Here is a 143,139-nt window from a genome sequence, read left to right on the forward strand (position 1 = left end):
TTGTTAGCCTCTCCAGCCATCTGATTAGAAGGTGACATTCAATGAAATTAAAGGCAGCAATTTATTTAGAGCCAAGCAATTAATAAGCGGGAGATGGTAATGTTTTATGCAGCTTATAATGCAGACAACCTGTGGAGTTCACTTCCACGAAGGGGCCATTGAAGCAAACGCAGTGTGTAGGTGGGAAGGAAGGGATGGCTGATTTAATGCCCACTAGCAGGCTACGCAAGCTGAAGTGACAAACATAATCAAATCTCATGCTTCAGGGCATAAATTGAAGGGGTTGAGTAGTGGAAGCACTTACGTATATAAAAGGTCTGATCCTGAGAGGTGCTGATTACCTGCAATTCTTACTACGTTCAGCCAGTGAAAGGACACTCAGGAGTAGCTTGACTTCTCCGCTGGCTGAGTCTGTACTTGCTAATTTTCCGTATTAATAATCCCTGTAATATTTTAGCCTGCTGGCACAAACATTCATTTTGCTACAGTAACATCTATTTCCTTTCACACAAGAGTCAAACATTAAAGTTGCTTCTAAAGTAAGATTTTATGGGGATAATTTGTGGTGGTGCTGGCAGAGAATTTGTCTCTTAAAATATGCTATAATTCTTTATCTACTGAAGGTACTTGCATAGCCTTATTACGAGAATACATGAGCGCTTCATAACCCTTAGTGGGTTTATCTTCCCAGTTTTCTTCCTGAGCAGGGGAACTGGTACTAACCCCACTCTACAGGTGGGGAGCTGCTCCAGGAGGCAGGCTGTGGGATTCCATTAATCTTTTGGGGTATTTAAGATGGACCCAGCTGCCCACCTTGTGAGCTTGTGGCTCCCTGGGCATGTGATGCATGGCACTAGGCGTGACATTTACCTTCTGCACCAAGAAGCACCTGATTGCAGCCCCCAGCCCTCATCGTTGAAAGAACAGAGGAAAAGAGGTCAGGCAGGTTGAATCCAGCTTTCAGTGACCTGCCCATGACAAACAAAGGAAATCTTTGCTTTCATCTGGAATCCAGCTAAAGGGGAAATTCAGCATCTTTTTCTCTGTAATTTGAGAACTAGGCAGGCTAATACCTCCTAGGAATGGCTTAGCTAGAGCTGAGCTTCCTTGGGTATAAGGCAGTCTTCTTAAAGTCTCTTCCCATCCTGCCTGCGGTGGTCACCTCAAAGAAAATTACATTCTTTATCCTAATAAATTTCTGTACCTAAGCACCAAATACCTAATCCCAGAATGCATTTCTATCGGGAACTGCCATGTGGGTCCTCAGCCATTCAAAGTCTGTAGATCTGCAGTGCTAGGGCAAGAGTAGCTGGGAAGTCATCATGAAATTAATAACAGTTTAAATGAGCAAACTCACTTTTTTTTTCATGTTCTGTAGTCAGGTCCTGCTGCTGCCTACCCCTCCCATAATCCCTATCTCTAGCTTTCCCTCCCTGGCCATAAATTTGCTGCCTTTTGCACTAGACAAATCTGATATGCTGTGCTAAATATTTTAAATGTGGCAAATGATCCTTCATCACAGAGTGGCATGATTGCATTACAATATATTAGAACAACCTGACTTTGCCAGAGGGTGTTTGTTGGCACTGTGCCGAGTGAAGGAGGCAGCCCAAGTTTGTGAAGTAACTATCAAGTCATTTATCAACATTCAGTCCTAAAACACATGGGGTTACACCAGCTCGAGCAGCCTTGGAGATGTAAATCTGGAGGCTGAGCCAAAAACCGCAAATACAGACAGACCTTTGAAGGACCTTCTCGAAATCTAGAGCCCTATCAAAATGTCAAGCTGAGCTCCCGTGACAGATTCAACACATGCTTTTGGCATTTATTCTGTTGCATTTTGTCTCCCCTTTTAGGTTCAGATAAAATATGTGCTGCTTTTCAGTCTCTCGGCCAACATGTGGAAAGGGCTGGCTTGATCTCACACTACTGTAGCATAATGGAACCTCTCTGATGAACCAGATGGAATCGCAGAAAGCCAACATGTGGCATCTAGAGCTTGTTTTCGTTCATAATATCCTCATAGGATGGAGGCAACTCAGTTCCCCCAAGGCTGAACCGTGGGACAGAGGAAGAGGACATCTCCACAGTCATGGAGGGGCTCGGAGATCCAGAGAATGGGCACTGAGGCACTTCACTTGCTGGAAAAAAGCAAAGCCATAACCGTTCAGTAGACAGACATGAAAAGTGAGCGTGGGGATGAGAGGGGTGAGCCTGGGAGGAGCTGTCAAACCACTCAGAAACAAGAAAGGCATGGATGTAATTTTTGAAGTATGGCATCACAAAGCATATCACCACAAACTCCAGATACAAGAAGTGAGAACAGAGGAATTTGGGTGGGTTTAGGGTGGGCCCTTCCTGTGGAGACATTGTTCATGACATCCAGAAAGCAGGCAATACCTCCTTTGGGAAGGGCTTACTCTAATTACTGAATTAGCTTTATTCTTCTTGGAGGGACTGCTGTCTAACCCAGTCTGCTGATGCTGCTGGGAATACTCCAGGTCAGTGCTTGGTGCTACCCATAGTCATTATAGCCCAGTCCTCAAAAGCCTGCGTGCTTCTGGTGAATGCTGAGGGTGGCTACCGTGATGAACAGCACCCACCAAGACAACTTTTTGACAGACCCCAGGGTGCATCAGCCAGTTGAGCTGCCTGCTGGCGTGGCTCAGGTAGACTGGTATGGTCTTGCCTAAGTAAGAAGTTCAGGTCATGTGTTAGAAAGGGCTGCCTGTCCCCAGGCAGTGCCCGTGGCTGAGTATGCTGGGTAGCTGAGTGCCCTGGCACCAAGGAGAAGGTCCCACACGTCTCCAGTATTAGCATGGCCAAGCCCCGACTAGGCACCTTTGGGACACATGGACCCAGGGAGAGCACTGAGTCCAGCTGAAGGCACAGCTGGGGAAAGTTGTGGCTTAAGGCCTTCAGTCCACGGTCCAAATATCCACCCAAGATGCCGAAGCTGGGCACCCCGCTGTTCACCAGAAACACAGCATCTGGCTTCAGCCCAGCTCCTGCTTAAGCCTGGCTGCCTCTTACTGGGCTATGGATGGGCCATGGGGAAGCCCGCCAGGGCCAGTGGGACCTTGCAGCAGGTAGGGAGAAGACTAACCGCAAAATGCATCCGAGCTGCTGAGTGCAAAGACAGCCAGGGTGCGTTGGCGGGGGAGGCAGCTCCGCCGTTTCAGCCAGCACTGCAGACAGCAGCAGATCCCACAGGACAGGAGCAAGGCCAGGAAAAACAACATCAGGAACCTGAGGCAGAGGCAGCAGGGGAGGAACAGTACCATCACCATCTGCAAGCAGCACTGACAGATGGCTCCATGTCTTCAAATTAACATATTCATTAACATCTTTTGCAAATAGCCGTTAAATGTTGCAGTTTCCCCATCAGTGTAGTTTCCCCATCCAGACCACTGGATATGACCAAAGTCCCCAGAAACCAATGTCTCAGTGCTGAGTGCTCAGCGCCAAGTGCTGGCTAGAAATTCAAACATTTCTCCCTGAAATCATTCATCAGTTTTGCCCTGCTCAGTTAGCAGTGTACAGTGAGGAGGATATGGATAAATGATTCCCATTAGTCAGTAAAGACAGAACACAGGGACAGCCCAGGAGCAATGCTTTCTAGCTATCAGTCTCTCTTAATGCCTTTCTCTCTATATATCCATCAAAGAATATTATTTGGCAGTTTTTCCTTCTAAAACAGATCTGTAACTTACCACACATACCAGCTGGTAAAGTTTTCATTGCTCTGCCTGACGCACCTAACAAGGGAAAAACAAAAGAAACTTTCAGTCCAGCAAAAGGGGACCGTACCAGCTCCAGCGCACATCAACCAACATGACAAAAAGTGTCATCAGTAAGTAGAGGATTAAGAAGTCTTCCTCCATCAAGTGAACCCTACTAAAATTTTCTCTATGTAGATAGGAGCAGATGCAGATTATGTACAAAGCAGTGTGCAACTGGTTTGCCTTTGAACACTAGCACCCGTCACCAGCGTTTTTGCTGAAAACCCAAAGGGTTGCCAGCATCCCTTTCCTCTTGTGGAATTAAAACTAGACCGCCCTTTCCTGGAAGCCCTCATTCCTCTGCCATGTCAGTGTGCTGGGCAGGAGCACTGCATCCCCGAAAGAGCCCGGGGTGGGAGCAGCCGCGGGTGAGAAAACAGAGCCACACTCACCTCTCGCCAAGCTCACAGTCCAACTCAGAGTCTGCTAACTGAAAACACACATGTAAATCAGAGAGGGCAGATATGTGTTGTTTTTTATAATTTACCAGTGTAAGTACTGATCTTAGAGTGGGAAGTCAGAGAGGAAGGGTCATACAGGTGCTGGTTCCTGCAGGGGTCAAAGCCGGACCTCTCCCTAGAGACAGCCGGGCTGAGCACTCGCCTCTGCACACCTCTGGTCTGAGCTAGCCCGTATTGAAACCAGTGGATAACCCTGCAGAGAGCTCAATAAATTCAATAGTTTGTAAATGAAAGCTAGACCAATGGGAAAGCATTTATTTGGGTGTGAAAGAGGGAAGGATGAGTGCAGGGAGACACAAGCAGGTGTCAGAGACCTGTTTACAGAACTCAGAAATGCCTGCTGAAAATGTCCCGTGACCAAGTGCTTGGTTTGTAGCTCATTTTCCAGTAGCTAATTGTAAATGTAGCTGTAAATTTGATCTGTTTTGACCAGATATGTGCTCTACCCAGCATTTTCCTTTTTTTTTCGGACCGTGGTGATGCATCATTCTCAGAGTCAGGTTTCAGGTATTGCAAATATGTGAACCTGAAACTTGTTTTTCAGGTATATTTTCTACTCTCTGCACAAGCAAGTTTACTTTTGCAAGCCTTGTTGATTTTAGCCTCAGTTTCATATTATCTGAACAAAAAGTAACTGGAGTGGTTCATCAGTACGATAGAATCAAATTCAATACAATTTTTGGCTGACATGCATTAGGTGTGTTATAACACTTGCTCAAATTTGCTACAAAAAATCTTCGGGTCAGATATAGAATTGCAATAACACTGGGAAGCAGAATGAGCAACATGGAAGAATTTAGATCTATTTCTTGAAGAAAACAATTAGAATGTAATTTGTAAATCGTTACTTTGGATTTCTTTATGTATATATCCAAACCATGTAGAGATTTCTAACTTTCTTTGAGTCAAACTGGAAAGCTGTGGTCTGTATTAGAAAAGGTTATAAAATATGTATAATTGAGAGATCTTATATTACATCTCTAATTGACAGGACTTCTTTGTAGGGATTTTGTTGTGCAAATCTTGTGTCACTAAACAGCAAGAAATCACCCCACAAATTTCTATAATGTGTTTGATCCTGTGCACACACTGCCTTTCAGCCCCTAGTTCCACCAGAGGTCTTTAGGTATAATAAGTCTTTAATATAAAACATTATCTATGAAATTTCATGAGTGTTTGAAACCGAAATGAGGAATAGAGAAAAAGACAGAAGCTTCAACTCTTCCAGACATGTCCTTTTAAAACTGAGCTAATTTGCCATGTCACACATGCACCCTGGTGCAGAATATTTTAGTTTTGGTTTTGTACTTCAAGTGATTATTAGAATAACAGGTCAAAACCAGAGAGCCAATTGCTGTAATTAAGTGTGGCCTGAGTATTCTTCATGGCTGAATTGCAACCTCTGGACTCTCTTTTGTCATCCTTCAAACTACCTCGGCACAGCTACCTTAGTGTAGTTGAACTGCAGCAAAGTGCATCTACTCTGAGGCAGTAATCTATCAATGCAGCCAAACATCCACCTGTGCCACTGAAGACCCATGCTTTTCCATTTCAATAACCATAGCCAGAATAAAGGATTAAGGTAGTCATGTTTTCTCTGCATTAATTGGAATTGTTGTGAATATTAAATCCTCCCCAAATTCATCAGGTCCTCAAAAAATTCCTCCCCCCAAAAAATAAAAAGGGCTGATGACTAAATTCTATAAAAGTTGAAATTTTCCCCCACAAAATCCCTAAAATCAGCCTGGTCCCAGTGAATGGTTTTGTTACCTGGAAGAAGGTTAAACACAAAACTCCAGTTCCTGTGATCCATGAAGTGAAACACAAAACTCCAGGTCTCTGCATCACTAGCAGGAGAAATGTGGGAAGAGCTTTGTTTTCAGCTGTGTTCTACCCTCTGTAATTTGGAGCTTTTAAAAGTTTTCTGCACATTGTGCCTTCAGCCAGAGAACCTGTTACCCAATGGCTTCCTGGGCTTTAGAAATTACCGCTAGCCAGGGAACAAATTTGGGTTTGCATGGACACACTCAAAGAGCTGCTAGAAGTTAAAGGAACACTAGTTTAAGGTCAGCACCTTGCAGTTGTTTCGGTATTTTCATAGCAGTTCACAAATTCCTGTTGCTGAACCTTAGTTCCATATTAACTGGTGGCTGTATTTAACAGGACCTGCTACAAATAAAGAATCACTGGAGACCGTATGGTGACCCCATGCTTTCATTACATGTGGCCTTCAGCTGCAATTCTGGCATTACAGAAAAAGCAGTGCTACCTCCAACCATCTCCTACGCACTGTGGCTACCACCTCAAACATGTGCACCAAGGATGAAGTAAACCCTTCCCACCCTGGGACAACCACCACCAGAACCTCTACTGCTGTTATGCAGCTTCCAGGGGTTGGTTTGCTAGGAAAATGCACCCAAAAAACCACACAGCCCGTGATTCTCATAAGGGATACAAAATTTCACTGCACAGTATAAGGACCAATTTGGTCCTAATGGATACAGCCGATGGTGTAGTTAAACAGGGGTGGACAATGGCTTGCGCCGTAGCTCTGATCACTGCAGAAGGGACGATCCTGGTTTGTTCAGCAGTCAGTAATAGATTGTCACTGAAGTTTACAGCCCGTGGCTGAAACACACCATTAACTACGGTTCTTCCAGATTTAACAAAAAAGGTGTTGCTGTGAATATGTTTAGCCATCACTCCAGAAGTTAAGCATTATGTTGTGATGCCATTACTTTTGTAATGATTGACAAAGCTAAGCTGCTCTTGAGATATACCTCTGTGGCTTTGCTTCAACTAAAAGGTCAAGAAGTCTAACCAACTCTGATACTCAACCCAGGTTTGTTATTTATTGTTAAAGTTTTGCATAAACCCAGCCCAAACCCTGGTGTTCTTAAATGTTTACTTTCAGCTCACTCCTAATTAAAGGCAAGCCTCTGCAACAACGCCCTCTGAGAAAGCATCTCTCATCATGTTGCTGAATGAATGTGCTATACAATATAAATGCCCTGAACATGTTGGTGTCCTGGTTCAGACCAGTCCTTTTCAACTTTGTTCAACAGTAAACTGCCAAACCATTTTCTTAGCTGTTTTACTAAAAGAAAAAGCTCCTGCAGTATAAAAATGTGCACAGCCTTGCTGGGAACCTTGCAACTCTTACAATTTCAGGCTTCAAAGACATCATCCGTCAGTGAACTAATTTCAGATTTCTTCCTCTCACAATTACTTCCCTCTTGCCAGCACCCAGGGTACTTCCAATTTAGAGCTACTGAATGGATCATCCCCAGTATTTTGCAGGGCAGGTACGAAAATGAGCTCCTGGTACTGAAAAATAATGCACAGAGTCTGGTCTGAGTCTATTTCTAGAAGAAAAAAAGGAAGAACTGAATCCTGCCACTGCTCAGCTTCCTGGCCTAAAGGCAAACTTTAAAGTATTTTCTTCTGGTTCGTCCCATGCAGAGGTTTCAAGTGGTGGTGGCAATCTGTGGACCCTGTCTCTATATTCTCAGTAATGACGTTGGGAGGAGAAAGAGTTGGCTAAGAGGGGGTCCACAAACAGCCCCTTCTTTTGCTTGACAGGTGATCCCAATACTGAAAAGAGCTGCTACTTCAGCAGGAAAACTCTCTCTGCCTGTGATCTGTTCAGCAGCTTGAATACATGAATATCACAAAGAGCCCCAGCACTTGCTTTAAGCCAGCTGGGATCTGACACAAAAAGCCCAGAGGAGCTCTGCACTGAAACCCACGGTGGGCTGCAACCCCTCCTGCCCACTCCCTGCCTACTGTGACATTGCTGCCTTCGGGGTTTTGCAGTACCGAGAGACTTGTGTGCGAGGGTTATCTCCAATCTGAGGGATTTTTCTAGGTTTTTTTGTCATTCTCCCCAGGAGGAGGTATATATACACACACATATGTTTATAGATACATGAAAGGTAAACCCTGCTCCCCTCTCCTTGTCCACTTACTGATGAAAAGTTTGGTATCTCTTTCCTCCTCAGTCAATTATATCCACCTCATCAGTGGACTTGGGAGGCTTCTTTCTGATACATGTTAACTCATAGCCATTAGATTAAAAATCTGTTTTTTCCTCATCACCTAATGTCGTTGCTAGGTGACAAATGCATCACCCAGGCAGCAACAGGGACTACTGCAATACACAGCAATTTATGATTGTCCATTATCTCTTTGCTTAAAGTGTCTGGTCCTTTCAACAAGAAGATGTGCAGTTCTAGGATCATCCAGAGGGTGACTTTCAGAGTTGCCACAGAATCCACCTCCACTGGGGACTGGCTCTTGCTGGGCTTCATAAGAGGGGATGCAAGACAGGGAGAAAGGAGGAATCTGGGAAAAGCTGATTTAACTTGTCAGGTCTGACCTGGCTGAGTTTGGATTAGGGGTTTGAATTTCAGGAACTGAGTTCATTCCTGTATGTATGCACACTAGAAGAGGCGGCCTTTGCTTGCTTGAGTGTAATACAACATTTTTCAGTCATGCTTTTGGTTTGAGCCAAAGTTTCAGGGAACACTTTGGGGACCTCTGGATTCTGGTGAGAGTGGGATGGAATTTACTGACAAACAGGAGCCCACACAGAGCCCCTGGCAGCTCATAAGCACAGCTAGCAGTTTAAACCTTTTTAAAGCTCTTCCTTAGCTGCCTTCAGAGCATTTGGTGGCTGCTGAGGATGACTTTTGGGAAAGAAATCACCTTGCTAAACTCTGATCAGCCTCCTGGTACAGTCCAGAATGGAACCATGACAGACTACTAGAAAGAAAGCAAGAAATGAGAGTGGCAGGAAGGAGGTGGGACAGACAGAGGGAAGGACAGAGGACACATAGAGAACACGGAGATGTGCAGTTGAAGGGAGATGAAGAAATGCAGAACAGCCTTGCTTTCTACATTAAGGTCGACTGACAAAAGTTAATTAAGCATGTGTTGGCTTTTTCATGTTGCAGTGTTTTCACATCACCACTGCAATCAATTTTTCCTCCAGCCCAAATCCGCTGGGAGCTCTCCCCTCCCTACTCAATTTCACCACTGTGGCTGGCTCAGTCTTTGCTTTTTGCAGCTGCATCCTCAGTGTCTGGCTGCGATCATCCCTCCTGGCCTGGGAAGACTCTGGGCAGGTAAATTCAGTTTAGCCCAAGACAAGAGCAGATTGCCTTTCTGTAGGAGGAGAACTAAAGCAGCTTCGGTCTTGTCCTCATGCAATGAAAGCTGCAAGGAATTGCTTACTCCCTACAAACACACTGAGATGAATAAATCCAGTGCCAGGGAGAGCTATATTTAAGCTAAAGGCCAGTGCTGGCACAGGAACAAATGGGAGCAAACTGGCCATGAATATATTGAGGCTGGAATACAAAGAAGGTTCACCCCATCCAGGGCAGTGAGGTTGTGCAGCAGCTTGTCCATGGGAGGAGTGTGGGCACAAATCCAAACAGCTCCTGAGATGGAAGTCATCGAGCACCCACAGGGGATGCAACCACTTCACCAGGACTTGCTGACGCAGGGATTCCCTTCCCGCCCCATGGAACCCACTCTAGTTGGTCCTTAGACCCTCAAACCCACCTGCATGCACAGGATTTAAACAAGACAGCCCCGGGCTTGTGTGAGCAAGGAAGGATGAACTCTTTAAGACAAGCCTTGGTAGAGCTGGCACAGCCTGTTGTCTTTCAAAAGGATTATAACTAGTTGCTGCTCACTGATGAATACAGCCCTTTGTGAGACTGTGCAAGGGATGTGGTGCACAGGGGAAAGGAAAGACTCCAGGCACTGATTTAAATGAGTGCAAACAAGGATGACATTGTTCTGCTGCATCCTCCCCGGGAGCAAGGCTTTGCAGGTCACCCTCAGATCTGAGGCAACTGCAGCTACCTCCACTGTTTTGGACGATCCAGAGGGGCCTTGTATTTGTCTTGGCGTATCAGCAGGGAAAATCCAGCAGAGAATGGGGCCAGTGAAGCCTTTTGCCTGGCAGAAGGCTAAAGGAAATGGAATCTCCTTTTAGGTTAGTTATTAGTAAAAGGGATTTCTCCTATATGTGCATGCATATCCCAGACTCAGAACTACAGAGAAAATTCTCTTCAATACATAGGTGGTAATGGAGTCCTCAAATCCTTAAATCACACATTCATGGGAAGACAAAACTTTAAAACTATCCAAAGTATAAAGTCCACTGGACTGTTGTGGGAAGTTGCTGTGAATTGTTCAAATACTCCTGTTTCAACCCCAAAATGAACACCTGAAATAGTGTCCTGGTTTCAGCTGGGGTAGAGTTAAATTTCTTCATAGTAGCTAGGATGGGGCTGTGTTTTGGATTTTTGCTGGGAACAGCGGTGATAATGGGGAGATGTTTTAGTTGTTGCTAAGTAGCGCTTACACTGGTCAGTGACTTTTTCAGCTCCCCGTGCTCTGCCGGGTGCACAAGAAGCTGGGAGGGGGTACAGCAGGACAGCTGACCCCAACTGGCCAAAGGGATATTCCATACCATATGATGTCATGCTCAGCATATAGAGCTGGGGGAAGAAGAAGGAAGGGGGGACGTTTGGAGTGATGGCGTTTGTCTTCCCAAGTAACCGTTACGTGTGATGGAGCCCTGCTCTCCTGGGGATGGCTGAGCACCTGCCTGCCCATGGGAAGGAGTGAATGAATTCCTTGTTTTGCTTTGCTTACATGCGCTGCTTTTGCTTCACCTATTAAACTGTCTTTATCCCAAACCATGAGTTGCCTCACTTTTACTCTTCCAGTTCTCTCCCCTGTCCCACCAGGGGCGAGTGAGTGAGCGGCTGCATGGTGCTTGGCTGCTGACTGGGGCTAAACCACAACAAATAGATACTGCAACAACTAAAATATTGTGCATACATGTAAGGATTTAGGCAGGAGCTTTCTTGCTCTGGAATTCACAGGGGGAAGCAACTTTGAGAAGTGCACCTTTCCAGCAAGCACCCTGTGTGTGCCTACAACTCTGGAAATAACTCTGCTTTCACCATTAAAAGCAGAAAACAGTGTGCAGTGTTTTATGGAGAGCTATGTATGGTGGGAAGCTGAAAGAATTTAGAAAAGTGGTTTGTTCCCTCCCCCACCCCCCAAGTTGAGTTTTGTTTTAAAAACTTGATTTGGATCCTTAAAAAAAAAATATGCCAAAATAACAGGATTTAGGCTAAGCCTAGCAGTTATTTGGTTTTACAGGAGAATTCAGAGCTCAGAATTACATTTTAAGATCTACTGCACCTGATGAATAAATGGTAGTTTGGCTTATCTTATTTCTGGCTTGGACATTAGGCCTTGAGATAATTCCCAGCTCTGTCACTGGCTTCCCACATAGCCACGAACTTCTGTATTACAGCCCACCTGGAAAAAGGGTGTAAGAGACCTTTCATCTCACAAGCTCTCCAGATAGGTACTGTACCTCCCACAGAGCATCTCAGAAATCAGTTCAAAGGGCTGGATAACCCTTAAGACTTGAGGAACAGAAAAGCAGATTTAAGGATAAAGCTGATAAAATTAAAAGCAGCTTGAATAAAGAGAAAGAGGAAGTATACCAGAAATACAGTCAGAGTAATCACCACCAGAAATTTTCCCCTCTGGTTTTTTTTTAATGTGAAATTGAAGCTGATTACAGCTACTTGAATCCTGAAGCCTGCTGCTGTTTCTTTGTGCTCAAACAGGTCCTCTTACTTTTAGTCAGTTAAAATTGTATTTGTATTTTAATCATTAAAAATTATATTTGGGGTTTAATTCTTTTTCTTAATTTCTCTTTTTTTTTTGTTACTTTGTTGCCAGGAGCTAAGAAATTACAGTTAAAAAAATTAAATGCCTTTTGTATTTTAATCCCTGTAATTTACTTAACTGCTGGATGTAAAAAGACAAAAGGAGAATAAATTGCTTGAAAGGAGATAGAGGCTTCATTTTCCCCTGCCTTTGAGCTACTGATATCACATTGGACACCACATGGGAGCTTTTGGCTGAGAAATTAGCATGAGAATATCTGGCACATCCTGAAGCACATTTTCAAGTCAATTTTCCAGGCAGAACCACTTAGCAATGAACGCTGAAATATATCATGTTGCTAGTCATTATCAGCTGGCACATGTGCTACTTAACCAAGAAACCCCTCAGTCCAGAGTCACATGGGCACAGGGACACATACATGTCTCTCAGTGCCTCCTGCAACACACAGACCCAAGGCAGCAAAAGCTCAATATGCTGTCCCCTTAAGTGAAGGCACCTACTAACATTTCAGCCTAAGACTTCCCCAGATTTTCCAAATACCTGGTGACTGTTGCCACAGATGATCACTTATAGCCTTACATTGCATCCTGAATTCTTGCCAGTTGCTCTTTATGGGCTTTTTTTTTTTTGAACTGTTGGAGGTCTCAGGTGCAGCCTATCCCCTGCCAAGCACCCCCAGCCCACCTGGGCTCCAGGCAGGGAAGAGTAGTGCTCTCAGACCCTCCTTTCTTGCAGGCAGAGTCAGCTCAGGACATGCTGCAGCCAAACACCTGCACACCTAGAATTAGGGAGGACTCACATCAGTATTTATGGATTCAAGCAACACAGCATCAGCAGGCTTTCCTCTTGTCACAGGTAAAAATTCAAATGTTCTACCTAGGAACATGGTGAGTCAATGCTTGGGGTGAGATGCTGGGTGCTCACCTGCCTTGTTCTCCCCAAGCATGCTGCAGCAGCATAGGGGGGATCAGGGTAGGGATAGGACAGTGAGGCTCCTCTGGGATTGATCGCTCCACATCAGCCTCCAGGGCTCCATAGCACAGCCAGGCTGTCCTCTGGCCACCCAGCTCAGCTTACCTCCTCTCCAGGCTGGTGTCAGGATGATAAACACTGCCTGGAAGAAAGATGGAAAGCTTGCATCTTCCTCCCTGCTCTGCAGGAGTTTGCTGCGTGTATAAACAGAGAGAGAGACAGGGAATTCTTCCAGGGCAAATAAAACAACAGAAGAGACATGCTTAGCACAGCCCTTTCTCCGCCTCACCTTTCAAATCCCCCATCAGCTTTACTGTTTCACTTGATGTCCCAATTTTATATCTTCCTCTAGTAATATGGCTGAAGAACACACTCCTGTTTTTAAATTCAACACATTCAAACAGCAAGGCTCTGCACGCTTCTTTCATTTATTCTGTCCCTTAAAATTCACCCTTTGATTCCCCCACTGACTCCTGCTTCTCCTCCCTCAATTTCCCTCTGGCCAAGCAGCATCATCCTAGCAATATAAATCTTCTCAAGTTCATCTCCCTTCTCTAGAGATCTAGCTTAAACTCACCAGAAAGCCTTAGCTTACCCTGAAGCAGGTTTTTATAAACCCCCATATCCCACAGGCCTGTGCAGCTCTGGAAGGAAAAGGTACAAAAATGCAGAGCTGCCCTTAGAACAGGTGAGGGTGGTTGTGTAGGGTCTATTCAATAGGGTGGGAGAATGATTGCTTCTGCCTTTTTCTCTGATGAAAATGTCTCTCTTCTAGAGCAAAAAAACTTCAACTGGCTGCTTTTGTAAACACCTTCCTTGTATTTGCAGGTTTGGGGTTTTTTTGTGCTGTAATAGCACCTAGGTATGCAGGGTGATAGGGGCTGTATAAATGAGTCTGGATGTCAGAGAAGTTATATTCTTCTCACTTCCACCTGGACAGCAATCAGCATTAGATATGGATCTATTTTTCAGACCTCCCCATTCTCACAGGTATTACTCTTGTACCACTTCTCCCTGAGTCTCTCTGGTGTGCTGTAGATGTTGATTAGTCCCAATCCTGTGAAGCAAGAAGAAAATACTTAGCTTAAATTGCCTCTTAGGATGCTTGGGCACAGTGTTTGAGTGACAGAACAGAGACTTTCAGGGACTCAGTGGCAGTGCTGGGGCTGGAACCCAGGAGTGCTGAGGTTCAGCTGTGTTGTGTTAAGTGTCATAGCCTGCACACCAAAAAGGTATGGTATGCCTTTTAGGCAGAGCAACACCAGTATGAGCACTGAAAATTACAGCTCAGACACTCACCTCATCTCCTGTGCACAGACCTCATCTTCCTTGAGGTTCCCATCCATGCTCTTATGCTCTTCTTATTCTTGCAAGCTCTGATGTCACGGACAGAAAGAATGGGCCTAATCCTGCAAGCCGTAGAGTTCCCACTGCCTGCAGGCAGGGCTGATGGTGCTGGGTCATCATTGGGGTGAAACCTGGGCAGTTGGTTTCTGCCAGGGAGGATGTTGCACCAGGGACCCAACACTGCACTGGCTATAGCCAGTGTGAGCAGAGTGAGCCCTGAATGGAGCACAACCATCTGTGAATTTACTATTCCTTCTTAAATGCTAATTAGTTATTTACATAAAACTTTGGAACATTTTAATTAGTTGTGTTAATTTAGAATTCACAGAAAGAGAGCTATAAAAGTCTATTATATGGGATGCTTATTCAAATGAAGCTTGAAACAGCACATGGTGATGTACTCACAAATCTCCTGCCAACACAGCGAGAAAAAAGAGAGGTGGCCAGGCTTTGAGTGAGGCAATGGGGAGACTGGCATTTCTGCTGCACTGGGTAAAGCTGAGAAGCTGGCCCTGGTTAGGGAGATGGTCCTTTCCTGCTTGAGGTCTTAGCTTGACAGCCTGAGACTCATATTGTCCCAAAGTCATTGTATTTGATGTGTCTTCCTCCTCAGGGGACCATTAACACTTCTCTCATTTCTACTAGTCAGCTGTTTTTCCTAAACTTGTGGGAAGTCACTATTATGTTTTAATTGTTCTGAGATTATTCAAATCAGACTAAAAATGGTTAGCAGTTTGTGAAGCCACAGGAATGAAATGGATGGACATCAGTCCATCAGTCAAATGATCATGCTGTCCTGTTTCTTTAGGAGATTAGGTGATGCAAACAAAGGCAGCTCCAGTACAGGGTTGCCAGGTGGGTTACAAGCCTCCCTTGGACTGTTTCACAAGTCTTTGCCATTCAGCTCAAGCCGTGGGACAGGCACCACAAGGCAGCAAACCCTCCTGCTCTGTGCAGGCTGTGACAGCACGCCCAGCCATTGTTCCTCTGCTATCCCACCTGCAGTTACTGCCTGCACTGGCAATAAAGGCAAAGTGTGCTGGTCCTGCCTCAGCTGGACCTTTATTCTCAAGGTAGGTGAAAGACTTTCATCAAGTTCTTTCTTTCCTTGGCACTAAATTCAGTTAAAGCAAAGCCGCCTGTATGTGGCTACACTGATAACTCTGTAAATCCATCTGTCTCAAGTTCTTACAGAATCTAAATTACACCATCACCGTTAATCCCAAAATAGAGAAATGCCCAAGTGGCTATATAAAATAAGAGACACTTGCCCTAAGATTTCATCTGGCAGGGAAAATTGTTTTCTATATAAAATACAGCAAGCGTTACCTCTTGAGGTTAAAGACTTGATTCAATAAATCTAGAATTACCCCAAGTATACTTTTACTTGGAAACTGTCTTCCTTGAAAGAGGCTAAGTTCCAGCATCACACCCAGTTGTGATAGAGCTGTTGTCTGCCTGAAGAGCTTGAGGACAGCATGGAGTGACGGAAAGGCAATGCCACATCCAAAATATTACAAACAGAATTAATGGGTGGGAAAATTAAAAGTGAAAGGGAGCCACAAACTCCTCTCTGCTCCATGAAAAAACACCTGTTCTCTTGGGGCTCACAAGAAGTCTATGAATATTTTATGTCATTTTCTAAAAATCAACAGAACAGTAGGAACATTGCATTTAAAAAAGATCCATTCCACTAAAATCAATGGGTCACCTGGGCTTCCTGTACTTCTTTGATGACCCATAGTCTGGCATTTTGCAGGCTGTTGGGAAATAATGCTAGAAAGACTGTGTTTTCAAACCAGAAAGAAGGTTTTGGCTGTATAGACTCCATGGGCATCTATTACTCTCCACAGATACTGGAAAACGTAAGGCATTGTTCATGGCAGGGAAAGATCACACAGGACTGTCACGAGAGGCAAGAGGTGACTATCAGCAGCAAATGACCTGTTTATTAGTCTGTGGGTTACACTTGCAGAATAAGAAGCAGGGATAAGTCCTGCTATAAAACCTGTTAAGAAGGGGAGTGGAGAACATGTTGTAAAGTTCAGCTCTATGTTGTCTGGGAAAGCAGGTGGACCGCTTAACCTAATGATGGACTAGTTCACCTGGAGATGGAATAACTAACACAGAGGTGGCTGCTTCCATCTCTAATGTCTTTGGCTTCAGGGGAAAGGATTGGGGCATAATGTAATGCTCAAGATTATGCAATCCCATGGGAGTAGATAAGTTGATTGGATGGAGGCCGGCCTGGGACTGTTGTTTCAGTCTTTATCAAAGATTAAGAACCTGAAGATACTTTGAGAATCACTGCCACCGTCAAGGCAAATTGGAAATACTCTCTGGGAAAGAATTTGCTTAATAGCAACAACAGAGGAAATGAAGTTAGAAGGCACTGGCAGCCAACTGGCAGGTAGCTCATGGTGTCAAATCCTTTAATCCAACCTTTTAAAGTCCATCAAATATTTCACAGCCAGTGTATAAATGCCCCATGAAATACAAGGCTGCTGGAAATTATTGAGGACAAGAGCCACGTACAATTCAGATAGAAATTGGACATCACCATGATATAGGAGAATTTGCAGAACAATGAAGTATTTTTTGGAAAGCCTTTCTGTTTTGATGCATAAACTAGATTCACACTAATAGAGGTACAGAAGAAACATAACTTATAATTACTCTGTTACTTTCCCCTGACCATTGTGATACTGAGGACATGAGAACTATGCTCAGCAGAGCAATCCCTATTTCCAGTTTTGGGCTCTTGCTGTTTATTCAGCGCTTGCCCATTGACCCATCTTCCTGTCACAAACTGATGAAGTGCATATCAGAAGGACTGCCTGCAACATAAAGCAATCAGTGAAAAGGAAAAGGGAACTGAAGGGTATAAAACAAGTAGGTAATTATAAGCGACTTCACTGTGAAGGAGCTGGAAGTCATGGCAGGGCAGAGGCACATGCCAGGATAGTCCAGAGGAAAGCCATGGAAATGGGTGGGGAGCTCAGCCCAGAAGAAGCACCTGAAGTCTTGCGTTGGCCTGAGCATTGATCCCCTTCTCCAGGTATATAAAGGCAGGCTCCCAGGGTGGGCTCAGAAAGGTAGGCACAGCATCACCTCACTGTGCACACAAGGTCCACCCCAAACCTCATTCCTACCATCCCGACCGCTCACTGATCTGTCTCAGCATTGCCCTACGTGAAAACCTCTGGAGGACTAGCTCGTAGGAGGCAGGGACACGCCACCTGGCCCCTGTGACTGGAGCAAGCAGGCTCTCACCAAAAATAAATAGGCTTAGTCTTAGTGTCTTCCACATGCTGGATTCAAACCGTGGTTTTAATTAAACTGAGGAGGAATGATAATATGGGATTTGGGATGTGGAGGCTGTGGTTTTGTTTTGTTTATAAGTGCAGTATCTCGCGAATAAAGAGAAGTAGAACAGTGTGGCAGAAAACGGTGCTGGAGAGTGTTGGTCCATAGCATCAGGGCTGAGGGGCATTAGGAGACGATGTCCCAGTGCCCAACGGTTGGCCAGTGCCTTGAGTGACAGCCTTGCCATCTCCCAGGCTGGCCAGGTCTCCCAGGGCTGCAGCCAGGGTGAGAAGAGGAGCTTTAACAAAGGGGTAGATCTCTCCTAGCCAGCTGGGATGAGTGAGTAGATCTAACTTTACACTTCATCAGAAAACAGTTTCGCAAAGCTTGTGTACTCAGGTGATGAATGATTGCACTTGGCAGATACGAAATGCACATCACATCCCATAAATCTTTCCTAAAAGGGCATCACAAATTAATCTCTCTGCTGGAGTTCTTCATTTTTTTAGATCATCATTTATCAATTTAATTTAACATTACTTCAGTTGCTAAGGAGCCATGACTGGAACCCTATTTCAAACAGGTTTGAACACTAATGCCTGGTCATCTAATTGGAAAATATTAAAAAAATCAAGCTGAAGTCTATCCTCTCCAGCCACATGGCACAGAGATACATGGTTCCCTATTATATATAATAACACTGTTTATTAGTTAAGACTTGTAATTGTTGGAGAGAATAGCAAAATCACAGAAGGTTCAATAAAAGTGACTCACAAATTAATCTCATTACGCTTGAAATTGAACTGCTTTCCATGCTCCTGGCAGAGATACCTCAAGGATACCGAAATTGCCTGTGCTTCTGTATTGCATTTCATATCATGATCCTTCTGCTTTACACAGTAATGCAGTAAGTCTCCATCAGGCCAGTGACAGGAAAGGGGATGTTTACTTAGTGATGTATGAAATGATGAATAAAACTTCAGGAAAACTTTCGGGGAGAGGGCAGTGAGGGGAGAGCATCATTGGGTCATTATTGGGTCACCATGGATTCCAGAAATCCATCTTTCAAATAAGGAGCATCAAATGGGGGAAAAAAAGATGGGTTCAATGCTGGTTCAAATTTCTGCACATCCGAAAATGTATCTTCATCTCAATTAAATCTTGACCTATTTTTAATCAAAAGAGCCCTCTGTGTCTTGCTACCTCAGAAGACTGGCATTGCTAGCAGGATGCTGAAATCTCAGGTCCCAGCTCACCAGGGAGTGACGGAGGCTTTCCTCGGGGCAGCACAGTGCCGGTGCAGCGTGCAGGCAGGCCTGCCTCCGGGGGGCCATGGACTGCATCCCGCGTATGTCCAAATGCCTCTCCTCATTGCCATCACTGCAGGGGAGGGCTAGAGCAGACACAAGGAGTGAAACAAATTATCCGGTGTCTTACAGCAGGTCTCAGATGTACCAGCAACTGGAACCACGAGAATGAATCAGGCCCTCCAGCTCCCAGCTCAAGCACAGCAGAGGCTGGGGCATTGCACTGAAGCCCACCGTGGGGTCACAAAAAGGGACCTGAGCTGTCACTGAAAGAAACAAGATGGAAAGACAGGCCAGTAATTTTTCTAGATGAGTATTTTCAAAGGAAAAGATAGAGCGATGTTTTGAATAAGCTCCTGTGGCATAAATAATAAATAAGCAATATAGTATCCATATACAGACATACACACATGCAAACATGCATTATGAAGAGCTGCTTCTTTACTCATTAATTCCCTTGGGAGTAAGAAAATCACAGCTGAAAACATTCATTTATATGCAGAGATAGTCAGAATTTTCTGGTTTTTATGAAGACAATACTTTGGCAAAAAAAAAAAAATTAATGTGGGCCATACTCAATAATTTTGTCTAAAAAAATAATGAAAGAGATATTTTCAAAAAGTAAGGAAAGAAAAATGCTGATTGATTGTTATATTTGTAATTTCATAAGTTTTAATTTTACAACATTATTCTTAAGACCTGACCAATTCAACCCTTGCCTAAAGCTTCTAAAAAATCGTGTATTGCACTGGGAGTGGTTCAGCACGAAACAGAGATGGGGGGTGCTCACCCAATTTGATTTCAAGTGGTCTTATAGCAATGCTTCCACTTTTCTGATTAATCTTTAAAGCCAATAAATTCCCAGTTGTCCCAGGCATACTCATGTGTCTGCCAACCGGGCAGGCAGGCCATGAGCCAGCACCTCTGCTTGCTCCTGCCAGTCCCTGCTCTCACTGCTGGCAGCGGTGGACACAGGCCGTCCCACTTCTGCCCCAGCACTTCCACATGTGGGTTGCATCTTCAAACCACAAGGCATGAATCCTTGAGCAATAATATTTGACTTGATATTGCATAATCTGCTGAGCATATAAAAATAGGGAAGACCAGAATAATATCTACTAGCAGAATGAGTTTGTTTAAAAAAAAAAATTATAAAGAAATATTATAAAGAAATTATAAAGAAAAATTAAATGTTTTCCCTGGGTCTGGGAGGACAAGATGCTCCCTAACACTTGAAGTGACTTTCAGTCAATACTTCCTGTAGTTTTCCTGGCCTTTTGCAGCATCCTCCTGACTTTATTTCTGATCTTAAACACTGAAGATTTAATCAATCATTGCTCCCCCTGCTCTTGGAATCAAAGCAGTTCAAAGCACTCATATTTGCTGAATGTCATGGTGATGAAGTAGCTGTGCTTGTATCCTTAATCCACTGCTTATTACAAGACAACATAAGATAGAGCTGCCTTTGCCTGATAGCACTTTACCAAGTAAAGCCCCGGACACTGTACCAAACACAGTGATGGGAAGAAGAAAGGACAGACCTTCCATATTTCTCTAGGCTAATCTTAAAGGTTAATGGAAAGAGGAAAACAGATGTGTTGTGAGTTTTTTCTTTGCATATTAAACCTTCTTTCTTGTGTTGAATGCAAGTCTATGTGTCCCTTATTTGCTACAGAAACTATCAGTAGTTGATTTTTCCATAGTACCACCAAATGTTATGTACTTCACGCCTGGAGAGTTGTTTTGGGAAGAGATGACAGATGCTACCAGTAATAAGACAAGCAGATGCCCTTTGGATATATAACTGAAATGCAGAGGACTCACTTAGCTACTTCCAGAAGTACAAGCACACCTGGCTACAGCAGGAGAGGGAAATGGAAAGGTGCTCCCTGGGGACCTGCAACAGCTCCTTTCCTCCGCAGGCAGGCACATGAGGAGTCCTGTGGGACTCACCAGCTCTGCTACACTGGGGACACATACTGCTGCTTTAGGCAAGTCTCTAGCAACCCACTTTGCTTGGGTTTTCATGACCTAGAACAAGCCCCAGCGAGGACTCAGGCAATGGTTGTTTCAGAGATCCTGTTCTGCAGAGCCGCAAAATTTCACAATGCCAAACATTCCCTTGTTAGGGATCATCGGGAGTTAAACTAATGATAATATCTGTCATAAATACTTTCAGGAATGACAAAACTTCACCCTGCATTGCAGTTGTTTTTTGGCTGTGCCTCACTGTTTGTAAATACATGCTGAATATTTTGAACAAGTAATTCTTGAACTCTTCCCTTCAGGATACTCTGTAGCGACAAGTTGTGCTTCCCATTGAAAGGAACTGATTCTTCATTCAACAAATAAAATGTTTGCCAAAATAGCATATTAAGAAACCAGAATGGCAGATTAAGAAACCAAACTCCCTGCCGCTCTACCAGCAGGCAGGACCTGGCTTTACTGCCCTGCAGAAGGGACCATGCTGCTGCTCAGCCACCAGTGCATCATGCAGAGGTTACCTCGCTATATGTAAAAAAGCACTGAAGCTTGCCCTTAGTTTGTAGGATAGTATTTAAGGTTAAACTCATGTTTAAACAACAAGCAATTTTTTTTCTTTTAATTAAGATATATACAGGTTCCCATCTGTAGACTAAGTGATGAAGTCCTAATGAGCAGAGAGCCTTGTTATGATCATTCTGTAATTGAAATAATGGTGTGCCTCAGAATAAAACTATTATGTTGCCAGATAATGGGCTAATGAGCTCCAAAGAAGGACTAACAAAGGTCTGTAAGAGACTCTTGCGGTTCTTATGAGGACATGCCTACGTGCAATCACCTCTATGTAGTATTCAAACATGTATAATGTGATATATAGCATGACATGTCCAAAGATGTGTATCAAGGTGTTGGTAATGGCTGAAGTTCAAGGGCATGCCTGAAAGCAATAGAATTATTAATGCAAGGTAGAGGAAAATAAGCTAGAGAAGTCTGCATGAAGTGATGTAGGAGACAGATTAAAAGTATAAAAAGGGAAGTCAGTGGGAGTCAACACAAGGAAAACAATCAACATCTACCACAATGTTTGTCCCATCAGCTGAAACCAGCTCCCTCCATACTGATTGATGAAATATACTTGAATCCGATATTTTTTCTTGCCTAAATGACCAGCTCTAATCATCAGCTCCACACACTGCCACTTTCTTCATCGTTCAGCTGGACAGGAGAAAACAGATAATTACAGAATGTTTGTTTAGTGATTGTCTGGTTCTATTTTGGAATTTGCTTCTAGTGCTAACGAATGCTACTCCATTATGTCATTTATCATGTGAACAGTCAGGTTGAAGAACATTTTAAATCAAGAACTATTTTGGTTTGCATGAGAAATAACCCCACAGAACAACTGACAGCATGTGTGAGCAGAAAAATCCATGCCTGAAATGATAGGTTAGGTGATTTCACCGGATAAAAACCTTAAGGAAATCTCTTTTCACCAGCCAAGCAGAGCATTCATGGGGAAACGAAAATTTGCAGCCCCATATTTATCCTCACGAGGATGTCCAGACTGCAAGTTATTTAACTGGCTTGGCAGGAGACATTTATTTTCTGTTAATTTTTCTATCACCTATTGCAAGGGAGAACTTTTATTTAGATCTTTAGATCTTGAACATGCTAAAAATTATACCCTAAACCTCACTTAAGTACAGATGACATAGGTTATAATCATATCTCAGGTGTGGCAAGAGGAGGAAAGTGGAGCTAAGGGGAGGCACCAGCCAGGCATTATGCAGAGATACATCTGGAAAGCAATGGGAAGTCACAGCTCTTGTCCAAACAGCTCCCTCCACATAAACCCATGTTTGCATCAGAAATACTGAATTCCCCATGTTATACTGCAGCACCAGGTACACAACTTTTTCCTGACTTAATATGACCCAACACAATGCACTTCGCCATTGGGGTGGGATCTCACGTGTATGGCCAGGCATCATTCTTGGTGAACCCAGACATAGGGATTTGGGCTCGGCCGAGAGAAAGGCGGCTGGGAGCACACGACCATGTGAGAACAAACTGGAAATTTCCTCTAAGGGTATTTTCAACCTCAAAATAATTTGCTAACTGATTGCACAACTGTGGGTTGAGAAACCTGTCTGAAGTGACTGGTCAAAGCAAAAATAACCATTTAATAGGGTGCCCTCCCAGTACTAGTGGAAGAGAAGTTGTTTGACAATACTTTGGGTAATATCTTGAAGGCTGTAAGTTACTAATAATAGCAGCGCCTTTTTCCAGAAATATGAAAGTAATAAAAATTATGGTTTAGAGGACCAAAACTATTTATAAACTAAAGAAGAATTCAGTGAAGAGTTTTGACTAAAAAAGAGTAGAGGGGAGAATTTTAATGTGCTTGAAATAGAAGTCAAATTTTAAAGAAAAAATGCAAATTTAAAGCATTTTAAATAGTTTAAAAAAAGTTGAGTGGCTCAAACATGAAAGGACACCTTTTGTTTCAGATCAGATGAAGATTTTATGTTTACCAGGTTGAGCAACCTTGCTTTGAAACATTCTGTAACCTCAGCCTCCTGAGGATGGGCAGAGGACTTCAGTTCATCCCGGACCCTTCATCCATGCACTACACAGACAAATAATAATACAGAGAAATTTAACTGAAAAAATAATAAAAGTTTCCAGGAGCATTGACTTCCATCATAGGGTTTATTGTTCATTTCCTTTTGGCCAATTACTCTCTTCAGAAGTTTCTCTGGCATGTTATGAAGATTAAGTGTTAAACCTGGGAGGTCATTTAACTCGCAGCCTGTCGAGCTCATCTTTACATCGCTGGTTAACGACTTGTGAACTTCATTGTCAGATGCTGCTTTGCGACTTTGCATCTCCCAGTCGATGGCTCTCTGCCATGAGCCGAGCAACTGCTGGGGTTTGAGGGTGCCTCTCGCCCTTGTGAAATTCAAGTTCACTCTTTTTCTGCTCCCCTCGCTTTCTCCCTGCAAATTTATGACTTGCTAACAAATGCGTTGCTCTTGATTTCCTCCTCTTCAGTGATCTTTAAGATCTCCCATTTCATAAGGAAGAGGCAGGTGGGTGATCTGCTTCCAAAAAAAAAAAGTTTCCATAAGTGTGTCTTGTGTCTTAAGGCTGCCTATAAATCTACCCAATTTCTGTTGACTTAATTCAGTCTTTTTTTGTCAAATTATGTAGCAGTAATTAACTGCCCTAACCAAAGCATTTTCCTCGAGGTGCCCACATTCCTGTCAGAGCCGTAGGTTGTTGTACCCACACACGCAGGCAGCATTCTTTCATCATTCTTCATACAAATTGAATACTTCCTCTGCTGATATTTACAGCTGTTCTCTGAATACCATCTGCAATTAATTAAAAATTCCTGTGGCTCACCCATTCCTTCAGAAACCTTTGTCCACGCTTGTTATGCCCTAGGAGGGAAGTAACATTTATTGCACCTTTGCAAATTTTGGCTCAATCCTTCTTCCTGCTACAGAAAAGAAAATAATCTTAAGGACTTCTGGTTTTCCCTTCAAGTTAGATGTGGAAACCCAGGACTAGAAGTTACCAGGAACATCCCTGAGTCCTGCCCTCTGCTTTCACAGAGCTCATGATGACATTTATAATCATACTGATTTCCATTTAAAAACAGATCGATCTGTTAGACTATTTTCCCTTCCTGCATCTGCCAGGAGGCTGCTTCAGAAACTTTCCACCCTAGTGCTTCAGGAGGTAATGATAAAGGGGTGGGGTGGGCCTTTAGCAGAAGCCACCCACGTCCAAGCAGCACCGTTGCTGTGACACAGTGCCAGCAAGACTAGCATGTCCCCCTGCTCCTGCCACTGGAGCTGGTTCACTGCAGCTGCACGGGGCTGCATTGCGCTGATCTGGCACCCGGGAGATCAATAGCAGTTGGTGTGGGAGGAATTACAGCACGTTCCTAGTAATTGTGCAAATGCAAATTTATTACACCAAAGTCTTGTCTAATGTAAATCCAGTGAGGTCAATGGAGTTGGAGAAAAACTGGTGATTCTGCTTCATCTGTTATGCTCATTTTTATAATGATGGATAGCAGCTACTAAGAGAAAGGAACTTTCAAATGCCTGGAAATACACTAACCTAGGAAATGAGCTGCAAGGATGCCAGGAATCACTCTTTGTACACATGGGTATTCTGTTTAACCACAGCGATCAACATTGCCAAGAACCTCCACCAGCATGAACTGCTAGAGCTCCGTCAGCGCAGTGCTGATTAACAGGAGCAGAGGGTCCTGCCCTTTGGTTAAAACCCACCAGCGTGGTACGGAGGAATTCCCGATTTTGGCAAGTAACAGCATCTCCCTACATCAAGGCCTTGCTAATCTGCAGCTGCCCTCTCCAGGGACTGTGTAAGGTTTTCTGCAGTTTCTGGAGTTTTCTCCTAAAATCTTCTGTTGCTTGTGTAACCTTTCAAAGAGTTACACAAAAGGATTGTTTTCCTTAAGAAATCCTTAACTTATGCACAGATAAACGGAGAGTCTAAAGGTTAATGTTGCTTCATCACTGCTGAAGTGAAATCAAAGATTTAAAAGGCCATTCTGCAGAATGATCTTGCATTTTTAGGAGAAATAGTAAACTGTTATTGATTATAATAATAAGCTTTTGGATTGTGGTAATGGAATTTTTTTTCATTCACCAGACCTGGTGTTCTCTTTTTTCCAGAACCATTGCAGATCATCATGGGACAGATATTCAGAAAAGCTGGGTTTTGTTCAGCAAAAAAGGCTATTGAAAAAACTATTAAGTGTCAAAACATCTGTATAAACTTATGTCAAGACAGGAAGAGATTTTACAGTTAGGTAGGGTAAAAACAGGACATATTAAGGCTTTTCCTACTTTCTTAAGATCTTTTAATTGGCTCCATTTACCCAGGAAAGACAGCATGTTACTTTGGTGCCTTTTCCCTTTTGCAATGGTGTCAGCAAACCATCAACCAGATAAGCAAGGTGTCTGAAAACAACTTCAGAGACCACTCTGTGTAGAAATCCCCAGCCGTAGGGAATTGCCTAGACGACCAAGGCAGATTTATTAATCCACTGACAGTCTGCTGCTTCTTGCTGGCATCAGTGAGCAAGCGAGGTAAGCTGCAGCTAATTAGTGCCCAAGGTAGATGCTTTCTTCAAAGACTGAAGCAGATGCTGGTCTTGCCCAACTGAAATGCCAACCCCGATTGAGTGTCCCTGCAAAGTCCACAGTCAGGCAATTTATACAAATTCGGTATGTTTGAATGTGTTGTGCAGAAGGGTGTTCAGGCATCTTAAACACAAACTGTGTCCAACTGTGTACTTGTGGGTCAGATACCTGCCTGCCTTTGGCAGGATAAGATATTCCTCTCCATTGTTGATTTGAAATAGTTTTAGCCTCTATGAAACACAGACTCATAAAACTGGAAAATACCTCTGGCCTTAGGCTGTATCAAAACATTTGTGACAGAGATTTGAATGGACTTAGGTGCAAGTCATGTAAGGTCAAGTTGCCATTTGCGAACCATTTGCATTAGCAGCCCTACCACCATGGTAACACAGAGGAAGAGACACTAACGATATTTAGCACATGAACATGGACATCAGCTATTTGCTACATCCTCAGGAATAAACATAGATGAACTCATAACGAAGCTGTGCTTCCAATCCCTCCTCGCTGTGCAGGGTTTTTATAGAGGTTCACACAACATGCCTCACTGCGGAGTGAGGTGATTTGAGATCTAGTTTGGACATAGTCAATATGGCGAAGAATACATGTTCTGCGTTAGTCAAGCTCACCTGGCAGAGATACAGTTGCAACTCCTCTTGCAGTTTGGTGAAGGAGCAGTGCATACCTGTCTGAAAGCCTGCACAGCCGAGCACAGGCTCCTCTCTGGAAAATGGTCTCAGCAGAAAATATTCAGCCCTTACGCCCACGTGTGGGTAACCTCAGCTTCCTTGACAGAAGCAGATGGGAGGTCCATGTGCTCTATGTTAGAAATGTGTGTCATTCTCCAGTTTCTTCTATGTCCTGTATCTTAGGTTATCAGGCGTGTTCTTCTCAAAGCCAGTTAAAACGTAGGTGTAAAACACAGAAGGCACATTCATTTATAACTACACAGACTATAATTATATGTAGTCTAGGCCTTGTTTCCTGAACTAGGAAGGAAGAAAAATGGGTTAGGTGGGTGTGAGTAAAGTAACAAGCGGGAACATGTCTTTTAGAAGTTATGAAACTACCTTGATATCCCGGTATCAGAAATGCTGGCTAAGAACAAACAAACCTGAAAACTGCGTGCAGGCTGAGAGTTGGGACAAATATAAGAGAATTGGGAACTGACAAGAGAATAGTAGCAAGTTTCTGATTCAGCCTGGGAACTTACCATTGCAAGCAAAAATGGAGGAGAAATATGACGTCACCACTACAGCTTAGTTGCAGAAAGATAAATGCAATCTTGGGATTACCAGGTGAGATATTTCAGTGAGAAATGGGGACTTTAATATCCTTGTATGAAGCATCAGTGAGACCTTCTCCCATTTAATACTATAACTACTTTCGGTCATCCATATGCACTTTAAGATTAATTGAAACCAGAGCAGATGGAGGGAAGAGGTCTGAGGTGAGCTGAGAGTCATTTAGGAAAGAAGATTGACAAGCCAGTTCTGTGTAGCTCAGCGGGGAGAGGAGGCAAGAACCATCTCCATAAAAACACCTGAGTAAGGAGCAGTGAGCAAAACAACTACTGAAATGAGAGCTGATGTTGGTGCCAGAACATGTGGGAATAAACTGGTGATGGAAATGACACAAAGGTTCCTGAGCATCAGGGACACAGACAGCCTAAAAGAATCTCCCAGAAGGAGTAACAGGCAGAAAACACAAACCTGATTTAAGCTGAAGCATGGTCCTTTCATGCAAAGGACCATAAACAACACTGTGCCTGACATGGCAGAGAACTGAGCTGTATGACCCAGGCTCCTCCCGTGCTCCTAGCTCTAAACTGACTAACGGGAATAGAATAGCAGCAGACCGAGGCCTTTGGACACTTGTTACTGGAGTTCTGTGGAATATTTTCACAGCAGCTGCAATGCCAGCAGCTCCAGTGTCCTGGCTAAACACCAACACATTCCTCTGCTATTTAAGTCCCCGCCGTGGTTTCACTTAATAATGCAACTCTTTGCTTCCTGCCCCAAAACTGTGGCACAATGCTGCTTTTTTTGTGCTTTAAAAAAATGTTTTCTATTTACTGAATTGCTCTTCAAACTATAGTATAATTCACTCTAGGGTGTAACTGTGTTGCATTTTAACCTGCACAGAAATAGCATGAGCAAGAGTGGAGAAAGGATGGGAGAAAAAATAGCAATACAAAAATAATCCTTATGACAGCACTGAGGCCAAGTGTGCAATATTACCCTTATTTTACAGTAGGAATTGCTGATTCTTTTAATCTATAAGCAAAAAGGGTCTGAAACCTTTCCCATTAAAGCACAATAAGTAGGTGTGGTTTGGGGCTTCACCATCAGCTGTAGCCTTAAAACAATCTCTGGAAACTTGGTCTTGAACTTCAATTCATGAGCCCTGCAATGAAGTCTAAAGTTGAATTCTGGCTTTCTGTCAAAATCAGAGAAAATTAATGACATTGGCCTTAAGACCCTAATTTGTACTGGTGGAGGCAGGCTAGGATTTTGGAACGGTATGAATTTCCCAGGGTGCATGTGTCGATAACAGTTAACTTGCATTACTGGTATTGCAACAGTGCCTGGATCCTCCCAAACAAGAATAATGACATGCCCCATCCCAGATCTGTATCTATGGATGGCAGATACTATGTAGAACAAGGTATCGTTATTATTTAATTCTTGTAACAATCACCAGAGCAGCTGAGCTACTCCCACAGCTGCATTAAATATCACGACTAAAATATGCAATCCTTTCGTTATTTCATCTTCTGTGAGAAAAGTGGACTGTCGTGTTTCAACAGAAGATTTTAGGCACATATTTCTCTGTAAGTACATTGCAAAATACAGCTCACCAAGTATCCCTTGCTATTCCAGTTTTGCCTCTATTCAGTAATGCAGCTGAGAGTACAGATGCCTAAAGTAGCTCCAGACAAGATGCCTTGGCTCCTGGAGCTGCACATGTGGGATGGAGCAAAACACAGACTAATCTGCCTTAAGAGTGGGGTAAATTAATCTGCACGGAGCTCTGCCTTAACAAGTTACCTGCAATACTTGGATAGATTTGGGTTAGAGATGGCTTGAGTGGAGCTGACCCTAAGCACAAGCCAAGTGGGCAGGTTTTCAAGGCCATTCACAACCAGGATGAGAAAGCTCCTGAGATAAAAAACTTTCTGCCTAATTTTGCTGTGCCAGAACCCTAGGAAGGACTGGGGAGAGTGGTGCAGAAGGAAGAGCTACTCCTGCCAGACAACAGCACTAGCCTCCCCTTGCAGCTCTTTCACACCCTGCGGCACAGCCAGGCCACAGCTGCTCTTCCTTGGGATGGGGTGAACTTCAGGTGTGCCCACCTTGATGAGCTGGGTGGGCTGATGAGGGCAAGGGCCTCCTTTCCCAGCAGCAGTGTGTGTGCAATGGTACCTCACACAGCCTTGTGAAGAAGATGGGGAGATACGTTCTAGTGGTAGATGTGAGAGGTTGTGACAGGTGCAACTGGCCAGGCCGTGCTCTCCAGGACAGGTTTGTTGCAGAGGAGCTTCACAGGGTGGAGTGAAGTTTGGTCTCTAGATATCCTGGAGCCACCTCCTGGGGTTAATGACTGAAATCTTGAACTCAGTCCAACATGGGTGCAGCATTGTAGTAAATAGTGCTAAGAAGTGCTGCAGCACTTTGAACTGATAGGAGTTTTCTTGGTAGTAAAGGCTTTGTGTCCAGACATATCACTTTGCTGTCTGGCTGCCAGCAGGTGACAAAAGCCAGGTCAGTTGCTGCCAGGATAGAAGAGCCTCCTGGCCAGCCTGAGAGGAGACGGAGCTTTCCTCCCTGCCTGGGGCAAGTGCACTCCTGCACTATGGGCTGCACTGATTATCACCGACCACATTCTCCAGGAGAAGGTGCCAGCCCAAATTTTTGCAGATCCTTCTTCCACTCCTCAGACTCACTATTATTTCCCTTGGAGTCCATTTCAGGTGCCCACTCCTCATCTGTTAACAAGTTCAGTCTTATCTGGGCTGCATCTGTGACAGCGACATGGCAGAAGGTGTTGCTGATGCAGGTGTGCCAGGCAGCTCCCATAGATGTCAAAAGGGGCAGCAGGAAGGGCCAGCTGTTGGCAGAGCAGTGCCCCCAGCATATCTGGGCACATCCCACGACAGCAGATACGTGTTTTTTTACCACGTTGCATTGAGCAGGTGCCACCTCTCTGGGGTGAGGTGCCATCGCAGAGCCCAGGGTGCCACGGCTCTCACCAACGCGCCCTTCCCTCCCAGCACGCAGGGGAGGAGGGGAAACTGCCTTCCCGAGTACAAGCGACCCGCAGGGAGCGGAGGGGGCTGCAGCAGCACTGGGGCTGCGCACGCCGGCCCGCTTTACCTAAACAGGCAGCGGGCTGGCTCCGAATGTCCCAGATGTCCCTCGGCCGCCCGGGGGACCGGGCGCTGACTTGAGGCAGCTGCCAGCCTGCCTGTCCCCCCCCGCAGCCGCTTCGAGCCGGCAGGACAGCTCAGGCCAGGAGAGGGAGCCGTGGCCCGCGCCGGCCGCGTAACCCGCCTCCTCCCAGCAGGATCCCGCAAACTGCGAGAGGGACATCGCGGCAGCCTTCCGCCTCCCCGGCCCGCCGCCCCCGGCCGCTGCCCGTTGGTGGGGTGACACCCCCCCGCCCCGCGCGGGGCTCGGGGCCGCGCCGCAGCCGGGGGAGCCCCCACGGCACGGCCGGCGGGCGGGGACGGGGGAACCCCGCCCTGCGCCCGTAGGGAGCGCGGCCGGCGAGGAAAGGGGCGGCCGGTGAGCGCGGGGCGGGGCGGACCGGGGAAGAGGAGGAGGAGGAGGAGGAAGAGGAGAGAGTGGCGCGCGGGACGCGGCCGCGCGGGGCCCTCCGCGTTCTCAGGTGAGCCGCTGTGCGTGGGGGTGGGAGGGGTACACGCGTGTTTCTGTAGGCGCAGGCGGCGGGAGGGAGGTGCGGCCCCGTGGCGCGCCGAGGCGGGTGCGGGGAGGGGGGGTCCTGCCCCTCCTGCCCCGCCCCGCCCCGCCCCGGCCGTGAACTTCCCCGCACTCAGAGGGAAAGTTTCTGACGGAGGAGGCGGTTTCCAGCCCCGGCGGTGCGCGGGGAGGCGGGGGCGCGCAGCCGGCAGCAGCCCCCGCTCGTCGGCCGGTGGGGGAAAAAAAAGGAAAGAAAGCAGAAGGGACGCTCGGGGGAGCCCGGGCAGCCTTGGCGGTGCCGCGGCGGCAGCGCGGGGCGTCCCCGGACGGAGCCGCCTCCGCACGGTGAGAGCGGAGCAGCGCGGCCGCGTCCCGCCGCGCCGGGCCGGGGGTGGCGGGGGAGGCGGGCGGGCGCTGCGGCGCCGGTGCTGCCCCGAGCCGGGGGACCCCGCCGCCCTGCCTTGGTAAAGGAGGCAGCGGGCGTGCAGGCAAGTCTGAGCCGAGCTGCAGGACCGTGGATACGTGTCTCCGCCGCTTCTGCGGGCGGGCTGGCCGTGCCGCCGGTACCCGAAATGCGGAGCGGTTTGCTTAAATTCCCTCCTTTGGGCCAGGGAAATTTGGGCATTCCTCGCTAGAGCGCTACATGCACTGACGAATGCAACTTCGGGTTTCATCTGCATTGTAAATGCACGAGCCTCTGATACCTGTTCTCTTCTGCTGTCAAGCAGATCTTTGAAATGGAAGGGAGGAGAGGAAGGGGTCAGACTTAAGCTGCAGCGGAAAAATAAAGTGGAAGAGGCACATCCAAGAAAACAGCCTGAAGGTGATTAGATGCTGTCAGTAAGATGCCTTTTGCTGTGTCTTTGTTGGGGACAGCAGCCCCTTTACGGGAAGCATTTTGAGGGGTGTCCCTGGATGGAAACTGGGTGGCGGGAATGCTTGTCTGAAAAGGAAGCAGGAGGGAAAAGAGACCGTCAGGGCTCCAGTGCTTCAGGTGGCCCTTTTCTGTGCCAGTGTCGCTTCCCTTTGTTACCGTGGCAGTGCTTGTTCCTCAGCCTGGGACAGTTTCTTAGAGTGTCTCTGTACGGTGCTTGGCATAATGGGATCCTGATCTCGGGGCCTGAGGAAGTAAACTGGATTATAAATACATTCTCGTATGCATGCTCTTTCCATCCTAGCCTCTGCTTTGTGAATATAATGTGCTGGTTATAATGCTTGGATAAAATTATGTTTTCTTTTACAGATCTTCTTTTCTTATAAAATGGATGGCTTTTGTTCCATGTGTTTAGTTTTCTTATCCTAGGAAAGGCTTTTTATTTCTGGATTTGGGAGATTGCAGCAAGCTTCTTATCTGTGTGTTTTTTCGTTTGTGTGTGTTTTGGTTTTTTTTTTTAGAAATACTGCTACATGATTAAAAAGTACTATTTTTCTGACACTCAATTTTTAACTGAGGCTCCTCTTGGATAAGCAGAACTGTCACTGAACTTACACTTCCATACACAGAAGGATCGTGGGGTATTATTTATTAACCGTGCTGTGGAGAGTCCATACTTCATAACTTAGAGGGCCATTTATAACAGGTTGCTTTTGGCAGGTCCGGAAGATTTACTTGCTGTCTTGTGTCCCTTGCAGGAAAAGCCTATCCTGTTTGTATGGAGAGCATTGCTCCAGCCTGAGGGCTCAGTGCTGGGAAGGGTCTTACTTTCTGCTCCCGTTGCCTGCCTGGCTGTCATGAGCAGGAAGGGACAAGGGGAGAGGATTAAGCTGTTGAAGTAGGTGTGGAGTTGTTCCTGTCACTGGAAACACCTTCTCCGTTGGAGCGGTTAAGGATGCAGAATAACATGGGATGTGTAGAGTAAGGCTGTGAGGACTTGTGGTGGAAGCGTGCAGGGCACTGAAATGATCAGGAAACAGTAAGCTGGGAAGGTGGGAGATGCTGCATGGAGGTGAAGCAGAGAGCCATGGGGTGAGAGATTAAGTTGCTAACACAGTGCCTTTGTGCAAGGCAGAGGGCACGTCTAACACACATGCAGCCCTGTGACCTTCTTTCCACGTCTCTGGATGTAGCTTCAGTTCAAAGTGTCTGTGTGTTACATAGGAAGAGCTGTGCTTGCTCAAGTCTGCCCATGGCCAGTCCCTCCACAGTCTGTGAAGGAAAGCTTGTGTCTGAATATGCCAGGGCTCTGTCCTTCCAGACCTCTGGGGCTCTGCGCAGGTATCTGGCATCTGAGCATTAGCTAGTGCGCAGCGAGGATGAGTACTGTGCCGGTCTGGGCTTGAGCAGGCTCGTATCCTGGGTTAGGAAGCACTACCCCAAGTGCCTCACAGGAATGCTCAGGTAAGAGAGACTTCAGGGGGTTGGGAGAGCGGTGTGGTGGGAGGTTGGATGATGCCTGGACTCGTGGAGGGATGGGGAATGCCTCCTTGCAGGCCCTGGTGCTGTAATTTTATGCTCTGAAATGTGCATATAGGAAGGAAGAGGCAGAGAGAGCTTGTCCCAGCTTTATTTCTTCAATACCTTATCTAACTTGTTCCTGGCAATAACCCTTCATACGCTTAGATGTGGCACTTAGTGACATGGTTTAGTGGTGGACTTGGCAGTGTTAGGTTTACAGTTCGACTTGATGATCTCGGTGGTCTTTTCCAACCTAAATGATTCTATGATTCTGTGCCAGATGCCAGCATCAGGGAAGAAGCATTTCACTCTTTCAGAGTAAGAGGCCAGAACATGTTCTTTTATTCCTTCTTCTCACTTATATTTGGATTTTGATGTTGGTTATTTTGGCAGGCACATGATTTGTATTCCTTTCCCTGTCTGTCCTGGGCCCCCCACTGTTGTCAAATGTCCTTCCATTTCAGCAAAATTCTGACTTGCAAAAGCTCACCACAAAGATAACCCTTGCAGCTGCTGGTGTGGGAGAGAAGGTGTCCCAGCTTGGCTCTCAGAGCACGGGTTGCACTAGCAAGGTGGACAGTTAGGAAGGTTATAACCAGCATGAGAATGCGTTCACATATCTGAGCATCCATGCAGTCCGATCTTTCTTTTCATCATACAGCAATGGGGAATGCTTTGGGAATAAAAATAGATATATGGAAAAGCCTATATAAGCTGAAATCTGTGAATAGCGCCGCGTTGTCTGTGAACTGAAACACTTTCTGCAGTGGAGTTGACAGTTCAGATGTTGCTTGCTCTCCTCCTTCTTCTCCTGCCTTTCTCTTGACACAGCTCATGGATTTCACTGTCCCCAAGAGCTGTCTCCTCTGTGCTGCCAGGCTGATGCAGCCCGGCCGGTGGCATCTGTGTACCCAGTGGGTGAGAGCTGGTGCTCCTCGGCTGCGTGAGGTGGGCCAGATGCAGAGCAGAAGGAAGGCGAAGCTGGCTGTCATGTTTGCCACGCTTGAGCTGACCCCCTCTCTCGTGCCAGCTCTGCAGCCGGGGTGTAGCTCGGGGGTCTATGTGCAGGTAGGTTTCTTTTGAAACCTCCACGGTTTGTAATCACTTTGTTCTGCTCTGCCAGCAAAATGTATGGCTGAGACTTGGTCACTGCTAAACTGGAACAAAACAGCTTCTTCTTTTGGGAGGTATTTTAGGATTTCCCCCTCCCCCATCCAATGTTTTCACAAAGCAGAAGGCTAATCTCACATTTCTCAGCCAATTTTGTTATGTGTAGGGCTCAGCAGCTCGCTTCCTACCTTCAACCTCAGAGGTCCCAATGAGACACATACACAGATCATATTCATAAATTCAGAGGCTTATTTGACAGGAAAATAAAATATAAGAACATGAACGTACAAGCATACATATTTTGTTATAAGGTTCCTTAAAAATAGTTGCTAGTAAAACAGGGTTTCTACTACAAGTGAAGAATCGATCTTTAGTCAGTCCTTTTTTAATTTAGCAACTCTGTTTCATTAAATGGCGGCTATATCCCCATTTATTCCTCTAACAAAGGTTTCCCCCAAGTCTGGATGATTATCCAGTTACAGTTTTAAGAAAATTACAGCAAGGATGACTAGCTAAAGATAGAAGTCTCTGAGAACGTTAGGGAAAGAGAAGGAAAGAGTGTGAGAGAGCGAGAGCTTCACTTTCTCGTATGAGTAAAATGAGGATAATTATACTGGTCCCTAAGTTTTGCAGCGAGTGGCGTGTCAAGGGGCCTGGTGTTGGGTTTGGACCTTCCCTCTTTCCTTTCATTTCCCTCTTTTGTTACGTGCTGACTCCATATTTTAATGAAAAAGTTACATTGATTCTTATGGAGTCTTTTTAGATTTACGTATGTTAACAAAAAGGGACCGTTACCTTAAAAGCTCTGTTTGGGGCAGAGAATAACAGATTGCCCTGAATCCTGGGCTGAATCAGGGGAGCAAGTGGTAGGTGGCTTCTTCTCCTGGGAACACCAGGGAGGTGCCATGGAGCCGTTACCTTGGCAATCTCACCCAGCGCAAGGTCATCAAGAGCCGTGGGTCGGCGGGTTGTGTGGGCATAAGCTGGGAGCTCTGTGCTACAGCCTGGAAGTACCGCAGTAAAAGGCTGGTCATTAGCTTGGCATGAAGCTCCTTGGACAGTTTTGTTGTGCAACTGAAAGGCAACGATACAACATGACTCACGCTTGCACAAACACTTTAGAAGCTTCTTCAGCTTTACTAAGCTGAGGTGATATTAGAAGGGTTCTTTAAAAAAGAAAAGCTAAGTTTTAATATCTCTCTATGTACTTAACTAGAAAAGCTGCTGTGTGGGTCTGTTTGGGTTTTTTAAATTTTTTTTTTTGGGGGGTGGGGGGGTTTTGTTGGGTTGTTCCCTTCTGGTTTTGCTTAATCCCTTGCATGACTGAAATAAAAGTGTAATGGAATATCTTGACTCTTTTAGGCCTGATCCTGTCCACTCATACGGATGTGATATTTTCAGATGTTCAGAGGATGATTCTTATATATTTGATAAACTTGTGTGTAAAAGCTTGCAAAATTGTGACCTAAATGTTTATCCTTGGTGCTGATGGATGCTGTGGAGCTGTTTAACTATATGTTTGTAACAATTATGCTGGTTGGTGAAAAAGACATGTTTTCTTTTCAGAGGGAATTTTTGCCTCTCTTTTTTTTTTTGCCTCTTTCTGCCGGTGACTTGTGGTTATAGTTGCCTTTCTTTATCATTTTACCTTTTGTCCTAGATGTTAAAAAAAAGAGCTAATTACAGTTAATCTCAGTGCAAGAGAATGAAATTTTTAGAGTGAAAAGTAATTCCCATCTGTTAGATTTTTCACTAGCGTTTTGGGGTTTGCCTTCTACTCGGAAGGAAGCCAAAACTTATCTTGCTCAATTTAAGTTTTCCTTGCAATATTTAAATGGAATATTTAATCATTTGAAAAACAAACAGAAATGGCATTATTTTTTCAGTTTATGTTTGGCCATGTTCTTAATGTTCTGGTTGCTAAAACCTGAACAGCTCTGTCGTATTCCTACTGAAATGAGTTGAAATCCCACTACCAAATTCTATAGGAACAGGTTTAAGACCTTATTCTGGAAAAGCATCTATTTTTTGTAGTAGTATGTCATTTCTGTGTTTTCTGCCTGCTGGGGCTCCCTGTGCCCAGCCAACCATCCCCAAAATGACTTGTTCCAATGGAACTGCTGCTTAAGTAGTTACTATTTAAGACAGGCTTAAGAACCCAAGTTTTCCATGGTGGGTATGTGGTATGTTTAGCCCCATCAGCTCCAGTGGCTGCTGAGCTCAGGGAATTAATCTATACTTTGCACTCATATGTTATCTTTCATCTCAGCATCTCTAAGCACTTTAGAGACATTAAGATTCTCAGCTGTGGTGCAAGATGGGGAGAGGCTGTTATAAAAGTAGCTAGAGAAACAGAGGCACAGATTTCAGAAGCCTCTATTAATGCGCTCAGTTCAGGGGACAGCCATTTGTAAGCTCTCTAATGCCTGATTATCAGGGAGGCACTACAATTTTTCATGCACTACAATTGGTGATTGATGCCTCTGTAGGTTTCATGTAGATTAACCAGAAACTCATATTGCTACCGTAAACTAGTAGACTGTTTTAAAATCTTCAACCGTAGAGACTTACAGGAGCATAGTAAATGGCAGTGGCAGGAGCCCTGATTTCTAGTTATTTTTTTCTGAGGTTAGCCCTATTGCAAAAAGCAAATCTCACAAGGAACCAAAAGTAAAACAGCCTCACCTCCATCCCACCATAGTAACATCTGGGGCCCCACCTACATAAACTTGTCATCATTCTGTTGATTCAAAGCTCAGGGGTCTGTAGGAAGTACTTATTCTGACAGTAAGAGCCTTACAAATTCACTCCAATACAAATAATTGGATTTGTTCTGTTGAGATATAGCAGCCTTTCCCCTCTTCCTTCAAGCACAGATGCCTCCCAGCCCTTGTTTATAAGGAGGGATACAGATAATGGGAGGAGGATGTATGTTGTTATGGCCAGCATGATAATGCTGGCAAGCTGTGAAGGTCTAGTAGGGCACCCAGCCTCTTTGAACCAGTACAAATGTGCTGTTGGATCCCAAAATGTGTTGCTCTAGCAAACTGTGCTGGTTGCAGTTGAGCTGGACAGGGCTGATGTGTTGGGCTGACTGAAGGATGTGGCAAAACTCAGACTCTGCTGGGGTAACATTCCCATGGTCTGGGTTGTCTTTCCCCTTCCTGCTGTAAAAATTGCTTCAGCTTCAGTGCATTTACCTTTCTTCACTTTCCTTGTTCTCTCTCATGCTGCTGTGTGGACTTCAGGGAGATGCTGTTTAATTGTGGTTCCTTGGGAGGTTGCGCATACACAGCCACTCCTGGCCCCAAGGCCATGGAGAGGTGGGAATACTTTTCTCCAGGCTTATTGTGCCCTCCTCTTCTCCCTTTGCACAGGGGAGCTGCATCTTGGCATTTCAGCCCTGCGGAATAGCCCTGGGTTGTGGCTACCCAGGAAGGCAGTGTTTTCTAAGTGGTTTTTTTTTTTTCCCTTGTCTGTCAGGTGTAATGACTCTGTAGTTGTTGACAAGAAGTGTCAAAGAGCAAGAGGGAAACCAAACCTAATTTTCCAAAGACACTCTGTGATTTCTTCCTCTCAGTGCAAAGGGGTGAGCCAGCCCAGGGCTAGTGTCAGTGCAGATTTGAGAATATGAAGGTGTTTGATTCCTGGCATTGGAAGTGCTCGGCAGTGAAAATTTTTGGAGACTTCTCAGATTTTTGGCCCTTTGCAGCAGGGTTTTAACACATAGCGGTATTTCCTCCTGTCGCTGCTCCTTGTAGCCTTTGGAAATGTCAGCAGTGCATATGTTGCCTTTTGTTTGTCGTTCAGTTGAAGAAATGAATTCATTGCCCTCATGAGATCAATCATATTCTCCCCAAATAATTAATATTGATGACAATCATGGCATACTGCTGCCTGCAGCTCCCTCGTAGCTTTCCCACTGTGTAGGTGCTGTGGGTCACAGAGCAGACCTCCTTGCAGGAGGCTCCTGGACTTGAAAATTCAGGGTGCCTTTGTTTGAAGGTTGAATTTAGAGCTGCACTGATGGGGTCAGTGCAGGCAGAGCCCAAACAAGTTCCTTGTGGTGGCGTAACCTAATATTTGCAGAAGGAAATGTTAAAGACATGGGGAGGAAATGGGATACACTTGGCATGGGAAGGATTGTCTCATTCTGTTTCTGTTTTCCTTTGTTTCTCTCTGTACCCAGATTTTTCTAGTCCCCTTTGCAGAATGCAACTGTACTGTGCTGACCAGTTAGGGGCAGGTATGCAGAAGAAAGTTGCTCTGATAGTCACCAGGAGGACCAAGTGGGTGGGCTGGGAGCATGGAGGTCTGTGAGAGGTCTGGAAGGACCTCTGAAGAACTGCTTGTAAGTGGGGTGTTGTCCTAGGAGAGGCGGATAGCTCCTGGGCTTTCAGAGCCTTTGCTGTTCTTTTTTCTATTGCTTTAAATTTTGCTGTGGCTTAATGTGTAAAGCATACTTACAGAGCAGCCTGTCTGAGCTGGGGGAGAGGGAATGAAGCATCTTCATGTCTTATTCTTGTTTGCTTTTTCTTGTAAGGCTAAATGTGATTAAATTTAACATGATTGATGTAAGTGCCAGGTGTGGAAACACTGTGTGGCCTGAACTTGAAAAAGAAGAACTCAGCTGACTTGCTTTTACCCTTGAATATGTTGCTCATCCCAGGATTCCTGGAGTCACTTGAGGAAATCCTTCTCTTAAGCTGCAGGGAGAGTTGGAGATCAAGTCTTCACCACTGGCAGCAGCATGGGTAAACCTGTAATGGTGCAGGCAATGTTGCAGTCTGCCTGGGGATTTTGTGGCAATGGCACAGTAAAAGAGATCCTTGGAAAGGGGAGTGAAACACAGTGATGTGCACTAGAATATGGTGGTGCTTGAAGGCTTTTTGCTTGCTGTGTCTCCCTCTGGGGGAACAAGAAAGGGAAGATGCTGGCTGAATATAGAGCAGCCATCCTGGGAATCCAGTCTGCCAGCACTGAGGGCTATAAGGGGAGGAGATGAAGTGAGAGAGCAGGTATGTAGCTGGCAGCAAGGGCTTGAACTTCAGGAAATAAACTCTCGGAGCATTTTTTGAGTCTGAGAGCCCATTGCAGCAGTGTTCAGCAGAGCTGGGTGCAGCCCCTGTTGTGATGGTGGGGATGTGCAGTGGGGCTGCAGAGTGCTTGCTGTGCCAGGCTGGGCTTGCAAGGAGACTCCTCTCCTGAGAAAGCTGCTCTGGGATTCAGGAGTCCCAGGCTGGCCCTGCAAAAGGCAGTAAGCCCAGCTGATAAACCTGCTTGTGCCTGCATTGTATTCTCTGGATTTAGAGACTTAGGCGGAGCTAGCGTGGGGTTGCTGCTGTGCAATCTGTTGTATAATGTAGATGTGCTGTTATGTCCACGGGGACAGTGGAGTACCCTATTAGGGAGGGCAGTGGAGTTGCTTACATCTAAAAGCCATTAAAAAGGTCAGGAGGCAGAATGTATAAATTAAATGCTTGTTCTCAGATGTCTCCAGGTGCTCCATGAGAGCTAGTCAGGGCTCTTTCAGTGAGGAGGAATCTCACTCTGGGTTCCTTAAGCCTCCTCAGGTCTTTGAGCCATGTTGGTTACAGATTGGTTTTTTTTTCTGTGCAAAGATTAGTTTGTCAGTTAATTTTCTGGTAGCACAATACATGGGTATTTCTCAGAGCTGTCCTTTCAGTATAACATTACCATCCAAAATAGAAGCATTGTGCCTGGCTTCATGGAAGGTCTCAGCTCTCTTTGAAGCTCTGTTGGAAGCTTTTCATTCCCTGGCAATTCAGACTTAAAAAATAGACTATCTTGGCTGGATACTTTTTGCTTGAGCACAGAAGTGCTCTTGTAGATTGGTGTTTGAACTGCTTGGTGTCCAGCATGTATCCATTCGTAATCCATGCTGTTTGATTTCATAGCTGAGGCTCAACCTGCCCCTCTTCAGCCCACTCCACAGCTCTCTTGGTGATAGTCCCAGCTGTTTATTTGTCTTGTCCAGGTGTGCATATATTTCAGAGAGGTGACAGATTATTGAGCTAGTTTATTTTAAATGTATGAAATGCAGTGTGCTCTGCCTGCTAAACAGCTGCCAGAGTATAATCAGCGGCACCCTGGGCTCCAGCAGAGCTGTGTGCAAGATCTGTAGCATTTCTGCTTTGCCAAGCCCTGAGAGGACCCCAGGAGAAGGAGGGGACACTGACTCTCTTCAGATATATTTTCAAGCCCCCCCCTTCTCTCCACATGTCTAGGTTGCACTTTTTTCCTTTTATCATGTGTGTGAAAATAGCTTCTTCCTCTGAATTCTGATTGCTAGTGTTAAATCTGTTGAGCCAAAAGGACACCAGGAGATGGTATCTAAATGACAATAACAGATCACAGATTCCCTGGCTGGCAGTTGCCTCCATGTCCCAAACATTGGCACTGGCAGAGGCAAATCTTGTACTACCAAGGTAGCTCCCAGAAATTACTCACTGTGAACAAACATCTCCCTGCTTTTCCCTTAGCCTCTGAGCTTGAGGTGGGGCTGCTGCCTACTCTGCCTGTGGGAGCTCTTGGTGCTCGTTGAAGGTCAGCCTTGCTCCTGCAGTTTGCACTGCTGTATCAAAGGAGAAACAGCTTGGGACCACCTCCTGGAGTGATGCCTGGAGTGACACACTGCTGGGTTTGTTCATTCTTGTGTTGAAGATTTAGTAAGAAGTAATTAGTAAAAAGCCAGCAGACTGCAGCCTTTGGCCTGGATGTGCAGTGCAGGGGGCCAGGGAGAGGCAGCGGTGGGTGATGGGCAGCGGAGCCACCTTGGATGCCTGGTGTCACGTCCTTAGCTAGCAAAGAGCTGGCTGAGCCACTGACTGAGAATATTGTTTCCAGATTTTCTTGTGTTGTGTTGGTGTGGGGTTTTTTTTGTGGTTTTGTTTCTTTGTTTTTTCTTTTTTTATCTTCTGGGTGCTTGGTAGACCTGGGTGTAAAGCTGTGTGTGAGCACTGTAGCTCACCAGTAGTTCCAGGTCCTGCATGACAGTGGCCAGCTCTGGCCAAGGAAGACAGAGATGATTTGTGCTGGTGACGGGGGAGACCTCTCACCAGGGCAGCTTTCCATCTGACTCCCACTAGTTTAATTTTTTTTTAACTTTGCAAAAGCAAGTGTTTAATATTTGCTGTGGTTCTAGCTAAGTTTCAGTCTGCTCAAATCTAAATGTTTCCTTTGGTTTTAATGATATATATTGCTTTTATAATAGAAATATCCCAGAACAAAATCTTTTCAGCCTGCTCTGTCAGGCATGTGGTAGCCTGGTGAATGCAGCTACCCTAGGAAAAGGGAGACTTTAGCATCGATCTCGCAGGTCCCTGCCTTGGATATGTCATCATTAGATGCGCTGATTGGGTCACACTTACGGCTCCTGCAGTATCCCTGATTGTGGGCCAGGCTTCAGCCCTTGCTGATTCCTGCTGAAATGTGCCTGGCTGTTAGGGAGCTGCTGCCAAGACAAATTGGGCTCCCTGCCCTTAGGAGACTTGTGAATATTTTTCTGAGGATAGCGTTGGGGGCTTTTGTTGGTCAGTGTGCCTGCATTTGAAGTGATGAGTGTGGTGTAGTGTGCAGGAGAGCAGGGAAAGTGTACTGCTGCTGGTTTCCTTCCCTTTCTGTTCCTGGAAGCTGTCTGGGAAAGAAAATTTTAATGAACATGCTAATTCCTCCTGGGGAGAGAAGGCTGGACTTCTGAAACCCATTGCCTGCATCCTACCCCATCTCCAGAGCTCTCAGTATAACGTCATGTTGCGCAGGAGTGGTTCTGCTTTGGGCAGGAGCAGGAGTGGAAATGCTGATGCCATAGCAAAGGGCAGTGCTGTGCAGTCCCCAAATGGCCTCCGGAGGAGAGGCAGGGTCAGAGAGATGCTGCGCAAATCCTGGCTAAGTGGCACCAAGATGGTTTATGCTACAGTAATTTCCCCCTTTGTCTGACTTACTCCTGCACATACTGAAAAGCAAAAGCGTTTCCTGGAGGGCTGAAAGGCCTTTTCCCGCTTTCCATTAGTGTTTTTGCTATTACTTTTCTGCAGCTGCTTTTGCAGGCTGCCCTTTGTCTGTCTTTTAGGTTCTTTGAATTTACTTGGACTGTACATCTATTTTCCCATAAGAAAACCCAGCAAACTCATCGAGCAGCCTTCTCCAATGCTGCTGTGTGATGTTGCAGGGTCCCAGGGCTTGTGGGCATGCAGTGACATGGGAGCTGAGGAGCTGTGCCCCTCTCCTGGGCACCAGCCTCACTCTGCAGCCCATCAGCCTTCATCCCCAAGTCCATGTGGTACAGAAACAAAGAACTTCCTAAGCTAGCCTACCCTGGGTTTTGCTAGGCTTCCTGTGTCTGCATCCCTTTACCTGGGGCCAGTCCTGTACTGTCAAATGCTTGTGACGCTGAGGGGCTTGGGATAGAATTACAGAAAGAAAATAATATGTAAAACTGGCTCTGGCCAGTGTTATTTTTTCTCCTCTTTCTGAAACTGCTTTATTTTAAATGCCCTTTCAGCCAGAGCACTTAGTCGTGAGGTTTTGAAGGGTGCTTTTGTTCTGTGTGCCATAGCGTGATGTCTCAGTGAAAAGCAAAAAACCTGTCAGCTTTCCCTAGGTGCCTGTGGTTAGGAGGGACAAAGGCGTTTTCTTGGAGAATGCAGCATTGTTCTGTAGAATTGGTACAGTGCCTTTGAAAATAGGTGTGCAGTAGTTACTGTGAGCGCAGCTCTCTCCGTTAATTCTTTGACATCTGTCTTGGGTTTTATTATTGTTTGGAAAGTGCGTAGGCTTTGTGGGGTCCATGCTGCTAAAGGCAGGAGCGAATGATTCCTTGCCTAGGGCTGTTTGGGAAGGGTGTTTTATTAAATAGTGTTTTATATGAAAACATTAATGTTTTTCTGACATAAAGGCCACTCTTGCCAGTATCAAATGCAAACCCAAACGTTGCCACCACCTCTGCTTTTAAGAACAGGAGACTTTTCCTTGACTGTGTTCGCCCCCATCCCGCTTTTCTTTGCTCCCCAGTAGACAGAAGGTGAAAGTTTTGAAGAAGAAAATGCTCAGGAACAAAAAGGAAACAATTTCTGATTTGAAACAAAAGGAACATTTCAAGTAAGTTTCTTAAAGAATTCTAGCAACAGCACAGCAGTGATGGATTGTTTTCCCCAACTGGTCCATGAATTATTATTATTATTAAAATGTTAATTTATGGAGACATTAAGAACACCTCAGAGTATATTGGTCTCGTGAGGAGTTCCTAGAGGGCTGAGAATATATCAGAGCTCTCCAGCCTTCTTCTGGCTGCTCTGATTGCCTGCTTTCTAGCTGTGGCGTGAATTCTGAGCTGGTATGCTTTTCTGCTCACTGATTTTATTCCTGGCTCCTTTTAGTGTTTGCTTTTCATTTTATTTGCTTGTGTACTAGAGGTGATGTCTGTGACCTTTTTGGGTGGATGCAGTTGGGCGAACCCCTCTGCTGCAGCTTGGGGTTTGTAGTCTTTGACCTCTGTCTCCTTCGGTTGCAGCCAGAGATGGTGGTGTTTCATTGCAGCGATGCCAAATTGTGCAAGAAGTCAGACACCACTGGAATTGCATCATATAGAGGCAAAATGGCAACATGGTTTCTGATGTCACGAAACAAAGAAGCAGGTTGCTGGAAAAGTTTGAGAAAACTGTTCTGTTCCTGGCAAGACCAGGGTGGGTTGTGGTCCTGTGGTGTCATGTTCTTAGGGCATTGCAAAACCCACCCTCTCTCTCCGTGACTGAATGAGTGCAATGCTCTTTTCCTGGAGTCACTGGCAGAATCATGCTATCCTCCCCAAAATGGGGGGAGTTGATGACATTGTGTGACCGTAGGACTGTTGTGGGAAGACCTTTCTCTTTGGGGCATATCACAGATTTCAGGCCATTTAAAGGAAAGCATCACAGTGCGAGCAGCACTAGTACATAAGAATTGGTCCTTGTGCCGTGTTAGTAGTAAAACCATTAGATCCTGTGGCATTAATTGGATTTTTTGGGAATAATGATATGCTGCACGAACGGAGCTGGACTGCAGAAACCATCCTGCCCTACAGCCCCCTCCTCTTTCATTGAGTGTGCAAGCGTTCCATTTTTTTTAACAAAGGGGAAGAATCCTCTTCCTTCATCTTGGCTGGCAAATGCTGGTGTGGTCAGGGCATCCAGGAAGTTGTGATGACTCCCTTCGACCAGCCCTTGACTCTGTGTGTGTGCCTTCCACAGCCTTTTGTACTTTGTACAGTGTGAGAGCAGACAGGGCAGTGGTCAGCTGAGTCCCATTCCTGTAATGGAGAAACTGCTGTAATCTGACAGGCTCTGTGTCCGTCTGTCTCCACTGATAAGATCTCTGGAGAGCCTGGAATGAACCAGAAGGAAGTCATGCTGTGCAGGGCTTCTTGGTCTACCCAGCAACAAAATCAGAATTTTCCTACTACCAGGCAGAGCATGGAAATTTTAGATACCTTGCTTGTGGGAACACAAACCTGGTGGCTCTTTGAGACAGTTGGAAGGACCATGTTCCTATGAGCATAGATATGGGATGTTAATATTAGCTCGCTGCAGAGTTCATGTGTCACTGAGTGAAGCGTAGTAGTTTATTTTGGCCTCAGGCCACGGAAATGTCCTTGCTCTAAATGAGAGAAACTCATCCAAAGTCAGTAGCTGTCCCTGCTTGCTTCAGGGCTGAATTCAGTCCGAGTTGTGCAAAATTCAGGAGAGAATCACTGAAAAATAAGGATGAGTTAGGACATGCTGTGCGTTTATCTAATGACAAATGGAGAGGGAACCATGAGGGCTATTTATTATGGAAATGATCCCCCGACTGTTTACACTCCTTCTCTTCCAGCATCTGAATTCTCAGAAGTTCCTAAATTCCCACCAAAAGTGCAGAATGTTGGTTCTGTCTGATCTGCTGGAATACAGATGTTTTATCTTTTTTCAGCATTTTCAGAGGGTAGGAGTACTTAATTTGTTTCCTCTCTATGGAGTCATCCATATGTCCAAGTGACATTGGGAGCTGGTTGTAGATGGCAATAAAGAAGGGGTTGATTAGCAACTGGCATTTCAGTTTGAAAGAAGGAGGTAGGAGTCAACCAGCCCTTTCAGCTGGACCCCAGGGAAAAAACTTGCCTTCTTCCAGGCTTCTTGCCCATTTCTGAAGGCCTTATGGCTTTTGAGGCAGTCTGCAGCCCTTTGCATGGACCGTGTTGGGAAAAGCAGGCTTGCTCCGGGTTTCCTTGGTCTCTTAGAGAAGAGTCCAGCAGAGGGAAAGCATTGTACAAAGGTTTTTCAGATACCAGCATTGAAAAGGAAGGATTCAGTATCTGCTGCTAGATTTTGAAGTCATACAGTTCATGCATCCTGTTCTTGATAGTCTCTGCAATCTGTGCAATCTTTGGTGCTCTCTGTCTATGCTTGAGGCCCTTCTGCATAATGCATATATTATAGACAGGTTTGAGGGACATGTTTAAGCAAGCTCTGTGGCTTCTCTCCCCACCCTTTTAGCATACTGTGATGGAGCAGATTTCCCTGTCATCTCATGAATGCGCTCCTGACAGTGTAGCCATGCTCATTACTGCGTCTGCCCGGTGGAACTGAGATGCCTTGATGAAGTTCAGCCAATTGAAGGCAATTGTATGAGGTTTAACAAGGCTCAGTGCCAGGTCCTGCACTTGGGTCACAACAACCCCAGGCAACACTACAGGCTTGGGGAAGAGTGGCTGGAGAGCTGCCTGGAGGAAAAGGACCTGGGGGGTGCTGGTTGACAGCCGGCTGAACGTGAGCCAGCAGTGTGCCCAGGTGGGCAAGGAGGCCAATGGCGTCCTGGCTTGTATCACGAATAGTGTGGCCAGCAGGAGCAGGGCAGTGATGGTGCCCCTGTGCTTGGCACTGGTGAGGCCACACCTCAAATATTGTGTTCAGTTTTGTGCCCCTCAATACAAGAGGACATTGAGATGCTGGAGTGTGTCCAGAGAAGGGCACCGAAGCTGGTGAAGGGTCTAGAGCAAAAGTCTTACGAGGCACAGCTGAGGGAGCTGGGGTGGCTCAGTCTGGAGAAGAGGAGGCTGAGGGGAGACCTTATTCCTCTCTACAACTGCCTGAAAGGAGGTTGTAGTGAGGTGGGTCTTGGTCTCTTAGGTCACTAGTGATAGAACAAGAGGAAACAGCTTCAAGCTGCATCAGGGGAGGTTTATACTGGATATAAGGAAAAAATTATTTGCTGAAAGAGTGGTCAGGTGTTGGAACAGGCTGCTCAGAGAGGTGGCAGAGTCACTATCCCTGGAGGTATTTAAACGAAGGGTAGATGTGGTGCTTGAGGATATGGTTTAGGAGGCATGGTGGTGTTGGGTTGACGGTTGGACTTGATGATCCTAGAGGTCTTTTCCAACCTTAATGATTCTATGAAAGAGTTGGTGAAGCATTGTCCTGCCTTGACCTGCCTGCAGGAACAGGGTGAAGCAGTCACAACTCTGGCAGCCAACCTCTTTGCAGGCCACCAGTAGAGCTTGCAAATTCAGCCTGCACCAGCATGGTTGTCATGCTGAATTGTCAGATGTGTGTTCAGTGCAGATGTTCTTCAGCCACTGCTCGCCATTGCAAGTGTTTTCTGTGCTTGTTCTTAGAAACAAGTGTGTGCACTGGCAGAACGAGGTCTCGGGAAAGGACCTTAGTGTTTTGGGAGTCAAAGCTTGGGATTACTAGCCTGCAACCATCTACCTTACTCCTTGTGATCATGGGCATAGACTATTCCAGTGACTTAAGTCAATGAGCTCCGGTATCCTTTTCTGAGCCATCACTTCCTGGGCTTGGAGAGCTCATGCAGCTGGCTGCAGGCAGGACAGCACTGCCATACAGATGCTTTTCTTAGGGAATCTTAATGAAATAATAATAAGAAAAGAACATGCCAGAATTAAAGGATAATTGGGTAGGCAGAGGAATAAACAGAAACTCAGAATTAAAAAATTGTTTGCAGTGATGAAATATTGGGGTTTTTTAACCAGAAGTTGTGTGTGCTTTGTCTCAGCAGGATGAAGATGGTTGGTGCCCTGCTGGTTACGTTCTGGCTGTGCATGGTCACCCTCGGCAGCAGCTCGGGTAAGAACATGGCATGTGGTGGGTCTGCCCACATATCATGGGAAGAGCTGATCTTAGGCCAGAGAAACAAAACTGGCAGCAGGGATTTTTAAGCATTTACAGTAGTCCTGGATGAAATGGTCGTGTGTGAAATACTTCAGCAAAATGCATGAACACAATGTTAGTTCTGTGTGGATATTGTATAATGCTTCCGTAGAGGGGCTATGAGCATGGTGTAAACAGGTGCATTAGCAAATAACAATAAACACCACCTTGACCTAAAAGTGCTTTGCGAAATCAAGCTGCCCAGTTGATCAGTAATGTTATTCCCCTAATGCAAGGGGTGAAACCAGGACTTGGCACGTGGCGCTGACTTGTCACTGAGTTGCAGGCAGGACCTGGGCTTGAACCTGAACTCTGCTATTGCTGGTTGGATCCGGAGGGCGTTGAGATTCCGGCTCTCAGATTCTGACTCGTGCCTCAGCAAAGCAAGAGGAGGGGTGAACCTCTTGAGTAAGAGGAGCTCTCATACCCATCTCACTGAGTCACTTTCCTGACAGGAAATTTGTTGTCATGCTCGCAGCTCCTTTGGCACACATTCAGCTCAGCTCTTGTGAAGAGGCAGATTGTGTGCGTCTCTGCTCCGGACTTCCTATTTGGGGGTGGAAGGAGACAGCATGATTTGCAGGAGGCGAGTGGAAAGGGGGAGGGATGAAAGAACAGACACTGGCTTTATAGGGGAAAAAAGCTCAGAATAAGGGCTATGCGGGGGATTGAGCAAGTCCCCCTGTGAGCTCTTGCCCCTCTGTAGTGCTGGTAAACAAGCGGATATAATACCCTGAGCAGATGAACAGGTCGTGTATCGTTGTCTCTTTGACCATGCTGAATTATTGGGGCCAGATTCACAACACACACCTCAGCAAGGTTCATCTTGGTGTAGGGCTCATAGCAGAGGCTGAAGGCTGAGAGGCTTTTCCCCTTTGGTTGCCCGAGCGCTGCAGGCATTCACAGGAGGGTGTAGTCTTCAGTAGGGGATGTCCCATCCTGGCTAGCAGGGACCCAGCGAAAGCGGTGAGCAATGGGGAAAATAACAAAGGAGAAAAAATATATGGACCAGGACTCCTTCACTAAGCCCTAGTTATAGTTAGTAGGAGTGCCTGGGGAAGGAGGGACCCAGCGGCACGGATCGCCGCTGCTCGCTGGGAAAATCCCTGCTTTGTGTGTGCTTCTGGACGTGCTGTTCTGCTCTCCACCAACGCAATATCCTCCTCCTGAGGCAGCGTTACAACAGCCCGTGTGCAGTCATCTCGGGTTTTTTTTCAGAAATGGGAGGTAGGTACAGTTGAATTGGGATTGCCCAGGAAATGTTAGAGCAACTCTAAAAGCTGAGACTGTCAGCTGGGAGCTGTGAAATGAGCACCCTGGCATTTGGGTCACACAGCCTCGTGTCAATTGATCTGGCAGAACTCTGCATGCATTTTTGTGAGGTTTTTGGTGCTTTTGCAATATTCTTCCTGGGGGACAGGTTTTCTCTACAGGATGGTTGGAGCCCTTGTAGAGCGCTGCAAGAACATAAGTGTCCAAGGGTGGTGATGCATGGGACACGTGATCAGTTAAAATACATTTCTTTTGCAAATCCACTGTAGTGTAAGTGTTTAACTTTCTGCAGGTCTGTTGGTGACAGACCCACTCTTCAGTTCAGAGCTCCCTTTTTGTTCCATGGACATCCTAAACAGCTTTGGGCTGTCAAAATGTCTTTTGTTATTCATGACGGGCTGTTCGTACTTGGATGGAGAGGCAGCCGTCTGTGCAACCCTCTGTTACACTGTGGGGTTTCCTGGGACTGGCACCAAAAGGGGATTGGAGCTCATTTCACCCTTGCAAAATTGAAAACACAGACTAGCGTGGGAGACCGGACATGCTCTGATAATGTTACAGCATTTGGGCTTGGTTTTGATTCTCGGAGCGGGGAGCGTAGGTGAGGGGAGTAGAGCAGGGGTTATCTGGAATGAATGCAGAAGGGCTGTGCACAGTCTGCAGCTGCAGCAGTGATCTCCTAACACCAAGCAAGGGCACGGAGATGAGTAGCTCTCATTGGGGAACCTAGCTCCTGGGATATTTAAGGTGTATAAGTTGGTAGGGATTTGTTATTTCTGTTGCATCTTTTTCTGTGGGCATGTGTGCTGTATTGTCAGGACCAGTCTCTCTCCAGCTCAGGCTGGCTGGGGTCTGGGGAAGGCTGGAGGCAGGGGCAGGAATTCTGTCATGGTTTGCTGCCACTTCTTCTGCCTGCCTCTGTGGCCCTTCCCAGGGAAGCAGCATGGTCAGCGGCACTGACCAGACTGCCCCAAGCCAGGGGTACCGGCTCTGCTGAGTCCTGAGCTCTCTGAGCTTACAGAGGGGGTGAAGAGCAAACATTTACTAAATTTCAGCTATAAAACACCAGCACTACTCCAGCTATAATATAGATGACCTTTCAATCTAGTTCAGCCAGGATGGCTGACAGTTGCCCTGGCAGTGTGTCAGAAAGCTTCTGTGCTGTACTTCACCCTGCTCTTACTGGGGAGAAAAATCTGCAAACTTTTTATTTTTCCTCCAAGAATTTTGCCAACAGCACTATGGCTCTAAACATCCATTCTTTGGGCTCTGCTGTTTCTGCAGCACGTGGAGGCTGGTGCTGAAACGAAATCATTTGCTGAAAGGAAGCAGCAAGCTGTAAGAGGAAAGAAATGTGATCTGAGTAGTGTACAGTCTCAGAATTGGAGTCTGAGACTGAATTTGTGCTGAGTCTGCTACTCACTCGTGCCGTATGCGTGGGCAAATCTCTTCTGGTCTCGATACTATACATGATCTGCAGTTCCTGGGTTCGAATTCCTTACTTGTGACCTTTGGGGGACACTGTTTGCAATGGTGCTTGAGGACCTCTGCTTTCCTTGCCTCAGCTAAGCCATCTTTAAGATGGAAAAAAGGCTTCGATCTCTGCACTTGTGTTGTAGGATGTTTAATGAACCCAGATGTTCTAATACCCAGAGAAGGGTAGTAAAACCTGGTGAACCTAATTTTGGTCCTACAATGACTTCTTTGGCACTACTGAAGTCATATAAATATATACTGGCTTAAAAGAGATGAAAAACCAGTCAGACAACAAACATAACAGCCATATGAATATGGAATAATGTTATCTTCTGATTTCCAAACAAAGCTGGCCTACGTTAGATACCAACTTATTTAGAAGATGTAACTGTAGTTGTGCTCCTTGTTCCATTCTTCTCCCTCTGCTAACCAGGCTGCTCTCTCATTCTCCAAGAGCTCCCAGCTTTTGCAGGGCAAGGGTTGGGGAGAGCGTCACAGTTAGAGTTGTCTTGGGGAATTAGAAAAGCAGAAGACTATCGCTGCTAGGAGAGGAAAAGCAGCCTCAAGCTAATTACGTAAAAGACCCACCTAGTGTGAACAGGTGACTGCTGTGCATAGTCCTTTGGTGGGAAGAAGCATCGTGTTTGCATAGGAAACTACTCTGACAGCTCCCACAGGGGCTATCAGATGGGCTGTGTGGTAGGATAAGCCCAGGACTGGGGCCAGAGGGAGTGACACCCCAGGAGATGGAACACTGCCCGGAGTGACACCCCAGCATGGCAGGCAGTAGCTGTAAGGCAGCCAGGAGACTCTGTCCTGGGAGTTTAATTTCAGGCTCTGCTGTTATTGCCTGGGTTCTGAGCATGTCACTTACACTCCCCTGTACCAGAGGCTCTCAGGCACTGGTTTTGTCCCCTCTGAAGCTGGGTTCAAAGTGACAGGCATCGCCAGTGCTTCTGGATTCAGGTGGTAGCTGGAGCAGCAAAAGTCTGACCGCAGCAAGTCAGAAACCAAGGTCTGGCTCTGGAGGTCAGAGCTGCTGCCTGCACCATCTCTCCTGAGTGCTGATCTGTGCTGCGTGTCTCACACTTAGCAGAGAGGCCAGGGGAAATCTGCAGATTAATAAATTACTGTCTGTAAAACACTTTGAAGATGGAAAGCCCTGCGAAACTACTCAGGATTATTACTATATAGCTCTTCTTCTACTGATGGGGTTCCAGTGGCCTTATTTTCCTTATGATTTGTGACAGCCCCAGAAGCTGAGAAGCTTATTTTAGTGTGTAAAGTCAAAAGAAAAATAGATTAAACTGTATTATTGTTTTCTAAAGAGACTAAATCCCTCCCCCATCATCTTCTCCTGGGATTTCCTGACTTCCTCCTACTCTTCCAATCTCAGCTTCTTGCTGTCCTAATTTAGGACACGATTTTATAACTATCCATACCCATCTGTGAGTTACTGTGGTTGTAGAAGTTTATGGAGCTTGGGGGCATGAAGTTATTCAACACCGAGGGTGTTGAAAGGTACATAGACCTGAAGTGGATGGAGATAAAACCTGCAGAGCAGAGCTGGTCTGGGTGCAGATGTGTAACCACAGCCACCAGCCTCCCTCCGCACCAGCCAGAGTCGTGCCCGCGGAGGAGATAAGACCTTGCTTCTGCTTCTTGTCAGCTGAGGAAATACGTTGTGAGGGGTGAGGTTTGTGCAGGCGTCAACAGGACGCGACCCGTCTGCACAGAAGTGCAGAAACGTATGGAAGAAAGCAGCCTGTTTTGGGTGTATTGCTGATGAGATATTGGACGGTTGCTTTTGCGACTGTGTATATCAAATAGGGCATCAGGGGACATCGGGGACCTCTTTCCTGTTCTCTTATCCATCATGCCCCCGGTTGCAGCTGCGTGGTTGTGCGCTCAGTATCATACATTTTATTGCACACAAATGACTTCTGCCGGGCTCGTAGACCCTTACGGTGCATTTTACTGCCTGCTGCATTTTTTTCAGTTCCTGTCCTCATCCCAGAGCAACTGCTGCAGCACTGGGTTTCTTTTTTTTTTTTTTTTTAATGCAGGCATTCCTGTGGATGTTTGTGGTGGGCAGTCCAGAACTGTTGACTGGATTTTAAAACAGGCAACAGAGACCCAGGCTAAGTGCAATAACTAGGCTGCATGGGTTTAACTAAGCAAGCCTGTGGCAGAGCCAGGAGTTGAGCCTGGACCTTGGCAAGTCCCAGTCTGGTGTCCTATGCACACAGAGAGCCCCTGCCAGCTTAAGCACAGCTCTATGGTAGTGCTAATCCGGTAAACCTCCTTTTCATGCTGCCTCTCCTACAGATGATTTTGCAGCAGGCCGTTCTGTTTCCTCTCTCTCTTTCTCCTCCTCCCATGCTGCTCTGCTTTACTTCATGCATGAATTTCCTCAATGAAGTGGGATGGAAAGTAGCTATTTGCTTCTTTTCTCATTCAGGCTTTGAAGCAGTTCATACCCCTACCTTTATCATTTTGATCTCAGTTTAAAAAAAAAGCCTCCAGCAAAACATGTCAAGCTTGGTAGAGAAAAATGAGTACTTTTTCTTTTTAGGCCCAGTTACTGGAGGTAACCAAAATACTCAGTGCCACATACAGTAAACACAGCCTTACACACATGGAGAGGGAAGGTATGGAGCTCACTGTGGAGTTCTAGAAGAGACAAAAGACCCTACCCCTCCCCATGTTACCTACGGAAACTTGGAGTCAGGAGCTATGCAGTGAGGTTAAGACAGGCCCTTTTTGGTGTATTTCCACTGGAAGTCAGATTATAAATTCTTGCAGAGTTTGTGCAGCTTCCAGGCTGAGCCTACAAGGCAGTGTTTGAGGTACAACCAGTTTTTAGGCATTCTCTGACCACTGTTTCTGCTGTGGAGATAGTGGGAGCAAATGGTGAGAGCTAGCTGATCTTGGCTAGGGCTAGCCCAAGTTCTCTGTCATTCCCACCGATTTCAGTGTGTCTGGGTCTGTGACTCTTCTCCAAGTTCAGGGAAGATGGTCTCATTTGCTTTGTTCAATGCTACCCTCCCTCCGCTATGGTGTACAGTCTGGTGGGATGCGTTTCCCATGCGGTCTGTTGCCCTGACGCGCTGCCTTATTGCTCAGCTGCTGAGCAAAACACAGGGGCGGGAGCATGCTGCTGTGGGGTGGTCTTGTGCAGGATGCACATGTGAAAGGAAAACCACAGACGCAGTGGAAGAGTGGGTGCTCCTGGTATTGGCGTAAATGGAAAGCGCACCCACGTGTGGCTGCTGGCCACAGCTGGTACCTTCTGTGTTCACAGTGCTACTCTTCTGTTCAGCCCAACTTCCTCTGCTTCCTTCTCACTGAACACTGTGAGCTTGAAAAAAGGGGGGGGGGGGGGAGTTTTTTTTAAGGTACTAATGATTAAATCTCCCATAATCACTTTGTGTGACCAGCTTTTTCTACCTTATTGATGCTGATTCTTGCATCAAGCTAACCGCTGGCCTGGCTGTGCTCCCTGGGTGAAGGCTGACTCATATCAGCTTTGCTTTAAGATAATGCAGCAGGGGTGGCCGAAGAAAGTAGGAGGCTGTTGAGAGAGTGCACCCCCATCTGATGCTAATGTTCAAATGGTGTAGGGAAGAGGGGTCTGCAGTGTCATTCAGCTGGCAGCATTGATGGCTTCACGTCGTGCTGCCACTGCATGGTCCCAGTCTGTGTGCAAGGTGGGCCTCTCCCAAAATTAGAGGTAAGAAGGGCACATCAATTTGGTGAATGGCAGTGTAATTTGTGCTGGCATGATAGATGGCCTCTCACAAGAACGGCTTTTTATTATTTCTTCACAGAAATATTAACTAGGGGAAGCCTTTGTAGCCCCAGGGGAGGACCAGGGCGGGAAGGGGTGGAGGTGGTGTGCAGCTGGTAGAGTTTTGGTGGTTGAGGTTGAGGTACTCAAAATGACTGCATAGAAATACTAAACTGTGGAGAAAATGGGATGGCATTTCTTGATGTGGCCTTACTCTGGTTTTCTTTTTTGATCCGCGGGTTAAGCAGTTTATCTCTTCTTGAAAAATCCAAATAATTGTACCAATTTCACCTGTGTTTTGACTGTGTGGGTGCTTATAATGGGTGCTGCAGATGGATTTCAGGTGTGTGCCTTCAGAGCTCTGTTCCCGAGGGGGTAAATCAGTGCAGTAAGTGAAAGGTTGGGCAAGGTTTCCAGAAATGTCTGTTTTCACCTTTATGCAGCTGAGCAACATAATTATTTTTTTCTCCTCTCCTTTAATTTTCTGCTTTTCATCTGGAGAAGCCACTTTCTTCAGTTTTGTTTGGCTTCTGAGAAAGAGTCTGTTTTGGGATACCTGCTGTTTAAGGGCATGGCAGCACCAGATTCAGAAATGGGACAGATTTGACTATTTCTATAACAGAAGAGGTTTCCGTCCCGTGTTATCAGTAGCAGATAGCCCTATGAACACAGATTGCAACGTAACAGTCCAAGCAAGGAAGATACTCGAAGTTAACTTTACCAGTTCACCTAGATCCCAATGTGCATCAGGGAGGGGCAGTAGTGCAGCAGCCTGCTCTTATCTTTTTCTCAAGACACATGAAATCAAGATGGGCATCTTTGCAGACAGAAAGGCCAGGGTACTTTCTCTTCCAATATTGGAGGTGGGTGTTTCCTTCTAGCATGCAGCCTCCCTCCAGTTTATATAATCCTCATTCCTTTTCCCAAGCAGGGCTGTGGAAACAAGACTGTCTCTTGACTTTCTTCCCGCATTGTCTGTCACAGGTAGGTATTACGGGTCACAGACTGCCCTGCTGTGTGATTACAGAGCACCCAGCAGTAAGAGGGGTCAGTTGAGGCATCTGCGATACACCTCATCAGTAATGAGAAAAAGATGGCTTCTTTCAAAAGTGTTTTGCAGAGGCATTTCTAGGAAGATGCATTTGTGGGATGGTGAATTTTTAGAGAATTTTATTGTATCCCTCAGTTATGTGTGTAGTGCTCCATTTGCTGCAGCATGGAAGGGACCAAGCAGCTGCATATACCTCTCCCATCTCTTCACTGGTTTCTATCTGTTAGTGAACCTCTGAAGTCAGAGCATGAATACTGATCCTACTCAATTTAATCAGGAGCTGCTCTTAACTCCAATGGCTGTTTTGTGCGGGAGACGTTTCAAGAGAGAAGAAACTCTCTTCCCCGGCTTAGTGAAAAGAAGTGTGAGTTGCTGCAAATGGGCACAGCACCATAGAAGTCAGTGCTGTTTCTCACATTTAGAACTGGGTCCTTGGATCTTCTTTCTGCAATGTCCTCCCAAATATTGTTACTGGAGTCAGGATATATCAGACTCTGTGTGTGTCTGTATGTATATATTTTTTAGTGGGAGCTGCTTTAGGCCAGTGAGGTTCAGTGTGAGGTCATGCCATTTTTTTCAGGCTATCTCTGGTTTAGACTGACATCCAAGTAGCTGCATGCTGATATGAGCAGCAAATAGGCTCTGAATATCCAATAAAGGTTAAAATAGTGGAAGGGGCACACAGGGAGCTGTTGGATGCAAATAAAATTATACTGCTAATAATGCGAGTATCCCCTTTGCTTTACATGTGTGTGGGGTGTGCAGCCGTCTGTCTGGGCTTGACTCATCTCCTGGGATCTGCTCAAAAGTGCTACCACAGCAAAGGATATTGTTGGCACAGGGAGAAGAGCCACATCGTAGCTGAGGAGGAAGAGGCTCACAAAGGTGTGTGAGGGCTGCCCTACGGTGCTCTTGCATGCTGTGTCAGGCAGAGCCCAGCTATCTTGGGCATAAAACACCCCAAAAGATAGAAATAGCAATACTACTGTCAACATGGCGTGGGGAGAAGGGAAGTCATGCGAAGTGCAACAACTTCTGTACGCAGCGTTTTATGTGTGAAGGAGGCCTTGCTTCAGCCTGTGGTGTTTCTGCCATCTCTGTTGTGAGCAATGGGTCGTGGCTTTGCCCCCTGAGCCCTCAGAGCTGTGCTGGGCTGGCTTTGCCCTGGCAGCCAGGAGGAGGCCTTGCCAGCAGGGCGGCAAGCACAGCTGGTGATCACAAGCCGCACAGCTGCTTGTGCAGTCTGTGGTGTAGCTGCTCATTACCAGCATGGTTGTATGCTGTGTTGGGGTGCATCTCTGAGCACGTAGCACCCCAAGGCAGGATGCGCGTGGGGAGCCTTAGGACTAGCTGTTCAGTGTGACACTGTTCCTGAAGCCAGGCAGGTTAGACAGCTCTGAGACAAAATCTCCAGGTACAGCTCTTATAGTAAAGAACAATAACATTTTCCTCTTCCCCAGCCAAGAAGACAAGGCCCATACATTACTTTTGAGTAGTCTAGGAAGAAAAAACAATAAAATAGTTGTATTTATTTTCAATAATTCATTCAGGTAGAACGGGTAAGTAGTTTTACAGTGCTGATTTATGAGCTGTTGCAGAATGTAGGAGCTGTTCATGGTTGCAAATTTCATTGATCTTTACTCCAAGAATTTCAGTACTGTAATGTTTTACATAGTTCTCTTCCTCTCTAGTCCTTCCATTTGAAGCAATAAGGACAATTTGCCTTTATGCAGCCCAAGAGGAGACAGTGAAGTCAGGTGCTGGGAAGAGGACCTGGGTGTCCTGATTTACAGACCCAGGTCTGCTCCTTTAAGAGGGAAAGCCTTTCTTTATAAAAACAAATGCCACCCATCCATGAATAGTAATTAGTGCTTTATCATGCAATTAGTGGGCAGTCTTTGGCATAGGCTCATTTGTCTCATTCTAAGGAAACTTCACCATGCCTAATCCAGTAGCTTGATCTCACCAGCATAAAGCAGCGTACTGGTTCCAGTTGGCCTTGACCATGGTGGTGACTGGTGACTATGTGCCTTCCCATGGTATAAGGCTTCCAAAAGTGGTTTGGTCTTTCAAAATGAGCCTTGGCGCTGGATGTGGTAGAAGCCATACTGGATGATGCTGTGCAGTTTTGAAAGAAATATCTATATATTCCTTAGATGACAAGCAATAGCACTCCAGCCATTTGGGTTTGGAGTTCCTACTAGCAAATACTTGTACTCTGGGTAACTTCACTGCCTCTTCCTAGTCCAATTCACTCTCTTCCTCCAGAAGTAGCACTCTGTCATACGGGTGTTTGGCATACCACAGGAGGAGGAGTGTAGTTTGCGTTTACATTTATGTGTAAAACCCGCCAGAAAACATTTCTATTCTTACTGGCCCAGATCCCTCCTCACTGTGACTAACCATTGCTGAGCCACAGGAGTTAGCATTGCTGCCTTTAAGTGCTATGGGCCTGTCTTAAAGGTTTATCTCTTTGCTTTTCTTAATTAAGTATGAATTTGGGGCCAAGCTACATCCCACTGTCTATTTAAAGAAGATAAAATGCTAAAAATTCTGCTTTGGGCCTGTGAGGTCAGTTCAGAAGAACTGGGCTCAAAGAGCATATTGTATTCTGTTTTTCCTCTTGGTCCCAGTTCTTCTAATATCAGCAAACCGGAGAGGCTTTGCAGTGTCATCTCTGGTGTGCCTGTGATATGCTAAGACACCGCTCCTGAGGACCACTGCAGGCAGCGCACCTCTCTCCTGTTTGACTCACTTTGGGCTCTCAGATGTCAGGCCACCCTAGCTAATTCCCCCCAGCAGCTACAAGAGATGTGCTGGGAAGCACGCCTTGCCACGCTCTGCTTTGTCAGCGTGGGGAGACAGGAGGTGCAGTGACAGGAGCTTGTCTGTGTGCCTCAGCTGGTGCTGGCAGTGCAGGTTGCTCTCAGGTTTGCTGACACCCTGGTACTGTGCTTTGCTTGCACTGAGTCCCTTTGTGACTGGGCATCCTGATGGGTAGGAGGAATGGAGTGGAAAGGAGCACTTGGAAGAGAAATGGTTTTTGATTGTGCTGTTTGTCCTGAAACTACTCATTAATGACAAGAATAAATTAAAAAAAAAACACCACCACCGCACTGCAGAGCTTTTTCTTATGCTGACCAGTTTCTATGTCAGCCTGTGTCTGCTGTAAGCCGCACTGAGCCTGTTGAACTGTGCTTGGGGACTGCGCCTGGGAGTCCCTAAGGGAACCTGCTGCCACCTCCTCAATACTGTCTCTCCTGCCCCTCAGCCTCCCTTCACAAACTTTACTATAAACAGTTGCTACATGTCACTTATTAGTGCCTGTATGCTCTGTCTTACCATAGTGTGCACAGTTGACACATGAATCTGTCACAGGAAAGACAGCCCTCACTCCCAGAACCCACAGTCCATCTTCTTCTGGCAGGGGCAATGGTCCATAGCTCTAAGGGAGGGTTGATGTTTGCATTGTTATTTTTTTTTTCCCCTCTTATTTCAACACCTTCATTTCCCTCTTCCCTGTCACTGTGCAAGGATGCACACACACCTCTAGCATTGTTTTAATCCAATCCAGATTTTATCTTCCCACACAATATTTTAGGGTTGAATTTTTTTGGATCTCCATAGGAAGCCTGCTGTTATGCAGGAATACCCTGTCCTATCCTATTGTCCTGATAGGGGATAAATAGCTTGGAAGAAATGTAGGAGGTGTTCAAATGAAAGTAGAAGTTTGCAGGTTCTCTACAAATGAACACAGTATTCTTGCTCTGCTTTATAAAAGCCCAGCTTGCTTCCACTGAAAACACTAAGTTTTTGCCTGTGATTTTAATGTGGACAGGACCAAGGGCTGTGGGGAACATGGGCAGAACTTTTTTTCTCCTGTACACTTGCAAGCTAAGGTACCTTGTTCTTCCTGGCTGCAGAACGCTGTGATGACTGGGGTGTGGACACCATGAAGCAGATCCAGATTTATGAGGGGGAACCTGCCAAGATCAAATGCCCACTTTTTGAGACCTTCTTGAAGTACAACTACAGCACAGCCCATTCTGCTGGCTTAACCCTGATCTGGTACAGGATTGGGCAAGACCGGGATCTGGAGGAGCCCATTAATTTTCGTCTCCCAGACAATCACATCAGTAAGGAGAAAGACACCCTTTGGTTCTGGCCTGCTTTTCAAAATGACACTGGGAATTATACATGCATGCTCAGGTACGTTGTGCAGTGCAGCTTTAGTACGTCTTCAGAGTAATCGAAGGACTTTCATGGAAGCAGAAAAATTATGTTGTTAACACCAGATCTTTCTGTAGGAAGAAGGCCATTTACATAAGCATTAATGGGAGAAGAATGTTACAATTATAAGACCGCTCAGTGCTGAGCCAATTTATATCATAATAATGCTTGGAGCCTTGCAAACATTAATAAGCATGCTTCTCCTTGCTAGCTGCAAGTGTCCATGAAAATATTATTGCTGAGCCCGTGGCAAAATCCACAGGCAGTCATCATTAAGAAGTGATCTGTATGTCTAGGGTAAAAATAGCTTCAGATGCAGGGGTAATGTTTTGACTGCATGCTAATTTGGCAAAGATTCATGAAAATCAGACTTCTAGGAAATTAAAAGTGTGTCTAAGTGTGGTACAAAAGGAACATAGCATCTGCTATGCACTGAGCATGAGAGCTCTTTTTGATCATCTTCACGTTGTCTCTTGTTCATTATGTCTTTGACCCTATTATCTGCTTTACCAGCAGGAGACTAGATGTTGCCTGATAGTCATCTTTATAGGCTTTTCTGAGCTAGTGTGGCCATCTCTGATGGTGTTTTCTTTCCCATTTACAAATGAGTCAGCTAAGGCTGTGTATACCTCATCAGTACTATGGTGCTTGTTATTGCATATGTGATTTTTATTTTGTTCCACTGCTATAGGAGTAAACAAGTTTCAACTAATCAGCCCTATCCTCCTCTGTCCTTAGAAATACAACCTACTGCAGCAAAGTTGCCTTTCCCTTGGAGGTTCTTCCGAAAGATGAACACTCTTGTGTGAGCCATTCAATAAAACCCACTGAGGAGATGTTCTACTTGGAGCACACCAATGAGAAGATCATATGTCCAGATATTGATGGGTTTTACCCTGCTAGCGTAACACCAACTGTCAAGTGGTACTTGGTAAGAAGGGCTTATATGGGCAGTGGGGGAATGCAGTGTTGTATCTGAAACAGCAATGGTTGGCATGAGAATCATAGAGCTATGTTTCAGAGCATCCCCAGTGATGAAGCTGTTAATGAAGCTTTACTAATTTTAAAAGCTTTGTTTCCATTGATGTCAAGGGTAAAACTGCTCTTGGAAGGGAACTGAGAGCTAACACTGAGACTTCTTGACCAGCGTGCACAAGTGGATAATATTCTAGTAGGGGTTTAGGAACCTTAGTTCAGCTGCAGGCAGTATACCTCACCTGCTGTGTGAGCCAGTCACTATCCCTGTAAAGGAAACTGTGATTCATATTCCCTCTTCTGAAAAACAAAATCGAAAAACAAAACCAAAACCAAAGCAAACCCAAAAGCCCCCCCCCCAAACCAAGCAAACAAACAAAACCCACTACCACCCCCCAAAACAAAAACAAAACCCCCAAAAAACGAACACAAAACCACCCACCTGCTAATGAAAAGAACACCCTTTCCAATATCCTTTGAGGTCAGGAAATGAAGTTGTACATCAGGACTCTGCAAGGACTGTGGGTGCCCTGTTTGACACAATTCGGCAAATCATTTTGGTGGATGGATGGAACCATTCCTACCCCACCCTCCTTACTGCTCTGATAATTAGGCTGTCTCTAGCTGTCCTCAGGCTCTTGCCTACAGGATTACTAATTTTGACCTCAATGTTTTTCTCTAGGTGTGGATGGCTTTAGTCAAGAGAGAATAAGAATTCTCAGGGGATGTGCAGCCAGAGGGTTATGAGACTGAATTCTCGAACTGCTTATAAAGTGCTTTTGGATTTCTAGATAGAAGCTTCTGTACGAGTGAATTTAATAATAAAGAAAGTTGGCAACAAATATATCTAATGATTTAAAAAAAAAAAAAGCCACCCCAAAAGAAAAGTCCCAACTCTAAAACCCTTCAGGAAAAACTTACTTTTGTATCCAAGAGAAGAAGTTTCACTCCAGTAGTTGAAATGGTTTACTTGTACTATTCATTGAAATTCACATCTCAACAATCAATTAGCAGGATGAAACAAAAAGCCCCATGGAAATAATTTTTCAGGCAGCAAGTCATCCCATGCCTAATAAAAATCATTAAGACAGGGGTCATATACCTTTTTAAACTGCCCCATTAGGATGTATCTGATTTGGAAATGTACCATTCAGAAATAATCTCTTAGAAAATGTGCACATCTTTGTCATAAAACCCAATCAAGATGTCATCTGCATAACCCCTTCCTGAAAAGGTATCTCTAGCTTGGTACTTGGCAGAGGTTTCCTGCCTTGCCTGACAGAAGAAGAAGAGTTATTATGGTTTCTGTACTACAGATTCTCATTTGCCCGTTGCCAATTCTGGGGCCTCATCCTCAGCTGAAGTCAGTCAGGGTAGCTTGATTAGTCTCGAAAGAGTTAGACACGCTGACATCAACAGGGGACATGTCCTTTAGTTTTAGCATCCATTTGTGAATACATCAGCATTTTATTCCTGCCTCTTTACTTTCACTCTTCACACTGCTGAGGTGCTCACCTTGATTGCAAATGTACTTCTGGATCAGAGATCTCTCTTTTATAAAATTGTCTGTGTTTAAGGTGGGATAAAACTGTTAGGGTCATCTGCTTCATCACTTCATTTTCAAGGTGAATGTACCAGTTTGTATTCCAACATGCTCGAAGTTCATGGTATTTAGGTCCGACCTACATCACAATTCCAAGTATCATATTCATAGTTTAAATCCAGAACTTTGTAGTAGCATTTAAACCAATATCTTACTTTTGAATCCCAAAACTCAAATGTTTTTTCTACCCAACTCCAGAACTGCAAGTTGGTGAATGGCTTTTATGAGCGATACCCCCAAGGGCCCAAGCTTGTCATCGGCTTTGTCCGCAGTGTATATAAAGGGAATTACACTTGTATTGTGACATTCAAGGACCATGGAAGAACCTATAATCTCACCAGAACCATAATGATGAAGGTGGTGGGTAAGAATTACTTTAAAATATATAAAATGCAGGTGGATAACTTCCGAAGTGGTGAAAACAGCTGGAAGGGTCTGTCATAGGACCATCTGTGGTTGTGCTCAATCTGCATTGCCCAGGTGACATGGTATATTTTTGCTTGCTGCGGTCAGCCTCCTGTGACTGCTCAGGATGTGTTGCACTGGAGGTCCTACCTGTCACCGTGTCAAATGCCCCAAACAACACAGGGGGTGACCAGGCTTAGGCTGGTGAGGTACAGCCCATGAGATGGCCAGGGGTACCCTCTGCTGGCATGTGAATGCATAACCCTGGCACTCCTCATTTTTTGCCTCCAGTGCACTTTACTCCTCATTATTTGTGGGGTTGTCCCACTATAGTCAACGTGCCTCAGCCTTCTTGCAATCTCAAAGCCTTGTATGCTGAGGTTGAGACTATTAATCAGCCAGGCAGGGCTCCAGTTACACAGCAGAGTGCTGGTAACAGCGACAGGTCCATCCCAGGCAAAAGGGCTCAGCCTACCTGCCAGGGAGTTGTAGACAGAGCTTAAAAACCTATTGAATGGTAGAGCACATGCTGAGTCCCATGGCAACTGCTGCTTTAAGAGCTGAATTAAATACTTGTGACAGAAAACATGTTTGTGTTTTGTTTTTTAGAAGCAGCCATAAAAAGAAACTGGTGCAGGTTGTGCCTTGTGGGAGATGAGGGGTATGGAGCTCTTCTGATGTGAGAGGCCCAAAAACTTGTATCTAGACTTACTTTGGAGGAGCCTCAAAGTCTGGGTGTGGTCCTGAGTTGGGGGACTAGGATTAGATTTCTCTTTGCATGGAACTCTGCAGCAGGATTGTATCACAAATTAGATCAGGGCATGCGCAGTGGGGTGTGAAGGCATCATGAGCGAAGCTGCAAGGACCCTAGGTTCTCATGAAGTCTGGGTCCCCGTGGCGGGGCTGTCTGTTCTCTCCCACAGGATCTCCAAACAAGGCCTTGCCACCACAATTCACCTCTCCAAATGAGAAAGTTGTCTACGAACTGGAAGCAGGTAAATTGCAATGCTTGCTGCCTGCTGTCACCACCCTGGCGGCCTGCCTCTGGGTTGGGGAGACCCACCCAGGCACAGAAGCTCTTCTCTTCCACTGCATGCCCAGAGCTTTACCTCGGAGAGCGCGTGGCTTGCGACAAGTTGCCTGCCAGAAAGCGTGGGCTGCCAGTTCTTAATGCCAGTATAGGGGAGCAAAGCTTTGCAAGTTTTTGCAAGCACAAATAAAGACAGATATTAAGACATGGAGATGCAGGACTGCAGCTGCAGAAGCAGACGGAACAGGGACCCTCAGCTGCCTAGAGAAATTCCTGTAGGACCTTGTCTCAGCCCTGTCCCTGGCTGTGGTTTGCTCCAACCCTCCCTCATTCAGCCCCTCAGTGGCTTCAGCCTTCTGACTACTTTTTGCTCATCTCCTCTTCCTTTCTGGCTGACTATTTCCTAATTAATGACAGCTGTCCTTTTGCTGGCCTCACAGCATTGTGTAACGGGGTACCATACCCCTTCCCCCACCCCATCTGTTTAGACTGATAGCTCTTTGGAGCGATTCCCTATATTGAGTGGCTCATGTCCCATTACATTGCTGTAATAAATGTGATGCCAATGATGATGATTAGCAGCAGAGTCTTCACTTTAAAGCACAGCTTTTTTTTTGCTCAGAAGGTCAGACTTCTTCCATTGTCACTCTGTAAGATAAAATCACTTATGGGCTGATCGCAAAGATATTCACGCTTCCAAGCCTGATCTTGAGAGTAAGTTAAATGCCTGAGCAAGTGTTCCCACACCAAAATGCTTTTGCAGAGTTGGATCCCTTGCTTTATGGCATCTGTCCCCTGTGCGGTGGGGATGATTAACACTGCCCAACTTTCCAAGGAAGTGGTTGGCATGGAGCATCTCCCTTTGGGTGGGTCACTTGGTGCAGTCAAGGAATTTTTAAAACCTTTGAAAAGACAGGATAGTTTTTCCTGTTTATTTTTCTGCCACAAATCAACATGCCTGGGATGTTAAACTGTTATCACGTGTGTGAAGGTGGATGCTGGCCTCACTCCATCCTGAAGGGAGGCAGAGCTCAGGCTGGTAGGATCACTAGAAAGCACAAAAGTCAGGGTGATGCTGTTCCTGCTTTGCAATACCTCACTGTGGTCCTTCCTTCCCAGGAGATGATCTTGTTCTGCCCTGTGAGGTTTTCTTCACCTTCCTGAAGGGCTCCCGGACTGAGGTGTGGTGGACCATAGATGGGAAAAACACAGATGATATTGTGGACCCCAAGATAAAAGTCACACAAAGGTAACATAGTAATGTGAACCTTCATTTGTATCTAACCGTCTCTTGGGCCCTGCAGAGGGGTGTGGGTGCAGGCATGCAACAGTCCCATTTTCCTTGCCAAGGGAGTGTGGAGCCCCCCACTTCCCTGTTAATCAGAAACCCCTGTGTCTGCACCTTGCTGCGATGAGCACCAGGAGCTCCAGGGAGGAGGCCTCCACACCTGGACAGTGTCCCATCTTACAGAAGGATTTTTGACGGAGCTTTGTTTACAAGTTCACGTCATCCCTTGTTCAGGTCCTGCTAGTGGTGCCAACAGCTGGTGCTGTTGTGGGAATTCTAAAACAGGGGCAGACAATTTTATTTAGAGGAATGTTTCCAAATAACAGAAATGATAAAAATATTTCAAAAACAGAGGCTGAAAACAAAAATGTAGCATTATACATAGTATCAATTAGGAGGGATGGAGATTCAGTTACATGAAGAACCTAAATGAGGTTGAGAGTCCCATTTGCTAGGTGCTGAATTACATGTGGAAGGCAGTCGCAGCCCCAGTCAATTTGCAAACCTACACAGAAAAAGGAAAGGCGAAAGGAAGTACTGTTATCCGTATTTTGCAGATGATAAGTCACACAAATAGAGACAAAGTGACTCATCCAGGATTGCACAGGGAATGTGACGTGGGCTCTGAATCCTGAGTTTATGAGATCTTGTTGCTTTGTAGGCAAGAACTTCCTTTATCTCTAAAATGCAATGTGACACAGCTGCAATGAGAAAATTATGAGTGGCAAAAAAATATTAAGGAAAATCAGAGAAAGGAACAGCTGCAGATGCATTAAAATCTGAAATGTGTATCAATTTATAAATATCAGTTTAGGTGTTTTGGTTTCTTATAAAGAGAGTCGGGTTATATCAGGGAAAGGAGTATTTGTCACTAAGAACTTGCTGCAGTTTCACCTACGTAATGTTCTAGTTTTTCTCTTACAGTGAAATTACTAGAGATTTTGAAGACAAAACTGTCATAAGGACTCTAACAGTTGCAAAAGCCACAACAGAGGACTTGAAACGGAATTATACTTGCTATGCCAGAAATGCCAAAGGCGAGGACCATAGCCAGGCCGTAGTGCGCATGAAAGGTAAAATACTTGCAGAGCATGGGTGTGAAATGAGGCATGCTCAGAGAGGGCTGTTGGTCCTGCCTCGAGCCTTGCCCTCAAAACAGTAGGGGAACAAATAATTCCATCAGGCCTTTTTCTGCAACGCATGCCATTCTGTATGCACTGCTGTATTATTGCTGTCATACTGCACTGCTGCTTGGATTCAGGGAGCAGAAGACATGTCACACATACCCTACCATGGCCAAGTGCCTGGGGAGAGAGAGGGGTGGATAGACCTGTTGTTCTCATGCAATCCATGCACCACAAATGAAGCAGACCTCAGGGGACAGGCTGCTTGAAATGATTTCAGGTTACTTGATTGCATGAGGGTTTTGCATGACACAACAGCTACCAGTTGGCATCCTCCAGAAGGCAGGCTGCACTCCTTGACATTGCTCAGGGAATGAGACAGCCTAACCACAGTGCTCTGTGGTTTTACTCCTTGCTGTGATGATGCTCCAGTCTAGATACAGACATCTTAGCGTGGATGGTATGGACTGATCCAGCTCTGTCCAGTGTAGGTTTTTTTCCTACATTTTTCTTTCATCAAAGATTTTGTTCCTGCTTCCCAGACCCACCTCTCAGTAATGAGAACAGAGCCTTCACTCTAGGTATGTGAGGTTTCCTGATTAAGGTGGATATTTCCACCTCCTTACCAACCTCATCTAGAGCTTCAATACCTGCTTGCTGTAAGTCAGACCACCCCCCTCCCTTAAGGGATGCTGCCCTGCCTTGTGCAGCTCATGCCAGGCACCTTCTTCCCCCCACTCTGCCCCATTAGCATGGAAAGGCTCACAGAGGTCTTTACTGGAAGAGCTCTTTCTCTTCCTTGTTGGTACTTGTCCTCCTTCCTTTTTAATCCTATGCGTTTGGACAAACCTTTTCTGGGTTATTAGGGGCGAACAATAGACCAAACACACAACTGAGGCTGAAACCATCTGCCAGTGTGTTCATCCTACTTACGCAATTCTTCTGGGTTGATAATGGTTGCACATGTAGCAGAAGCAAATCTAAAATCTTCAGATTCTTTCTCTATACAGCAGCACCCAAATGCTGTTTTCTATGGACTGATCTGTACTAGCCTCTCTCTTCTTCCCCTGTCTGCTCCTGGGCAGTTGAGTGGGTTTGCTCTGAGCATACCTGGTTACTTACCACCCCTCACTTCTGCTCTGTTCCATAGCAAAATCCAAGAACCATCCCTGACCACTGCTGGCAGATCAACCTTTAGCAAAGCTCACTGCAGACCATCCCACTTCACATAGGAATATCAACCATGCCAGAACCTAACCTCTGAGCACTTATGTTCCAGTTTTTAACCCAATTCCCTGAGTTTTCAGCAAGTAGCTATATATGTTGGTGCCAACTCTTTCATTACATTAGGTTATGTATGTTTCCTGCTTTTTCTGGATGATTTCCCTCTCCTTCTCATGTACTTACTGCTGCTCATCACCTAATGGAAGCTGTTAAATTCCTTCCATTTTCTTTTTTGTAATTCAGTTTCTAGTAAGACTTATTAAATCTTGGAATTTGGTGTTGTTTCCACTTACTGCTGTTTTTTAATTGTGTAGTTTGCTAGTGTGCTTGTCAGCTGCCATCTGAATCGCCACAAAAATGGAGTTGCCCAGGGATACAGTTAGAAGAGTTATTTTCTGTCCTTAATACAAAGGAGCAGCAGTGGTGTGACAGACACTGTGCGATTTGGAGGGGGGGCTCTAATGTTCTGGCTTGATGTCCACAGGTTGTACTATTTGCTTGCAAGCATTTCAGCTTTTCTGTAATGAACTCTGATTCTTCTTTCCTGGTAGAAAACAATCAGGCCATGGCTAGTTATATCCTTGCTGTCAGTCTGGGACAAGCCACAAGAACTGTGTATATTTGATGGGGAGGGAAAATGGTGGCCATTGCCTTTATTTTGCTGCAGGTGAGCTTTAACTAGCTCTCCTAGAAGTAAATGCCGTCGTGTTGCCCCAAGAGTTTACATATGCTGCTAAGAAAGTCACATTCACGAGCTGGATTTGGACTGTGCAGGTGGTTTCCATCAACAGGTTATTCTATCATCTGGCTGCTCCCAGGGTCTTGTTCAGAGATGAAGTCCAGCCTGTACTTTGACTTGCTTTGCCAACCCAACCAGACCTAGTAACCCAGAATGGGGACTCTAGGGTAGCCAGCCAGCATGTGTCCTGCCAGAAAAGTCTTGGCTTGGCCACCTTCCTCTGAAGGGCCAGCTTGGCTCTTGGCTGTTCCTCTGGTGTTTGGCTGCATGTGACACAAGCTTGTGCCTGCTTAGCTGAAGGCCCAACCTGTTTGTAAACCAGACCCCCTCTTTCTTTTTGAACCCAGTTGTAGCACCGAAGTACACTGTGGAGCTGGCCTGTGGACTCGGGGCAACCATCCTTCTCGTTGTGGTGCTGATAGTCATTTATCACGTTTATTGGCTTGAAATGGTCCTCTTCTATCGAGCTCATTTTGGAACAGATGAAACCATTCTAGGTAAGGAGTTAAAGGGCTTATATTTATTTTATCCTGCTACAGGTCAGACCATTTAGGGATAGGAATTTTCATCTAAGCTATTTTAAACCCCTTCCATTTTTATACCTGCATTCAGTGTTGTGTGGGTCATTTTAGAGCAAGAGAAGTCACGCTTAGGGGAAAGAAGAGAGCAATCCTCTGTATTCTCTGCAGAGGTGAAGCATGGACATCTCAGGCTCCCTGGGGGACTACCCTGCTGATGGCTAGCTGTTTCATCTGATCTAGATGGTCAGGATAAGTCACCAAGTTTCAGTAAGTCCCTGTTTTTTCTGGTGACTATGTAAGGATTCGTGAATCCAGGATGATTTGCTTTAAAATGTGGGAAGGCATCCAAAAGGATGGATCTGGAAATCACCCTTCTGTCCTCTGCTCTTCCACGGCTTCCCTGTGCTAGCAGGAGTTCATCTCTTGGGACTCTGAGCTGAGATTCCTTCCTCTGTAGAATGTGGAGGGTGCTCAAGCCCTTGCAGCTTGTGCTGTGAACCTGCCAACGGGGTGCGGCAGCTCTAAGAGGGTGTAGGCAGGGTGCAAGCCTGTCTGGTGGGACTGCTTGTGTGGATAGACAGCAATGAGAGGAAGTGATGTCAGAGGTGACAAAAGGACCCTGCACAGAACGGGTTGGTCACCTTGCTGCAGTCTTGTGCCTTCAGCAACCCAGCAGTGTCTGTGTACCTGCAGATTCAGGCTTGGTAGTCAAAGAGGCGGTGCTGCTGTCTTGTAACTAGGGAAATTAACGTGTTTTAACCTGCGATGCCTGGGCTCAAAGCAAGCCTTCATACCTGCTTTTCCTGCAAAGTAAGTCAAGGCTCAGCATGTGCAGTATCACAAGTGTCTCTTCTGCCGTTTGTGTTTCTCTGCGCTCTCAATGCTCAGATGGGAAGGAATACGATGTGTACGTGTCCTACGCACGCAATGCAGAGGAGGAAGAATTTGTGCTGCTGACGCTGCGAGGAGTTTTGGAGAACGAGTTTGGGTACAAGCTGTGTATCTTTGACAGAGACAGCCTCCCTGGGGGAAGTGAGTATTTCACAGGGGGCTGTGCTCCATGCACATCCTCTTTTTATTATTCTTTGAGGTACTGATAATTGATAGGAAATGGCCTGTCCAGATTAACTTTATCCTTTTGGGTTTTTCCCCATCTCTGTTAACAAACTCTTGTTGGTATCTTCTAATGTTTTTGCTTCACATGACAATGTTGCAGATGCTCCAGGCCACCAAAAAGGCTGCGGTGGGCAAGTAGTGGTTGTTGGTCTTTTCAGTTGCTCTCCCCAGGAGTGATGTGCAGGAGTGATTGATCTATCAACATGAAGGAACTGGACCGCTGACCTTCATGCAAACCCTCTGAGCTGCCTTAAAAAAGGGGATAAAGTCAAGGCTAGAAAAAAAAGTCAGGGGGAGTGTAATTCTGGACCAGACTGGTAGCTCACAGAGGGTAACAGTGAGTGCCTCTAAAAGCCAGAATTGTCTGCTTCAGGGAGGTGCAGAGACCACCGTGCCAACATCAGTGAGAAGATAACATGGCCTCCCAGAAGGCGTCCCACTCACCCTCATTAATTAGAGAGTCTGTGTCTAACATGGCATAGAATTAAGTTGCTGTGATTAAGAGTACTTTGTTGCAGGTAGTGAGACTCATCTCTTCACTAAGATGTAGATTTTTTTTCACTGTTGCAAGCTAAATCATACAAGGTTCTGGACACAGTGTCTGCTGGAGGGATGCAGGGATCACCAAGAATGGAAGTTTGTGAAACTGTCCAGATATGCATACAGTCACACAGGTGCCACAGCAAAGGCATAAATCTAGCCAACACTCTGTTTGCAGTGTCCTGGAGGCTCAGTTTTCTGTATGATCCCTAATGCCAACTAAAAGCTGAAAGCCTGAACTTTTGCCAGTGCAGACTGCCCCACTTTGAATTCATGTGCTTTGGGTCACTGTTGAAAGAACAGAACCTGTGCTGCTAAAGTCTGTTGGGGTTCCTTTTGGTTAGGACAGGAGGAACTGCTGGAGTCCCAGCCCAGCTGTGTGACAGAGGGAGCAGAATCAGACTGGGATCTTTTATCTTTATCTCCTACATCACTTCCAGGACACAGCACCTCTACGTTTGAAAGCAAATAAATACATGTGCCTCAGGGGATAGTGAGACAGCTGCAACCCTGATGTTGTTCCTTCTAGAGAGAGCCTGGATGACATAGCAGGGCACCCTCCAGGCTCTATTTGCTTGATGCCAGTGCCAAGCATCAGAGCAGGTGTGCTCTGAGCTGTTCTCACTAGTTGTTCCTCAAGACATACATCACCCTCCCATTCCCTCTGCTACTTCTTGACATCCTTCCCCTGTCCCTTTGGAGGGTCTCATTTTTCTCCCAGCACAGCTGTCCTGTGCTCCTGGCCCTTCACTCTTATGCCTGGAGCACTCCCATCCCTGCTTACTGTGGCAGTCACTGCCAGCCTCAATCCAGCGCCAGCCCTGTGGAGCATCACTGGGGTGGCTCATCATTGCACTGCCATTTGCAACACTGCTGGGACTTTCCCGTTGCTTCTTAGCTGGAATTTGACTAACCTGCTTGCAGAAGCATGGCGGTCCAGGAAATAGCTTCTGGCAGCTGGTGTCATGCTTCCAGAGTATGCATCTGTGTCACAGGTAGAGAGTTACGTTGTCCTTGATGAAGAAACAGTCGAAGATGGATTATCCTGCAAGTTTGCTGACAGGAACTAATCAAATGTGCTTGACAAATAAATGAAGGTGCCTGTCAGTGTTATTTTATTCTCCATTGTATTTTATGACCAGTCAAGAGCACTCCCTTGTCAATGAAGTGTGGGAGATCCTGCAGCAGAGAGTGCAAGCACCAGGATTCACACTTACAAGGAATTTTCACATTAATTACAGAAATGTGCCTAAGGACAGTCTACCTGCAGATGTTAGAAAATCAAAGAGGATCCACAGTTACCATGACATGCCTCCAGCTTGAAGGTTGTCACTTTTGGGACACTTCATTAAAAGTCCTCAGAGCAGTTTCCTTGTCACTTCTAGAAACACTCAAATCTGCTTTCATTGATGACAACAACAGGAACAGCTGGATGAGTAACAGGAATTAGGATGGGAGTATTTCCAAGGCAAATTAATCCATGAGGACACTCAGGGAGGGTGTAGATACTTATTGTGTGTGTTTGGTGTGGGGAAACAGAGGCAAGAGGAGTGAAGGGATTACCCAGCATCATTCTGGCCATCTGCCAGAGGAGGATGTACGTGTAGGCATTTGGGCTTCCCAATGCCTTTTCAGGCTGAGTCTTTTTCTTGAGGTCATGTGTTGTCCAGCTGGCAATTTTTCTGCTTTGCTCCAGAGAGCCTCTTTTTCCACTCTCACTAGAAGGAAGCTAAATCTGAGCCTACAAAAGCAGCCCTCTTGGCCACATGGCACCCTCATAACATAAGGTGGTGTCACTACCATGTAGGACAGTGCCTTTTAGATGTAGCTACCTCAGGCATCTCTGTTTAGCATAGGGAGGAGGAAACACATCTGTAGGCAGCCTGGGCCTGGGAATAGAAGATGGTGCCATAAGGGGCAGTGGGTACCAGCTGTGGTGTAGGAGGCCCTACCTGGAATCACTTGTAGGGTTGGGAAGCACCAGTATAGTCTCTGGAGAGGGCCTCCAAGGGATTTTGTCTCCTTCAGGAGACACCTGGTGTTACACTAGCAGCTCAGCAGCATGTTCTCAGCCATCACTAACCACCTCAATGTTTCTTTCTCCCAGTTGTCACAGACGAAACCCTGAGCTTCATCCAGAAAAGCCGACGTCTGCTTGTTGTCCTGAGCCCTAACTACGTCTTGCAGGGGACACAGGCCCTGCTGGAGCTCAAGGCTGGTCTAGAGCATATGGCCTCCAAGGGTAACATCAAAGTCATTCTAGTGCAGTACAAAGCCATCAAGAAGAGCAAAGTGAAGGAGCTGAAGCAGGCCAAGGCGGCCTTGACTGTCATTAAATGGAAAGGCGAGAAATCCAAGTTCCCAAAGGGCAGGTTCTGGAAGCAGCTGCAGGTGGAAATGCCAGTGAAAAAAATTAGCAGGAGCTTGAGCCTCGATGGGCTCATACGTATCCCTGAGAAATGTTTAACACCATCATCAGAAAACAACAAAACAAACCCCCAAAATCCACAAGTTAGGCCAGGGGATGGGAAGGAACTCAAGGTTCTTGCCATGAAGGACTGTGTCCCAAACATTTCAGAGGATAGTCATGCCTCCCTGCAGCTTTTCTACTGCCCTGGCAGTAGAGAGACCAAAGATGCGTACACCTCCTCTCTGCAAATGCACATCCTTGTCATCAACCACACAAGCCCTGGGCCCAAGGTCTAAATTGGCTATCCAGGTGGGATGCAGCCAGCACTTTGTGACAGCATGGTATTTGTATAGGCCAGTACCCCTAGATCCAGTTCCTATGGGACCTTTGTTAGTCAGGATGGAGCTCCTTTCCTCTCCTAAGTGGCTTCACTCTTTCCTGGTCATTGGTCCCTGTGGCAGAGGCTGGGGAACAGTTTGAAAGGTGGCTTCAGTATAGAGCCTTTCATACCTGTGCCAGTTATGTAGTCCTGATCACTGTGAGATCACAGATTTCTGCTTCAATGGGGGAAGCGTAGACTCTTGAGGCTCCTCATCTTTGCTCCCCACGTTTCTGTAGGAGCAGATGCATTCACATAGGTGATATTTGTATTGTAGCATTTCTACTAATAAGTGATTAGTCTCTGGGACTCTGCAGCCTCCTGAGCACCCCAGATCCTTCAGGCCTGTAATGCTTATAATCTAGGGGAAATCTCTCATTAGTACAGGCAATGGAGCATGTCTGGGAGATGCCTCTTTGTAGAGTAAACTCAGGGACTTCACAAGCACTGCAATGAACCCTAATTTACTACTGAACCCGCCTACTGCCTCTGTGCTGCTGGCTGGGGGAAAGCATCATGCAAGGTGCTGCCAAGGCCTCTGGGATGGCACTGGATATATATGTCCAACTCCCCAGGAGACCCTACAAACTTACCTGAACATACTAAAAACTGCTAGCTCTGTCCAGCTGGATAAGACTATGAGGAAAGTCTGAGAGAGTTGGGGTTGTTCAGCCTGGAGAAGAGGCGGCTTTGGGGACACCATATTGTGGCCTTTCAGTACTTAAAGAGAGCTTATAAGAAAGATGGGGACAGACTTTTTAATAATTCCTGTTGCAATAGGACAAGGGGTAATGGTTTTAAACTAAAAAAGGATAGATTCAGACTAGATTTAAAGAAATTTTTTACAATGAGGGTGGTGAAACACTGGAACAGGTTGCCCAGAGGGGTGGCAGATGCCCCATCCCTGGAAATATTAAAGATCAGGTTGGACGGGGCTCTGAGCAACCTGATCTAGTTGAAGATGTCCCTGCTCACTGCAGGGGCATTGGACTAGATGAGCTTTAAAGGTCCCTTCCAACCCAAACTATTCTGTGAACACTCAGTGTTCTCTGTCTGGGTATGAACAACATCACCATTCATAATCCAGGGCTCAGGTTTAAACTAACCTTGGCTTTACAAAGTAAGTCTCCACCTATCTTGTTTCTAGCCCAGTGTAATAAGCTGCAGAACAGAGGACGTATCTCAGCTTCTGCGACCTTTGCACATATAAATATAAAAAAACCACTGAGTACCAGTCCTTGCTTCGATGGGAGACAGCAGGCATAGGAGAGGACCTGGTGAGTTAACCCTCAGCAGACAGGTTTTTCAGACCAAGGAGGGGAGTGTCCCTTCCCTTGTAGGGCAGACTAAAGCACAGTGGGACCCTGGCATTGACTGGTACTGTTCAAAATGTTTTCACATAAAACTACAAGCTCTGGGGGTGTGTCCATACTCCTGTAGCTCCCAATGCAAGGGCTGGCCCACTTAATTGTTGAATTCAGTATTACACACACTCTACAAGCTCTGGGGGTGTGTCCATACTCCTGTAGCTCCCAATGCAAGGGCCGGCCCACTTAATTGTTGAATTCAGTATTACACACACTAAGTGCATGCTTATTTTTTGTTGATAATGGTTGCTCCTGAGTCACCCCTGACTCATGTTTTTGCTCTGTTGGTGTCCAGCGGATGAAGCATAGCCATTCATAATGGCCTTTAAAAAGTGTTACAATTTGGAGTCTATGCACTATTTACCCAGCTGAGCAGGGAGGTTTGAAAGCATCCAGTAAGCAGCCCAGCATTAAAGGTATGGGGCTGAATCCTGGTGTCAGCAAAGCCCCTTGCTCTTGGTATCTTATGATTAATAATGTTATTCCAGGGCAGTGGGGAGCCACAGCTACCCATGCCTTTGGGCAGGTACTGTACAAACATGGAACAAATAGACCTTCTTACATTCCTCTTCATCCCCCCCCTCCTGCCCCAAGTAAGCTTTGCTTTAAGCAGGTAAAATTGCAGCTAGCTTCGCTGAAGGCAGTGGAGCTCCTCATCTGCTCAGAGGTGCTTAAAAGCTTTGTTGTTATGAGCTTTTCAACTGTGGCTGTCTGTGGAGGGGCAGAGCTGCTTCCCACGCTCCAGAGGCTTCATTTGTACAAGATAGCATCCAAAACCATGCTCAGCTTTGTGAAGCCATTGCAGCCATGTCATTTTGCCTAGCTTCACCTTTTTGTTTATGTTTTCAACATTCCTGTAATCAGCTGCCAGATCTGCAGGCAGAGGAGAGACCCTGAGGCCAGAGAAGAACTGTGTTAGATTCCAATTTAATTTTTTAAAAATTGACTCAAAAATACACATAAATTCAATTAACATCCCAGGTCTCACCATATCACATCTCGCTTTTGGCTGAGGTACCAAGAGAACTTCTGCTGATGTTTCAGTTAGTCTGATTATTTAGGAAGTTAAATCCACCTCATTTATTTTGCTGATTTTATTCAAAGCATTTGCCAAATAAATAATGGACCAGGACTTTCTCTGGCATACATTGCAGTGGCCCGTGGTCCCATTGCAACCCCAGAACAGGATTACTGAAAGACATCAGCAGAGCACCCAGAAGACAAAAGGTGTGATGGTCTGAAGGGGGCCCGAGAGGTCCAGAGGAATAGTGCTGGAGCAGGCTTTGCTCCCCTGGGAGCTTTACCACTGGCCTTGCTGGGAGCTATCTGGCCAGGGGTAAATCCCGGTCCCAGCTGTAATGCAGATCTGCAAAGCACCTCAAATACGCCTGCCATTTCATCCTATGCCACATGTGGTTTTCATTATGGGATTCTGTCATAGCATCTGTCTAGTTCTGTTGATTCATTTAAGCTTCTGTGCTCTAACCTAACATTTATCAATATGCAGATCATATAAAGTTCCTCATTGTTATTTCATGGGGAAACAGTGTGGTACAAATCAGAAAAAGTATCTCCCCTGCCCCGTGCCATTTGATGCTGTACAGTTGTTCCAGAGTTTTCCCCTCTCCTTTCTGTATGTTTTTGCCTTTGTGATATTTTGTCTATGAAGTGTCAGTATTATTTTATTTTGCTTTTCAATAAAACATTTTCACTTTTGCATTTCAGTCCTTGTGCATTTCTCATAAGTATCATTTTCCTCCCCATTATGTCTGCGAAAGGCCATTAAAGAAAGATGACTGTGTGTAGTCCAAGCATCAAGATCATTTGGGGACACCTCCTTAGAGGGGAACATTTTCCTGGCTGTTTCATGGTATGCCTGCAGAGATCCTGAGGCCCCGCCACTGCCACCAGGGCCATGCAAGCAGAAACACAGTTCCATGCAGCATTCAAATGTCACCCAGTGGTGAACATGCACACACAGAAAGTCTCTGACCCAAAAAGTGCTCACTCAGCTGTCACGAGATAGAAAGATGGGAAGGAAACACCATCCCTTTTCTTGAGAGACCAAGCCAGAATGTTGAACAGACATCTTGGAATTCTGCCCTAACCACAGAAAGCAAACTCACTCTTAGGTTGCTTTGCCTGTCGCCTTCCAGGTGGTTGGGTAGAAAAGGTTCATTCAGCTTCACATCTTCTCATCCAAGTCACTTTTCTTGGCTTTTTCCCTTGTTTGCATGCTATCAGGTAAGTTGAGAGAGAGTCTAGCACTTCCCGACCACTAGCAAAATGAGTACTTGTGACAATCTATGGATTTGGAGTCTATGGGGTGTGGGTATGGGGTCTCTGGCCCCCCCGGCTTTTATTAGGCTAGGACAAATGTGTGGCTCTTGTAATCCTCTGTTACATCTCTGGGTTGCATTAGGGGACGCACAGGTAAACCAACAAATATACGCAGTGGCCTTCATAACCATGTAGTAAAGATGGAATTTTTTTAGTATAAAGCAGATATCCAAGACTATCAAATTCCCAGCCCTGTTGATACCCAAGTGCCTGCAGTGTTATTGCTGCCTGTCCCATCCTGTGCTGTTGGTGTCACTGGGAGGGACCCTTCTGCCTGCACATTGTGAAGTGATCATTCAGGATTTTTCATGAGCTGGGTTTACATTGTAAACTGAGCATCGCAAGGTTTCCTGGTCAGCAAAGTCTAAAAGCATCGCACCTCAGAAATAAAATCTATTTTTGGGAATTTGAGCATTTTCCCTACCAAAATTTTTGAGCCTCAAGAATGTCACAAATTCAAAACTGATGAAATAAAACCATCACTGTCAGATCAATCAAAACATTTCATTTCAGCAGTGTTGAAATCATTAACATTAATTGAACCTGTGCTTTTTGAGCAGGCAGGTAGAAGAGGTGACCTCCCAGGGGTTGCTCCTTCCTACGTTTCCTGTGATTCTGTGATTCCAGTTTCAAAAAGAAAGACCTTTCAAACCAGCAAAGGAGCTTTTTCTTTCAAAAAATGTTGAAGCTTGGCTGATTTCAAAATAGATCTCAATCAGTTATAGAAAGGTTTTAATGAGGTCTGGACTCAGTAAATTGGGAGATTGCTGTCAATTCTTTGTGCCTTTGAAATAAGTGGTAAGAAAGTTTCACAGTGTTAAGTGACAATTCTGACAGAACTGACTTTGTCATCTACTTTTGGTTTCAGTGAATCAGTGTTTTCCTCTGTGTGTTGTGAGAAAAAAATCCCCCCAAACCTTGTTTACAAGAAAAAAAATACTTCAAATAGTTTGATTTAAATTCCAGTATTATGTTAAAGAACCAATCAGCGCCTTATTTCCTCCATTAGGATATTATTGTTCAATCATTTTTCCTATCTCAAGTTCTTGGTCCCCAAATAATCTAGTGACAATGAGTTTTACAGCTAGTCATATATCTTTGAAAAAAAAAAAAAGTATTGCTCTGTACAATATTAAAATAAGATGCATCCAGGTGCAACACAGTGCACCTTCTGCTGTGAGATAAGGAGACAGCCAAGTGCTGGAAGAATGAGAGGCATTGCCATTGAAGGGAAGGAACAGTATTTTTATTTATATAAAAGACAAGTGTTCCACTCGCAGGGAGGGAGGGGAGTCTCCAGACTGAGGAATCAAGGCTTCAGCAGTGTGAAAGGCAATGGAAGCAGCAGATAGTGCTCCCCAGAACAGCTCTTTGCAAGACATTCCTACAGGGAGGTTTTTCTCTCTGAGTGTGCAAGAGATCCAATGATCCCTGTACTGTTTGAACACCACCTTGTCTTCAGGTTCAGGTCCAGGTCCTGGTCACTGGCCCCAGCCTGTCCCACCCCCCCCATCTCAGGCACCCAGTGCTCAGTAAGTGGGTGAGGTTTTCTTAAGTTTTTACAGTTCTGTTAATCAGATTGAGTTAATTTGCTATTTGCCACAGACCTATTAATTCCCATCCTTTCCATTGCTCACCCATTAGCCATGACATCTTCAAAATTCTTGCTGCATCCCAAGCCATAGATAGAAGTCCAAGGATATCCTGCAAGTTTGTTGCTTTTCAACACTCATAATAAAAGAGCTGCTGCCCTTGCCTGGCACCATTCCAGCTAAGCATCTTGCTGAGCTTTACAAACTGCAATTAATCCCAAGAAATGCTTTGAAGGACAATATTTTCACCCCTCACAATGGGTAGGGGAAGGGATGGAGAGGTTTAGAGCTGACATTTTTGCTTTCTATGTTCGGAGGCTTCCATTTCTAGATGAGAGAGCATGAGAGGGAAGGATGAGAGTCTTATCCTCAGCAGTGTGAGCTGTGGCACAATGATGGGATTGCCCCGTTTTATTCCCCCATGCAAAGGGCTATAAGAGTTGTGGGCAGGTGGTTTCTGAACAAGATGTGCCCTGTATCAAATGCCTGCATTTCTCTGGGCAGGAGTGATTCCATGCAGTGCAGGAGTCAGAGTGCAGTCCTGGCTTATCCTGCCACCCTGGCTTCTCATTTACCACTTCAGCCTTCTCTAAAACCCACTGCAATGCAAAAATGCTGCTGTTGCTCCTGCAGTCCCTGCCAGCAGGGGGCAAGTCGAAGGTCACTGGGCTTGTGTCAGGTTTCCCTCTGTGGGAAGGGGGGATCTGTGGAGGTATGCCACCAAACAGCTTCCTTCCGCTTTTCTCTCCCTGCTCCTTCCCCCTTGTGCATCCCAATTCCTCTGCCCTTGCACTCTTAGATACCACTGAAGCTGTGTTCGACTTCATCCAGAGGAGCCGCAGGATGATCGTGGTCCTGAGTCCTGATTACTTGACAGAGAAGAGCATCAGCCTGCTGGAGTTCAAGCTGGGCATCATGTGCCAGAACGCCATTGCCACCAAGCTCATCGTGGTGGAGTACAGACCGCTGCAGTGCACCCACCCCAGCATCCTCCAGCTGAAGGAGTCTGTCTCCTTCGTCACCTGGAAGGGGGAGAAATCCAAGCGCTCTGGCTCCCAGTTCTGGAAGTCGTTGCGGCTTGCCCTGCCACTGCGCAGCCTGAGTGCCGGTGCCAGCTGGAACGAGAGCTGCTCCTCCCAGTCAGACATCAGTCTGGACCCTGTCCAGAGGAGAAGGAGCCAGCTGAAAGGGCAGCCCAACCCACGGGGCACCATGGCAGGGACTGTCACTCCTGGAGGGATGGCCCCAGCCCCCGAGTCAAAGACCAAACATCGAGCCAAGCACCTCTTGACATGCTGGTGTTGTGGGACCTATTGCAATGGTGGTAGCAGACTCAAGAGCAAGCATCGGGCTGTAGCTGAGCCCAGGTGGGACACTCACCTCTGCAAGACAGGCTTGGGCAGGCCCGCGGCACAGGGGGTTCAGGGCAGAAGTCGACCTGAGCCCCCAGCAGCACAGGCTCCCACTCTCGCCCTCTGCCATTACAGCGACCTGTCAAACAACAACGACTTCTACATACTCTAGCCAAGACGTTGACAGCACTGCTGGTGCTGGGCCGACAAAAGAAACTCACTGCAGCCTCAGCTAAGACACTTTTATGAAATCACAGGCTGACATGGTGTCGTTCACCATCAGTCCCATGCCAGCACAGAGAACTGCAGCAATATCACCAGTGCTGGTGATCTGAGTCAGGGACATGTAGCCACACACAGAGCAGTGCCTGGGGGCTGCCTGCCTGGGTGCTTCTTAATTTAAATTGCAAAGTGGAGATGAAAATGTGTTTCTCTGGAGTTGCTTTCCCCAGCTGTGGTTGAGTTTGTTGCAGGGCTGCTGCTGGGGTCAGGTGCAGGAGGGCAGGTCCCCACCTGGGGTTTGGGAGGGGGGAGAGGCTGTGCTCCTGGCAGTAACCTCTGGAGAAGCGGGAACAAGCCTGCATATTTGCAAAGGATAAAACATTGCTAACGAGGGCAATGGGAGCCCCTGCCAGCGCAGGAGTGCACCATGCAGTATGGTCTGTTATCCACTGTGGTTTAAAAGAACTTGGTCAAAACTTTTAAGACAAGTCCCTTCTCTCTAAATAAAACTGATTTCTTTAACCTGCTGTTGTTACAAGCGCCACAGGAACTGGTAAATGCCGGAGCCTTGTTCACCAGGCAGTGCTTGGGGATGTGGTTTGCCCAAGCTGGCTGAGGTCCCCTCCTGTTCCCAGTGCTTTCAATGGGCTTCTGGGCTTGGTCCTTCTCCTGGCTTCATCATATGATGAATTTGTTCTGTCAGTTGTGTGGCCTTTCACACAGCAGTAAGCAAGCCATTACAAATCTAGGGAAATATGATTTAAAAAATTCTCGGAGTAGTCAATAAGCTCAGGGATAGGAGCAAGACCTAAAACACTCACAGAAAACCTCAGGCGCTGAAGCTGAGGGGTCAAAACTCAACCACACTTCATTAAATAACAGAAAGAGCCTTTGAACAGTCTCCCTGGGGCTGCTGTTTCATCAGCCCGTTGAGCTGGCTGTCAGCAGTGTTTCCCACTTTTTATCTGCAATGAAAACTTCATTTGCCTCGTTCTGCTTTGTATAATGACTTCTCTCCCTGCCAAGGAAGGGTGCTAATCCTGGGAGTCGGCCGCTTGCCTTCAGCTGATGCTCAGACATGCCAGACTGAGTAACACACTTCATTTGTTTTCTTTCCCTGAGACAAAAAAAAAAAGGGTCTCATTCACCACTCTGGTCAGTCTAGTTCTTGCCTCTCAGGTTAGTAAGCAATTTTCTTCTACCTTAGAAATATGAACTGAGTCCTTGGGGAGCAGGATCTGTGGCTCCCAGGACAGACCTTTATCTGATGTCCTCAGGTGCAGCCCTAGTGAAATTGCTGGACCTGTGAGGAAGGAAAGGGCCATGTCTCACCCATTTTAATAGCGCTGAAGCCCAGTTATAATTCACACATTGCTTTCCTTCCCTCAGCAGTCCCGCTTCCCCAGTATTGCCCTGACTTTTTCGATCCTTTCCTTCTGAGATCAAGCACAGCTGATGGCTCTCCTGTTACAAGTCTCTGTGAGCTGAATCCTAACAGCCCTGCTGCAGCAGACTGAGAAAATAGAAACCAAAAAACCTGCTGCTGAGTCAATCTAAATAAAATAAGGGCAAAAAGCCTCTACCAGCTCATAGAAATTAGAAATTCAGACTCTAGAGAACTCTCCAGGTGTGGATTTCTCTGTAATTTCACGCTGATATGTTGTAAATGGCTCAGAAAAGATTTGTCCATATGTGGCCATTCTCAGTGATCAAAGAGGAGGAGCAGGAATGAGATATTTGAAAAACAAGCTGATAAATTGCAGAATGCTTTGTGAGAAGTAATCAAAATACTGTTAAATTGTTCCAGTTGCTTACAACTAGAAGTGGGATGGTACTGTCAATGCTCTGGTAGAGCTGACAACACAAGCTACAAAATACAAATAATTTGCAATCCGTCAGCCTCCAGAGTCAGCATATTTGTTATTTGTTGGCATTTAAACAGCTTTTATTTACAGACTCTGCCCTTATTTGACTGTGGTGTTGTCTTGACCAACTACAGCAATCCAAAGATGCAGGAAACAACAGCTGGAGCTTGTAGTGGATGTACAAAATGGCCAGCTCTGGCCTTTTTGGGCAAATTGTCACCTCTTCTTGAAAGAGCAAATGCAAACTGTTAAGGACCATTGCTTCTCCTGTTGCTTCAACAGAGCTAGTGTAATTTTACTACCCCTTTTACTACCCACCAAAATGACCCAGGGTTATGGTTGCTTTTGTAACAGATATGAGACATGATGGATTTCAGTGTATGCAGAACCTTTGCCCCCTGAGGCAAGGCTCCCAGAGGGCACGCTGTGCCGAATGGGATGTCTCAGCAAGGACACAGGGACTAAACCCTAGAACAAATTTCAGTTGTATTTGGGGTTATTTCCAAGCAACATCCTAAGCATATTGCTTGGAACTACCCCCAGGCATCAGCACAAGGTCCTGCTTTAAGACCAGATCCAACGCTTCACACACAGTTTGGATTCTGCTTTCTGAAAATCAGTTAAAATCTACTCATGTCCTATCTGACACTGACTGGTGCAGATGGACCGTAGTCACTGCTCTCTCCTCTGGTTCACAGGTATTTGTCAGTTGTAAAGAAAAATAGTCATCACTAAAGTTAACAGTCAGCATAATACTATCATCCCCTTTGCCCACCCAGTCCTCTCAAAAGAACTGTTCAGAGGGGAGTAGAGTTAGTATATATGGAGAATTTCCACCATATCCTAATATGAAAACAGTCATATAACCTTGTATAACTTTGTATATCCTACCTGTGACATGCAATGGTACAAAGCTACCAGATCATAATTTGCAGAGCCACTGGTACAATATTTCCTCTGTTCCCTAGAGGTTTTTGATCTGTGGAAGGCTGGTGGTGTCATGAAGAAACTGAACAGAGCTAGCTGGGCAGCTAGGGAACACGAGCAAGTCACTTAGTCCATCTCAACATCAACCTGTCTTCACTTTAGTGACTGCAAAGCTCTAGTACCCAGGAGGCCTCTCCCTGGCAACTTCCACTGGACATGCCAATAATGGGCTGATCCTCACATCCGAAATGTTGGATGAATCACTAACCTGCAAGAACTTATACAAATTCTCTTCTTAACATCACAAGAATTTTGTTCTCATCTATTACACTAGGCTTTGATCTCAGAGTATCTGATGTTAGTGAATTTATAGTAGATATTTTCCCAAATGATGACAAGACCATGAAGGCAGTGACAGATGCCAGAAATAGGGAAAAAGTGCTTCAAACCCTTAATCCTGGCTCTATTTTTTTTTTTTTTTTTTTGTTCTACTGTTGGTCTATCACAAATCTCTATTAAGGGCAGCACCACCTCTGGGATGGTGTCTGCTCAGTGTGACATACCCAGTGTAAAGGTATAACCCAGAGCCGCATCAAGCAGGCAAGGGGGGACTCTACGAGGGTACACAAGAGGATGCACCCATAGCACAGAGCTGCAGCCTGGGGGATGTAGGTGCTTCCTGCTCACGACCCAGGCACTTGGCCCCATCAATCACCCAGGAACATGCGGTGCTATTCTGGAAATGCATGAGTTAAAACACTGCGGCAGGAGTACGGAGAAACACTAATGAAGGACCCTGTAGCTGTCTGCCCAAATTCATGTGAAAGAGGCAAGGATTGACTCTTGTTCGTGTGGGTGTTCATGCTACGTACCATTACAGGTCATGCTGTGGAGAAGCTGTGGCTCTAAAATGACATCATAAATGCACCATTCAGGCCCCTTTTGTAAAGATGTTAATGAGACACATAAATGTTGCAGAATGGTTTGTAGAAGAATATGGCTTTAATTCTTCATAACAGAGACACGGTAATGGCCAGACACAGGGGGGACGACATTTACACTGATATGCCTGTAATCAGGCTAATGATTTGTACTGTACTAAAACATATCTGCCACAAAGTCATTTGGTTTGAAAATATCAAAGTGTTTTCCAACTCATCAGTATTTGTTCAAGTGAATAATCAGCCTCACCCTTAATATCATGCTTGATTGTTGTTTTGCCTGGTTTTTGTTTCTAGACAGGGTTCTTGTTCTACCTCCCTCTGCTGCAGCAAAGTGATTTCTCAGGGATTTTTCTGTTCATGCAGGCATTTGCATGCTGTTGCCAAATCCTCTGGCAATCCATTGCCCATGAAAGGTCTGTTTTTACTTTTTCCAAAAGGTTTTCTTCCTTTTCTTTGCTGTTTAATCATTTTCACACTGTAGGTGGCAGAGACCTCTCTCCTGTTGCCTGGGGCGCGCAAGGAGGTGAAGTCCCTGACCCACAGTTATTCACTGCTTCCCGCTACCACCACGTCTCAGTGGGACAACAGACTTCATTGCTCATCCACTCCAGAACTTTTTCCAAGGAGGTGTTATGGCTGAGGTGCCCCCTGGCACTCCACTGGCATATTCTTAGATGATTTTTTTTGGTCATGCTGCACTGTATCTGCTTGGGGCCACTTCATCAGGCAAGCCAGATCACGTTGCATGCTTGGTGAAGCGGGAAATAGCGATGATAGACAATCTTTGTGCCATCTGCCACAGTTATTAGTGAATTATGCTTTATTTATCTCCAGATCAGTCATGAAGAGACTGACTGCCATGACAGAATCACAGAATCACATAATGGTGGGGGTTGGAAGGCACCTCTGGAGATCGTCTTGTTCAACCCGTGCTTGAGCAGGGGCACCCAGAGCAGGGGGCACAGGAACGTGTCCAGGCAGGTTTTGAATGTCTCCAAGGAAGGAGACTCCACAACCTCTCTGGGCAGCCTCTTCCACTGCTCTGGCACCCTCACAGGAAAGAAGTTTTTTTCTCATGTTTAGGTGGAACTTCTTGTGTTCCAACTTGTGCCCATTGCCCCTTGTCCTGTTGTTGTGCACCACTGAAAAGAGTCCAGCCCCGTCCTCTTGACACTCACCCTTCAGATATTTATAAGTATTGATGAGTCTTCTCTTCCTCAGGATGAACAAACTCAGGACTCTCAGCCTTTCCTCATAAGAAACATGTTCAATGACAAGTTCTCATCTTTTGAGATCTATAGTTTAATGGATGAAGAACAAAAACCTTGATGTTAATGTGCATAGAGCGATGCTTACGAAACACTACCACTTCTAGGTACCCACAGTTATTAGCCAAGCTGGAAATACTATTGATGGAAAAAGGTCATTTGGGAATATCTGCTCCCATAGAGCCATGATCACTAGCTGCTACTTAATTACACTGACACTTTGAAATTCCATATATGGGCAATTCCAGATACAGGCAATTCCATATTGACGAGTCTGGAAAAGAGCCTGCAATGACCCATACAGATTTACAAAGGACTTGAGTTTCCCATTCACAGGAAATCCCATTGTTTTGGGGTTTTATTGTCTCCTCTCCTGTCATCAAACAGAGCACAAATAGCACAAGATGACATAAAATTTTTCCATGAAATTTTCTTAGCAATCTATATCCATAGCAAATGGAAAATATTTGATTCCCATTTTAACGTCTGTTTTCTTTAACATAAACAGGTTTTGAAAAGTTTTTTAAACAAAGCTCAAAATGTGCTATACCAAGAGTGTCAAAAACATGTTGTTATTTCACTTCTGTTTTGCTTACAGCATGTTTTGTAAAGACTAGTCCCTTTTAAAACATTTCAACTTAAATGAAAACAACGTTTTCCTTTGAAAAATGGCTTCCATTATAAACACACCATCAGATCTGCATCGGTTATCAAATTTGCCCTTTTCTGCATGTTGCTCCAGCAATCTCAGTTTTCGGTATTTCCCAGTCTTCTAAGATTTATTAAAGAATCAAGTCAGTGATGCCATAAGCTCCTCAATGAACCCTCTAGCAATTGAAAACCCTCCAAATGTATTCTTACAGCTAGCTGGAAAAAATCAACATGTTTGCATATCAGATTGTGTCAGCTCCTCAGATCTCACTCATGTTTGTGTATCAGGTCCAAGAACTTGGCTGTGGATAATGCCTTACTCTTTCCTCCTATATATTGCCAACACAAATGGAGACGTCTCTGAAGACAGTAATCCGTGCCTCCTGCTTTGCTTGCGCTCTTTCAATGCACACTGCTTCTGGTGAAAGAAAATTCTGCTCCATTCACACTACATTTTAATTGCATGCTCCTTTCTGGAGGCAGGCAAGAGTAAGATCTATCATTTTGTTTCACATCTCTGCCTGAAAAGCATCTGCTCCATTTGTGGTGATGCACGAGAGAGCAGCTGCTTGCTCGCATTCAGTATCAGCCTCACTGACACATGTTCATTTACCTGCATTTAACATCCTGATGGAGTTGGACAGCATTTCAAACTCACTCACTATACCCTTCAGATTTGCACACATGATTTAAAAAAACCCAACTCAAATATCTGGCTATTGTCCCCTAATATCCACATCTATTTTGGCTGGGTTTGTGCACTCCAGCAGCACAGTCCTGCCAGAGTCCTTGTTTGCCCAAGCAACAGTAAATGCTTGGTTGGTCTACTTTTGCTCAGCATTTGGCACAAAGCTGGACCTGGATGGTGAAAAGCGAGGGCATCCGAGCTATGTCAACACCTACCACTCAGTTTATCAAATAACCACCAGACCCCATACAGGAATGCTCTATTAATGCTGGGTGTTAGTTTTTAGCTTGCCTGGCTCCCATTTCCCTTGAGGTCTTTAAGGATACAGTTTAATAAATGCCAATGGTGTCAGCAGAATCCATTCATATCACTCTAATTTTAAGTATTTATTATTGCTTATTTTGGGACATATGGAAATAGACCCAACTAAAGGGGCTGAGTTACCCTTTTCCCTGAGGACACCTTGCACCACTGTTTTGCCTTGTTTGTATCAGTGAGCCAGATTTCTTCCACATGCCCCCTCTCACTCCTGCCAAGCTCCTACACACAGACATTATAGGGAAGATGCCCAGAGCTCACTCCAAACCTAACACTTTGCTCAGTCTGGCTCAACTGCTTGCAACTCCTCTTACATGAATTTTATGCAGGGGCATGACCCAAGGTCACCACCTTGTAAACTAGGACAAGATGATTTAGATTCCCATCCTCGTTTCTAATTTAGCTACCCCTTTTTCCTGCCTGTTTGTATCTGAAGCTTCCTGATAACCATTGTGCACACAAGCAGCATCCAAATATTTCCAGTTGCTCTGCACACCAGCCTGACTATTAGAGGGAGACAGACTTAGCAGGTGGTTGGGACTCACCATCTGGCTGTACTCCAGCCTACCTTGTTGCTTTCTTTCCCTCACTTATTCCTCACTGAAATATAGCAGCTTGCCTCCTGCCCTTATACCCCTGCTATAATAGTTTCTGGAAAATTTAGGCTCTAACATACACCTTCTCTCCATCCTCTATGGGTAAGGACGTGTGTTACAGGTGCTACACAGATGTCAGGAAACACTTTCTGCTCTAAAGAGGCTCTACTGTTATTTTGTGCAATCCCAGCTGCCATACATAGCCTGACAGTAAACTTCCTGAAGGTACATTAAGTCTCCCCAGTTTGGCTCTGCATATAGCGAAGAGGTCAACACAACAGATGCTTTTGAGCAGTGCCTTCCTTGGCAAACATGGTCCAAACCTGTGTGCAGACACCTGTCTGCCAGTTACCAGTGTAATGACAGAGCATCCAGATCTGAGCAGCCCACAGAGTGTCACCTCCTGTCACCGGTTGTTTCAGTTTGGTGGGTAGCTTATATTTAGTCTCTAGTAGGTGACGTTATGAAAGAAGATGGAACAAGGAAAGATGTGGCAGAGGAAATAGATCACATCATTTCAATTAAAAAAAAATTATTCATCCTTGCATTTTCAGCTGTGTTTTTATTTATGGTAGAGTTAGGGGCTACTTTTTTTTTTTTTTTTTTAATACAGCATTTCACAGGCAAATAGCAGCTCTCCATTATAGTACTACAAAGTGAAACTGTGGCCACTCACTTCACAGACTAAAGGTAACCTTTATTATTCCCTATTTAGCCAACGCTTTTACAGAAACACTAGAATAAGAAGAGCGACTTGCCTAAAAGCAAGCTCTAGGGCTATTGTTGAGAATTCACAGCTGCCTGCTGGCACCTTAGCAGCATTCCCCATTAGCTGCTGTCACCTTTATCGCTCAGTTGGAATAACTACTGCATTATTTGATTTTCATTGCTTTCCTCTCAGGTTAGCATTTGGCCTTTCTTTTTAAATACCATATGCTGTAACCTCCCTCCCCTTATAACCAGGGATAGTTAGAAGTTCAGGCTACCTCTCATCCCTGGCTGCAAAAGCTGAGCAGACAGGATTAATACTGGACAGTAATATTACATAAACATTTTCCTTCATTTTTGAAAGATAGAAAGCACCAAAGAATTTAGTATCATTACTAGCAGGTGGCAGGGAGAATGTTTATAACTAATCCCACCTCAGCAATTCCTTTACTACCTCAAGCAGCTCCCTTAAGGATCACTCCATTAACTAATCCGTCAATACTTATTAATTACATCAGCTGTGTCTGAGGAATATAGCTAGGCAAGTAAGCCCTCACAAAAATGACTGAAAAGCAGGGTAGGGTGGAGGTATATCATCATACACTGGCTTTGGAAGCAGGAGGTGGAAGTGAAGGTCGCCAGAGATTACTTTTCCTATGGATCACAATGGTAAAGTATGACTTACCCTCTTCCTTAAGAAAAAACACTGAGAAGTGGATATCTGAGTACTTCCAGATACCTTACTCTAGATAATTGCCCCTGATTACATAAAGACTTCATTGTAGAGCAGAAAGACAAATTTTGCATCTATTAAGCTTAGCTTGCTTAGTTGAAATACAACTTCTGCATTGTCTCTATAGAAAAATTGAAGGTAAATGTGCTGCCCCTTTCAAAATCAGCTCCTTTGAGTTTTGGGGGTCCAGATTCCCAGTACTTGCAGAGCTGACTAGACAAGATTGCTCTTTCCTGTGTATCCTTGTGTCCTGTTACAGGCCAAATGGATGTTTTAACTAGTGAGCTTAATAGTCTTTAGTGGTCTCTCTATGTTTTTGTGAGGTTAGCCATTTTTATGAAGCCCCCCTAGACTAGCTGTTGCAATGCACAGCCTGTTCTGGAAAATCCCAGTCTGGATTAACCCAAAGCACATTTTTTTTTCCTCTTGATTTCCCTCCCCTGCCTCAACTACTTATTACACCTTCTCTGCTGGCACTTTTAGTTTTGAAGAGATGCATAACAATCTTGCAAAAGCCTGACATTGTGTTCAGAACTTGCTCTGCACAGAAGTAGTTGGATAATCAATAATGATAAATACATGTGAAATCCATAACTAGTTTGTATCTTTAGCACTGTGCCATCAGCTGTAGGTAGTACAGGCAGATTAATATGATGCCCTGGGAGTGACTCACACCTTTCTGAAGTGCCTGTGGAGTTGAGGGGTGGGAAAAGTGAGTGGGTTATTTTAGCCTGTTCTGCATTTTTAGAGGTGTTTGGCCTCATAATACATGGCTTCATATATAAGGGTGAAGGGTTCACTTTTTCCTTGTAGCTGAAGCCTTTTAGCAGCTGTGCTTCCCTGTTAACCCTTGCTATGTTTCCAAGGCTGGACAATCATCTACAGGGATTAGTGGTGTTTTCTATAGATGGAGTCAGACAGTGGCCTTCAGGTGCAGCCTAAAAGGCAGGTTGTTCTCATAGTAAATGCAACCAGCAGTTTGCAATTCCCTCTGCCTTAAGCACACACCAGAAAGGTCAGTGGCTGGCTGGCGGGGGGCCCTTCAGAGAGGACGGCAGCACAGGGCTTGGCTGTGGATAGTCCTGCTTAGAGCACTTCTCTCGGCATCCACCTCTCATAGGCACCGGGCACATCCACATTTCTACCACAGGACAACATACCTTGCTGCTCCGATAAGGCAGCTCTTTTGAGACATCTTGCTTGCTCTGGACACTCCTGCGTGGAGGCGTCGGCTCCTATTGCGTTAACATGCATATCAGGAGTGCTGATATTTGCTCTGTGCTCAGGATGGGAGCTCTTCTAGCTTCCCCCACCTACTTCACATGCAGATGCACACACTTCAAGCTGTCCAGTGTATCTCAAGAGAGCGGAAAGTATTTGCTAAAAATATTTATGCAGAAGTTATTTATGGCCTGGCCCACATCAACCCTGTGGCAGCCGTTACACAATGCTGCACAAAGAAGCCCTTATCTGGAGGAGCACACAGCCAGTTTTACAGCCCACAAGTTACCAAGAGACAATCCTACTGGCTTTTCAGTCAAATCCTAGGAATGGGAGGCCTGAACACTTAATTTAGATGTCAGATCTTGTCAAGCAGGCTCTGCCAAGTTGCTTTCTAATGCCTCCCAATTTGAGGGGAGCTCTGGTAGACAGGATCAGAAAATGCTGCACCACTCCAATGCATGGTACCTTTCTCCCAGAAAATGGGATAGGTAAAGCAGATCTCCCCAGCTGGAATGTAGTTCAAGATTATAATTATTTTCTCTATATATATGTTGTAGAAAACATCACAATAGCCTATGGAAGGGGAAGGAGACTTACCCCTCAGCTAACACTGAGCATGTACCTACAGAAATCAGATCTGGCTCACAATGTACCTCACTGCTAGAGTGCATATCTAGCCTAGGTAGCTTTTGGCTCAAACCCTAATAAAGCTATGGGGAGTTTATAGAACCCTTATTTCTTTTTAATCTATCTCTAGGTTTGAAGAACAAAAATGACTCAAAAATCAGCGCAAGTGAGATCCAGCCTTTTGTTCTGGACTATCCCAACCTTCATATAGCTCTTTTGATTACATTTATGGTCTGCAATGGCCTCACAGGTGCTGATCTTTAAAGGTCTGTACTAAAACTTCCAGCCTCATCTGTTAAGTACAGACATGAGAAGTGAGCTTATGCAGGTAAGAAAGCAGAAGACTCTTGGTGTAATGACACTGGTGGGATACAAATGTGTTAGGAATGACAGGAATACTAGCACTTCCCTGCCCAGCTGTTCAGTACTAGTGGCCATAGCAGTGATTAGCATAATTCCTCAGTTCATTTACAAGATGGCAGAGGGAAAGAGCACTGAAATCCTTACTGCCCTCAAGCTAGGATTGCACACATGGGTTTCCCCTTCTCCATCAGGTCACTCACCTTCTCAAGGAATTTAGATTGGTTTGACACACTTGTTCTCACCAAATCCCTGGTGGCAGGTCCTTATTTCATTATCCATTCAGTACTAATGATGGGATGCTCAGTAATCACTTGCATGTCCTGGCTCCTGGAAAGGCTAATCCCCAGAGCTCCTCTCTGCCCTCTTTTTAAGGTAAGTGATACATTTGCCCTTTTCCACTCCTTTAGGACCTCTGCTCTCATCTTTGCCTCCTCAAACGCAATTGCTAATGGTTCAGAGGTTTAGTTTAGCTGATTCTTTAAGCACTCTGGGGGGAATTTCAGCAGCCTTGCCAGCTTGAATACATGCACATTTTTTTTTTCAAGCCTGGATAGTTCTTCCACTATGTTCCTTCAGAGTAACCTATTCCCTTTACACAATAAACCATCTTAATTGCTTTGTTAGAATTTACTTGTTTGTGAAAAATAGAACAAGATTAATTTTGAGTACTTCAGCCTTGACATGCTTATTTCCCTGTTTGCTCTTCCCCCTCCCATGAAGTAATGGGTCAGTAGCATCTTTTGTCACAGCCTGTACCTCTTTGTCTTGTACCACCACCTCCCTTCTTGTGGATGGCCAGGCCAAACTGCTGCCTTCTCAGGACTATTCACAGACAAAGGGACACAAAGAAACCTTCAGAGATGGAGAACTGGGTGGGATGTATATGCTAATAACTGTCTGCTCTTGGGAAAACCTTCATGGGACTGTGGGACTTTGTCAGCAGCACTTCAGTTCAGGTGGACAGCTCTGAAGGAAGTTTGTGCCCTCTTAAGGTTTTGCTAATTAATGCTGTTAGATCTGCCCTGGGTAGATTTCAGCAGTGTTTGACTGAACTTGTCTCTGTGTGTTATCTGGATTCCCCATTGTTGAGGAGAACAGCATCCTCAGTGTTCCCATCAAGGAGCCAGAGGAACCTTATGCTGCCTCAGCTGGGTCCAAGCCTACCCTGCAGCTCTGCAGAGCTGGAACTGCCCATCAATAACTATTATTTTGCCACTGAGGGCACATCTCTACATGAAATGGGCATGAAACTGGCTCATTTAGATACATACGTGGAAACTCAGAGGAGATCTGCTTCTGATTAACTCTTTCTATTGCTTCCTGGCATTCCTGAGTTGTTCTACGGGCGGGCTATTGGCTGCCACTATTTAGAACAGAACATCAAATGTCTTTTCCTAATGATTTTTCTACCTCTTGCAGCTGTCAAGAAGAGCTAACAAACATGATCAATGAAAACCAAGTGATTCAGTTCTAGTTTTCCAGGTCTAAATCAGTTATGAGCTACTAAGATCAGTAGCAAACTAGTGTGCAATAACAGGCTAACGTGCAAGAGACTATCAAACATCTGCTGCTGTGGTTTTCCTTCCTGTGAAGCACTTGGTTATTATCAAAAGCAAGATCTTTTACACTTGGTTATGGGTTATTGAACAGTCACTCCTATGTCTCTGAAGGGTCAAAAAACAGAAAGAAAATCTTAAAAGTCTCAAAATCATTGTTTCCACTAACCAGTATTTTCAGGCTGATGTGATTTTGGAAGGACTGTCTGCATTAGTTTATAGTCCTCGGGGATGGTAAAGCTAAGTGTGGATAGGCATTCGCATACACTGTAGTTGGCAGTGAATGCAGGGGAACAGAGTTTGGCCATAGAAGAGCAGGCCGTGTCTTACCTTCTGGGTGTATCTACCTGTTTTTAAAACTATTTTAGCAAAAGCAGGGCCGTGCTTAAACTGAGCCCCCTCCAACTTGCCTTGTTCGATGCCATCTAGTGGCTGCTGGGGGCCAGGAGCTCTTAGACGAGAGCACAAAACTTGTAGAACAACCGATTTTTGGGAAGTTAGCACTGCAAGTAATAATTATTTTTGGAGTCATAAAGCTAAAAATCAGATGAGCCTGCTCCTAATCATCTGCTGGCATTAACCAAGCCACAGAATCCATGGCAGAGCCCAGCACAGATATGGTGCAGCAGGGTTTGGCCAGCTGTAGGAAACAACCTGTGAAAGCGAATTCTGTGTAGAAAAGCACAGACAAGGAGCATCCCTAAAAAAACAGATGCTGTTGGGAAGCTCTGGGTATCCAGCATGGATATGGAGCTGACAGCCAGGCAGCAGTTCCCAGCGTGGTTACAGACTTCCTTTGAGTCTTTCCCAGTTTCTTCCAAATCCTTCTGCAGTGGGTCTAAGTGATTTAACAACTGGAGCCAAGCATTTCTTGTCTACTAACAGTATCCCAGTGGATGACACTGATTTGCAGAAAATCCTAATTAAGACTAAGTTCTTAGGTGCAATTGTAGGTGCTGTGATACCCAAATGAAAAATACACTTTGAAATAGACAACTGAGCAAGTTAGCTAATGCAGCCTCTCTTCTTTTATTCATGAATTAGTTGAGATAGACTTTGATTTTTACTGAGTCTAGTGAGTGGTGTGAAAGAATGGCTTCCAGCCTGCCTGGAATATCCCCTAATCTTTGCACAAAACTTAAGACTATTTCTGGGCTTAAGTTTTCCATTAAAATTCACTTATGGCCACTAAACCAAGGCTTTTTGATTTAGTCAATGTTAGTATTCAAAGTGCCTTTTTGAATGTTCTTGTCTGAGTATTTGAGGAAATACTAATATTTACTGAACAAAATCTCTAGATTGAGTATGTTTCTGTGAAATTGCTAATTTATGTATAAAAACACAAAAAAGTATTTTTCCACCACACAATCATAACCCTATTTTCTGACCACAAGAATTTGTATGACAGTTTCCAAATGGAAATTTGATTTCTTTCCATTTCTGTGATAATAAGGAATCTAACTACATTTGCTAATTTAGAGAGGCTTTTGCTACAGATAATCCAGGAAAGCAAAGACAGGCTAGCACTTTCAAAATCTAAGGTAGTAGTGTTTATTCTTATGTTTAAAGGAAAAGTTTGTTTCTATACAGCATTTTCGAAGAGCCTGCTTTCCATACAGCTTGGCTACCACAACTATCTAAGTATCTACTCTAATCCCTCTCTTCCCTTGCTGCTGTTTAAAGAAAGATCAGTGTTATTTTTCCAACTAAAAGCTCTTTTAATAGTCACTTACACAGACCCTAGATCACAGTCTATGGCCCCATAGATCACAAAATATGAGCTCATGTTCTGATGAATCGTCAATTGTTTCAAAAGGGTTTGTAGGCAACATGGGTCTGGAAAGGAATGTGGAGCAACTATTTTTGCTTCTATTATTCATCCATTCCTTTTTTCCCCCAAATAGCCTCTTTTCAGTTCCAAGGCATGTGCGGACTAGAAATAGCATCAGCCCTGGAGGATTTTCCTTTACAATTCACTTGGACATTCATTCCCCAATTTAGGGTGTCTGTTCTCAAATATTCAGAAGAGCATCTCCTTCCCTTGCTCCATCTCACATGCCTCCCAGACAGGGCAGTGACCAGGCTGCCTCAGGAGAGGGATATTCTCAATTAGGCCAAACAAAATCAGAACACCACCACTGCTTGTCTGCCAGCCAGCAGATGTAGCAGGACCCAATTTTTATTAATCGGAATAGCTAGTGCAAAATTCCCTGTTTTATGCTTAATAGTCACTAGAGGGCAAAGCAGGTCTCCATAAGGCAATCCTGCAGCCCAAAAGGAGCTTACCTGGGTCTTGCCTTTGGCTTGTGAGGTTCTGATGTGGGCTCCTGTCTGCATGGACAGAGCTAGACAGTCCCAGCCTGACTGCTGAACTTAGCTTGGCTCAGGGAACTAGAGGGTTGCCCCAGGTTTACCTGGTTTGGGACATAGACTGTTTGCCCAGAGATAGCAATTCTTGTGTATTTCTGGTTTTGGAACAGAGTTTTGGCATCTTTGTTCTTGTTTTGCTTATGTAAGAGCATCTTATGAGGTCAGGGCAAGGATCCTTTGTAGCTTAGCGACCATCCAGCCATATGTCTCACTAATAGGAGATGCCAAGGGAAAAATACGAGTTGTTTCCCCCAGAATATCTTCCCAGCCAACTGCGACCTGCATCTCAGATAATTTAAGAGGAAGAGCTGGGAAATTTGTAGATAACATGTAGTTTCTTCTTGAATTTCTCTTGTTGCTCTTTGCATCCCTGTATCCCCAAGGGAACGTCAGAGCTCTTGCACAGAAGACCCAGCATCTACTAGGGTGCTGTGTGGAAAAAATACCTCCTTTTATTTCTCTTGAACATGCTGCCTGGTTGCTTCATTCCATGTCCCCCCCATGCTGATATTAGAGGCAGCAAGCTGAAGCCACTTTCTCATCCTCAGCAAGCCCTTTGTGAGTTAAAGTAGCTCTGCCATGTTCTCACCTATTTGTTCCTGTTGCTGCAGGGATGAAAACCCCTAATGTACACAGTGGTTTGGAGACTCACTAAGTCATTTGTCCTGAATGGCAGATCAGGAACCACCCCTTGAAGCTAAACAGGGAAAATTCGACTGAGAAAGCAGAGGACGACACTGGGAGAGTGAAACCTGGAGTTTACAACTCCAGGGGAATAGAGTATTTTTCTTGACATGGATGTGTCCTGAACATATTGAGAACCTACCTAAGCCAGGACAATAAAAGGTGCCAATGAAACCTTGAGTATCACACGTGTAGGGGTATATTCTGTTGATCCTGTCACAAAGTAAGCTATTTTCATGTTGGTGTGTGCTAAAATGCCTTTGGAGAGTGCATAGACAGCAAGAAGCCCTGACCAGAGAGTGTGCTGCTGAACTTCCCCATTCTCAGCATTTTGGTGAATATTAAGGCTCCCAAAATTAAAAGCAGAAATGTTTCAGTGTTTCCAAAATAAATGGTGGACTTCAAGATCTGCTGTTTCAAGTGAAACACACACAAAAAAATGTTCCACTATATTTCACAGACCTGAAAACCCATTTTTCAACCAACTGTGCTAGAAGTTTTTTAGTACCAAGATTCAAATCAATGTCTGCAGTCAGTTTCCATCACTCCATGCTCTGCCACTTAGTAAGTCCTGCTCATATGGGGAGTGGAGGCCACTATGGGTCAGCTTACATGGCAGAAAAGGTTTGGCTGTTGACAGGTGTACCTGGAGTCATGGAGGTGAATTGAACTCCAGATGGAAAGGGCCTGTGCTGGGCTGACAAGTGATTTCATACAAGCAGCAGGGTTTCCCTTTCCAAAGTGCCAGCATACTTTTTTCTTGCACAAGAAAGTCTTTTCAGTCCATAGGGACTGAGATGGCAGATCAGCTCGTAAGTAGCACCTCAGGCGAGCCAGTACATGCAACCCTGAGCCAAAATCAACAAAGCTGGTGCTCAGGCCTTGCTGCTGAGAAATGATAATTGCTTTTTGAGTTGTGCAAATGTCCCACATAGAGCCATTTAGCTGAGATCTTTTATTATCTTGAAATCCCTGAACTGAGCAGGGTGCATGTAATGGTCAGGGAGGCCTATGGCAACCCAGAGGAGGTTGGAAAGGGCAGGTCAATGGGATCATGGATTTGAACCAGTGAGCATCCAGCTCAAAGTTGCACTCTCAGCAGAGACTGATGGACTATCTATGGGCAGCCTACGTGATGCAGAGTGGGGCCAGAGCATACAGCAGTTGCTGAGCCACTAGCTGGAGCTACTCTGCTTTTAGGAAAGACCAACTCTCCCAGCTCATACTGACAGTCCCATGAAAATCAACAGGAGGATGTATTTTATTTTGATGTGTCTACATTTAACCTTACTGCAGGAAGGACGTGGATCTAAGGCTACATTTTTTTTACTTTTACCTGTTTAAAGTGAAGCATCTGAATGCCTAATCTGGATTTTTTTTTGATTGCAAAGCAGCCACAGCTCACACTAGCTCAGGGATAATTGTACGTTCTTGCCACTTCTGGAAAATGGGCCATTAAATAGGTCATTAAGTATAGCATTAGCTGCCTCATTTCAGCCACCCAGGCTGAAGAAATTTGGCTGTTGAAAGGCAAACAGAGGCACAGATTAGCTCTGGGTGCAGACTGGCTGGCTGTGCTGTCGATTCCTGTTGCTCTGCAGCAGCACAGGCAACCTAGGAGCCTCCAAACACATGCAATGAAGTCCACACTGGCATTTAGTAATCTACCTTCTCAGGGGGAATCAAACCTTTCCCAAAACCATGTTTTCAGAACACAGAAGAGATCCACAGGATCTCTGAAAGCAGCAGATTTTTGCATTTTTAGATCATCGACATATGCCTGGTTCAGGCTGGAAGGTCATTCAGAGTGGCTCTTGGTATCCTGCTGTGAAATGAGCTGACTGTTCCTTTTGGACCCTGTCTGTCCACAGGAGAAGGACCCTGGTTCCCCACATAAGTGGCTTCCCGTGAACATGAGAATGGCCGTACCACCTCAGTCCAAAGGTCCATCTATCCTGATGTGCTGTCTCCAGCAGTGACAAAAGCAATCCACAGGAAAACATGTAAGAACTTGACAAGGATATATGACTCTCCCAGATCCAACTATTTGCTGCTCAGGAACCGCCAGAGCCAGAGGGAGTTTATCTGTCTTTAGTAACTCAATGCATTTCTCTTTCAGGAAGTTTCTCTGTCCTCCTCGGTCTCATGTAGACTTGTAGCATCCACAGCATCCTTAGACAGGGGTAGGCTGAATGAAACTGAGAAGTGAATTAGAGAGAATGGATATGAGGAACAGTTGGAAGCAGCATGAGAAAGCAAGCCAGCTCTCTCCTGGCTCAATTTCTCCTTGATGCATCTGCAAGGAGGCCTTTTCCCAACATGCTGAGTCTTTACCACAGCTTTGGATTTGCTGAACCAGTTTGTGAAGAATCAAGAACATATGGAAAAAAATATATTAGTGAGGTATTTAGCATGAATGTGAGCAAATTAAGCCAACTGTGGGACTATGGGATGACCCCACCTAAACCCACATGTGTTCTATAGGTCCCGGAAACAAAACTGAGGGCTCAAATAGCATCGTTGTACTACAGTAAGCTCTTTTTTGAAACATTTAATGATAAATGTTTAAACAGCTGCCCTCACAGGATTCAGGGAAGGAGAGCACTAAGGCATTGTCTCATATTAAAGCCACAACTGGACCTTGGCCAGAGCTGAAGAATTTGTAGGTGACCTGAGTACATTTTTCATGCATTTTGCTGAATCCCCTGCATGGCGTAACTTTCTCTGTGGGAGATTTAGCCAAACAGTCTGAAGAAAAGAAAGAAATGTGGACAAACCAGCTTCTGTGATTTATTGCCTCAAAGCCATTCAGTAGAGATTGTCCCAGCTGGTCATAAACTACATATTTCCTACTTCAGTGGAGGGGAAGAAGGGTACTGGATGCACATTTTGCCCAGATAGAGATCTCTATTCTTTAATTTATCTCACACACTTAGGACAAATGAATAGTAGTTTTGATCTTATCCCAGGCTTAATTTCTTGTTTATTTTTCTTTTCCTAGTCCTCCCTGCCTCCCCCCGTTCTTCCACTCCCTCTGAGGTCAGGTGGGATTTACAGAAAGAGAAATAGGCCCATCCCTTTTTCAACAAGATGAGAAGTTTCTTACATTAGCTTTATATGCAGCTGGAGAGTTGATAAACCTTGGAGATCAAGGCAGAGCAAACTATTCATCTCATATCCTTAATGCCTCATCTGGTGTGATCCTAGAGGGTGCTCAATGAACACTGAGTCCTTATTTTTTTCTTCTGGCACTGCCATCTGTGATTTTCTTCCTAAATCTGGATGGAGATTACAGATTCATTAATTAAAACCATTGTGAAGACCTAAGTGTGTGACTGTATTACTGTTTCATTTCAGATCAGGAGCTCATTTTGGAAGTAGATGTGGTGCCATCTTAAGGATGCTTGAATTAGATTAGTGTCCCTCTGGAGGAAATTTACCTGGAATATGTGCCCTTCTAATCCATTTCAGTCACTACTGTGAAATCAGTCCCTAGGACCAGACTGTGGATGGCATGAGTTAAAAAGAGAAGAAAAACCTCAAACCCCAATGAAAACAGTCCAACTGTAAAATGCATTCACTATGGATGTCAAGTCCTCAGCAAAAATTTTCCTGGTCCATGGCTCTGCTGCTCTTAGTCCATCCTACCTGCTAATGCATACATGGTCTTAGAAAATTGACAGATGATCCTTAGTGAATTTGAAAGCTTCATAGCTAAGCAATTCCAGCATAAATCACAAAGTAACAGTAAGAAATTAAATGAGGCAGAGGCCCAGGTGTGTTGTGCATCACCTGTCTTCCTGCAAGACATATAAAAAGCAACTTTTTCTGTTGTGACAGATAAGAATTGTTTAAAATGAGTGGCCTTTTTTATTTCCATGTAAATAAAATTCTTATTTGTACAATATGCTGAATTGTTGGGGCTGGGAAATCCTCCTTGGAAAAGGAGCAAACCTGGGTTTCCTGTGATGATATTTATGTGCCACAGGACTTCAACAGCAGCTTTGCATTGTATGAAATGTCATGCCAAAACATTTTCCACTGGGAATAAATTTCATGCAAAACATTTTCCATGCATCTGGGAAACCATTTTTCATTAGGGCATTTATCCTTTGGGGTAAGATCCTGCCCACCTGCACCACCAGCATCCCAGCACCAGCACTGCCAATGGCTTATCCTTCAGCCTCAGCGCCAACAACCCACTGAGCATCGCATTAGTGCAAATCCCTACGTCTCCTCACCTCCTGCACCCTTCACTTCTGCTGGCCCTTCAGATGACTGTAATTAAAACCTTCATTCATCAGAACTGACTAAGGGATGGTAACTATAGTGTTACAGTGGCAGAGGGGTGCAGTGTGAGGGAGGCTGCGCTGCCGGGAGTGGAATTAAGTGTTCTTCACTGTCACACCTGGATGTCTGTGCACCAGCCTTGCACTCTCAGCTAAGTGTATGCACTTTGCTTTTTTCTGGTGACAAAGAAATCAAGTCAAGTCAACTGATACTGATTCTTTTAGGAAGGAGAGAAGAGAAAACAAGCAAGACAGGCTGAAACACGTCTGATCCTCACGAAGCTGCTGTGTAGGCTGCTGGACATGTAGCTTCTGTCAAGCAGCATGTCCTGCTCTGAGCTGAGTCACAGGATGTGGAGGTAAAAAAGCAGATGCTACCTCTGCTGCCTTGCTACCCACGGTGATTGAATATCCTCCAGAAGTGAGTTGGGGATCATTTTTTTCAAGTGTTGGCAAGATCTCTGAGTTTGCAGTGGCAGATTGTGAAGGGTTTCTTGGTTTATTCCTGGGGACTTTCCATAAAACTACTGAATGCTAACTTCTTTCGCTCGCTCGCTCTCTCAGACACATACACACAGGTGCTAACACCCCACCCGATGTCAGCCACCATTTCAGTAATAAGAGAGAATCACTTTATCCTTAATTTTTTACCCATAAACAACACAGTCACCATTAATACATCAAAGGAGGTTCATGATAGTGCTGAAAATCAGAGCAAAGTTTGATGTCTAGCTCTGCTATACTTTTTTTGTTAAAATATTTTATCATTTAAAAAACTATGTAAATTCTGGAAAAGGTCAATAGTTCTGATCTTTTGCCAAAAAGCACTTTGGCTGAAAGTTTGCTTTCAATTGAGATATGTTACTTCTTCAGTAACCCGAAGATTTAAACATTTTTTTTGCAGGACTTTTAAGGAAATTACGGGTAATTAAAATGTGAAGCATTGTTAACAACTCTGACAAAATAATATTCTACTGGATCTACTCTGTTCTACTCATTTTTTAAATCTGTGAGGCCTGACACATTGAAGTGCTGTGCCATCAGCACCCAAGAAACCTGTGGTCTACCTGCTCTGGTGTTACCTGCAGATGTCCATGTGTGTAACTGCAGTTGCTTATTGGCAGATGTCTGACTTGGGGGCTCTATGCTTTTCCAGGCAATCTTGGTAGAAGCCTTGCCCTCTTCTTGCCCATCCTTTTCCCAGGCCTTTCTGGACATAAATTTCATGGAAGGAAAACTGATACAGAGAGAATTAAGCAGCCAACCCTCCTGACAGACATGAGGTCTGCATGTGGAAATTCCTTACAAACACAGACCTTGAAACTCAATGTACAGCCTTGGGCATATTTGAACTTAGCAAAAATAAGCGACTCAGTGAATATGAATAGTCACGGCCGCTGTTTTGCAGCTTATGTACCACTTCTGCAAACACAGTGGTTTATAATTGACCAAAAGGAGAAATATATCTTGCAACACCACAGCTTCTGCAGCCTGGGTAGTTTCCAAATGGAGTTTCCCACCTGAGTGCCTCGTTGATCTCTTTTTATCCAGTGGACAGGTTACAGCACCATGCTGGCTACGATTTCCTTTACCTAACAGCCCCTTCAGCCTAGCCAGCACGGTGATATTTTATTTTGCAAATGAGGCATTTCATGAACTATGATGAGAATAAAGAACTACTACAGCTGAGGGGGGATGAAATGGAAAGAAAAGGAGGGAGGGCAAAGAACAACTTTGCAGACAAATCCTCCATGCTATTGAACCTTTGCTGGCACAGAAAAAAAACAAACATCAGAAGAGTCATGCTTCAATTCTCTACCGTTGCATTACCTTTTTCCTTTTCTTTTGCTAGTTCAAAATACCTACAAGTATGCTGCCCTCCTTGAAACAGCCTCCTTGAAAATTAAGTGTACATTTCAAAGTCTGTGTACAGTATAACTCTTTGTGTTTGGCTTGGGGAAATATTTGTTGGGTGGAAGTGAAAAAGGAATTCAAGTAGCTGGTAGCAAGCAAACGTTCCACCACTGCCTGTCAAAACACGTTGAAAGTAAGGACACATCTTGACCATGCTGGACAGAAATTGCATCTTGTGACCTTAGAAGAGAGTTGGAGCTCTTGACAGGTCATTGCAAAATAAAACACCCCCAAGACCTGTCAGACACACACCCAGAGGTGGCTAAGTTCACACTTTTGAGTGTGACAATGCCATGGAAATGTCGGTGAGGGCTGGTTGTCCCAGCATCTGTCCCTGAACCTGGGCGGGGTCCTGAGGTGCCCTGTGGCACAGCTGTACTGCTGGTGAGGCTGCTACTAGCTGGTTCAAAGTGTGCTCTATCTTCATGTGGAGCAGCAGCAAAAATATGTTATCTGATAACATCCCCTTCCTGTTCCTCCTCCTTTGACCTCTTTTTCCTCTGAAAACTTCTGTGAGTCAGAAAAATGCTAGTATCCCATGTGTACAGATGGGGACCCAAGGCCCAGAGAGAGAGAACCGGAGACTGCTCAAATATTGCTGCCAGTTTGTTTTACAAGTTGCTCCACAACATCCACTGAAGTTATCACTAATGAAAGAACAAGTGTGGGTTTTTTCATTCCAAACTTGGTACCTTGATATTAAGGCACTTTTTCTTTCTTGGTTCCCCACTTGAGCCCAATGCTTCCAAAATAGGACTTCTGGTGAGCTGGCAGGAGAAATAACGATGAATTCACCTGCCCAGGTGGCATGCTCTACCTGCTCTGCGCTCCCCAGGCAAATCAGGGAGGACAGCTGACTTGGATCGCCTTTTGTTTGCTGAGCAGTGTACAGATGAGACAATTAGCTCAAGTAAGTGGGTAGGACTGAACTTTCTTAGTATATATTTGTTCTGCCCTCATTTCTTTTCATTTGGTCTCAGGTGCTAAAGCACGTTACCATGATGATGAATACACAAAGGTCTTGGAAAATTAGAATTAAACATGTGTATTTTTTCTAAGTTGAGACATCATATAAAAGGGCACTCTAAGCCTAGTGTAAATAGCTATCAACCTACTTCTGTTTGTTTTTCAGTCCAATTGTCTAAGTGTGCTATGCCTTGTGTTTTAAAATAAAACTTGAGCTGAGCTGATGCCAGGCTGCATCTCTCTTCTCTCAAGATACCTAAGCAGCACGTACTCAGCTAAGGAGAACAGGACGGGGGCTTAAGTCTGGTGTTATCCAAAGCTTTGATGTGCCACTCACCTATCATTCTGCCACTTCATGGCTGGGATAGGAGTGAAATGCATCAGGATTTAGTCTCTTGCTTCAGCACTAAACAGACCAGCAGGAAAGCTTTGCCATACTTTTGTGTGATTTGGGGTTTTGTTTGTTTGTTTTTGTAATTTTCAAACTGCCATGATTCTCTGTGAGTTGGAAATTGCCCGGCATATTTTGGAGTTAGCTTAAGAAATTTGGTTTTGCTTGAGCCCGGACTTAAATTCTTCCATCTATATTCAGAGAAGATGGAAGAATTTCCCTGGATAAATTTATCTGAAGCCCCAGTACCATGCAACCCCCTAAAAGAAGCTCAGTATTATACAGCCAGAAGAGGTCCTGCATTTAGTGCTTGAAATACTCTCTAGGGACTGTTAATTTCTCACAATCTGTGTGACTTCTAGCATAGAACAGTGTGAAAGGCCTCTAGTTTTTGCCGGATTTTGGCCTGAAGCTGTCCCACAGCAGAATTGAGCATTTCAGAAGTAATAATTTCAGCATATTTTGAATTTCAGACTAAAAGCAAAAGTTAATTCACTTGAAACAAGTAAAAAAACCCAATTATTATTTCATTCTGAAAGACCACTTGCAAATAAAAAATGGTAGCATTGAATTTAAAAAAGTTTTAATGGTTTAGAAAAACTTTGTTCTACTTTTGGCTTTACTACACTGCTTTTTCATTTAGATGAAAATAATGTTTTGTATGACAAGCAGTTCAGCTAAAATCTCCTTTCTAACCATCTTCGTGTTCCTCTCCTGTACAAGACATGCTCAGTAGAAGTTGCAGGAACAAGATCAAAACCCTCATCTTGATCTGGGCAGGCAAAGCCTGTATCCTGGGTTCTTACTCTGAAAGATGTGCAGTTTCTGGCATCAAATTGCTCCTTTCTTTGGCACCCATTACCAAAAGCTGCCAGCTGACAGGAAGATAGCAGTTTTCCTGCCCAGGCACCTCTGAGGTAAGATATTCATTGCTTGCTTCCATGGGGAATAGATAGAGAAAGAGATGGCCAATGAAATAAGAAATGTCAAGTTCAAAACCAATTAAAACTACTACCAATTAAAACTAAAATTTTTCTATTCCCGGTACAATCAGGCTGGGAATTCAATGTTATTTGACATCATTGTGGTCAAGAATATCACAAAATGCATAAAAAGTCTTGGACTTGGGATGAATGTGTATGTATCTCTGTGTGTACATACACACATATCTTCAGAATTATCATAAATCATTCTAATATATTTGCATGTAATATTAAACATGCTGCCACAATCTGTGTTTGTGCCACAAAGATATTTAGACCCTAATCTGTACTTAGGATCCATGTTCCCACTGAAATCTAGGAGCCTATATAGGCTGGTTTCCAAACCCTTCTGTTGTCCTGCTACGGTGTGTGCACCATTCTAGCTCAGTTAATCTGACCTGAGTGCTGCAGGTCCAAGCAGTGGTCTGCTGAGCCAGTCTCGGTGCTGTTGGAGATGAAAATGTGTAAGCAAAAAGCCTGGCCCACTCAGTGGTTCATATTTGGGTGGAGGAGGGCCAGGCTGCCTACGCTGGCATCGTGCCCATAAGGCAGCAGGTTACCTGGGACCTGCCAAGGATTGTATGAGCATGTCCAAGATGCAAGTTTCGAAGCCATTGGGAAGCAGTGAGTCATTAGAGGGAGCAGAAAAGGATCTGATAAATTCTTCGGTAAAGGCTTGTTCCAGTACTAATTAATCACATTTAATAACAATTCAAGTAGTGCCATGAGTTAAAAATTACCAAGTTAGCTGCATATACTGAGATGGACATGTTCAGGGCTGAGACAAAAATAGGCTGGGAGAAATGAGAGGCATTGAATAAGGCAATGATCTCCTGGGACATTTCTGGAAATTATTCATGGCTATTTTCCATGTCCTCATTCTCCAAATGCTTCTTGTATCGCTTTTCTTCTCTGACCTAGCCCCTCCATGGCATTTCCCCTACACATTTTCTCTTGCTAATGAGCAAGAGTGGAGACTACTGGTATGAGCATGGTGATGTGGTTAGTCAAGCAGACTGGAGCCTCTCTGAGAAACTCAGTCCCACTCTGTTAAGAGCTTTCTGTACACATAACAAAAAGACACACACTCGAGAAGCCCTGGGAAGATGAATACATACAAAACAGCAAGGAAAAGGAATATAATTATGAAGAATCAGTCTCTGAAAGCCAACGATCCCAGCAGTTCAGCTGTCAGCCCTCAGACTGCTGGATACCACACTCACATTTACCAACAGGAAATACACTGTACAGCATCTTCCCTCTGACTCTCCTATCAGCTGTTTCTTTACCTCTTTTAGCTTTTACAGCTCTTGGAGTGTGTTCACTGTTTATATTGCATCAAATACAACAGGGTTCTGACTTGACTTTTTGGCTGGTAAAATAGGAGGTCAAGTGAAAGTCGTCACCCCAGGCTTTAGAGCATTAAAATATTGGTAAAAGTATATGGAAGGGGCAGAGAAACTCTTTTACCAAGGGGAAACAAGAAACACCATACTAAAACTTCTCAGTGATTCTTTTAATAAGAAAATAAAACTTAAACAATGGAAATCATCTTCTGCAAGCCGGGTCCATATTCTGCCCTGCATCTTTGAGATGAAATGGCTTTTGGTTGCTTTGCCAGGCACTTCTTCCTCTTTTTCCACTTCTTAAGTTCTTTTGAGATATGACAGAGTGAGATGTTTCACTGGAGGAAAAGGGAGCACAATCAGAATATCACGGAAATCTGAATTGTGTAGACACATATACACACGCACCAAGATATCCATGCCAGCACACCAACAGTGTGTCATTGCTGTGTATCAAGCTGGTGGAGGTACAGATCCTGTCCCACTTAAAAGCTGATGTATAGACTAGATTCCCCAAAATCTGAGGGTGCTGTTGAATATTTCTTCTTGGCTTGCAGAGTCAGCTTTGCTTTGTTCTGGCAGTGACACCATGAAGATTCTTCCCTTGGGTTCCAACATTTCTTTTAATTTCCAGAATCAAGAACGCTGTTTTGTTTCTAAACAAACTTGTCTTTCCTTTACCTGAACTCAAATTTCACTGCTCAAACAATATCTAACTGGAATGTAGAGAGAGCAATGTTTGTACCCAGTGCATCTCCACATGGCACTTCATCAGCAAGTCAGAATATTTACCTCTTATCCCACTTTTAAAAGTGTGGACAAATTCCAGTTGAAATGAATCAGAACAATATATACCATTGGGTAAATGATTTGGAAATAAAATTAATTAGGGCTGTTTTCCCATATGTCACCAAGAGACAGCTGAAGCAGTGTTAGTGATGGGGCTAATGGGCAACATGGGAGTAACTACGGAAACGGGGACTCTAGAGAGGAAAGCAGTGGCAAAATAAACTTTTAACCCAGCAGCCAGATGAGTGGTGGGAATGATTTCTTCAGTACACAGTGTCCCTGTGACTCCCAGCACAATAGATGCTGATGTGCTTTTGCATGATGATTCAAAGTCCACTCAAATCACAGGAAAGGAACTTTCTATTAATTTCTTTGAGCTTTCTACTTGTCTTAGAGAGGCAACTACTTACCTGTTCAAGCCACAGCTGCATAAACCTCTCTCTAGGATGGATTAATATGCTAAGGGATGGGCAACAAGCAAGCAGGAAGCTGCAGTAACTCTCAAGGATCCCAGAGTAATTTCATCAATTTCTTCTAGTAGCTAATGGCACTGCTGACAAATGTGTAATCACAGCCTTTAAGATGATACTTCTACACATGGGTTGGGGCCCTGACAGCACTAATAGTTCTTAATTGCCCTGATCTACCACAACTGGGATCTCTATCCACAGTTCATTGGCCCAGGGATCCTATTTAAGTTCAGGCTGGGGCTTTGAGCTATGCTGTGGGAGAGTGCTGGTCTCTGGCTTGGCTGTGTGTGGTTCCCCCTTCCCTGGTAATAAAACTCCTTGATCCAGACCCCAGTGCATAGACTGGCTTACTGGCCTGACACTGGATATGCCTTGACACTGTGGGACTGCCTAGCACTGGATCTGACCTGTGGATTGGCTTCCTGGTTTGACTTCAAACCTTCCTTGTCACTGTGTAATCTCTAGAGATGTAATCTCTAGTGATCTGGATTCTTAGCTGAACCTGACTACTTTCTATAGCCTACCTTGCTTGGGAGTTGAGGATGGGGTCCTGGTTGATGAGGCCCCTGTGCTACTAGTCAGCGCTTGCAAATATGCTTGATACCTTCAATGCAAAAAACCCTCTATTTAGTACCTGAAGTTCTTACATCTACTGTTTTAGCCATGGAATTGTCCAGGCAGCCCTCAAAATGGGTAAGTGTATTAAAGACAGGCCTTTAATTTCAAGTTTCATCTTTCTTGTGATAGAAGTAGGTTAAGGCATGTACTATTCCTGTACCCTCTGCAGATCTTGCTTTGAGAAGAAATAGTTGCTGCAGCCTGTTCTCAGCTACTGCCTCTTCCACATGCTCCTTAGCTGGGTGCAGTGCAGGAATCTGGCCCTTGACAGGGCTGTATTCACTGCAGCCAGCCTTGGCAGAGGGACGATCAGGTCTGTGACCCTTGGAGATGTCAGTAGTACATGAATAGGCTTAACGAAGACCCTATAGTATGCCAAGATGGTAAACCCTTTTTGGCAAGGACTATATTTTTAGTGTGTCTGGAGCACCTATCTTTGTGTGGTCTTGGTCACATTTCTAGGTGCTGTTGTAAGGTAAATACTAGAGTAATATCCAAGCTCCAGATGTCTTTGTTTTCCTTTTCATAAGCTCATACACTAGAGAGGGCTGGAATTCAGGAGTTAACAATAATAGACCCTATTCTAAAGGTGATGCTGTTGCCATTGGCAGTATGTAAAGGTGGGTGAGGTATGTTGGCGGATAGCAGACATGGTTGCTCTTGGGAATAAATAGCTACAATTGCATCTGTGAATGCCTAGAGAATTATTTTGCCCACAGTACCTCTCCTGCTTGTTGAAAATACTTAGAACTATTAATTAATTCAGAAGGAACTTGCTCTTTTCACTGACATTATTAATATTTTTCAAACCTAGCCATTATCTGGCTAGGTTGAGCTAACTAATGTTAGAGGCAGGTTAAACTATTTGGTGGGTTTGGGGAATCTGTTTTCATGACTAGTGCTGGGAGTGTGAAGCGAGCTGGTGAATTTGAAGCAAACAACAATGCCCCAGAAGATCATTTTTAGGACTATCAAATTCAGTGAATTAATACTGGGCAAGGCTGCCAGTAGGCAGCCACCATCCTTGATGAAAGGTCTGTAGAGCACCTGGACAGTCAGGCTATGATCTCACCTGGCATGGCTTAGGCCTGGCCACAGGCAATATTAGCACAGTCTTCCAGGAGCTGTCTGTGTCCAGCACTAAAATGCCATCACTTCTGTGTTGCAAGCTCTGAGACAAGAAATTACATGCTTCCCGGATGACTTTGTTTTTCTTTGCAATTTCCAGTTTATGTCTTGGACCTAGAAACTTACTTGGTTTTGGAGAGAAAGTAGTGTCCTTTACTTCCTACCTCTTTCTAGTACAATTTCTCCCTAACTCTTCACCGTGGCAGGCAGTATTTTGAGGCTGTTTAGCATTAGTAACGTATCACTGGTGCAGCTGAAAATGGAGAGCTCTGGCATTTGGGTTTTGAAGTGGAAATCTGTTCCTCGACTACTCCTCCCCCTGAGGAAAAACAACAGATCAATTTGATGTGCAAGCAGATTAAGTAATAGGTATTTTGTAGCAGCACAAGCATCTGTGCTGTTTAAACAATGCTCAATATGTTATCATGCAGAAGGGACTTCCAGCTATGTTTTTACATACATGCTATCAAATATATTTTACTTCTTAATAGAGTAAAAATAATCTATTTGTATTTTATTCTAGATATGCTCACAACAATATAGACATAGACATGACCCTGCAAATGTACTTGCTTTTGGTTACAGATGTTTTCTAATTAATGTAAATGACACTGTTTGGATGAATAAGCATTTGCAAGATCAAATACTATATGCATGTATTTGTATATATATGTACAAAAGTAGGTGTATTTATAAGTTTTTGCTATCAGTCTCAATCAGAAATATAAGGACCAATAACTTCCTCTGACAAGAGCAACTCACATGGTATGGGGAAGAGAAGTGAAGCTGTCATGGTCTTGATCACAGCTTCTCTGTATTAGGAACTGTGCTTGAGCAATGAATGCTGTAAGGAGCTCTGCCTCCAAAACCTACGTACGGCACTTCTAAATCAGCCTAAGCAAGCCTTCCTGCAGAAATGCCAGCAGACGTGGACTTCATGTCTTATTTGAAGATGTTTCTAGCATTTGCATTAATTCCAGTGGGAAAAATACAGCGGTGGAGTAGGAACAGAGCCTAGTGATTGCAAGATATGTTGGCCAAGTTTCTAATTCTTGGAAGAGCTGTGGGATTGAAAAACTAGTATTTGTTTCAAAGCTTCTTTGTCATATGATTCAGATGAGTTATTTCAGAGGAAAATTCCTTTGAATAAACCTATTCTATTTTGAGACAAAACCAGACCCTTTGTACAAACAATAGAGGCTGCAGTGCCAGCATCTCACTTGTCTCAGCTGCAATAGTCCGTGCACTTCTTATGCTGGTCGGCTGGAGTCTGAATCTTCATGTTTGAGTGTTCAGAAGAAGCTGGTTAAAATGGTCCAAGATCAGAGAACAAGGCTGAGGACTGCAGCCCTCAAGGGAGAGGGGTGAATGCTGGGTTTCAGTGTGTCCTGTTGGCTTTGGTAACAGTTCACAGATGGGGATCACAACACTCTTCAATGTGCTCCTTCAGGCAGTGCTTGCACAGATATCCCAGGGGATTCCAGTCATTGATTCAGCATCAAACAGCCTAATAGCTAAATCTGTAGTCTCTGACCAAGTTGCTTTGTAAGGGAAGCCACTTTATTTATGAGCTGCTGCCTTACCTCTCTCTTCCTTTCCTGATTTCCTCCTGTTTCCTCTTTCTCTTTGGTTTTTTTTTTTTCCCTCCACCCTCCCTGCCTAATCCTTAATTTTTCCTTGAAATTCTTTTACTACCTGAAAGCTGAAAGTGTGCAGCATATGGGTGCTTAATGAAGGCCACAAGCACACATCCAGTGGCCTCTACACAGTCCATGAATTGTATGCTTGACCTCCGTGTAAAATGCTCTGCAACCACAAACTGCAGGTATGAGGATCAGGCTGCTGCTAAGATATGGTGAAAATCCTGAATTGTTATTTGTGATTCCTTTCCTTCCTGTAAATGTTTTTTGTTTGCATAAATTCAGAGGAGTCTCCTGGACCTCCTCAAAGCTGCGGCTGTTCCATTGGGTTAATGTTTGGATAATTAGATTAATCTCAACCACCTCAACTTGCTTTGTTTCATGCTGCAATTTTGTCAGCACCTGCTACTGTCTACAGGGCACAGCTCTTTGGTTCCATATGTTGTTCTTCACCTAGCCCATGCAGTAGCACCCAATGGTGCGAAATATTATTAGTGGGACAGAACCAAAAATTTTAGACCTATTTATTAAGTGCTTGGAATCTGGTCTTACAGCAATTTTGTGTACAACTTATGCAGTAGAGCCTAAACCTGAAAATATAACAGAAGTGGCACTATAATTATGACTATCTGCTAATAAGTGGTGCTTCATAAGCAGTCTCCTGGCAAGATGTCCTCCTGTGTATGCTATTATGCAAGTGATTTCCCCTTTATTAGTTCTTGCTAATTATGTTTTCATTGTGAACGATCCATTAACTAGCTTACCATGGCAAAGTTGAACAAGAATAAAATATCTCACTTGCTCAGGGAACAAGTAGAAAAAAGCCAGAACAACTCTTGGCTGGGTCTGTCTCACTGCTACTTGGTCTCTTCAGACATGTTTCTTATCACTGGTTACTGGCTTTCAGTTTCAGTGGACTGTACAGCTTGTAAAAGGAGCACAGCAGATATGATCTGTTCATTCTCTCTAGCACAAGTGATTTGAGGTCCAAGGTTTTTATTAAAAAAAAAAAAGCAAATTTTGCTAGATTAAAAGCGTTTTACAGTGATGGTTAAGATGTGGTTTGAATGCTTTAACCAGTAACACTGGCTCTGAGACTTAAACAATGGCATCAATCAAAACAGATCAGATCCACTTGGAAGGTGAAGTTGCTTCCAATCAAATCTGGACACCGCCTTTTCTTGAGATACTCATGAAGGAACTGCTGCATGTTTCCATCCTCTGAGTAAGTGAGTCTTAACAGCATGGATCTCATCACAAGTATTTGTTTTATGGGACTTGGATATCAATGCTTCTGCAGAAAAGCAGGGCTACTGGTGGGTGAAAAGTACAATTGAAGACTGATGTTTGTATAAACATATACAGAGACAGGCCTAATCTGATTGTGGAGGCAACCTCGTTTCAACACCCTAATGGTATTCTAAAATGGTTATTGAGTAAGATAGAATCTATAAACAAATATAACTATATATTTGGATAATCTACCACTTTGTCTACTAAAAGTTTAAACCATTAAGAGGGAATCCAAAGTGAGTAGGGATTTGTCAGGTTTGTGAAGCAGGAATATACAGTTGGATATTGCTCAGAAAATAAATGAGCATTTGAAAATACGTCATGGTAAAAGACCTTGTAAACCTGGTTTTAACTGAGTTGCATGCTGAAGCTATTACAAACCAGAGGTGAAGAGAAACAGTCTGCAGTTCAGATTACCAAAAGAACTGGGACAAGAGCAGCGAGGCTGAGACTACCAAAAACTATTAGCGCTGTCACATTAACATGAGATGAATAACCCAGAGATGGGAGAAGGCCTGGGCTTTCACTTGTTTCAACAGCAATGTGCTTTGTTTGCTAGGCAAAAAAAATATCCAGAAGCAGGTCATTAACGAAGGATGGTTTGGTCTGCATGAGCAGCCCCCGCACTGACTGCATGTGGTGGTGCTTCAGAGTAAGGACTCAAACCATCTCCAGAGAACCCAGGGGAAATGGGGCAGTGTGAAGAGTGAGAAAGCACGAGTAAAATGCCCACATGGTCCTGCACTGGGGGAGGCCTTACGGAACATCCCAGTGCACCTGCAGCAGCTCTCTGGCACTGTCCCACTCCTTGACTCAGGTGTATTTTTGCAAGAGGAGCAGGGAACTTGGCTATTGCAAATACCTACTGCTATGATATTTGTGGTTTTCCTTCTTTATCCTACTATATTCTATTCTCTCTGGCTAAACTTATTTATGTTCATTGCTCTTTTCTTGTTCTGGTTTAAATTCACAGTTAAACCCTTCAGCTTGTTAAGCTAAAGGGAACAGAGCTTGGGGATTGGCCAGAAAGTGTCCAAACTATTATATAGTCAAGGGGTGTGACATGTAAATATTCAACTGCTTCTCCATTGTAATGTGACTCATGGCCATAGGGCAGGTGCTCCCCAGCAAAGGCGTGGACAAGTATAGGGCATCCAGACTTTTGTCCTCCAGTCTGCAGGGAGATCTGGGCAAAAGCTCTGTGGACTGACTAATTTTCTGGAAATCTGGAGGAACTTTTGTGTGTGTTTAAATGAGCTGCAGGTGAAGCTGCTTGGGATGCTGTATTCAAGGTGGGAAAATACAGGGAAAGCTGATTTTGAGCAATACTCTTCTACAGTGATACAAAGAAAATTATTCTCAGCTTAGGCAAAGGAGCATTACTTTTTGTAGAGGACTCCAAAAGCAGAAAGGACCAAGGAGATGGAGGGGCACTTCCCACTCAGGTTCAGACCGATAGTGAACACAGCTTGCCCTACCTGTGCCTATTTGGTGCATAAATTTCCAGGTTGACAGGGCTGCAGCTCTGAATGTTGGGGCAATAGGTACACAATTGGATCACCACAAGCTGTGTGGTGCATATATTTCAAGCCTATTTTGCATCCAGATCAGAAGTATATGGTGTGCTCATGCAAGTATTATTCACTGAATATGGATTTCCAGCATGTATTAGCCTGGCCCCAAAGATTAAAGTTTGCCTGCGGATTTTGGTCTGGAAAACTGTAACTATAGAGCGATTTTTTTAAAAGGCTGTTTTTCCTTTATTAAGGATGATGAGGGTCCTGAAATGATTGATAACCACTTTACTATAACTAAAGTATGGGAAAGAACTTGGAGTATAAATGCAATTTAAGAAAAAGGTTTCAGTGAGCTTTGCTTTCAAACACCTTCAAATTTATAATTTTTCATGGAATCACTTTTTTGAGCAGCTGTTACAGATGGACAGTGAAACAAGGACAGCTGCTTTCATACCCTTCCTGCACCCTAGCGCATCACTACAGACAAACCAGAGCTGTACTTGTGACCTGTCTTGCATCTCTGTGTCCTGTACTGCAGTTTGTTTTAGCAAGAAAATACACTACACCATTCTGACCAGAAGATGGCAATGAGAAATGAGGTTTTAAACTTCATACTGAACTTTATTCCTTTATCAAGCATTGTACAGTGATGCTTCAAGCTTATCACAATTTATATGCCAAAGCCTTCCAAACAGGTTTTTTTTGAGTAATTGGAAAAAAAGAGCTTCACCTCGACTGAGATGAGCTATCAGTGGCTGTGTCTGAGGGCATCCAGTAGTAGGGAATGCAGGAGGTAGTTTATGACCAATTTCCCTATAACTGCTTTTTCATAGCTGGTTTCCATGGACTGCACAGTGCTTAAAACTCCCAGAAATCTTCAACAGTTGAGCTTGAAGAACCTCAGCACCTTGAAGCTTCACTGGAGTGCTGGGGTCCCAGGGCACCTACTCCCTCAGGGCTTTAGCTGAGTAGTTTTCCAGGTGTTTCTGGGAGTTTTTAATAGTGCAGGGGGGACTTGTTAGAAAACTTTGATTTCTTGTTTCTTACATTCAGTAAGAATGTAGAAATTTTAACACATGGCTCATTGTCAGAGGTTCCTCAGCACAACTGAAAACAAAGCTGTGTAGTCACCCTTCAGGAACTGTAGCATGGGAGACCTACTGCTCACCCACCCCAGGGACATTAAGGTGTTGCTCCCTATGTGGTTCTGAACCTGGCGTGGCAGCTCTGGCTCCATCGCTAGATGTAACTCCCAGATCGGTTTGTGCTGTACTACTTTTGTTTTTACTGTCACTCCTGTAAAGCCCTTGATTCCTGGCACAGGATGGGAAACTTCTGGGATTCTTCAAAACTGCTTCCCACTAAGCTCTTGCTTTTGTTTTTGTACTGTCCTAATATACATTGGGAGTAGCACAGTGGAGTTGGCAGAGGCATACTCGCACACAGTGGTAGATGAGGAAATCTTTCCTCCTTCAGTTTTTTTATGCTTGAATGTAAACACAATGTGTATCCTATACATAGATAATGCTGTATGGGTTTTACTAGTGGGTAGTAACTTAAAACTGAGCAGTTCCTCTGACCAGAGTGAATTATCAGTTCTTTCAAACTTCCCCTCAAACAGGAAACAAAAATGATAAAAAGAAAACATTTGGAATCTTTGCAGTCACCTTTGCCAATCCCAAGAAAGTGAGACCTGTTACCAGCAGAAGAACCGAAAGCAGGAAACAGCCTGAACACTGAAGTCATCAGTGGAAGGGAAGTAATGTGACCAAGGGAAGCAGGTGAGAAGTTAAGTCTCAGAGCCAGGCTGAGAGCTTGTCTTATTGCCTAACCCATGCTGATTCCTCCAGGTGATGTCTCTTGAGACAAGGACCTCATATTCCACCATTTCACAGTCCTGCTGAGGCTGTTCTTTTGTCCTTCCTTACCTACACAAGCTGACTGCATCTTCTGGACCTGCTATTCTGTATGTTCTTTTGGGGGGAATTTGAGCATTTGAGGGCCTCCCTCTAGGGTGAGGGGGCAAGTCTGTGGTGTATGTTGTGCATAGTGATGGCAATTTTTGTGCCAGTGGTTTAGTCTAGTTTCCTTGTTTGCACTAATTTCAGCTGTTATGATGAAGAATCTCCAGTATACTCTGCTGTTCTTTAACAACTCAACCAGACCTAGTGTCAGCAAGGAAGCAGCTAATCAATGACTGTTAGCATAAATGATATAAAAGATATAAAAGATAACATAACCAATGCACGTGCCTCCACAAGTGTGCCTTGTCCACTCTGTTTGTCTTTCCTTGGTTTTACATTAATCCGGCACTGCCATCCACTTTCTCTACAGGTTGATGATCACAACTCTATAATTTTATAGGACTGCATACATGGAAGTATCCAGATGCATCATTCCGTCTACCTGCTCTTGTCATTTGCCAGAGCTGTGAATCAGCTTTCTTTAGAGACAGTCTGCAAGAGGCTATGTCCCCAGCGGGAGAACTTTGGTTAAATAGCCCAAGTTTCTTTCATGGGACATATTCTGACATCCTGATTCAAGCTCAGGTGGCTTTGACTGTAGTGGTGTATGGCAGGATGCAGCATGAACACGTTCATTCTCCTCTGTCACTCCAGGTTGAATCCTGATTGTTTTTTTTTATTATTCTGTCACTCAGTGATTGCTCAATGTGTGCTAGAATTAGAGGATCAGGACTGTGGAGCCAACACACAATCATTGAATCATTGTCCAGCAAGCTGATGGATTCAGGGCAGAAGCTGAACATTTGCTGCAGTACCTGGGCCCTCTGTGTCAGAGGCAAGGATGACCATCATTCCAGGCTGTCCTCAGGCCCCACAGAGCTCTGTGGCGGGAGTGGGGGTAACAATTGGATGAGAATGTAAAATTAGGGTCTTGTGTGTTTTAACGTGTGCGTTCAAGGTCCTGTGTCCTCTGCGCAGACAAGCATTGTCCCTGATCTTTGACCTTGTTGGCATGTTTTGGCTATAGGCTGTGTGCCAGCGTGCTGTTACTTTCCTAGTGTATTTGAGGCTACAGTGAGGAGGCAAATCTGATAGCAGAACTTCTTTGCTAGAGAAAGTGAACAAAACCAGAGACAAGTGCAGAATGCAGCACCCAAAGGTTTTTTGATAGGAAAATACCATAGAAAAGTAAAATAAAACTGGTTCCACCATCTCGTCTTCTCATTTTTCACTGTTACTGTCTCTCTATCTAATTTCTGCTTCTCTTCTGCTTATATCCCTCATTCCAGCCTTTCATATGCAAAATGTGTTTTGGCAGTAGGCAGAGACTCCAATTTGACATTAGTCTCAGTCTAGCAAGGCATTTGCTGGGACTGCTGGTCTGCTTAAAGTTGAGTCTGCAAAAGCAAGTGTCTGAGGATTCAGCTGTGCAAGACATGTACAGAGAAGCATCACAGGTGGATGCTTTTGTCAGGTTTTTTTGACAGAAGAGAGGTGCCAAGCAATCAAAACCTTTTTACACCATGGCAAATAATAAATCAAGGCTCTGATATTTTAAGCAGTAGGTTGTACAACATTCATAAAGGAAGAATAGGAGTTATGCCAGCCACGCTGGTTATCCATCATCTTTTCCTCATCAGCTTAGCCAGTCTCAGGTATTCAAATTGTTCTTTCCTTCCTTTTATTTCTTAGTAAGCATTACTTTATTTTCCAGGGAGCACAGAAATAAGAATAGGGAATGACATAATGATGACAAATGGTTGATTTGGCCTTCTCTGGGAAGACTGTGATAACCTAGGTCTGGTCTTTGTGTGTTCCTTCTGCCTCGCAGTGTGAGTTCACTGAGGTGGCCCTGGACTGGCAGACCTCCAAATTGGCGTGTGTCTGACATTGTTCAGTGGGAACACTCTGTGCAGACCCAGGCACACTCCTCTCCTTGGCATCAGAGGAAAGAAAACACAAGGCCTTGGTCCTGAGTTTTTTGGCTTTATCAGCACATATTATGGTTGCCTCCTCCATCTTAAAAAAGCTGTTGCAACCCCAAGACCAGATCACTGGCCAATGATAGACAGCTGGCTTGCTTGGACCTGATGAGTAATGCTTCCCTGCTGCAGGCTGGTTATGAGCATACAGGAACAGCTGAACTGCACTAATTATTGTCACCCTGTCTACCTCCTTGTTCAGCTTAAGCATAGTTTTGGTGCAGAACTGATTCTGCCAGAGCCTCTGTCTGTGGGTTGCCTGATCTCCCATGTGAGAGAGTATGTGATTGATTGGTCCTGTTTTCCCTGTTCTATCTTGGACTTCAAATCTGAGGAAAGCTTTCTATTAAAATATTTCAACAGAAAATGCAGTTCTTAAAAATTAAAATAATTCTGATTTTTGACTGAGTTTGACTTGATTTTGAGTAGATTTCCACTCTCAGGCAGAAAATGCATCTCAAATATGTTCTACTTCAAAGTCTCTGACATAAAACTTATTTTTCCTTCTCCACTGTTTTTTCAAAATGAAAACAAAGTCTATAATGTCAGTGCTCAATGAAATGGAATTACCAGTTTTCAGCTTAGCTTTAGGGACAATCAAACTGTAGTTGTAAAGATTGCTATTATCAGACTTCTCAGGTTGATATAATCAGGATGACTTACAGTGGAATTGCACAGCAACCTCTTACAGCTGACTTTTTAATCAGATTCCAAGTTAGGGTGTAAAACTGCTTTTATTCAGCTTGAACAAAACTCTCCACTTCTGAGTAAAGAGCTGGAATTGGTCTGCCAGGTCTTGCTCTGGTCATGTAACTATGAGGGAGTGTGAAAGTGGGAGTGACTCATGGGAATATTGTTGGAATATTATTGTTGCCAATATTAATAACAGCTTGATTTGATTAAGTGCAATGAACGAAAGGTGGTGTGAGAAATACTGGTTGTGACCTGTCCCTCTCACTTTTTTCCCTGCTATGGAGAACTTAATGACCTCTGCTGCAGCAGCAATCTGAGCACCATCTCCTTGAGTTTGCAGCTCTGGGAAGGATGGATGCTTGTGTCCAAAGCAGTGCTTGTGACCATGCAGCTGAGCCCCAGTGCTGATTCTCTCAATAGGTTTTTCTCTTGGAATTTCTCCTCTGAAATGCAATGATGTAAGTTCATGATGGACTTTGCCCATGCTTGCCTCTGCAAAGTAGGCTTAATATCCTGGGGGACTTCTGCTCCAGAGTAAAGACCCAGCGTATGGTCTGGGCCAAATGACATCCCACATTGTTGTATAAAGACTCTATATGGTAGAATTTTTTACAACCTTTTTACACAGGAGTGATCACTAACCAGAAGAGAGCAAACTCTTGCCCTGGGACTCTGAACCACAATGCAGTCTTGAGAAGGGCTTGCATTCAGGCTTAGCTAATGGCCTGTTAGAAACAGTGCGAGAGGAGGGGTTTCCACTTGCACAGGCTTTTTCCAGTGTTGGACCTATTGGTTGAGTGACCAACTGGGAAGTGTTAAGTGGAATCTAAGCAGCTGCTGCCTCTGATCTGTGTTAATGGGGGATAGCAAGAGACAAACAATTATTCCACTCATATTAAACATGAAAGAATTGCATTAGAATGCCCTAGGAGAAAAGAATTAATCAAGTCTTTTTGATCTGTGGGTATTTCTTCCAGAAGATTTGACCCTGGCATGTGTCTGACTTGGTGCACCCACTTATAGTTTAAACAATAGGGGTTGAATTATCCTTTTGAAAGGGAATGAACACAGAGCTGGGGTTAATACAGGAACGGCCACAAATAGCTGTCTTAAGGTGCTTGGAGGAAGGGTTAGAGGGGATATCTGCAATTTCTGGATTCTGCTCCCAGATGCATTTGGACAAAAGGAAGACAGTGTGAAGCTATAAGGAAAAATTCATAACCCTATATTATAGGGGAGAAAGGAAAGTGATGGATCGTGCTGTATGTAATGATGGCTAGTCCAAGGCAGGTAAGTGTTGACTGATTTTAACTTCAGGTAGATAGTACATGAAGAGATGGCTTACCAAGTGTGGGTGTAGAATCACTGAAATATTGAAAATCTGAGGTAGAAAGACCTACAGAGGTTTTCTGGTACTTCCAGCTCAAAGCAGGGGTAACTTCAAACTTGAATTGGGTTTCTGAGGGCCTTGTCCAGCCACCTTCTGACTATCTCCAAGGACAGCACTCCTTACAGCAGTGTTTGTTTTTATTGTAAGGAATTTTGTCATTATCTAGAAATATATGTATCCTTAGCTGCCTCTGACTAACAAAGATAATGGAAAGACAAAGGCCAACATAAATATCTCTAAGGATTTCCTAAAAGGACTGGAAACCACTCAGGAGCAGAAAGAAGACTGATGAGTGAATGCTGGCGCTCAAGAGATAGGCTTTAGCTTCAGGGCAAATAAGAACTGAAGGGAAAGATGTTCCTCCCTTGTAGCTAGATCAAAAAGTGCTTAAGAACCCAAGAACACCAAAGTAAAATAATCATCAAATGCTCCTCACCATTTGTTGCCCTTTTTCCTCCATGAGCATTACTTACCTCCTTGCTTCCCTGTCTCTTGGTTTCCTGTTGCCTTAGAGTCAGAGAGGAGAACTCTTGGGTAAGCGCTGCAATTCCCTTCTCCACTTCAGGGCCTGCCAGGGAAGGCAAGGGGCTTCCAGCTGCCTTGGACAAGCATGGTTTGCTGATCCTATGGGCTAGTGGCCAGTACATTTGCTTTGTTCGTTGTAGCCTCCGTTGGGATGCGAAGAGAGTGCCAGCCACGGACTTCATTAATTCCACCATCAGTAGGTCCGAATTCATTGCCGCTAATACAATGCCTTTTTCTATGTACTGTGCCAGGGGTATTTTTTTTTTTTTGACACCATGTGTGACCTCCTGTTATTACTCAACGAATGTTGGCAGGCACAACATAGCCGACGGAGCAAAACAGCACAGTGTGTCACAAACTTCTGAGTGCATCCATGCTGAAATGAACAGCCAATTCCAGAGTGGGCTGAAAATTAAATCAATAAAGAAGGAATACATACAAGTATTGCTCCCCTCTACTCCAGCTTTGCTGCTTCCCTTCACACATGTTATCTCCCCTGAGTTGGACTTGGCAACAGCCAGGGCAAGGCTATATTTTTTTCTGTCCTAGACTTCCAAATCTTCCCAAACCATTGTAAACAGGTGTTTCTGAGCTAGTCCCAAGCAACCTACCAATTAATTCCTTCCTCTGAGCTGATGTTCATCCTCTCCTTTCTACAGGAGGGTTTGACCTGTTGAAATAATTTATTACAAATAGAGACTATGGTAAATGGTGGTTGTTACCATCACTGGATAACCCTCCTCTCTCACCTTCCTTTTTTTCTTTGGGGTTCTGTGACTCTCCTCCCTGTTGCCACAGGTGTGCATGTTGCCGTGGAAGAGGAGAGGAGGGTGAAGTGCTACAGTTAGTTGTAGACAGCCTGAGCTTTTCTAGTGACAGAAGTGATTACAAAGGCTTTAACTGCTCAGAGGCAGGACAGAGGACTGTAGTATTGCAGAGCATGACTGTTGGGGACACTGGATTTTCTTCTTTATTAATAAATCACCTGCATCATATGCTAAGGAGTAGCTGTGCCATCCTAGGAACTCTCCCTGCCCAGCAACCCCAGCTTCACTGTGGCTCTCTCCTCTCTTGTCCAAGCCACAAAAGAGGGTCTGAGTCACTGCTGTCCGCCTGGGCTCTGTCTGCTCTGACTCACTCAGCCTTAAAGGTGTCCAGCTCAGGGTGGCTGATGGGGTTCAGCTCTGTCCCTCAAGGTGGCTGATGCACAAGCACATTTGGGGTCCTGTCTTTTGACAGGGCTTTATTTAACAGCTGTTAGTTAAGGTGCAATTAATTTGACCTGTGTTAGGATGACCATGGTAGGAGGCAAGTGCTCATGGAGCAGACTTGTTCTGGGACACCCTCTGCACTCTGTCAGAGTCATGCATATATTTTGTGTGCTCAGTACAGTATACTGGACTTGAGAGTCTGGAGATGTTCCCCTGCCAAAATGCCTTTCAAAAAGGCAAGACAAAAAGAAATAGCTTCAATACAACCATCCTGCAAGCCTCGTTCTGCAAAGAATTGTCATTTTTTTGGCGCCAGGGAGAGCATTTTAAGCTGATGAGAAAATGCAATAGGCTGATTTACTTGGATGCTTCAGTGTTTCTTTGACTTCAGCCAGGGGAGGCCGTGGGGGTGGGGGGTAGAGAAAACCAAAATATAATGCTGCACAGGGCTTGTTTGTATGCACTGGGGCTTGCAGGCACTTGCTAAACTTGTACCTGCATGTGGGCCAAGTAGAAAAGGGGAACAGGCAAAGGGAATTTTCTTTCTAATCAGCCCTTGCAGAAGCAGATTAGCTTCCACTGTCAGCAGCCCTGAGTGAGGCCATGCAGCTTGGAAAAGTTTTTGAGAAAAGTGGTGGTGGTGGTGGGAGGTTTATGCCTACCTTCTCTGCAGTCATGCTCTCTTGCAGGAGATTTTTGACTGTTCCAGGCCCGCTGACTGCACTCTCCTCTTTCTCCCCATGGGTGCGGGCCTGTAGAGCTGGGGCCCACCAGGTGGCAGTGGCGAGACGAAGTATCCTGCAAGCAGGGAGGCTAAACCCCAAGACATAAAAGGATGGAATAAATGCATTTCTTATTTTTTGTGACCAACCCTTGCTTTCCTTTCTGCTAAAGCGCCCATTCCAGAGCAAAGAAAAGGGTAAGCAGAGGCCCCGAGTGAATTGCCCCGGGGTGATGATCTGTTGCTGGTAGGGTTGGACACACTTCTCTGGTAGAAGCATCCCACCCTTACTCTATTTTCTGAACACAGTTGGTCTGTTGGCTCCTTGTTGTCCCTTGCAAGACTGTAGCAGGGGTCTGTAAGCTACTGGAGTGACACTAATTGCTCCTCTGGCTGAAGCGTTTTGATGGCAAAGGTTGGCACAGGCAGAAGCAAGGATGTGAGAATAAACAAGTCCTGACAGAGAACATCAGAGAGCAGTAGTACTGGCTATCTCTTAGAAACAGGGAAGTGTAACCCTTCCTGCCTCAGGGCTGGCACCAAGGCTTGTCCGTTAGAAAGCAAAAGAGAGCGTATTGCAGGGGCAGTTCACTGAAGAATGGTGACAGTGACTCTGTCCCTAGTGGCTGTTGCTAAAGCTGAGGATGAGCCCATGCATTTGTGGTTGTTGTTCTCATAGAAAAAGCCATGTCGTCGGAGACTTTGACTTTCAATTTGCAGTGTGTTTAAGGAATGAAATGCAACAAAACTCATGTCTGTGTTGTGATGGGGAGCACAGCTTTGCATCTAAGGAGTAGCAGCACGCAGAATGGCTGCTCCTGTGGCAGCTCCTGGACATTTATTACAGCACAGAGCATGGAAATCTGGATCACAAGGGCTGACTGGTCTTGTGTCCCATCATGCTGCTGTCTCTAATTATAGTCAGACCTATCTGATTGCCTATTCCAGAAAATGAATGAGACAATAATCTACTGGCCACTCCTGTTCTCTGCTGTCTGTGTCACTAGCATCCAGGGGCTCAAACTCAATAGTACCTGCTCTCCCAGCTCTTTTGTGTGTTCTAGACACACCTTCTGGAGGACTAGTCCAAAAGTTGGATACTGGTAGCCTCTCCCTTCCTGGCTGATATGATAAAATGTCTGAAAGTGCTCCTGGTTTCTGGAGTTGTGGTACTGCTAGTTCCCCCCCTAGATTCTGAATTAAATTAGGACTTGCTTTACAGGAAATTTTAGATAATGTCTGCCTGTGTTCACAGCTCAGTCAGTTTTTTGGGTGTAGCCCAGTAATCTGAATAGCCTGTGATTTACTGCCACCAGTGGAATGAAACAGAATCACTTTCACTGATTTATATCCTCTATTGTAGTTAAATATTTACACAGTATCAAGATCTCAGTAATTGAATGGCTAACAGATAGGTAGCAAATGTTTATATGCCTCTGAAATGGCCACAGGGCCATTGAGGTAATGATATTTCATTTTGATAAAAAATCTTTTAGTAAGAAGAAATTTAAAGCTCTTTCAGCTCCATTTTGTTCTCAGGGGTAGTACTAACTCTTGCTAATTTCAGTGGGTTAGTTCAATTTTTATGGATTGCAAAAATGACCCATTTCAGAAAAATACTTTTGTTGAAATGAAGCAACTGTGGAGGCACATGGCATCTTTCACACAGCAGTATTGTTGATTGCTTCAGGTAAGAAGGCAAAAAGAAATACCAGGCTAGTATCAATCTTTGAAGGAAACTGAAGTTGGCAGGTTTAAACAATACCTACCAGTATTAAATCAGGACTTCTCCATTCACTTGCAGAAAGGTATTAAATATTTCATGACCCATAGGTAATCAAAATTAGCCCTGTTTCCTGAAGCAAGAAGGGATCCTGTCACTCCTACTTGTTCTGTTTAATTCTATGTCCAAATGAGGTAACTGGAATTCAAAGTAGGTACAACAGTTATAACTAAGCATGAATACTGCTGAGCTGAATTCTTACTTGTTTTACAGTAGTATTTAGACCTTGTAACTGAGCTTACCTGGGTTACAATATTGTCAGGTTAGGATTTTGTCTAGGGCTGGTCAGGAGTGTGTTACTCCTGGAAAGAGTAATAAAAGGAGTTACTTGTGTCTTGGAACTGTGTGGTTTTATAACCAAAATAGATGTCACACTTTCTTATCTGCATTGAAGCTTTCTATTTACATACATTTTCCTTTTTCCTTTTTTTTAACCATTGTTTGAAATTGTCAGATAATTTTGTGTTGCTGGACTTCAGATGGGACTAGATGGGCAAAGAATAGAAGATCAGTGGCAAAGCAGTTATTTTCTCTCTTGATTACTGAAAGTCATTTTAGCAGCTGTCTATCATGTAATTCCAGAGTGAATGTTGGGAAAAGAACAGAGAAACATGTACATTTCATGTCCCACTTATAATAGTGTAACTTGGAAAAACCTTCTAGAAAAGAGGGAGACAATTTAGGATCCTAGGAGTGGAAATGAGAACAGAACTCATTACAGAGTGGTAAAGATTTTGAATAAAATTTCTAATATAATAGAGCTCATATTCCTGTCTGGATAGTCTACATAATCCTATAACATAAAGAGAGTAATGATTGTTTTAATTCTTTAGCAAGAAATGTTTCTGTGGTATCAAGCTTAATACCTGGAGCTTGATATTCAGTGAAACATGCAATGCTTCAGAGATTACAAGGGATACTACTTCTCAAAGATCACAGGAATTTCTTGGTTTCACTGTCCTAGCTGGGGGGGGGGGGCAGTTGATAATCTGCAGGAATAAACTGCAGTTCATAACGTTGGTAAGGATACCTTTCCAGTTGACACTTTCTCTACATGGAGTGATGTGTAGTAGGATCCTTGGCCATGCATACGGCTTCTGGAATGAGCCTGCCTGTTATCCAGCTACCTCACAGCCTGGGCAGAGGAGCCTAGCAACGTTTGTACCTGTAAACTGTGCCAGTGGTTTACCAAGGACACAGCCCTGCACACACCGTATTTCTCCCTGGTTCCTTAACCCAAGTCATGTCATCAGGCAGAGGTCATCTTGAGATTAAAGAAAGGTCGTTCTTCTAACCAAAGGCCATCATCTGTGACAGGGTCCTTTGAGTGTTGGTAGCTGCTGGTAACTGGACAGGGGTGTTCCTCCCGCCTTAGCTCGTATGGATTGCACAAGGCCTGGGTCTGGCATCGCCAGACTCTCTCTGGCGGGGGAGGTTTGCTTGCTCGCCCTCCGTCCCGCGCTGCGCCCGCGAGCCGGTGCCCCGCGGCCGCGGGAGCGGCGCGGCCGTTTCAGCACCCTGGCCAGGGCCGGGCGGCGGGGCCGCGGCGGGGCACCTGCTGGGCTGGCACCTGAGCGGCGCGGCGGGCCAGCGCCAGCCGAGCGCCACCGCCGTGAAAGCGGGGGGCCGCAGCCTCACGGCTGGGAATCAAGAGCCCTCGGCTGCACGTCTGGGTGTGCGACAGCAACACAGGGGCCTCAGCTGCCTGGATGCTGTTACCTGCACAGCTGGGGCTTTGGTGGCATGTCTAGGGCATTGGCTGCACATGTGTGCTCTCAAATGTGCTGCTAGGCCTTCAATCTGCACAGCTAGAGGCTAGGATTCCTGGTCTGCATTTCGGCTCATCTAATGACATATTTTGTGCCCCTAAAAGTGTCATTCAGCTCCCACACTTCCAACTACTGACCCCGCGTTCTGTGATCATTTACAGGGAATAATGTGCTGGTGGAAGATGTTACACACACAAACATTGTTTAGTAAAGGAATATTTAGAGAGTGCTTTTTGACTAATAACAGAGTTGTTGACTCTGAGATAGTTGTTGGGAGTTTCAGTTAATGATTCCAGTATTACAACTACAGTTTGTGAGTGGGTTGGTTTGTTGCATTCGTTTTGGGTTTTTTTAGTGGTTTGTTGTTTTTTTTTTTCAATAGATCAGGGAAAAGAGGCAGCTCAGACCTCCCAGATCTTCATGCCCCTACTGATTTCTTTTATAATCTGTTGCTTCTGGTTGCACCGTTACAGTGATTTCCTTGGGCTGCACTTTGTGTAAATATTTAGCCTTGAAATAATTCAATGATACACAACTAATGCAGCACAGGAATGACTGGAGAGATGGCATTTTAGGTGAATCACAGCTCATTCCACAAATTATTTATAGACTGTTCTCTTTTTATGATGGGATGTCAGTTACCTGGCCATAAGTCAGAGTGTTTGTGAATCATCTAATAGATGTATTGTGGCTTCTAGAGGAAGGCAAAAGAGATTAAGGAAGGCTCACTTTGTATCTTTTCATAAGCAACGAACAAACTCATGTTCCAATGCAAAAGTAGATCTTTCTAGTCTCAGCTGGTGCATGGTTACTAATAAACCTGCCCATGATCAGAAAGAGAAGTTAATAAGTAACACAGCTTTACTTTTGGTGCCAAGTATAGCTGGCTTGAGAGGTTTGATTTCTTTACTCATGCTTTCCTCTCTCATCCTCAGTCTCTGTATGTGAGACTTCAGCGCCATTTTACATTTAATCAGTTCAGAGTCAAAATCAGGAGTCCCCAGAGTACTCTGACGGATCAGGATGCTCAGCTGCCTAGGAAAGAGGGAATAAGTCTGTTAAGTGAGAGAGCCTGATGCTGCAAAAATAACAGAAGAAAAGCACAATACTTTCCTCTGTCCTAGTCATTTTCTGGCATGGAATCTACTTCTGAGTCAAAACAATAATGGATCGCTGTAATATGCTGTACAAGCCCAGACTGAAATGAACATAGCTGGGACTGTAACATCTTTATCTCCATTATATTATGATCAAAAATTGCACCTCCTTGTGTGGATGTTTGTGCCTGCAGGACAAAGAGATCCCTTTTAGGCCTCTGGAGAGGTGTATAGGTGTCAGGTGTGGTGCTGTGTAGTGTGAGCAACAGCTGAAGCATGCAGAAAGAATTGCATCAATTACATGTTAAGTTTTATTAGACATAATGACACTGGTAAAATTGACATTTACATATAATCATGGCCTTTTTTAATTGCAAAAATCATGAACACCAACATATTAAGTGTTAAATTAACTTCCCCTTCTATTAGAATACCTTTCTAAAAACATGGATTGTTTTAAAGTGTGAAGCTGTACATGTTACATTCACATAATAAAGCAAACAAACTTCCAATAAAAAAATAAACCAACTATGTTAATACAAAATGGATATTTATAGACAGTGGAGTTCACCACTGCCCAAGGAACTTCCCAGGGCCCCTGGGCCATTCAAGTCATCCTTCGCCATCCTGGAGGTATATGGGCCTGGTACTGATCCTTGGCAAGAGGGGAACACCTCACACAGTTTGCGGCCAGAAGAATCATGTTTTCTTTTTAAATTGCTATGAACAAGTCCAGTGGTAAATTCCATGGAAACCAAGCACAGAAACAAAGCGTGATACTGGAGGCAATACCAGAACCCAGAATTTCTGCCTCCTGCTCCTCTATTCCAGCTGTCTGATTTGTTTTTGAAGTTACAAGTACAGTACCAAGCTGAAATTCATCCCGACTGATCTCCAGCTACCTCTGTGGCATAGGAATGCATTACAGGCTTCCCTGGGCCTCATCTCACACTTTCCATGAGTAGCAGGGTGGCTCTGGCTCTGTTTCACCACTAGGAATGGATACAAAAGGGGAAACAGGCAGCATCAGGCATAAACCAGGACTGAAACCCCATCTCAAAGACTGGTCCAGGCTTTGTACAGACAACACCTTCTCTCCCATGTCTTTGCAGGCCAAAGAACTGTGAGGCAAACTGGACAGTATTTTAAAAGCAAATAAGCATTTCCAGGATTTTATCTCATGAAGAAAAAGATGGCATGCTAGGATCCATTTCTGTGGTTGATTTTTACAAGTTCAGTCTAGGGTACTTCTATACTGTGCACCTATGCACTGACAAGCTAGATTCAGCCTCATTAGTATCATACCTGTAGCAGTGTTGCTGCTTCAGCCCCAGCCTGCACCTAATGTCATAAGCCTTACTAAGAGGTAAAAGCAAACAAGCTGGAAGTAGCACCACATTAATGCAGCTTTACTTCTTTCAGGCCCGAGGAAGTCTTGTGGACACAGCTGGCCAAACCAGCACCAGCCCAGTCAGTAACCATCCTCCATGTCCCACCATCTGACAGTAATCTGCCATAAGATGTCTTCAATCTCTTATTCATTTTCCACATCTATTATACCTGCATGAATTTTCAGAGGAACCAGGTAGTTCAGAGTGAGGTATGCTGAGTAAAGGTTTTCTTTCAGCAATAGCAGCAACATTTATCTAAGGGAACGGTTCGGTTGCTAGGACTGGTCCTCAATGAGAGTTGCACCACTGAACTCAGCAGGAGTATTATAGAGAAACAAAAAAGCAGGAGAGTCTCAGTCCTCACCTTGGGGCTGACTTGCTTGGTGCAGGTTGGTGTTAGACATAGAATAGCTTATTTCTATTGTTCTTCACAATAACTCAGGAAGTACTAGTTCAAATGATGCTTTCAGGGAAAAATAAATCACCTTTTGTTATTTGCTAAAATGCTTTGCAGATTTTTGTTTCCTTTCCAGCGTACTCTCTCCACTACAGTGGTCAGCATCACTATTAACACAGAGACCTTTACTCTAGAAGTTGTCTAAACCAAAATTTTAAGTTTGCACGTGCAGGTCAGGAGCACCCATCAGCTGACAGGAGCAGCACCATCGGGTCCTCTACCCAAATGAGCTCCAGTAAGCCAGGCTCAGACAGAAATCCCTGCTACAGGACTCAACACCTTCATGCTGAGTAAAATTTAGGAACCCCCAGGAAAAGCTAGGGGGATTCATTCAGGTACATAATTCATTGAGCATCCAATTACATCTAAAATTTATTTGCTATGAGATAAGGGGCTAGTCACCCCTTTACAAAAGACTGGCAAAGGTTCAAGCAGAAAGAAATGAGTTGTCTGTAGGACAGGATTTTCCTTCTGCTTTCATAGAAAAGCAGAAAAGTGCTACAGAAACAGTGATCTGGCCTGACTAGTCTGCATCGGCTGGCCACATTTTTACTGACTACAACAAAACCTCCAAACAAATATTTGTATTTATTCCATTTGTATTGCTTGTTTTGGGGGTTTTGTTGTTGTTTTGTTTGTTGTTATTTTTTGTGTTTTGTTTTGTTTTGTTTTTAATCTAGTGCAATAATGCCTACAATAAATGCTTTCAAATTGCCTATTCTGGAAGTCTGCCCTACGGCTTTAAAGTAACTATCCAGAAATACAGAGTTTGTTTACTTAAAAGTCTTCTGGGAAATCACTACTGCTCCTGATGGGAAATCACAAATACTGCAATTCTAAGGCACAAGAGGCTATTTAGAAGATCGTTTTATAAAAGAATATCCAGTTTTCTATAGAAAAAATAACCCACTAGATGGAAATCCTCACATATGGTTATTTTTACTTATGTAAGTACTTCCTTAAAGTTACTGGGACCACCCTGTAAGCACGAACAACCAAATCACTACTCCAATTCTTAGGCATCAAACTACTGTAAAGCAGAAAATAAAGGTAACACAAAAAGATACTGGTGAGCTTACTTCATGTCAATTGACTTCACATCATTAGTAGTGTTATTAAAAGTCCTGTGAAGTGCCAGAGCACCTTCTCACCAGAGATTTTTAAAGCATTCTCAAGGGAGTGATGATCATAGATTCAGCCCACCACCACCTAGCAGAGACATGGAGAGCCACGAGGTGGTGTTGAAGGTTGTGGTTCCCAAAGACTCGCTCTAACCACTAAGTGATACTGCCTCCCCAAACCAATAGAAACATTTCCTATAGGAAGCATGGGGTTAGGGGAAAAGGAGGAAGCAGCTCTGACTCTGGGCTGATGTTGACTGCAAATAAATATCTGTGTGCTCTCAGAGATCAGGACAAAGATGTCAAGAAGTTGTTCCCTAGGAAGAAAATACCCAGTTTCACAGCTCTTGATGTGGCAAAAAAAGCCTCACTGAAGTCACAGAGATGGCTTATGAAGCCAGGAGTGGCTCCCTTTTATAAGGACAACATCAGGCAGGTAAGCATTGAAGAAAAATCCATCAAAAGACTAGTGGGATACTGCAGGCAAGGGGAAGGCATCCTTTGTAGAAGAAAGAAGTGCTACGGGTGTACATTACCCACAGGTGACAAAATTTCTGCCACCAACATATAGGGCCAGGACCTTGGCTGTGATGGCAGTGTCATTACAGCATTTCCAATTCTAGTTCCTGTTCCAGGGCTCAAAATTTTTAAACTCATTTTATCTGATAGATAAAATACCTTTAAAACATAGTGTAGCAAACACCTTAGTCTCCTAAAATCCCCTGAACTTGCTAAATCACTTATAATTAAGTAGCCTCCAGGCAATAGAAGCAAATTCTGTTTATTTTGAGGCATCATCAAAGAATATGACAGCACCGTGTGACTTCAGGTAGGTCAGCCTCATGTAGCACATTACCCACAAATACCCAGAGTTGCCTTAATCCAAGGCAATCTGTGTAGCCAAGAGACACAAATCACTTAGAAACTGCTGATCTTCAGCCTTCAACCTACGCCTCCTTTGTCATCTGTGGATATCTGTGAGAGAGATGCTATTTCCAAACTGTATTCCCAAAATGCTTTCCAGCTTGGTGCATGTGGGAGCGATCATCAAAGCTGAAAGCACTCCAGCCTGGGAACTACCAGTTAACAAGGAATAGCTGATAGTAGAAAAACCACAAAGCAAGTAAAAGCAGGTATCCCAACACAGGCATAAGAGAGGCGTATCCAACTTTTACATCTGTCCTGGGAGTGATAATTGTCCAAGTGCAATCTGGAGCCACACCTGTGAAAATCTGAGAGGGGAGGAGGAGTGGGTAGGTGGCAGCATAGCATTTAACAGAGCCCAGAAGGGCTCATTTTTGATGCCTGAACCTGTCTCAAGAGCAAGATGAAGTGTTTGTCTCCTACATCCCCTTATGGCTGACCCTCAGTGCAGGTGCATTATTCAGCCTGCTTGGGCACCCAGGTGAATCTCCATCCTCCATCATCATCCCTGCGCACAAAGGCTTGTCCTTGGTGGAAGGTGTGCGTTCTCACATTGCGGTGAGGACTTAGAGATGTCGTGAAGGCCACTTCTGTTTTGTTGGGTGACAAATTGCCAGTCAAATAAGGCAACCCATAGGCTGGGAGAGAGGAAATGTTTGGCACTGATGAAGAAACACATGGTGCTGAAGAAAAGTGAGGAAGGAAGGGAGAGTCCTCACTGCATGGATGGGTACTGCTGTCAGCTGGAGGCGTGTGGCTGCAGCTATACACTGCTGCTGCTCCTTCACTGTGGTCATAGTCTATTGCTTCACCAGGGCTCAGGCAGTATGTGTCTTTTCCGAGGTCTGAGGACAGGGCACTGTAGTTAGCTGAAGTTTCATCAATGGTGTTGACATCTTTTAGTCCTAAAGTCTGCAAGACCCAGCTGTCCACAGCAGGGCTGGCTTGCTCTTCACAGGCAGTGAATTCATTAAAGAGGTTCCTTCTAGCTTTAGAAGCATGAGGAGTTTCTTGAGGAACAAAGCACTGGTCCTCTTTTAACCTCCTCTTGGTGCTTTTGAAAATAGCACAGTTTTTTTGGCCGTGGCAGGACAGCAGTTTCTAAAAAAAAAAAATATTAGGTGGAGAGAGAAGATTAAAATCTCTATTTCTAGTTACCTGGAAGTAACATGTTTCTCATCTCAGATTTTAGATGGACAAGATGGTTGCTACTGTTCTTAAAGAGGATACTTTTTCTTCCACCCTGTGCTTAAACGTGTATATGCTTAACTATTTTGTGTTTTTACAGTTTCTGCAACAACCTAGTCCCTGAAAGAGAAGAATTTGACAATGTCAATAAAGCCTGTGCTTTGATCGTGTTCTCACTCAGAATGGTGTGAAATAAGAGCTCCCGCCTGGCTGTATGGCACTCCTCTGTGCTGATGCTGCCAGCAGCATTTGGCAGGTGAGTGGGTTATGGGGGGGAATGTGGCAGCCTGACAAAGAGGGAGGGTGCGAAGGTAAGTCATACTGGGGCAGGTGTGATCCTGGCTAGGGAGAGCTCAGAGCAGCAGACTGGGTGGCTTTGAGCTCATTAATCTACCATCCGTTGCCCTTATCCCAGGAAAAGGGGCCTTTCAGGGATCCAGGGATGGTCAAAGAAAGGCAGGAATAAAAAGGAAGCTCTCCACCACCTCATTAATTCACTGCTCAGCCACCTCTCGTGGCAGTTTCACACTGGACTCTCCTCCATGTGACATAGATGGGTGGCCATGTCTCCCTGCTGCGCCCACTGAAGGAGACCTTTTCTACTGCCAGGAGCCAGGTCTTGGCATGGGAGGGGGGACAAGCCACGCTGTCAGCTTGGAATAGGATGTAAAAGAAAAGTCTGCTATCTTTTACAGGACTCTTTACCTCATGCCCAATCCACAGAGCTGAGCAAGTAATTGATAGTTTGGTTTCATGGGCAAGTCTGGAATAGTAAAAAAAGTCTTTAAGGTGACAAGAAACAATTACCTTCATTTTGGAACAGAGACAGGGAGTCAAAATCTTTAATTAAAAAAAACCCTTCACATTTAATTTAACAGAATGTTTCATCCAACCTGAAGGGTTTAATTTTTCATTTCACCTTTAAAAAAAACACACAACTTTTAGATTAATAAATTAGAAAAAAAAATAGAAGATTGATATTCTAATGTAAATGAATAAAACATATCATTGGGAGATGACAAAACAAAACATAAAACAGAAAGCACCCAAAACATAAAAAAAGGAAAAACTAATCCTTAGCAAAAGGGATAATTGACAAAACAGACACATTCAAAAAATATATGTTCAAATGTGAACTCTTCACTGAAAAAAAAGCTTTAGATTGAATAATTTTATCTTGCTTATAAACTTAACTAACTTATAGCTGATTTAGTTATGAACTAAACTTAATTATGCCATGGGTTATACTGTCTCCACAGGCAGAACCTGATAGGATGTCATTCCTGGGGGAAACGGTCACCTTAGACCCATGGCCAGCAATTCGGCAACTCTGTGAAGTTAAATAGATCTCACACTGCAGGTTGCCTACGCTCTTACACTTTTCACATACTTTAATGGCATGTACCTATTCAACCCGTTTCTTCTGCACAGGTCTATACAACAGGTTTGAACACAATACCTTGGCTTTTTCTTCTAAACACTTAATCAGGGCAGAATTCAGGTATTGTCGGAGGTTATTATTTTCTTCATGTAACCTAGCAAGTTCCTCTTCCTTCTGAAGCAAAGTATCTTGAAGCTGTGGAATAGAGATATTGATGAATAGGTGTTGACTCTGTAACTTAATATCAATTGCCCTATGGTACAGCTGCTTGGATTTGATGATCTGGGTGTTTGCTCTGTGAATTCAGCGAACCCCCTCCAGCCTCTTGTCTCTGTAAATCTAAGTGGCATGACTGTTCAGTTTTCACTTTTGACTTCCTTTATTCTTTAGCGAGTGTTTGAGAAGATTAGTAAAAAAAAAACCAACAACCTGTAACCGGCGAATAATAACAGAAAAGAATTACAAGTAGCCCTGTAAACAGCCAGAAACCGTCATGGGCATGACAGCAGCTGCCAGATCTCCTCCTGAGTGGCAGTGAGCATCCCTTTGCACCCTTCTCATTCCCGTTTACAGTTGGCTGGTGGGGAGAAGGAGAAGAAGGAGCTGCACGCTAACAATTCACGGGGGTAGGGTGCAGAAGGAAGATGCAGCTGCCATTCTTTGATACAGTAGTACTCAGCAATCCCTTCAATCCTGGAGCCTACTGTGCCAATTCCAGCACATATACAGAGCTGAGATAATCCCTGGTCCCAAGAGCTGGACAGGTATGTTTTGATTTGCAGATACTTTTTCTTGGAAAGTGTACATATTTGCAGAGAGATTTTTGCCTCCTGATTATAGCTCTGGAGACTCCTTTAGGAGGACGAAGGATCTTCTGCCAAGGACCCTGGGCATCTGCTGACCACGGGCTGAAAAGCACAGGTTTAAATGACTGAGGTAGAGCCAAAGAAGGAAGTACAGACTTCTGTGTACTGGAACTAGGGTTTGATGGGTTTGATTCCAGGGACCTTGAAATTAGTAAATTAATTTCCATCGACTTCACTGTGTCAAATTATCATTCCAAGTATTTGATCAGAGTGATCTGTCTGGGGTTCCTTCATCTAGGACTGTTCAGTGTTTCTCCTGCCCCTTGATGGGATTTATAAAAAAGGAAAGAAAAGAGAAATTAAAGTAACAAGGAAATGCTTGTTGGTCAAAGTGATTGAACCTCCAATATAAGCAGTTAATTCTGGTGGAATCATTTCTCGTGAAGTTAATCCTGGTGGCCTCAGGAAGACACACACTATGTCTTTTTAGTCAACAGCGTGAGGCTCTGCATCATCACAGCCTGAGGGACTCCCGGTCTTCTCTAGCACCATGGCAGCTGGTGCAATGCGTTGTAATAGGGGAGAGATTAATGGGGAACCCCACAACAGTTGTTCCAGCTTCACGGGACAACATGGGAAGACAAATACTTCAAGCAAGGAACAAAAAGCACCCAAATAAATCAGTTTGCCACCGTTTCCCACATCCGTGCCAGCGAGCGGGAGACGTGCATAAACTAACCCGGAAGGTGCGATACACGATACAAACTTCAGGAACCTCGGGGGAAGAAACCGAGGTTCCTGGGGGGCGGGGAGCCTTTACCTGCTTGTTTCTGTAGAGCTGGGAGGACAGCTGGTCTCCCCGCCACGCCGCGTCCTGGGCACCGAGCTGCGGGGTGCCGAACTGCCCTGGGGGGGAGCAGACCCGAGGGGTTAGCCCGCTCCCGCTCCCGCTCCCTCGCTCAGCCCGACTGCGGGACCGCGGCCGGGCCGCCCCCCCCAGCCCCGGCGGCGGCGGCGGGAACGCACTTACCCGGCGGCCGAGCCTCCCGCAGGCCCTGGCTCGGCGGCGGCTCCGCGGCGCAGACGGCGGCCCAAGTCTCCTTGGAAACCCCGGCGGGGGCGGACCAGGGGCAGGCGCAGCCCGGGCCCCCGGCGAAGTCCGGCTCCGGGCACGGCCGGCCGGTGCTCTGCGGAGGCAAGGGGCCGGGGCGGTGGGGCGCTCGGCGGACGGTGTGCCCCTCGCTCCCAGCCCCCGGCGTGCCCCGAGGGCAGGCGGTGCGGCATCCCGGCGAGAAGCATCCCAGCGCTCCGCGGGGAAGCGCTCCCCTCCCGCCGCTGCCCCGGCCGGGGTTCGCTCAGGTACCTGTGGCGGGGGAGCCCCGCAGCCTCGGCCGCCCCCTCCGGGCGCCGCCTGCCCCCGCGGGAGCCCCCAGCCCTGACCCGGCTGCCCGCTCCGTCCCCCCGCTCCCCGGGTGGCACCGCATCGCCCTGCCTCCACCGCTGGGCACTGCCGCCCCGCCGCAGCCCCCCGCAGCAGAGGGGCTGCGAGCAGAGGTATGCCAGGAAGGTGCTGAGTTTACTGCAATCCCTTGGGAAATACAAGGGTCCTGAGTGGGTTTAAGGTGAAGGGAGGACCTAGGCTGTCCTTGGCCAGTCCTTTCCTCCCACCTCGGGTGCCCGATTCAGCGCTAAAGCAGCACAAAGCCAGCAGAGTCACCTCCAGGCTGCTCGCACTCTCTTCTGCCCCTGCAGTTCTGCAGGAGTCCCAGACCGCACAGTAGCAAAGCCTGGGGCTGTCCCTGGGTTCACCCCTTTTCCTTCCTCCAAATAAGCCCCATCTGCAGCAGCTCTAAATCTCTGCATGGCAACGGCAGAGCTTGGAGCCTCAAGCAGGGAATCTGCTCACCCACGGGGAGGCACAGCAGGAGAGACTGCTCTTGCAGGTAGAGGAGAGCCCTCTTCCTTCCCCATCTTAAAGGCGGCACAAAACCTACTGCAAGCCCCTAGGGCAAAGAGACCAGCTTCTCCTTTTCTGCCTCCAGGTCGAAAGAAATGCAAAGAGCACTTACCATGTTAGTGGCAGAATGAAATGCAGGTCTTGGGAGCACTTTTCTGTTAAAGCCCCAGCGAGGTTTAAATGGCTCTGAAGGAGGGGGAGAGGGGGGAGACCGGGGAGGCGAGTTTAATCTAAAGGAGCTCCCAGTGACGCCTCAGAGCTCTCCTGAAACCCAGCAATCTGATTTGGTGTAAAGCTGTCAAACTTGTGACGTGAATAAACAGCAAACTTGCTGAAATCAAAGTCATTCTGGCCCCACAAATCAACACAAGGAAAGAGAGAAAAGAAAAGAAGGAGAGAGGGAAAAAAAGCCTCCACAAGCTTCAGGACAGCACTGAACTGGTGTGCCTGTTTCACTCCAGGAAATAAGCAGGGATCGAGGGAAGCATCCCACATGTTCAGAGCAGGGCTGCTGGTGTTGCTGATGAGTTTTTTTGTTTTGATTTTGTTTTTGCTTTCAAGCCTTGTTTGCAGTTGTAAAATCCAGCAGGAAGAAGCAAGTTTGCCCAACATGCCTGCCTGAGGAAATCGGTTTTCCACAGCTTCCCAGGGGTGTGTAGAAGCAAACATGATTCAGAGCACTTCTATGGATAGTTCTGAGGAAGAAAGTGCAGATTTAAGAACAATGCAGCCTGAAGTGACAAGCTCCTGCAAGTGTCTCACTCTATTGGGAATTAGTTTCCTGTCAAGCCCCAGGCTTCCAGGACAAGATCTCAGAATATGAATGCGTTATGAGCGGTGTAAGATTTACTCTCACACAGGGTTATATTGTAAAAGCCACACGCAGATGTGTGAAAGATAGATTGTCTGCACATAGTCCCATCTAATTCACATCAGATTTCCCCAGCAATTACAATCCACGGATAGGCTTGAGTTTTTCCCAGAAAACAAACAAACAAAAAACTCTTCACTGAGGGTCTGTCTTTGCATAACGTAGGGAGTGGTGGGAATAAAGCTAACAGCGGACCAGTTGTTCAGTCAGGATGCTGCCTCCTGCCATGGCAAGGGCTATTCAGGGAGGTAACCCAACCTGCCTGCAGACAATCTGTAGCACACTGAGGGTAAGGCTGGGCCGAAAGTAGGCCAGGCTGGCATATGGGGATGGTCTTTCATTTCTCCCCTGGAGGATGCTCAGTGCCGTTACCCTGTTAGCAAGGCTCAGGGACAATACAAACCAAGAGGGACATTTGCCTTCCATTCTTTTATTACTGGCATATTTTCCTAAGTGGCTGCCCAAGGTAAACTTAGTTATGCCAAATTAAATCACTGCCGTCTCCTGCCTTGACTACTTTTCCAACAGCTATTTTATAAAAGGCTTGTGTTCCAAATCCACACTGCACCCAGGCTTGGGTCACCCTTTAACTTTCCTAGACTCCAGCTCTGCACAGCACATTTCAGAACTGCTGTGATAACCCACACTCTTGAGGTGGCAACCCCTCTCCTGTGTGGCTGTGTGGAGTCAGCAGCAGGTGTCTGTCACGCAGCAAGAAACACAAGCTCTATGAAACACTTCCAATGAACACCAAGGCCCAGCACAGCCTTCATCGTTTGGTTTAGTCCCTTTGCCCTTCATAGGGCTGCCTCAGGGTGCTTCCCGGGGCGCTGTGGCAGCGGTTGCTCCCTCACCCCAGGCACACACCGCGGGCGAGGACTGCCGCCCCAGGGCCCAGCGGCTCAGGAACGCGCCGGGAAAGGCCGCAGTCCCTAGGCCGCCGGCACCTGGCAGGGGAGGCTCTAGGCCGGGCAGCCGGGCGGCGGGGCAGGGAGCCCCGGAGCGGGCTGGCGGAGCACTCAGGGCCCGGGGCAACCCCGTGCGAGGCGCAGAGGCCACGCAGTGGCCACCCAGAGCCCGTCCAGCCCCGGCAGCCCCTCCGGACACTGCAGCCTCGGCCGGAGGCTGGCCGGCACAGCCGCCATCTTGGGGCTGCCTCGGGGGCGCGGGAGCGGCAGGCCCGGCCATTGGGGGAGGCGAGCGGCCCCGGCAACGTCATCACCCCGCGCCCGCACCCGCCGTTGGGGGAGGAATGGCGGCTGAGGGGGGGTCGCAGCCACATTCCTGCGTGGGCCGAGGGGGGTATGCGCCGTCTTCCCCGGCCATATGGCCGCTGGCCTGGCGTCTCCAGGCAGCGTGGCGAGGTGCCTCCCTGGCCCTGGGTGGGGTGGAGGCGGGTGCAGTGGGGAGGCCTGGTGGGTGAAGGGAAGGGATCCCCTGGGGGGGGGGGGCGAGCTGCCCCTCGTAGACCCCCTGGGTCACCTCATAGCTCACCCCTCAGAGGACAGCCAGAGAGAAGAGAGTTGTGTGTCTAAAAATACACCTAGGGAAGGACAAGTGGGCAAAGTTTCCTTTCTGCTTTATGTGGGTATGGGGAAGACATGTTGCAGGCTCAGGGTTGCTCCTAGACAGGGCCCTTTGCCTGGTACAATGCTGGTGGCTCTGCCTCCGCTTCCTCTTGGCAGAGCTCTGTATGCTCAGGTATGCTGTTTGTCTCTGAGAAGTGGTGGGCGGAGTACAGGCACACTCTTGGAGTGAAAAGCAGGTATGAAGAAAACCTGTAGTAACTCCATTGTTGCTTCCACAAAGCTGGTACTGTGTTGGTTTGGATTTTGACAGTGCTTTGCTTTCTGAGTTCAAGAAATTGATGTCAACTCACAGTACCATGGTTTCTATGCTGGGGAGTGAAAGATGTTACATAGGTGAAGGACCACCAAATCAGAGCCCAAGAGCCTCATAGGTTTGGGGAGATAGCTTCTGGGTGACTTCCCGTCAAGGAAAGACAACTGCTGTTGGTGTAAGAGAGAAAGAGCTAACTTTGCAAAATCGTGCATGGATTGTCACCCAGAATGACAGAAGAGCTTCAAGTCATGGTAAAAATTACACATCAATGTGTAGTGTAAAGCAACACCAAGTAGCAATCATCTGCTAATTCTTTTCCTGTTCGTCTGATGGAACCTGTCTTGGAGCTCTTGCTGCTTGTTGTAGTTAATGCTGCACTTATTTAATTGGAAATAAAGTTCCAGGATGAAATATTTCTAGAGACTACAGTATTGCTTCAGTGGAAATAGGATTTCACATTGAGTGTCATAGTGTCTCTTTTCCGAAGTTTGAGAACACACGTGTTTTGTGGTGTGTTAATTCCCATGTGTTCTTTGTACCTACAATTTCTTCCGTAATTTCTATGATTTCTGTCATTTAAATGACAGTGATGGAGCTAATCCTTCAGATTAAAAAAAAAACAGCCCAACAAACTTGGATTTTTCTGGTTTTACCCATTTTTATGTAGAAATGGCCCTAAAGTTGCATTTAGAGAAGAGATTGTACACAGAAGAAAAATAACATTTACAATAGTTTAATTCACCTTTTATACCAGATTTACTACAGGATGTGTTACTTTTCATGCTGACACCTGCATGGGTGTCCAGACCCACCCCAAATCCTTTTCACCTATTCTGCCATATTGCTGCTACAGTGCTTCTTATCCCTCTTAAGAATGGTTAGTATATCAATGGTAAAATTGAAGCTCACTGAAGAACTCCACCTATTAACCTACAATCAGGATACACACAGGTATCTGGCACTTGCATTAATCTCTCATGATGTTTGTGAACTCAAGGTGTGATTAGTTAAGACTGATGAGGCTAAATTACAAGAATGCTTCTGAATGGAAATTTATGCAGATACAGGTTCTGGTTGTTCTCTGATTAGTCTTCCTCCTTGAACGCAGGACTAAAAGGCACTTCCCAAATCCAGTCCCCTGCTGTTGAGACATTCTTAAACTTTTCAATCTCCCTTTTAAAACTAATTAGGTTATTCTCCTTATGTTATTCCCACTGTGAGGCTACACCATACTCTGAGCTCTGATGGTTAGACGCTTTCTAGTTTCCAGTCTGAACGTATTCATAGCAGGTATAATCCCTTTTGCCCTTGCGCCAAACTTTTGCCTTAGTTTAGACACTCCTTGTCCCTCTGTAGTGTTTAGCCTTGAGGTCTTTGCAGATCACTGTCACATATTGTCTTTTCTTTTGCTTTTTAGGTCAAATAAGGCAGGTTCTTTTACAGTCTTCCCCTAACATAAACAATGCAGGAACCCATCTCAGAGAATATTCCATCTGACATTAACCTGTTTTTCGGATGGAGGAGCAAAATTACTCAGTCTGCTGTGTAATGCACTAATGTGTTAGAGAAAATCATTGGCAAATCTTTATCTCTTTTGTCTCTTCCTGGTACATTTTAGGCTAATGTTTACCTCTTCCATCACTCTCTCACACCAGTTCCTAGTTTTGAAATCATTGTCAGCTGTCTGTAAATACACCTGTGGACTTCATTTGCTCCAAAATGCAGTTAGTCAAATTGAGTTCTCAGTGCTGTTGGGCACTGGCTGTCCTGTGCTGATACTGTTTAGTACTGTGGAGTTTCACAAGTATTTAGGAGTAAACAAATTAAAAAGAGGACTTCATAGATGGAAAAACTGTAATAGGCCTTTCTAGGTTTACTTGCACTTTCTCATAGCAAGAGTGGTGAGTCAATGGATAGAGGCTATGGGTATAATTCTTGCAGTGGCTTCACTGCTTGCTTCTGGTTTGAAATGAAAGCACGCAATGCTTATAGGTATATGTGATTTTGTTCTGTGTTTTCTGGTGCACACTGGATGAGATTTATCCCTGACAGATCCCTAAAAACTAATTTGATATTACTAGTGCTTAATTGTCTGTGTTAAGAAAAGGGTTGTTTTTTAAAGAAATAAGTTGTATTTTAGCAGCAGTATGCAAAAAGATAACATTTTATAGTGATGTAGAAACTTAATTTGAATAATGGATATTATCTGATGGATTTGTATGTGTGTGGTACTATGTAGGCTCAAAATGAATAATGAAAATCCAAATGAATATCTGTGACATTTGGTTAATCTTGGATGGTTTTGAAACTCTCTGTGGAATTCTAGAAAGTGTCTTAAGGTGCTGAGAAGATATATTCCTCCACATTTATCCTCTGGGTAGCAATTGAGCAAGGAACTCATTATCTCCCTATGCAGATGTCAAGAATTGAAGAGATATTCTTTATTGGACATGATTGATTTTGAACTGGAAACTCGCATTACAATCACATCACATCCTCTTGTAAAAATTAAGTTCCATAGATTTATAGCTGTGCTTCAGATTTGTCTGAAAAAGTTGAAGTCTTTATGCATAAGTAGTGACCATTTTATGTATAGAATCTGGTTGCAGATGAAATATGTATGAATAAATATGACTGGAGTATGTTTGAATAACATGTATGTGTGGTGTGTTCTGTGCACAAGTGCTCACGCATCTGTCATGCGTGTTCTGTTAACAGCTAATGTTGGTCCTTTCCTGCGGATGTAACTGCTTTTCACAAGGGACAGAAGATCCCTGCTTCGAAGAGAGATCTGTTAGGTAAAGCACAGATAACTACTCATGAAGAACTAGGACTGGAAGGGACTACTGGGTCTCTTGTCCCATCTGCTTTAGTTAGATAGTTGGTTTATAAAACTTCAGTGCTAGCCTCCAGCGCGTCTTCTTGTGACACTGGTACTGCTTCTTATTCCTTGACCATTCAAAATGCTACTCTAATTTCTGATCTAAATTTATTCATGGAGACTTGTGGCTTTTGTGCCATTTTTGGACTTCAGCTTTTTCTTGTTCATCCTGTGTACTTGCCATTTTGATGTGCTTCTAAACAGCAGTCTATGCTGTCTTTGTCTAGTTTTTGTGTAATTGCTTTTGTATTTTCTTGACTGAGAAGTACTTAACACACCTCATCTTTCATCAGTGTGGGTGACCATTTATTTTTTCGCAGCCCTTTAGATTGTGGTTCCTTACGCCCCCAAATACAGGAATAAGGACTCATCTCCTGAAATGGAAAGACAAATGGAAAAAGTGCTGATCTTATGTAGTACAGAGTAGGTTTATAGAATTCACTACTACTGAATGCCATTGAGAGTGAGAGCGTTGTGGTATTAAAATAAATAGAATAATACTTCTTATAATTTCCAAATTCTTTTGAATGTTTTCATTCATTCCACTGGGTATATTGATCCTCTGTCTGAAGAGGACACTAATGGCACTGGTTTAGTGCCCTATAGGCATATTACCTTGGAATGCATCCCAGTCCCTATATATTGCATATGTCTTGCCCTTTCCTTTTGAGTGGATGGAATTGTATCATAAAAAATGAGGTCCTAAAGGGATACAGATCTCGGGTCTGACTTTTGATGAGCTGATGGGTTCTCCTGAAAATTGCAGGTGGTAATCTCTTACTGTTGCCAATCTGATTGGGATATGAAAGAGAAATATGTTCTACTTCTGGGTCTGATGTTATACAGTTTTATAGCAGCACTTATTCTGAGGTTTCAGACCTCACTTTGGTCACCCATTTACTGTAGAGAGCCAAGTCAGTCTCTGTATCTTCTGTTTCAGTTCCTCACCTACCAATCACGAGTGGTATGTCTGCTTAGATTTTACACTTATGTAATCAAAAACATAATCGCATAGCCCCTGGCCAAATGAGCCCCCTTGTTCTTGGCTGTGACCACTGGGCTCCACAAGAGCAATATTATTTGTGAACAGAAAACTTTTCATTAGTTTTTGGGGCTACTTGTATGGGATTTTTAATGTGAACCTTGATGTGGTTTTGGAACCAAAGTCTATTATTGGTCTGTTGTCTGCAGGACACTACTACTATGTTGTTCCACCCAGAGATTACTACTGAACTGAGTTGCCATATTGCAGCTAAGTAACCTTTTCATCACAGAACAGTGATTCGGTGGTGTAAACAAGTACACTGAGGTAGTCCCATGATTAAATGATAGATGGCGGAAACAGTTTCTCTTTACTATGTGTTGACCATCATGGTTTGGGGAAAATTGCTGAGTCTACAAGAGAAAGAGTGGTGTGCTGAAAAGCCATGTTTTTCTCCATGGTGTTTTCTATTGAAGTCAAACTATTTTGCAGGGAGGCCTGCCAGAAAAACTTAGCTCATAGGTTTCATCCAAATTGGGTTGAATTTTCATGGGACCAGATGCGGAGCCGAATAGGGCCCAGTGTCTAATCAGGCACTGGTGTGTGCATCTGCCTGCTTTGTAACCTGTCCTGTGAGCTCCTCCAGTGTACACCGTGCTGCCAATACCTATGTACTGGGCTTCACCTATTTAATAGCACTTTTCCTCTTGGCTGGTGCTCAGGAGTTGGCAGTCTGGCTCCCCTCCATCTCTCTTTGGGTGTAGAGCTGGGCACTTTCCATTCTTGGCTGGCAGTTGGGAGGTTTGGCAGAGATCTCCGATCTGAGTAAATATATATGAGGGCATCTCTTCATTGCAGAGCTGTATGGCATTGCCTTCCCTAATCAATAATGAAAGATCCCAGGATGTGTGGAAATGTGTTGGGGGTCAGAAGGTGAAGGATGTTGTTGTCACTTGCTGAGAAAGATGTCAGGGTTTTTGTGCACACTATTCAAAGCTGAGTTAAAGCAGTAAGTCACTAGGGAGATATTCTACTAAAACAGCTCTGTCTGTACACATAAAATCTCCAGCTCCTAGTCCATGCAGGTAGTGTTCGATGAACTGGTGATGAAAAGGAATTAGTTGGCTGGTAATTCATCTAAAAGATTGGCAGAGGATTTTACAGGCTTACACCAGAGCTGGCTGGAGACAATAATCTCTTTTCCTGAAGAATGCTAAGGTCCTGACGCCCAGCTCGTTGGAATGAAACCTGAATGCTTTTTAACTCTCTGTGAGAGATTTTTTTTTTCCCCTCTCTGGTTTTTGTTTTTAGGAAGGAACAAAATGTTTCATTGTGATTTTGTCAATGATTTTGATATAATGGACTAAACGAGTAAATGTCTTCCAAATCCCAAAGCCTTTTAAAAGAAGAATTCCATTCAAAACACATCGGAGCTGTTTTCTCTCCTGAATTTTTGCTGAAATTTTATTTCTAGCAAAAATTTACACACTTAAGTGGTAGTGTGGGTTCCCTTGCAGCACCGATGTGCAGTGGAGAATAAATGTGAACAGGATTTTTTTTTTTTGGTTGTGTTTTATGCTATCCTGG

The 143,139-nt window shown here is 44.9% G+C and overlaps 3 protein-coding genes across 6 annotated transcripts in view; 1 reads left to right on the forward strand and 2 right to left on the reverse strand.

Annotated features, from left to right (window-relative positions):
• Positions 1-6,255, reverse strand: part of TMEM207 (transmembrane protein 207) — a 6,502-nt gene extending 247 nt beyond the window's left edge. The window contains exons 1-5 of the mRNA XM_009509721.2: positions 6,014-6,255; positions 4,175-4,212; positions 3,714-3,758; positions 3,107-3,249; positions 1-2,141 (exon numbers count right to left, since the gene is read on the reverse strand). The exon at positions 1-2,141 is cut by the window's left edge and continues 247 nt beyond it. Of these exons, the coding sequence (XP_009508016.1) occupies positions 1,993-2,141; positions 3,107-3,249; positions 3,714-3,758; positions 4,175-4,212; positions 6,014-6,088 (450 nt within the window). The 5' untranslated portion in view covers positions 6,089-6,255 and the 3' untranslated portion in view covers positions 1-1,992. The remainder of the gene's footprint in view (positions 2,142-3,106; positions 3,250-3,713; positions 3,759-4,174; positions 4,213-6,013) is intronic.
• Positions 6,256-30,893: 24,638 nt separating this feature from the next.
• IL1RAP (interleukin 1 receptor accessory protein) lies at positions 30,894-80,066 on the forward strand. Of its 4 annotated transcripts, none has more exons than XM_064457590.1 (11): positions 30,894-30,965; positions 47,550-47,620; positions 59,217-59,502; positions 60,262-60,454; positions 62,300-62,465; positions 63,430-63,501; positions 64,656-64,785; positions 65,749-65,897; positions 68,259-68,408; positions 69,321-69,464; positions 72,196-75,968. In XM_064457590.1, exons 2-11 carry the CDS (start codon positions 47,554-47,556, stop codon positions 72,792-72,794), a joined length of 1,956 nt encoding a protein of 651 aa, XP_064313660.1. In that variant the 5' UTR covers positions 30,894-30,965; positions 47,550-47,553; the 3' UTR covers positions 72,795-75,968. The 4 variants fall into 4 exon arrangements, with proteins under 4 accessions (XP_064313660.1, XP_064313662.1, XP_064313659.1 ...); XM_064457592.1 differs by lacking the exon at positions 72,196-75,968 and adding an exon at positions 78,976-80,066 and having other exon boundaries at positions 30,898-30,965; positions 47,553-47,620; XM_064457589.1 differs by having other exon boundaries at positions 30,898-30,965; positions 47,553-47,620.
• A 49,412-nt stretch (positions 80,067-129,478) lies between these two features.
• Positions 129,479-134,303, reverse strand: GMNC (geminin coiled-coil domain containing). The gene is made up of 3 exons (XM_064455878.1): positions 134,050-134,303; positions 132,292-132,517; positions 129,479-130,745 (listed from the first exon to the last, which is right to left on the reverse strand). The coding sequence occupies exons 1-3, from the start codon at positions 134,301-134,303 to the stop codon at positions 130,101-130,103; spliced, it is 1,125 nt and encodes a 374-aa protein (XP_064311948.1). The 3' UTR covers positions 129,479-130,100.
• Between the last annotated feature and the right edge of the window lie 8,836 nt (positions 134,304-143,139).

This window comes from Phalacrocorax carbo, chromosome 7, assembly GCF_963921805.1.
Source record: "Phalacrocorax carbo chromosome 7, bPhaCar2.1, whole genome shotgun sequence".
NCBI lineage: Eukaryota > Metazoa > Chordata > Aves > Suliformes > Phalacrocoracidae > Phalacrocorax > Phalacrocorax carbo.

Bases quoted from the DNA above. Each gene is read 5' to 3' on its own strand.
- IL1RAP (XM_064457592.1), top strand. From the start codon at position 47,554: ATGAAGATGGTTGGTGCCCTGCTGGTTACGTTCTGGCTGTGCATGGTC. The intron at 59,503-60,261 runs GTACGTTGTGCA...CTCTGTCCTTAG, and splicing joins AATTATACATGCATGCTCAG to AAATACAACCTACTGCAGCA. The intron at 63,502-64,655 runs GTAAATTGCAAT...CTTCCTTCCCAG, and splicing joins TGTCTACGAACTGGAAGCAG to GAGATGATCTTGTTCTGCCC.
- GMNC (XM_064455878.1), bottom strand. From the start codon at position 134,303: ATGCCGCACCGCCTGCCCTCGGGGCACGCCGGGGGCTGGGAGCGAGGG. The intron at 132,518-134,049 runs GTAAGTGCGTTC...GGGGGTTCGCTG, and splicing joins GCGGGAGGCTCGGCCGCCGG to AATTCACAGAGCAAACACCC. The intron at 130,746-132,291 runs GTATTGTGTTCA...TTTTTTTTTTAG, and splicing joins GTTTAGAAGAAAAAGCCAAG to AAACTGCTGTCCTGCCACGG.